A 126,582-nucleotide genomic window follows, 5' to 3' on the forward strand; every position below is an offset into this window, starting at 1 on the left:
AAACAATATTTGAAAATGGTCACAACGATTCAAGCGCTATACAAAATAAATTTGTAAAAGACCTTCCTGTTTTCCCACTCCAAATGGCAGGATACGATTAATTTACTCGTCGTCTGCCTATCTGCCTATGCCGCGCCTATCGCTGGAATTTTGCTTTAAAACGTCTTCCTCTCAGGGAGTCATGCTTGACATGCCCTCATAGTCACCCCTACAACTTTCATAGCATAATAGTGAATGTCGAGTTTGTCTTGAACTTTAACGAGGGCATTTCCCCCTCCTAGTCATCGGAGGCAGGGCTGAACTACCTCGCATCTATAGCTGTAACCATGGAGGTGGATAATTGCGACCATGTTCATTATGACGGGATTGCATGTGATGGCTAGCAATCATCTAGACATCCGTTTCAAGAGTGTTTCAACGTTGACTTGCCTCCCAAAGTGATCACAATCTACACTTTTGAGTGAAGTCATCGGAACTGGTCATGCTTCAGCGTTATGCTTAGGTAAACTTCAGCATGGCAAGACCGGCGACGGTAACGTATTTGGAGAAATCAAAATTATCTAATTATGTAGAATCGCTGTTAATGGCAGCAATGTTTTGACAACAACGTGTGAATTGCTGCCTTATATCGTTGCCCGTTTCTTCTCGGGGAAAGTGCGCGTGCCAAATAATCCCCCATGCCTAGCTCTACCGCCACAAGTCTTCATGTTAACTTCTCAGTTTGCATCTATACCCCCTATCCGTGCCACTCGCAACAACGCACGCGTCTTTTAGATTGAACTTCCGCTGACACAGTCATCCTGTTCATTGTGTTCCGCAACATGCATACCGTCACTTCACTCTATCGAGTTCTTCTCCTTCTTCTACTTGCATGTAAACTGTCCCAAGCGGCAAACATTCTCATAACATCGGGCTCCAACTCCGGCAGCCATTTTTCCGTTCTGTCGACGGTTGGGAAGGCCCTAGTCGACCGTGGACACACGATTACCGCGCTGATCAGCGATGCCTACGCCTATAAGACGAAGGAGCCGCAACATGCGCACCTCAACTTCGATATCTTTCGTGAGAGCGAGACGAGTTTATCGAGGGATTGGCCTGCAATCTACGCTAAGTATCTCGTCGAGAAAAAAGTGTCACCTTTTGGTAACTTATTTCACTGGATGCCCCCTGCGGTGACCTCCCTCGTGCGAAACTGCAGGGATATGATTGACCACTTCGTTGGAAAAGCAGTCCGGTACGATCTCTTCTTGTTCGATGGCCACAGTCCTTGCTCGCTGTTCCTCGCTGGTCGGCTCAACATCCCGTACGTCATCCTTATCCCCAGCGGGATCAAGCCCTCTCTTGCAAGACGACATGGTATCTCTGATACGTCCACCTACTATCCCGAGATGTCCACAGGTCTTTCGTACCGTATGAGCTTCTTTCAGCGGGTCTCGAACACCATCGCAGCACTCTCGGGCGACGCAGTCGTCTTCTTCGAGTACGACGTCCTTAGCTTCATGCTCAGCTTCTCCTTCAACATAACGACCCCGATCAGGAGCTTGGCGTCCAACGCGCAGCTCGTGCTGGTCAACTCGGACTTCGCGGTAGATTTTCCTTTCCCATTACAACCCAACGTCGTGACGGTCGGCGGTCTCACAACAAGGCCCAACAAACCTTTGAGTGAGGTAAGAATTTCAAAGTGTCCTTTGCATTTCATTCTTTGTTGAGAGATATTGCTTCACGTTGTGCCACTGTCTCGGACTTCTTATTACAGTGCAATGTCTGTTCACAATGACTCAGTGACCAGTATCAGAGTGCCGCTTCATAAAGTGATCACATGCAACAAAAGGAATTCATAACGATTCCAGTTTGATGAATGCAGTTATGAAACCTAATCAGGTGAGTAACTAAACAATTTTCGGCTGTTGCTATGGTGACTGCAAGTTTGCATGTTGCAGTCATTGCAATTCATTCTCTTACATACCTAGACCCCTGGTCGCGTCATGTAACGACTATATATATATATATATATATATATATATATATATATATATATAAGCTGTTGATCAGAACAATCTGAAACCCAACTTCATCATTATCATTTTACACTTGGATAATGTGCTATTTTGCGAAAAAAAAATGCTATTTGATTATGAAATAAGGCTTCGAACAAAATGAGCATCCGAACCATTCGATTCTTCTTAAAGGAATACACAAAACGTGAATCAATACCTTACATACAGTCAGACTATTATACACCGGTACATTACACTGTATAACTTATTCCTGTTTAGATAATTTGTCTTTAATTCAAATTCAGATGAATGATTACCATACTGAGAGGAAGAAAGTTTTAAAACGGGCATTCACACAACATCTAATTAAGCATTACAAGCATCGGCTTTCAAGCGTATAGACAGAAGCGCCATCTTTGAAACGTGTCAGCTATTGGTTAAAAAGACACACGTGCGTGATGATACTCTCTGAACGAAGGAAAAGCGCATCGACGTTCAGGATACGTGTGACGACATGATTGTTCCTGCGTAGGCAGTGGTAGGAGAGCAATATAAGGAATATCAATTTGCACTTTCGAAAAGAACAAGTGCGATTTTCAACTTAAAGAACAAACGAATAAAATACAAATAAATGCATTATTGGAGGATATTTCAGCAAAACTGGGAAATAATCTTAGCATACAGCGTCAACTTCTACAGCGGGGAAACCATTATTGACACTTCTTAACATTCAGTGAGCGTTCTCGAAGATACAGGGATTGGGTACCAGTATAGGTTCATCAGCTTTAATAGGCATGTCACACACTTGCTCCGAGACAACGGACAAGAAATGGACGACTGGTAATCGGGTCGGATTCTGCTGGTAGCATAGCTTTACTTATTTTCTTTATTTTTGACCTGAAGTAACTTGATATGACAGGCACTATAGAACATGCTGGTGGACAGCATAAATTCATTCCCGTATTACAGCTTGCTCATCACCTCAAAGACGTATAAACGCATTTTCACAGCTTGGGCAATTAAGTCTACTCTTTGGTCGGTGTCGATACCAGTGATAGTAGCAATATTCGAATATCAACCAGCAACTAAACAGCCACACAAACTCTGTGTAGAAGGAGGACGTCTGTCTGTCTCTATTACATACCAAGACCTCTACCCTTAGTCTTACTGCACCAGGGAGTGCCGTCTTCGACGATTTGCGCGGTTGTGTCGAACGTCTAATTGTCAATGAATAGAGATTGCTAATCAACTAATAATCCAAATATTCCCTGTGACACCATCTTTGCCTTAAAGGAAACCCAAACCCAAAGAGCAATTTGGACTGAGTGCAAGCAGCAACATCAGTGGAACACATCAGTGAAAGTTTGAAGAAAATCGGACAATGGATGCAAAAGTTATGAATTGTCAAAATTTTAGTGTTGGAACCACGGAAGCAGGAGACTACTAGAGTTCATGACGTCATGTGTGGACAACAATATAAAGAAAATATAAAGAAAATTCAACATACTTTCACTTTTCTAGCGTAATGAAAGAGCCCTTGACTAACCGCTTTCAAAAAGAAGAATGAAATATTACAACATCAAAGCTGATGAAATGTGTAATTTTCATCAAAGGAATCTGTGTGTGTGTGCGTGTGTGTGTGTTGTGTGTGTGTGTGTGTGTGTGTGTGTGGAATTCTCATTATTCTTCTTTATACTGTTGTCCACAAATGACATCACACTCTCTAGTAGTCTCCGGATCTTTACTAATTAACAGCTAAAACGAATCTGGTTTTCGTGAAATATGCTGGCATCTAATTTTTACAAAACATTCCAGAGCTTGAATTACGATTTCTGATAAATGGTGTTTATCAGCATTGACAGGATTACTACTTTAGGCAACCTGCTATGCGTCATGTGTTTTGTTGTTTTTTTTTCATTCTAGTTTGAAATGCTTGATCGCATCTAAACTTTATTGAGATTCCCCCCCCCCCCCCCCAGTCTGTCCATTTGACAGAATGTTTGATGGCAAGCCTTCCAACCCTTCGGTGAAAGGTTGCGTAGATTAAAATGAGACTGATAATAACTTATCGAAGAGCGCAGAGAACCTCTAGAATTCAAAGTACCAATATCAGAAACTTGCTACCAGCGGAATTTCATCTGGCTTTATTCATGACAACAACCTACAGTTTGAGCATTTGAGAGTACACGCTTCTACATCATGATAAATCTGATGAATAAAAAAATATATATGGTACTGCCGTTGAAGTTTATAATTTTCATGTATCTTTCAATATTCAGAGGTTCTGCGTCAATGATTTCCCCCAATGGACTGATCAGTTTCTATAGTGCTTCCATTCTTGACGCAACTTAAGTAGTCTTCCAGACTTGCAGCACTTTCCACAGGACGTTAATTCTTGGTCACATACTGTACAGTGCACTGAAGTAGGCTCGTGGATACAATCGTCATGCGTATCCAATATACTACATACTCCCGATAATATGCAGGCCGATCAGTATAAGTTTGCGGGTGGGGTGGGTATTGGAGTGAAATAACTCAATGTTAATAAACGGAACATTAACAACGGTGTACATGCACGTTTCTAAGTATGACTGGTATGTGTATGTATGCTTGTAGAAAAGCAGAAGATTCCATTATACTTGTTAGTATCTCAAGATTTGTCTCAGCTGGAAACATCACTGAATTTAGATTCTTATTTTAATGGTTATTGCTGAATTTGCTTCCCGACTGGGTGTCTGGATATAACTACCGTCAAATTTCGATTTTTTAAACTGTTATCATGCGACTTTCATTTGGCATGAATATGCAGAAAAAAAGGGGGAAGTATAGCTGTAATATTACACGTACGCGTACACAAAATCATGACGATAATGATTGAAAAGCGTAGCAATGTTTAACGCTACATGCGGCGTGCCATACGTTTAATTAACGGTTATTTGGAGTTCAACGCGTCGTCAACTGACACTTCGTCACCAATTAGGGTCTTTTGACTGCAGGACTTTCGGCTGCCATTTTTTGTCGCCTCGACACCGAAAGATGGGCTTTAACTACTCACTTCCCTCTTAAGAGAGTCTTTCCGTATATTCGCGCGTCGAAAACATATTTTTCTGGGTTTGTTTGTTTTGTTTTTTTTTGCTAAATAATACACGTCCGCCCTCACTCGAACTGTAAAAATGCTCATATGTTAGAAGAACAAAATAAAAAACAAATAAGGTGTACCGTAGCTGTTAATAAGTGATGTTTAAGAGAAGGAAGCTTGCGCCATAAAAAGAGTTACAATGATATGCGATGACTGACTTACTGAATAGGACCTAATTTGCGATTGTTAATATGATCAAAGCATTTCGAAACATATCAGGAAGTGTTGTTACCTTGATAAGATAAAGTGGGATATTATTCCAGTATGTACATGATATAACATAGCATTCGTTTCATTTGCAATTTATCAAGAGGTGACAGAGATTATTGTTTCCTAGAAACCGTGTTTAGTTTCTTACCCCACATGCCCTACAGGAGCACCACGTCACGGTGAATTGAGATCATTGTGGTGATTATGCGTTCCCAAGGCAACGTATCTCCCTTTCATTCTCTAACCTAACCCTCTCAGGTTTTCTCTGTTTCTTTCTCGCCGTGTGCCTAGTCTCTCTTCTGCTTCACGCGGGGAGAAGGCAGACAGGAAACTAAGAAGCCGATCCACACGGCGATGAGTAACTCAATCCCCTCATGTCAACAAACTTTCTGCACCCTGCTTGTCCTTACTCCTCTCCCCCTCCTCCCTCTACATTTGCCCCCTCTCCCACCCCCCCTATCAATTGCACCCTCACCCATACACAGCCCCTCTTCTATTCCCTATTACACGCCCATGCAAGTCATAACCGGATGTATTAACATTTTTATGGGTATAGTTCTTAATAGTGAAGAGCTATTTATTCCAATGCTTCTTTCTTTCAGTACTTGGAGTGTATACAGTTCCCATTATCAGAGCTTAGGTTAACTTTTGGTCGGTACAAAAGTGTATGCTAGAGATTCAAGTAGGTTATTTACTTATATCTCTTTCAGACATGGGCGTAAATCCCGGGGGGGATGGGGGGATATATCCCCCCCTGAAATGGAGGAGGGGGGGATGGCCTGTACAATCATCCCCCCCCCCCCTGAATTTTGAAGAAAATAAAATGGAGGAAGCAGAAATGTGATTGTATCAATTTTGGCATATTGCATGACGTTTGTACGCCGGCCTTCAGACAGGTAACAGAGCTGAACAGTATTCTATCTTGTAGGAAATCGAATGCATAATTTTCTCAAGCTCTCGCTCGCTTCGCTCGCTCGCGGACATGGACATACACTGTAAGGTATGGCTCAGACGTTGACAACGTCAAATAGTGTAGGCCTACATGTAAACATGCTAAGACGAGAGTAACTTGGGACCATCTGCAAAATATGTACGAAAACAAACAAACAAACAATAACAAAACTATATTGCCATAATTGAACCCCCTCCATTTCCTGAATCATTCATGAGGAACGACAGTGACTGATGATTCAGTCAACATACATCTATGGTATACCCAGGGAAGATCAGGGGCGTCGAGAATATCTCGGGGGGGGGGGGGGGGCAAAGGGCATTTGCCCCGCCCCTACGAAAGTGTTTAGGCAGGCAAGTCATTTATCCCCCAAGCAATTTCCGAGATGAGGACAAATTTCGAACTTTCTTAATGGAATTATTGTCCAAATACCGCCAGAACTATGCACCAAATCGTTGAATTGCAATCATAAACATGCAAAAGCTCCGCTATACTGGATCCCTTTCGATAAGTACACTGTTGAGATTGACGTATATTTCCCTAATTTGTCAAAGAGAGTGCAGCAGATCTTTCACTTAACAAAAGCTCCCTCATATGCAGAGACGTCGATGGGGGGGGGGGATGGTTCCCCCATAAAAGTGGGACAAACCAAATCGCAAAATTATAGCTAAACACGGCAGTTTTTGGGGTGTAAAATGTCAAAATTTTAAAGCTCGCTCGCTCCGCTCGCTCGCATTTAAGCGCTAAAGCCATTCCCCTGATGTTGCTGCCAGTGATTGACAGCAGTTGCGCCAGGTGCGCCCCCCCCCCCCTAATCTCCAAAGCAAAAAATATAGCTACAAATGGCAGTTTGGGGGACTGTAAGATGTCAAAATTTTTCAAGCTCGCTCGCTTCGAACACTCGCATTTAATCATTATGCCATTCTCATGATGTTGCTGCCATAAATTGCCACCAGTTTTCGCCCGGTGCTCCCCCTTAATTTCCAAAGCTAAAAATAAAGCTACAAAAGGCAGTTTTGGGACTGTAATAAGTCAAAATTTTCAAGCCCGCTCGCTCCGCTCGCTCGGATTTAATCATTATGCCATTCTCCTGATGTTGCTGCCAGTAATTGCCAGCAGTTTTCGCCCGGTGTGCCTCCCCTTAATTTCCAAAGCGAAAAAATACAGCTACAAACGACATTTTCTGGGATTGCAAATGTCAAAATTATAAGGCTCGCTTGCTCCGCTCGCTCGCATTTAATCGCTATGGCATTCTCCTGATGTTGCTGCCAGTGATTGACAGCAGTTGTGCCCGGTGCGTCCCCTTTAATTTCCAAAGCAAAAAATATAGCTACAAATGGCAGTTTTGGGGACTGTAAGATGTCAAAATTTTCAAGCTCGCTCGCTTCGCACACTCGCACTTAATCATTATGCCATTCTCATGATGTTGCTGCCAGTAATTGCCACCAGTTTTCGCCCGGTGCTCCCCCCTTAATCTCCACAGCGAAAAACATAGCTACAAACGGCAGTTTTGGGACTGTAAGATGTCAAAATTTTCAAGCTCGCTTCACTCACTCGCATTTAATCATTATGCCATTCTCCTGATGTTGCTGCCAGTTATTGCCAGCAGTTTTCGCCCGGTGCTCCCCCCCCCCCTTAATTTCCAAAGCGAAAAATATAGCTACAAACGGCAGTTTTGGGACTGTAATAAGTCAAAATTTTGAAGATCGCTCACTTCGCTCGCTCGCATTTAATCATTATGCCATTCTCCTGATGTTGCTGCCAGTTATTGCCAGCAGTTTTCGCGCGGTGCTCCCCCCTTAATTTCCAAAGCGAAAAATATAGCTACAAACGGCAGTATTGGGACTGTAATAAGTCAAAATTTTGAAGCTCGCTTGCTTCGCTCGCTCGCATTTAATCATTATGCCATTCTCCTGATGTTGCTGCTAGTAATTGCCAGCAGTTTTCGCCCGGTGCTCCCCCTTAATTTCCAAAGCGAAAAAATACAGCCACAAACGACAGTTTGGGGGACTGTAAAATGTCAAAATTTTCAAGCTCACTCGTTTCGCTCGCTCGCATTTAATCGTTATGCTATTCTCCTGATGTTGCTGCCAGTACGAACTGCCAGCAGTTGCGCCCTGTGCGCCCCCCTTAATTTCCAAAGCGAAAAAATACAGCCCAAAACGGCAGTTTTTTTTACTGTAAAATGCCAAATTTTCAAGTTCGCTCGCTTCGCTCGCTCGCATTTTATTGTTATGCCATTCTCTTGATGTTGCTGTCAGTAATTGCCAGCAGTTTCACCCGGTGCCCCCCCCCCCCTTAATTTCCAAAGCTAAAAATAAAGCTACAAACGGCAGTTTGGGGACTGTAATAAGTCAAAATTTTCAAGCTCGCTCGCTCCGCTCACTCGCATTTAATTATTATGCCATTCTTCTGATGTTGCTGCCAGTAATTGCCAGCAGTTTTCGCCCGGTGTGCCTCCCCTTAATTTCCAAAGCGAAAAAATGCAGCTACAAACGACATTTTCTGGGATTGCAAAATGTCAAAATTTTAATACTCGCTTGCTCCGCTCGCTCGCATTTAATCGCTATGGCATTCTCCTGATGTTGCTGCCAGTGATTGACAGCAGTTGTGCCCGGTGCGTCCCCTTTAATTTCCAAAGCGAAAAATATAGCTACAAATGGCAGTTTTGGGGACTGTAAGATGTCAAAATTTTCAAGCTCGCTCGCTTCGCACACTCGCATTTAATCATTATGCCATTCTCATGATGTTGCTGCCAGTAATTGCCACCAGTTTTCGCCCGGTGTTCCCCCTTAATTTCCAAAGCTAAAAATAAAGCTACAAACGACAGTTTTGGGACTGTAAAATGTCAAAATTTTCAAGCTCACTCACTTCGCTCGCTCGCATTTAATCGTTATGCCATTCTCCTGATGTTGCTGCCAGTACGAACTGCCAGCAGTTGCGCCCTGTGCGCCCCCTTAATTTCCAAAGCGAAAAAATACCGCCCAAAACCGCAGTTTTTTTACTGTAAAATGCCAAAATTTTCAAGGTCGCTCGCTTCGCTCGCTCGCGTTTTATTGTTATGCCATTCTCTTGATGTTGCTGTCAGTAATTGCCGGCAGTTTCACCCGGTGCCCCCCCCCCCTTAATTTCCAAAGCGGACAAAATACAGTCACAAACTGCAGTTTTGGGACTGTAAAATGTCAAAATTTTCAAGCTCGCTTGTAACAGTTTGTCAGAAATATATCACTCTCCTCCCACTTTATATTTCATGCAAAAGAGTGAGACATCCGATCCCTGTAAAGTGTGTGTGTGTGTGTGGGGGGGGGGGGGGGTTACCAAGCTCCTCTCACCCCCTCCCCGTCCCCCTCAAGGCTGCGCCGGTTCGGTTATGGGCTTGTAATCGTGGTGATGGTGACTATCGCCGATCATCCCCCCACTCCTCAGTATGGATTTACGCCGTTGCTTTCAGAATACAGATATGGATGTGAAAACATGTTTTGTAATATGTCATTAGAATCAGTTATTGAGCTCGCTTTCTAAATGGAAAATCTTCTCACTGTTAATAAAACAGAAGTCAGATGATAAACATTACTAAAGTGCATGATCAGAAATAATTTTTGCAGACAATAACTTATAAACTTGTCTGAATGAACTAAAAATCACACAAGTTACAGTACATACAAATACTGGACAAGCACCATCATTATCGGGATACACTTACAAATCTATGTCCATTTTTGCCGTCATTTATTTTTGTGTAAAATACTGTAAGTCAAGTGATGCTAAAATGATTTCGATATCTTATCCTTTGGATGACAGTTCTATAACTGAGAGTACGAAGCACTGGTGAGTGTTTTGGCTCCGAATGGAACTACAAGTATTTTCAAGGCCCGCACAGATCGCGTCCACGGAAGTGGCGCAGCATAAGACACTATTATAGAATCGGAGCAGATCGAAGAATGCATTGAAACAAAACGGTACTGCTTAATATAGAGCAAAAGATGAACTACAAAAAGGGAAGACAACGTTATTTTCAAAGCAATTCCAAAGTTAAAACTTTGTTGGCAGTCATATTTCAAGAGATGAATCTTTGTAAAAAACCCTAAACATGTAGAGGGAAAGGTTATTCTTATAGCGTGCTCAAACCGTGATCCAGACTCTAATTCAGTCATTCGATTTATTAGAACGAGGTAAGGGACCAAAAACTTCTAGAGCGTGACACCAAAAGCGTGTCAGCGTCTTTTGCAGTTGTTATTCCAGTGTCATTAAAGCAAATAGAATGGAAGTGTCTGTCCAAATTATCTTTGTAGTCCATGGGCCAGGCCAGATATTGGTACCATCTGAGGTGGCAATACCTTTTTGGTGTCATTTTGTTTGTCGGGCATAGATATGCTTATCAAGCTATGATAGCATTTCCAAATGAGTAGCTTAGTTATAGTAAATGAATTTTAAATCAATTTGGTCTCGTTGTTATATCCCTGTACTTCTGAATCGAGACCAACCGCTATACAAAGAAGAGCACTGTCTTCTTAATGTTCACAGGTGTTCTGTTGTAAACGCGGTGCGCTTAGTCTTTATTCAAGGCAGCAAAGGGAATATCCAAGGGTTATGATGTCCACAGCGCTTAGTCTAATATTCAAGACTGCGAAGGGAATATCCAAAGCTTATAATACAGTGTATATCGTCGTTGGGGTGACAAGACCTCGTATCTCAAAAATGACAAATGTTCAGGAGAGCAAAAAAACATGGCGGCCAAAGCACTGTAGTGAATGGGAAAGCCTTTCCTTTGACATGTCATGGTGGCTTCATTTTTGGAGTAAGACCTTTGGGATTTGGCCAAGATATCACTTGACCCATTATTTGACCATTAAGCCAAAAAAAAAAATTTTGACATTTTTGAGATACGAGGTCTTGTCACCCCATCGACGATATCCCTTTATCTAAAAACAACAACAACAAAAAAGCAATTTCTAGTGAATTCTAGCGTATTTTTCAATTATTTATCATTTTCCGGTGAAAACGCTATGGTGAAAACGCTATTACCACGCCAATGTCGCTTTATTTCCATCCAACAATGAAAGATTGTGCAAAAACAATGTACTGGTACACTACAATACATTATAATTAATAATGTTGTAAATGAACAGAGTGATTTTTGTTTAAAACTGATGTATTTGTTGAGAGGGGGGTATAAAAACAGTATAGATAATCCCTTTTATTAGGAACTTTAGATATGATTAACGGTACATTGGTCTAGATAAAGACTAAGCGCACCGCGTGACAGCTGTGGACATCATAACCCTTTGGATATTCCCTTCGCTGCTTTGAATAAAGACTAAGCGCACCGCGTTTACAACAGAACACCTGTGGACATGCAGAAGGCAGTGCTCGTATTTGTATAGCGGTTAGTGTCGATTCAGAAGTATAGGGATATAAAAACGAGACCAAATTGGTTAAAAATTCATTTATTATGACTAAGCTACTCATTTGGAAATGCTATCATAGCTTGATAAGCATATCTATGTCCGACAAACAAAATGACACCAAAAAGGTTTTGCCACCTCGGGTGGTACCAACAACCCATTTTTCGGCTCTTGGCCCATGGACTATTGTACTCGGATCAATTTCCGTCGTAATGTGTACACGAAGTTGGGAGCGATTTTCTCTTGTGACTTGACTTTCGAGGGAGAGTAATCGTGCAGCTGACGATGGACGTCCGGGCAATTGTTGACGAAGTGACCCAAACAAAACGTCCATTACCCAAAGCGCACCCGACCAATCGTATTGTCTGTTCTCTACCTATTATCGATCACTTCCGGTGCAATTTTGTGAAGAAAACAACAAAAGTCCGCAGTGTATCGACTCTTTTACTCGGCAGGCGAAGACTCTTGAACAAATTGCCCTTCCATTACTAGACTTGATCCCACTTTTCCTTTCCAACGCAGCAGTAGGGATGATAAATCAGTGATTGTAATTTTCGTGTAGCTGACGACAGTGTAAATTTAATGATTTTTTTTTAATGGTCAATTCATAGGAGTGGCAGCGTGGAGCTATGATCAATTCTACGTAATCACCAGTCCTGAATCAAAGAACGCATGAATGAAGAAAGAACAACTGAGGAGTCGAAAAAGCGTCCAAAGGATTGTATCCTTCGTACTGAGGGTGAAAAGTCCGAGAAATGAGTTAAACACCATAATATGGCTTTCTCTTGTCTCTGTTTTTCATTTCTTCTTTGTGTGCCCGTTAACCATGTACTGTATGTGGGGTCCTTTGGGGATCTGTATACAGTTTAGGGATTTAGCAGGGAACATGTCAATATGTTTTAACTTTCTGCCATGGTGTGATCTTGTTTACTGAATCGGAGTCTCGTATTTGTCAAACTCGTATGATAAATTACGATGTTATAATGCAGACATGACATATCATCCTCTTTGATTTCTGACAGGAATGGGAAACCTTCGTAAAGTCATCGGGAAAACACGGCGTGGTTCTCTTCACTCTCGGCACCTACGCGGGTTCTGCCATGACGCCCTACGAGATGGAAAAATTTGCGCGCGCTTTTGCCGCCATCCCACAACTCATCGTCTGGCAGATGAAGGAAGAACCGCCAGCCTCGCTTCAGCTTTCGAGCAACATCAGAATCGTGAAATGGATGCCACAGAATGATCTTTTGGGTACATTGCACAATTTAGTTCGTTTTCTGAACGCACGCCAGGGCCCTGTTTCATAAAGCTGGTCGTAAAGTTATGCATCATTTTACGAACGACTGGAATGTAAAGTGCTATATATCATGTTTCAACACTCCCACCCCTACGTTTTTGACGAAGTATGACGTTACGTCAATATTTCATCTACATTGGGGGAAAAAAAAGACTTTCAACTAAAAACATGTGTTAGAATGTACAAAATAATCATTATCATCTACAAATTTCAAATTTAGCTATTGAAATTTAAAATGATTAGGAAACATCTTGGCTTTCCATTCTTTAGCAGTTAGTAGGGTCGTGCGTAACTTTACGAACAATTCTGTGAAACAGTGTCCAGGAGTATTCCCCCATCAATGAAATTTAACTTCCCCATCAAATGTTACATCCCTTCAATCTTTCAAGGTCTTTCTAAAGGCAATGATATAAATAGATTCATGCTGTCAATAAAATATTCATGATATCGCTATTAGAGTCTTCTTTTTCTTTTGTTGGATTGCTATTAACACTATAAACAATGTCATATTTTCCATGACTTGCAATAACCCAGGACACCCAAGTCTCAAGGCGCTTGTCTTTCACGGCGGCAACAACGGCATGTACGAAGCCCTCTACCACGGTGTCCCGATGGTGGTCATGCCGCTGATCTACGATCACCCCGACGTTGCAGCGCGCGTGGTCGATCGCGGGATGGGCGTCGTCGTCGACTTCTTTTCCTTCACTAGTGAAGAACTGACGCTCGCCATACAGACGGTTATCAATAATTCGAGGTTAGTGTACTAATTTCCTCAACACATGAGAAAGAGTCAGGGCGGTGAGTTGGCTCAGTCGGTAGCGCGTACCCGTCTGCCTCACGATCAAGCGGCCCGGGTTCGAACCCGAGTCTGGACTCACTGAGCAATGTTGTGTGTAAGCATACCGTCCCCTCTAGCAAGAGGCAAAACACTCTGTCCCTCGGATAGGACATTATGGAGGTAATGCACGTAAAAGATCCCGCTTCATACATTCATCGCGAGAACAGGGTGTTTAACCCGGTGAAGTGGTCCCACCTCACATCTAACTGGACCATGGAAGACCAGCTTAACGTAGCTGAATATGGGCTATCCAGTCATGTTCTCAGATGGAAATGAACAAACAAAACAAAAGCAATCAGGTCAGTGTGAATAATGTATTTGTTAAGAGACTATTAAGAGATACGCTTTTCTGAATAAAAAAGAAAATAGTTATTCTTTCATATTGCTAACGATGACACAAATTTTCTTTAAACGCTTTAGAAATTCTACAATTTTGGTTTTCAAATTATACACTGTTTCTCGCTCCACTATAGATATCTAGCAGATGCTGTCTTCTGTATATATAAGATGTAAATTACGTACAATTGAAGTTGAGACAATACCGTTGAAACTCAGAGTATCTCTTTATCAACATTATGTTTGTAATAATCTGTCCATTCATTCACTCATTTACATTGATATGTCCTTGTATCTCTCTCCCTCCCCCCTCTCTCTCTCATTAGCTACACATTAAACTTGTGCCTACATAAACGTACCTTTTTTATGTTTTTTTTTTTTTTCCCTAGCAATTCATATGTTCAGATCAGGGATTGTGGTTTTAGCCCGTATAGAAATACTTGCTTGCCAATCTAATAGTCGATATCTTTGCCGATTTCCACCCCATTTGTCCATCTATTGCAGCTACCGGCATCACACTCAGCGCGTGTCTGCCATCTTCAAGGCTCACCCTCAACCGCCGCTCGAGCGGGCGGCGTTCTGGATCGAGCACGTGATGAAGTACGGTGGCGACTACCTCCGCTCGTCGCGCACCGACCTCTACATCTGGCAGGTGTACTCCCTCGACGTCTACGCCTTCCTTCTCCTCCTCATCTACCTCTCCTATCGCGTTCTAAAATTCTGCGTGGTGCGACGATATCACAGGCACTTTCTTGCAGCCATCTTTACTTGTTTGAAGCTGCCACTGAGATGTCTTTCCCCCCTGGGTCTTCGCCATGTCATCGGCAGTAGCATCGGCTGGGGCGTGGCGGGAAGACTAAGAAAGAGGTGGACATCTTCTAGCGTCGTTAAAGTCTGACTGTTGCGTTCTCTTCACAATCGCTATGTCGCATCAGATGGTAGCGGCAGCCTTTAAATAATTACCTGTTTAAGTTTAGTGATTTTCATACACTGCAAAGCAGTTATTTGATGTTGTGGTATAGTTCTGTTTTATTCATCAGTTAATCGTCCTCTTAAAGTGGTTCTTTTTAATAAACTCCTGCTTATGCATTTAATTTCACGGACATTTTAGCCACACTGTGAGTGTCTAATTCCCAAAAGACTAGTCTATGAAGTCTGTGACTTTGCGCTCATTTGGGGTAACGAGAACATCATTACTCGTGACGTCATCACCATGACGTCATGAGTAACGATGTTACTCATAACCAAGACCGCCATTCTGACTCACCTACAAGACTATACACCCATGCAATAATAATTAACATCAGAATATTGTCGCATCGATCTTATCGTTTTGCCAGTATTTAACTCAATTCGTCCGAATGTGTGTTGTGTTCAATTACTGCCTTTTATCGAAAATGACCTTGCTATATAGGGATAAAATATTAGCCCTGAATCGTAGTTGTTCAACTTCATGTATAATGTAAAGAAAAGAGTGTGTACTTACTCGTTATTCTATCGCGTAGAGAGAGAGAGAGTGACATGACGGTTTCAGCTTCGATATCTGAGACCTGATACCAACCGTCTCTTGGTAGTGTTCAGAAAAAACGTATTTCGTTGTTGTATAGAATAGGAAATTTAGTGTTGTCACTGGAGTATATAAACATACTGCTGTATGAGATGTTATTTTCGCTACAGGGTTAAATTTTCGCGAATTTTGCGATTCACAGTCGGACCGCAGATTTAACAACACGCGAAAATGTCGCCATGCACTAAGGTAGTAGTGCACTTATGTATAGGCCTCTGTGTCAATTCGCGAAAACAACATCTCGCAAAAATGTCCGTGACAAAAACGACACCAATGCCAATGACCTTATTATGTCTCTTAGACTCAATAATGATGGCATCAGTAATCACTTTTTTTTCAAGAAACTCTTAAAGAAAACTGTCACAATTTGACATGCAAAGAGTGATAGTAGAACGTAATATACTTAACGATGCGCAATAACTAGTTGTGATAATCATAATTGTTTTATTTATGACGTACATGCATGTCTCTTATATGTGGCACTGTGTGTCAAGAGGGAGATTCACCCATGCTTGGGTGAAAGTTATGGACATTTCAAATATTTCTCTATTTGAAGTTGGTAGCAGGTCAGATAGTAGCTAGACCAATGTAGACCGTCTGTCCCATACGTGTTTTATAGGTCCGCGCCTCCGAGATATCATTGTTATATTTCCCATATTATGAAAGGATATATGGAGTTCCGACACAATGTAACATACCATCTTATGAATTAATCGCCTGCTCCAATTGAAAAAAGTCTACCTTCGTCGACTTACGTAAATTTCCACTAACACGAAAGAATTAACACAATTTATACATCCATAATCCAGGGTAGAATTTTCTTCAATTTAGTACATTTTTGAACTTGTGTGGGGTTGACTTAAAAGAGACTAACAGTATGATAATCTAGATGATGCTTGCTAGGTTACATTTCATGAATCAAAACTGCTTAGGTGAAAATTACCATCCAGTTTGATCAAAAGTTTAGGGTAATTTTTTTTTTCATCTCCCACCCCCCCCCCCCCACGTACCCTACGTAAAAAAGAAAAACCGCTACATTATTATAAGACAATTAACAAGCAACGATCGACATCCCCAGATCATCACCAACGATTTATCCCTACTAACAGAAAGAGTTTCAGATTCCCAAAATGCTCCTTGAAATAGGATGCACAAAGGACCGAGGCAACGACTTAAACCCGATGATCTTAAACAAAACTCTTGCAGTTTTGCGTGGATTAAACATGGAGGAGTAGGTAAATGATCATTGCAGTAATCTGCTATACTTATTCTTTTCAGTGAATTTCTGAAAAAGCGGTATGGTTGAACAATGAAGGATCTATTGATGAGGAATGTATTATGTCGTCAAGAAATATAGTATATGATTATGGACTTTGTTTCAATGTATCAGTCGGCTAGTAAGGTGGATGACTTGATTTAAAAATTCCTGAATAAACTCTTCTGATCTCTGGGTCTGCATCGAGACTCCTTGAATTGAATATAATGCAAATGCGCTATGCTATTAAACGGTCTTTCAAACTGCTAATGCTACTATAGATCTAGTCGTTGATGTTTGTGGTACTGCAAAGTATTCTTATAAAAGTGTTGATAGGGAATATCAGGCTTTATTATGAGGATAATCGAATAACATCTTTTTAGAAATTAGAAATCGCTCGGGAAAAGATCCATTGGACCTTGAAAAAGCTGTAGTGTGACAAATATGTATCTTGGTGGCTGACTTTTTTTTATTTTCTCGTGCTTGATCCGTGGAGCAATAATGTGATAATAAAAAAGTCAGTGATATTCAGTAACAATTTTCTCTTTGAAATCATTGTTTTGTGATGACACGTAAGCTGTTAGTCTTTTCCTCCAGTCGTTGTCGTGACCGTCAATTGCCAGTTCTCTTTGTTTAACTTTTCTCTTCTGCTTGAAATTGAAGTAACATGGAGACGATTCCATTATCGTGGGTGCCTGTGGAAGACTTTCCGAGAATTTGCACAGGAGATACTTTTCCCTCGTGTTTGTATGTATGTGTGTGTGTGTGTGCGTGTGTTTGTGCGTGTTGTATTTGTTGTATAAATGTGTGTATGCTTATAACATCATACTCCATGGTTATGTCTAGTCATAAATTTTGTGAGGGATGTGGTGTGACCTTGACTTAACTAGTCATGAAAGTAGCAACATTATATTTTTGAATCACGATATAAAAGGGCAACTACCCTTAAAGGGATCGGCGCATCAAATGAAAGAGGTCTATGATAGGGTGAGGGATGAGCGTTAGTTTGAGAAAGATCCTGTTTGCAATTCCAATCAGTATACTGGTATGTCACATAGTTATAACGTTCTGCGAGGATAATTGAAACAATGACAATGAATAGTAATGATATCGAATTTAATGCCTCGATATATAGGACTGAATAGGAGACTTGATAAAATTGCTGAATGTCAATTACAAAACACCCTGAAGATTAAAAAGATACGTCATATCAAGAGATATCACTGAGATCATAACAAGCCGGTAAATTATTAACCATGTGGCATTACCGTTCTTGTTGTTGTTTCTGTTGTTGCTGCTGCTGCTGTTGTTGTTGTTGTTTTATGGGGGAGGGTAGGGCTGAAGGGGCTACAAAGTGTGGTTTGTTTAAAACTCAAGCTAAGACTCGAGCTTAGTTTGATTAAGGGGCCTCGGGATCAGGCTAAGATGTATTCTGGTTCAAAAGTCACACGGGCAGTTCTAATGCATCGTCATCTGAAGCCAAAATTCAGCAAACACGCACGCTCACACACTCAAATGAATAAAGACATCCCACAAAATCTAGCACGTAGGTAATTCTTAAAGGTCGTGAAGGAGTGACTTTATGCAGCGAAATAAGGTCGTCTTATCTGTCCGAAGACGGGAGCTTTTTTTGCATTGTCATCCTGTATTTCCCATCAGATTTACCGAGAAGAATGATTTTTAAATTTCTGGTTGGGTATTTGCTAGTGTAGGGAGGGAATTTTGCCGCACTGCTGCCGTTCTCCGGCAGTAACTAGAACAGTTCAAATTCATGAAATTCAATCTTCCGTTGAGATGTTTTCATTGCAACTGATTGACAAATTGCCCTACATCGACGTAAATGAGCACTGAATTAATTAGTGTTTTATAAGTAGTAGCCATGATTTAAAAAAAAAAAATCATGGGCATACATACTCGAGCAGGATTCGAACCGACAACCCCCTGATCTCGCCGGACAGGCATCATCTCCACTAGACCACCGAGCTTCCGCCCATGATTATTAAAATCACACAGTATACCCGCTGCATGCCATAAGGACAAGAACCAACACTTGCTGTCGAGCGGAAGCTCGGTGGTCTAGTGGAGATGACGCCTGTCCGGAGATCAGGAGGTCGTAGCTTCGAATCCTGATCGAGTATGTACGCCCATGAATTCTTTTATCATAGCTACTACTAAAACACTAATCAATTCAGTGCTTATTTACGTCGACGTAGGCCATTTGTCAATAAGTTGCAACTAGAACAGTTGTAACAACTTCATGATGATGCTCCCTCACCATATTGTGCCCCCTGCATAATAGTTCGATAACGTGATTGTTTTTGTGCAGCTGGTTGTTAGCTCTTGGAGTGAGTGTTTCTTTCACTTCTCTCGTGATCGGCATTGGATGTCGTCATTAGCAGTTTTCTTTTGTTTTTAATCCATTTTTTTAAGGTTGAGGGGTTAGAAGGGAAGGATTTACTTCTTTCCAACTGAAATCATCTCCTGAGACTAGGCAAAACAAAGCATGCGTGGCAATTACGTAAAATATCAAAAATTAATTTACACGAGAGGAGCCGATTGAAAGTGATAATAACCAATGTTCATATAACGCTTTTTCTAAACAGATTCAAAGCGCTTCAACAATGTCAACAAAATACAAGATATCGACAATATTTACTGAACAAAACAAAAGAGAGAAAGAACAGAACAAAACAAAACAAATAATGACTTTAAACGTAATCGTCAGATCATTAACAAAATTAATGACAAGCAAAGAACGGAATGCATGCCGCTTTATTTCAGTCACCTATCACTTTCTCCCCCCCCCCCCTCTCTCTCTCTCTCTCTTTATGAAGAAAAAATAGATGCACATGCTGATGATATAAGAGATGATTAACGATATAGTACAACTTACAAGTAACCCGCATAAATGCTTGATGCGGAGTTGTTTTGTCTAGCGTTTAAACGATCGATCTATTGGGAGAGAGAGGGAAGAGTCATATCAATTGCCGTGCGCAGAAGTAACTCAGATCGCCTAGAATGTCTTTTATGTTAAGCGCATAATCTCTTCTTATACCTGGTAGACATGTTCGGTATTATAGTTGCTGGCATATTCCGGGCCCAGCCTCTTAAAAATATTCCGATGACATTAAAACGTGCTGGTGGGATACCTCTAGGTCTAATTCAGGAAAGCTCTTGCCCATGTTGTTTCGTGTAATAGGCAGACATTTTGAGAAAGCTGAAAGGAAGGCGATAATGAGAAGATCAACAATGTCGTATCTTAGAGCGAATGTGATGATTGCTGTATGGTTGAATTATGTTGTTCATTCTTCTGGAGCGAAAATTTTGATGTACTCCGAAAAGCAAACTGATGGCGACTTTTCCCTGCTGTCTGCGCTGGCTCGAGGATTAGTGAAAAACGGGCACTGTGTTACCGCCCTGGTCAGCGACTGCCACTACGAGGAGCTGAATGACGACACTGCGTATTCCCACCTCAAGTTCGATGTCTTTGCTGATAGCACGACGACCTTCGTTAGAAAGAATCCGTTCCGATCACCGTCTCGACGTTGTCTTCATAGCCAGACCTTTAACTCCGGTGTTTCGATGACCCGACACCAGCAGACAATCGCTGGAAGCCTTACGAGGTGCAGCTTCTTACTCGACCACGTACTCACCCAAAGAAACCAAAGAGTGCGCTACGACCTCCTGATCGTCGACGCGCACAAGGGCTGCTCTATTTTGCTCGCCGGCGTACTTGACGTCCCGTACATTCTCGTTGTCCCCAGGGGTATCGAACCTTCCCTCTCCCGCCGCGTGGGGGCGCCCGATACCACCGCCTATTTTCCAGAGATTTCATCCGGTCTATCGCACAAGATGAATTTTCGTCAACGCGTTTTCAACACAATTTCCTCCTTTTACGAAGATCTTTCACTTTTCATAGCGAATGACGTATATTTATTTCTCTTCAACTTTAAATACGAAATTCGAGTCCCCATCAATCATGTGATTTCAAACGCTCAGCTAGTCTTAATTAATTCTGACTTCGCTATAGACTTTCCCTTTCCACTGGCTCCGAACGCCGTGGCAGTTGGCGGACTGACGACTCGAGACCCAAAGCCGCTGGATGAGGTTAGTCTGCGATCAATGTCTATTATACTTTCAAAATTTTCATCAAAATCTTAAGTTATCATTTAACGCTTGATTCTTTTCTCTGTCTGAGTCAGGAATCTCCATATTCTTCAAGTGATTCATGTAGTTAGGCTGTATAGCAATTGGTTTAAACTGTGCTATGTCTTAACACCGGTTACTCAAAACCAATGAGGGAATATTAATCGCTGATTATTTCAACTGTTTCTCAGCAGGAAAAGCAAATTTAGTCAAAAAAGATAATTAAGCAAACGAAAAAGGGTCTTGGATGAGAGAAGAGTTCGATCTGATTTGTCAGAATAGTTTTACAGGTGTAGACAGCCACACGCTTGTTGGGAATTAACACTCAAGAGTAAGCCGGATGAGTGTTCATTTGGGCTCTTGTTTAAAATTGTTTACTGGTGATCATAATGATTAAGACGTTCAAGATGACATTTGAGTGTTCTTTTTTTGTTTAAGTCCTTTTCATTTCTGGTTTGGTATAGTTCAGTTCTGTGTTTGTGTAGCTCAGGTTGTCACCCATAATCATTTGACCTTACTCTATTTCTCTCATCACTTTCATTCCTGCCCTATTCAGATGCGGTCATTCATTACACCCCCACGTCTGATTCTTCTGTTCAACATTATTTTAGTGATCGGTAATCAACCCAGCTACATGTAGTTTGCAACCTTTGTCCCCCCGGTTTACGTTGGTGGTTTTGAGGAATTAGGTTTTTACATTTTAGTAGACCTCCCCCATTTCCTTTACTTCAAACTTTTCTTTCAGTTAATTTGAATATACAATGAATATACTTATTTTTGTAAATTATGTTCATTGTGGTAAACTTTGGTAAGGGCAATCAGCTCTAGATTTAATAGATGCACCTCAAGACGAAGTCTATAAGACTTATTTTGTACTTGCTCCAAAAAGGACAATGGATCAAACTACATTATGAAATTGTGTAAAAAACAATGTCCTATGATACCACCTAGTTTATCATTGAATCTTGCTTGATCTCTTGCCTTTTTCGTTGTTTTTTTAACTGACTTCTGTGCATGACGTCAGTAAAGAATAACACCGCAACAGACACCAAAGCTTTAAGATCAAGAAAATCCACTTGAAAGAACATTTTCTAAAGAATGTATTCGTTCTTAAACAAACAAGATTTCATTGTTATGTACACTTGTAAATGTGACATATAAAATATTGATAAAATTAACAAATGCACACATTTCATCTTTAGAGACCAATAGCATCATTACTTATCCAGCAGTATGTAGAAAAATTGCATTCGGAATACACAAAATTTTGATATGTGATAACTACTAAAATAAACCACTATAGATGTTATCATACTATACTTTTATGCAAGACTTTTTGTCCCAATTTCTCCCTGATCAATGACGCTTTAATTCTCCGTCAGTCACGTATCACGCCAGCCCCACAGGTTCAATTTTGAACCCTGATTTCTTAGTGTGTACTGTTTGTCACGTGTTATAGGACTGGATGGAACTGATATCACCGACGGGTGAGGGCGTCGTACTCGTAACCCTTGGCACCAAAGACACAAGTGCGGGCGCTAAATCTGGGATTCAGATATCTGACCTCACCAAGCTTTCGCGAGCCCTTGCTGCAATACCCCAGGCGGTTATATGGCAGACGCATGAGCCCATGCCTTCGGGCGTTCTGCTGGGAGCGAACACCAAACTCGTGAAGTGGTGTCCGCAAAATGACTTGCTTGGTAAGTAAGAAAAAACCCGAAGAGATAACCCTAAGATCTCTTTGGGAAAACCCCTTTTCCACTTTCTTTAATCCGAATGGATGACAAATGCTGTCATCCACATTGAGCTGCATTCATTGCAGGCCTGTATACCACAGGTATGATTACTTAAAGCACTGAACAGAATTGATACCACTGAATATGATAAACGATGCCTGATTAAAAAATCATCGACGGTGAAAAAAAAAATCATTTGGTACACACAGATGTCGCAAAATAAACTCATGCATTCAGTCCTTCTCTTGCTAATAACTCCCAACCTCCCCCGCCTAGAAATTTGCAGGTATCCAGCACAACCAAACCGAAGTCAGTATGAAGCATTATGCTTTTTAAATGCTACATGCGAATCGTATTCTCAATGAATTGTTAAAAATCATCCCGAGGTGTTTTCTGAAGTTGTATAATTAACTTGTTTCTTGTTTCCATTTGTTGTAAACGGTTCCCAGCATGCCCCCTATACGTGTTTTCACACAGAGAACTGTATTGTCACACAGACAACTGTACTCGTATTTAGGTGTATGGTGTAAATTAAATCTTTTGGATGACGATGTAATACACAATTATGTAAATTCATTTGTTCCTCTCCTGTCCGCTATTTCACCTATTTTCAGGCCACGGGGCAGTGAAACTACTCATTTTCTCAGGAGAAACGAACAGTCTCTACGAAGCCGTTTACCACGGCGTACCAGTAGTTGTCATGCCCATAGCCCCCGAAGGCTGGGATGTAGCGGCTCGTGTGCTCGAGCGCGGTCTCGGGATGTCGGCAGACCTTTCCCGCGCTACGAGCGAGGGGCTTTCCCATTCCATCCTTGAGGTCATGAATAATCACAGGTAGAACATGTTGTGACAATGGCTGTTGTCACGTGACCAAGACGATCCTTTCACAGACTATTCCACCAGACAACATAAATTACTAATCAGTGTTTTCACAGGCTTTTCTTATCACAACGGTGAACGCATTTTACCAGTTTCCTCCGCCTCTTGCTTCAGTCTTTTTGTTCTCAGACAATAATAAAGCAACAACAAAAAACAGAACTTAAAACCCATACAACATGCACACTATGGACGAGAATTTCACAAAGTCAATTCAATGCAGTTTTCATTTATTTCCATCCAAAACAAAAGATGGAAACAAAATACAAGGCATACATGCATTACACAAATCATGTTCTTTTGTTATTTATTGTTTGTTAGAAATTGTAGGCCTAAGTGTATAATGTAAGCAATGATACATTGCTCTTCAACTATTCAATATTATTACGATGTTGGTTTAAAATTCTCGTTCCTGAGACATAACAGACTTTTGATATTTACTAATCATTTGAATATCAGTGTAATGTAGTATGCTACTATACATGTGCATAATCATGAGCCGTTTTCTTTTCAACCGCAGCTTCAGAGACAATGCTCGCCGAGTCTCGGCAATCATGAAGGAGCGCCCTCTACGTCCCATGGACCTCGCAGTGCACTGGATCGAACTCATTCTGCAACACGGCGGAGGCTACTTACGACCATCTAGCTGTGACTTGCACTTCTGGCAATCCTCCTCACTGGACGTCTTTGGTTTTCTTACTCTCTCCATTTACCTCGTGTTCCGCGTGCTGGTTTTCGCGGGAAGACAACTAGGGACATTCTGCAGGAATTATTTGAGGAAAGAAGCAGGCTACAGGAGTGTCAGCCGATATTTTACTAGAACGAGAAGGCGGGTGATTTTGCTTGCTGGTGCAATAATCACAGGCATACACTTCGTTATTCTCTGTTTAAAGAAACAGTGAATAGCCAGCCATTCGAATTCAGGTGTAACTCCCGAAATCTGATCTCCTGTTGTTTTCTTTTTTCAACTGTGTTACATGAGCTGGATTAGAAAACCGTTGAGTATTTTTTACAGAGTGACTAAGGACTACCTATTCACCACCCCTTAAAACACGAGCTTCTTAGAATAAAAAGAATGTGTTATTCGAATTGCTAATCACGCTGGTAGTCTCTCCCATAGGAATGAATAATTTTGCAGAAATAAAATCCGTATGGTAAATGAATTGCTTGTTTATAATTTGGGAATATTTGTGTACCTTCTATCCACAATAATAAACTGCAAACAATTTTTCAAATAGGTTTATGTTTAAAAGAAACTATTTTTGGTTCATGATATCCCAATCGGCAGAATATATTAATATATCAATGATATCTCTCACGTACTCGAACTGTTTTTGATAAAAATGCAATTATGTCTAAACAATGACATTATTTGTGCCATGAAATTACTCAGAGTATATCTCTTTATTTTGTTAAACGTTAATCAAAGTCATATTCAATGACTACTCTGGATTAGTAATAGTCATTCAAACATTGTCAGATTCCATGTGCTATCTATTACTATCGTATACTGTTTGTGTGCAATAATAGTAAGTTAACTCACTTTGGTCTGTTTCAAATCATTACCGACCTCTATCATGCTGAGGACTCATATTTCCTTGGAAACCTGCAATTCTTCCAAGCTTTAGCTTTCCGTAGGTTTCCTTCGTGTTTCTACCTCGCTGTGTCTGGTCCCTGATGCTAATTGCATTTGTTATATCAGCATAATGGCGGTTACAGTTTATACGATCTTCACTGTATACATTCGTGAGACGAGTCGTATTTTGTGCATGTATTTTTTTTTTTTGGCCTCGAAATATCTTCTTTTTTTTTTAGTATGAAACTAAACTGAAATTGAAAGCAACCATATCTTGAAATAAGTGCAGATCATGTGACCGTGAGTAACCTTATTGTGACGTGCACTCAGTGGGTAAATTATATTTTGGCGTTGTTTAAAGAATGCACATCTCGTGTTTATATTTATATGGCAGCCTCGCAGCAGATTAGGGTATATTCATTAAAAAAAAAATCACAATCATTATGCACATCGAAAGTAATACTGCGTGTTATATAAAAAAAAAATAATTGGCACGGTACGAGTAAACTCATGTAGACTAAGAGATCAAATCAAGGGTGAACAAAATAGAGTGAACAAAGAGGGGAAAGATTTGAACAGCGAGAATAGCTTGAATAAATATTAACATTTCATTTTTTTCACTCAGAAGAGTATAGAAATTCAAAAAACAAGTTCAATGCAATACACAGGCATGCGGATACTATGCAAAGTGCAAAAGAAAGTCCACATTTCAATATAACAATCGCTGAAATCATACATATTAAACAACATGCCAAGTTTAAGTTTCATCCTAGGATAACATTATTTTGATTTATTTGATTTGAACATGAATGAGATTGAAACTGTTGGGAAATCCCTCAGTCATTTTAACAATTGATTCATTCATTTAAAAAGCATCTTTTCCTCTTTGTGTGATATGCCGATATATCCTTCTCCATGGCGGAAATCAAATGACGATAAAAACATGTTTTAGACATGAAAGAAAACCGGCTTTATCGAGTGTTCATTGATTTACATTACACGGTTTCTGCATGTCTACCGCTACTGTCGCGAAACAATATAAAAAGCCTGTATTGTAATCACAAGGTCTCATTCGCATTTCAATTTCCTTGTCCCGATTACTTGCGGCTTTTAGTTCCAAAAACGTCAAAAAGGGATGAATGTAATGATAGCATTGATTCGAACAAGAGTCATGAATAGTCATCCTTGGAAAGTCATTATAAAAAATCCCTAACATGTTGACGATTTTTTTTTGACTCATAAAGGCCTCGTTACGGTCCAGAAAAAAACCAAAGATCTACCGTGAACATTGAAACCCTTCACGTTAATTCGAATAAAAATCATGAATTGTCATTGAAAAGTCATAATTGCCAAAAATGGTTTAGCGCATTCAAACTAAAATTGACAAGTTCTTCTTCAATTTAAGGCAACGTTACGGTCCAGTAAAGGCGTTGATTCACTGTGAACATGGAAACCCTCTGCATAAAGAGTTTCTTATACCGACTTACATTCACCTTTTTCACTACATTGGCAACCCCAATAAACGCTGCTCTGAGCACAACGACTAACGGTGAGAAAGTAGCTGCGTCCTATCATGATAGAGTTCGTGTCATACAATACTTATAACGGCAAATGATACAGAAACGGTAGCGGAGAACCCTCCGCTCCAAATGTATATGTACATGTACATATATATATATATATATATATATATATATATATATATATATATACATATATATATATTTTGAAACAAAGAAGGTTTGTTTCAAAATATATTACAAAATTACAAAATATTACAACATATTACAAAATATTACAAAATATTACAAAATAATAAAAAGCTGCATCGCTTCGGTGATCCCTCGCATTTATTCCAAAGTTGATTTACATCCTTTGGGTTTATGTCAGGTTAATGTGTGTGTGTGTGTGTGTGTGGCACACATACACACACTATAGCTTCTGACCACACGAGCAAAGAGAATTAAGGGTTTGGGACGAACACCGAACAAGGTCTTTCAACAGCTTAGTCGGTAGAGCACCGGTCTAGTAATCCGGAGGTCTCGGGTTCGAATCCCGATGAAAACCCATTGTCTTTGCTCAAAGTTTTCACTGAATATACATATATATATATATATATACATATATATATAAAGTCACAACAGAGGAATGCAGGGAATGCATTGATAGCCAATCTTGATTTAATGAATAATCCGAATTTTCGAGAAACCTTCCTCTTCTTCAGGGATGACAGTATTAACACTGTCATCCCTGAAGAAGAGGAAGGTTTCTCGAAAATTCGGATTATTCATTAAATCAAGATTGGCTATCAATGCATTCCCTGCATTCCTCTGTTGTGACTTTATTATTGCTATTTCTAGTACTGCCAATACGCGGAACAACTACAATGTTTACATATATATATATATATATATACATATATATATGTATATATATATATATATATATATATATATATATATATATATATATATATAGTTGAGACAATGTAGATAACAGAAGATGTCGCATGAAACCGGCAGAGTTGTGAAGCTTTCGACCGTGGTCTTCCTCAGCTTTAATGTCTGTTTGTGAAACGAAATATATATTTTTGAGCATAACAAATCTGAAGTCATTAACACAATATATTAAATATAAATTGAGCATGGGTTAATAGTTACATGACATACTTGGCAATATTTTTTTTTGCACTTTGCAACACATTCAACAATATATAACTGTAAATGAGTGTATAGTGAGTAGATATAGCATAGAAACATATCATGCAATAAAAATTATCAAACATATATCATAAATAAACTAAATAATGTAATTACCTGCTAAGCAGACGTTTGCGTTGCCTGGATGTCTTGTGGCTGTCTTGTGGCGGGATGTGAGTGATCATGTGATATTGGGGGAAGGTTTGTGTGCGGTGGTGCATGTCAGGCAGGAGTGGGGTAGTTTCTGGGGTAGTTAATGATATATATATATATATATATATATATATATATATATATATATATATATATATATATATATAATGTATATATATACACACACACTGGCCTGACAGTTTACCAGCCAAGATTCTTAATCCGGTGGCTTCAATATCTGTCTCGCCAATCAGCCATATTTTTAAGAGAAGCCCTTCCAGTCGGCTTTCTTGAGATTGAAACGTCGCCTGAAGTGAACAGCACGGGGAGAGATGACTGCAGAGACCTTGAGACATATTATTATTATATTATTACTATTATTATATTGGTCGATGTTGTGTGTGGGGAATGGGATCCAGAACAATCTTCTCACACTGATTGGCAACAATACTGGATGTGAAAATCAGATCTGGGTTGTACCCCCGTCTCCATCGTGAGCTGTTGAAGGAAGGGGGGAGCTTGGCATCATGAATGAGAGACAGTTGGTTGGAGTCTGCCCAGCTCTCGACTTGCCCACCATCTTCATTAGTTTCAGCATATCCCCAATCGACATGGTGGCTGTTAATGTTTCCGATGACAACATTGATGCGACCGCTGGTGACATCAGGGGGAATGACAAATATGATGGGAGGAGGTTTATACACCGAACTGACAAATTAATATATTCCCTTGGTGTTGATGGTAATGATTTCAGTGTCATCCTTATCAGAAATAGATATCTTGTCAGCAGACAGCCCATTGCGTAAGAATACTGCACTTCCATACTGGTCATGTGGCCTCTCGGCAATGGGAGTCATACCCGAGATGCGAGGACGTACCCGTGAAGGTCCGCGATGCGTCTCTCGGAGACAGAGGATATCACAACTATGCCTGGTGCATAGATCTGCCAAAAGATCTTGTTTGGCGCCAGTTAGACCTTCGATGTTGATGATATTATACTCAAGGCCGGCCCTGACAAGGGCCCATGCTTGCGGCCTTGGGCATCATCAACAGTTCTAAGGTCAAGTTGAGTTATGATAATGATGTGGGATAATTGTTGATAGCGTAAATGGCGTTGATAGCATGGTTGAAGGATTCGCAAGTGGAAAACACCTGACAGGGACCGCGACGTGGTCCATATTAAAACAGACCCACCCTTTATTAGGATCGCTTCTTTTTTCCTTTGTTTTTGGATGTCTCAGCCATTCTAAAACCGATTTTTATCTACTGTAATAAACTTTGACTTCATGTTAAAATGGTATGCTCTGTATCATTTCTTAAGTGGTTTCTTGGTATCTCGCAAAACGTTGAAGCCCAATAATCCTCATCTTCGCTAATACTATACCATCCCTTTAATTTCCACAAGGATTAAAAGCCGGCTTGCAGCTGTACAGCTATTGAACACAAAATTTCAAGTGTAAGCAAATAAAAGTTATACACAGAACGTGATGTTTCCTCATGATGCTCAATCGAAATACACTGTACAAGTATTTCCGTTTCTTGTTTGTGATTTCCTGCTAATAATACGCTGTATGAAGTTCAACATGATCATATTTCCACTAAGTTTATGATTAAGATTGTTTAGTTTATATAATGATTAATGATGACACACTATGACAATAATGATTCAGCACGTGCTCGATCAAGAACGCCGCCCGCTCTAGCGGCGGCTGAGGGTGAGCCTTGAAAATGGCAGACACTCGCTGAGTATTCTCCCGATAGCTATACACAAAGGGTGAAATGGTTGATGTGTAGATTGGTAGATACAGAGAAATCGACAAGTCAAGATGGAAGGAAGACAATCCATACAGTGATACATTGCATAGAACGTAGATAAATGTTAAGAGTAACAAGTTTTGATGTTCATAACCATAATCGAAATATTATACTGCACATTTATTTCCTCTTCCTGTTTCTGATTTCCTGCTAATCATACGCTGTATGAAGTTCAACAACTATGGTCATATTTCTAATAGTTTGATATTAAGATTGTTTAGTTTACTTAATGATTGAAAGCCCATTTTCAGCTGGACAGCTATTTTCGAATTGTCTATATGCAGACAATTATGTGTATAATCGCATTGCACCATCAATCGCACCCAGAGTACACAACATTCAAGTTTAACTCCCTTTCCGGCTTTTAACTTTTAACGTGCAACACCAACTGTATATCAAAAAAGTTGCCTATTCCAACAAAATTCCATTGTGACACTTGACGTTGTGCCTAAAATGTGGCGTTCCATATTATTCACTATAAAAATCCTATTATTTCTTGGTCTCCCATTATTTCCTATGTCCTTTCCGTCTTCAAATCACTACCGTTAAATAACATCACGCTCATCTTCAATTTGTGATTATGCTGTAAATTGAGCCACAATTGCACGAATGATGACGTGATATTAAGATGGGATGAATGATCAACAGCAAACAACCAATAAATGACAAGGATCTATCTGGAGAGGGGGGGGGGGGGGCTTTTCATGAAGCATTTCGTCATATATCTTTTTATGACAATCTGTCAAAAGCTACTGAAATCGTTGCATCTGATTGACTGAGAGCAAATTTGTCCGACAAGTTTGTCGGACAAACTGCTTCGTGAAATGCCCCCCCCCCCCGGTGTTATAATGAAGATCATACAACCAATCAAATGACAAGGATCTGTTTAGGTGTTATTTAAAACAGAATAGGTTGATATCTTCGCAGCATTTATCTAAATTTGACAGTAGAAAAAAAGGAAATACCGTCGCGCCTCAATGGTTCACGGGAATTTGTCATTGGGGCTTAATGTGTCGAACTCGTTGGCATTTTTTGCTTGATGTCAACTCATGGGCCTTGCTTGCCTTGTGTCGAACTCGTGGACTGTATGATGACAAGGCGTGGGTGCCGAATTGGCTTGACGAGCACCCGATATCTCAGTCAAGTATCACGCACACACACACACACACACACACACACACACACACACACACACACAAACATACACAAACATGATATATACCGTATGTCCCCCTCAAAAAAATTACAACGTGGCCCTCCGCTGTGGTATCTTTAGAATGTTTCATCAATCTTAATACAAACTCGGGTATGAAACTATATATAACTCATTGCCCACATCTTACAGAAAACCCCATTCGATTTGCTTCAGTGGTCAAAGAGAAATAAGGAATTTTGTAGAGGATGTCGGGAATCTCTTCCCTCCACGTTCTGTCTATTATTCACACACAAGATCATCGAATTGCTACACTTCGAAGAATCAGACTCATGACATGCTTTACAACAATCCACATTTCTCTGTGACCACTTAACCAATCGAATGGGGATTTCTGCAAAATAGAGCCAAAATGTTATGCACTGTAGTTAAATAATCATATTGGGTGCTATCAATGCGAAAATTGATTGTAATTTTTTGGGGACATGCCGCAGTATGTCCCCCAAAAATTACAATCGGATTTTCGAATTGATAACACATAATATGATAGACTCTGAACGTTTCATCTTCTCGCACTTATATATATATATATATATATATGGATGAAAACGTTGAACGATGTACAATTGGCCATTTTCGGGCTTTGCGATATTCAAACCCTTGTAAAATTGTCACCTGTGGGTGTTTTTCATAGTTTTATGTATCATTTGGTAGGGGAGGGTTGTGCCTTTCAGAAAATATACACTTTGTATTGTTGTTACCGCATTTCCTTAAAAAATAATGCCTTAAAGCTGAACAAATTGACAAAAATACATATTTTATGAAAAAATCCCAGAATCAGACGTCGCAATTTTTGTTCTTATCCAATTCTACAGCTTTGTTTTTTCTTGTGAGTAAGCCCACATGCTCCAACTATTTAATCAAGTACTTCTGCCATGAACGTGTTTATCATTCATCTTATCAGGAACTTTTGAATTCACTCATGTCTGAAAAAGAACGTCTCTGTATGACTTATCTTTTCCTTGACGCAAAAACTCCAGGATGAATATGAAAACATGTAAGGCCATATTTATTTAGCGTATTATCCATACTACCATTCCATCAAAATTTGTGAGTGAGCTGTACAAAGTAATTGCGTGGTGGCTCATTAAAGGGATGGTCCTGTTCCTGTTTATGTGGCGTATCAGAATGTTATTTGCTAGTATTTGCAGAATACTTGATGAAATTGTGTTGAGGGAGGATAGTATCAACATCCACGATGGTTCGTTTCACATTACAGGGTAAAATAGATGAGAAAATTACGAATTTAGTACATACGGTTCTAGTAATTTGCTGCAAGAAGGCAAAATCTTTCCAACATCTATCAGGATGACCGTTACATACAGAGCGCCACCTGCCGTTTCCATTGCAATACGATACTGTCTCTGCGTTTTGCGAGCCAAACTCCAGCCACCTTCCACGCCTTCCATTCCACCAAGCGACAGGCCCTCCTGACCCCTTGACCGAAACACATCTATTTTTAGGCTTTCCTATCACTCTGCGAGCTCCCCAAGGACTCTCGGCAGAATCTCTCTCCCCTTCTCCCAACTCTCGCCGTACAGACCTACACACACCAGAGAAACACACACAATACCCAATGCCCAGCCACTTGCTTCATTTGGTGTACGGTGGAACACACACCGGTATCGTAACCCCATTGAACGTGTTGGGTCGCCGATACCAGTATCCCTACCTACCTGGTTATGGAAATGATCCGAATGTCTAGTAATGTACAGCTCCATCCATTGAATACTATGTATCCAAGGTTGTGCCATTGGGTACCAAACTTTGTGAGTCAGAAGAAAGTAATTGAATGGTTATGGCACCGCGACTGAAGATATTTCACGTATGTCTGTACTTGAGAACCACCGGCTTCAACGATTTTATCATCTATTCGAACATGAAAGTTTGAAGACTAGACACACGTGTACTAGCTACTACACACACACAGAAAAAAGATCCTAGATGGATTTCGATTGAATTTTTGATGTTCAAACCGCCAGCTCAGAGATATGGTTATGACTGTCTCGACACAGGCTTGATCAGCGCATGTGAGGCACTATTGAATAATCGCGACTAGCCACCCTCACAATTCCCAAAAGTAGGAAAAAAAACTCGATCGGTAACTTCCGATTTTTTTTTTTTTTTTGTGTGTGTGTGTGTCAAGACATTTCAGAAAGTATCCAAACAGATAGACGACGCCAATATTTGAAACGCTACACCTATATTGCAGTCTGCAGCTTGACACACATGAAACGAAAGAAGTTTGCATCAAGATTTCAACCTCCAAATGAGCCAAGATACATTAGTATAGACACTACATTTTTATAGAAATTAATTGTGAAGTTACAGCCCCCCCCCCCCCCCCCCCAAAAAAAAAAAAAAAATTGCTGGGGTGAAATTCAGGCAATCTATCGTCCAGTCATTTATTATCATTTTTTAATCAAAATTTACCGCATACAGTCACTTCCCGTTACAACTGCCGAAAAAAAGCTAACGAGCAGAGATTTGTTTACGTGAATGACCCATATTACGGGCAGGTATCACGGAGTACTTCCTTGGTATCACAACGTTTTGTACGTGAAGTATTTATAGAATATAATAGAGACAATACTTGGTTTCTTATCATCAAACGATGATTATAGATTTAGTGTTAATTTACTGTTACGGAACTATTGTGGCAAAGTCTGTATTATCAATCGCGTCGTGAATAATATGACTTACCTGCTTGACAAATGGTTCATTCTGCTTTATTCTGCTTAGCGCGTGTAAACAAAATAAGTAAACACGTACCGAACGCGATGTGATGAATCATTTGAATCAAAATATTTTAATCAGAATTATTTTAAGTAAGACCCCCTGGCAGTGACTTGATTACATATTTATGTTGTATATACTTCATGGAAACTTCTAGTTAGAATGCGGTTACAGCTCGTTATTCCGAAGGGTCGTCATTCCGAAGGCTCTTTATTCCTAAGATTCGTTATTCCGAAGGTTCATTGTTCCGAATTTCATTTTCGGATTAACCAATCTTCGGAATAACGAACCTTCGGAATAACGCCACAAATTTTCGGATTAACGAACCCTTTTTCATTTTCGGATTAACGAACCTGTAGGTATAGGGAATTTACGTGTTTCGGATTAACGACCCTTCGGAATAACGAACCTTCGGAATAGCGAACCTTCGGAATAACGAACAGCACCCTTAGAATGCTATATATACTATCAATTGTCGGGTTTTTGTCACCGATGGGATCGTATGTTTTGTTCAGTATAATTATAGTGGTCGAGATTTCACTGATTTCACTGTGCATAGCATACAAACTGACTTGCCCATGCCATGGATCGAGCTACAATAGAGCTCCACCGGCGATATTGACAGAATGGAGTTATACGGTTCACAATAGGCGTTTTCACATCAGCCCGGTAAAAATCCAAGCTCGAGATATTTTTTAATTTCCCAAGTCAGAAAATAGCGCGCTATTTCGAAACATCGGGCTAATAAACAATGTATACGTTGGAGGCGATGTGATAGAACCATACACAAGTTTCTGTACGGAGGAATCAACAATGTTTTAATCAAATAATTTTTAGTAAGACCCCCTGAAAGACATTTTATTTAGGTTTATTAATTATTCTTTATGGAAATGTCGTGTTACAATTTCAAATCAATGATAGCTTTTGTTACCAATCGTATAATTCGTGGCTGAGATTTTTGTTTACGTGAATGACCCATATTACGGGCAGGTATCGTACATAGTACCTCCTTGGTATCACAACGTATACGTAAAGTATCTATAGAATATGATAAAGACAACACTTGGTTTCTTATCATCAAACGATGATTATAGATTTTGTGTTAATTTACTGTTACGGAACTATTGTGGCAAATTCCAATATCTTCGAGTGATCCCTGCGGTCACTCCAAAATGAGTGAAAATGAACATGTTCACTCGAAATTCACTCCAATTTCACTCTAAATTCACTCTTTTTTTGTATTCACTCCTTCGAGAGTGAATATTTTCACTCGATCTTTTTTTTAGAAAGTTATGTTTGATAATAATGTGAGTTACGCGACATGCATTTGTAATTGTCAATTGAAAATCAACGACACTGCAATTACCGGTAGGCCTGTAGGACTTGAGTTTCTGAAATTCAAAGTTTTTTCATAATCATGTCTTTTCAAAGATGGAAATAAAGAAATTAATACATTGAATTGAATTAGAGAAGGAAAATATATACCATTTATTGGCTGGTTCCTTGATTTTGACTGCCAAATCGGTATGTTTATAGCAACCAAGGGTCATCTCTATAGGTATGTTAATATTTCAATCTCACTGCTGCTTCTGAACTGTATGAAATTCATGTCCGAAATCATGCGACAAAATAGTAATAATACACGTTTGCATGAATGAAATCACCTTTTTTTTTTAAATAGCTGTGTCTGATACACATACAGTCACTTCCCCGTTACAACTGCCGAAAAAAATAAAAAATTAAGAGCGGGGATTTGTTTACGTGAATGATCCATATTACGGGCAGGTATCGTACGTATATAGTATCACAACGTTTTATACGTGAAGTATTCATGGAATATAATATAGACAACACTTGGTTTCTTATCATCAAACGATGATCATAGATTTTGTGTTAATTTACCGTTACGGAACTATTGTGGCAAAGTCTGTATTGTCAATCACGTCATGAATGATATGACTTACCTGCTTGACAAATGGTTCATTCTGCTTTATTCTGCTTAGCGCGTGTAAACAAAATAAGTAAACACGTACCGAACGCGATGTGATGAATCATTGAATCAAAAATATTTTACTCAGAATTGTTTTTGGTAAGACCCCCTGGCAGTGACTTGATTACATATTTATGTTGTATTATACTTCATGGAATCTTCTAGTTAGAATGCTATATATAATATCAATTGTCAGGTTTTTGTCAGCGATGGGATCGTTTTGTTCAGTATAATTATAGTGGCCGAAATTTCACTGATTTCACTGTGCATAGCATGCAAACTGACTTGCCCATGTTTAGTGGATCGAGCTACAATAGAGCTCCGATGTATACCTATAATACAAGTAAATTCGACAGGATCATGCTGGAACATTCAACTCCCTAGCAGTTATCATGATGTACATCTCTCAAACACCCCACAGTGAAATTTGACTGCGAAACTCGAAATATATTGACAGAATGGAGTCATGGTTGATATTACACAAATCTTACTGAGCGTTTGTTATAAACAACGTATACATTGGAGGCGATGTGATGATCCATAAAAGTTTCGGTACGGAGAAATCAACAATGTTTTAATCAAAAATTTTTAGTAAGACACCCTGAAAGACATTTTATATGATTCTATATTTAGGTTTACATTATTCTATATGGAAATGTCGTGTTACAATTTCAAATCAATGACAGCTTTTTATGATACCTATATACTCACGTATGAAACAAGGTGTCTTGGCTCATCTGCAGGTTGAAATCTTGGCTGTACATGGAAGGGTGCTGTTCGTTATTCCGAAGGTTCGTTATTCCGAAGGTTCGTTATTCCGAAGGTTCCTTAATCCGAAACACACAAATTCCCTATACCTAGAGGTTGGTTAATCTGAAAATGAAAAAGGGTTCGTTAATCCGAACATTTTTGTAGCGTTATTCAGAAGGTTCGCTATCGAAGATTTTGTTAATCCGAAAATGAAATTCGGAATAACGAACCTTCGGAATAACGAAACTTCGGACTGAAGAGCCTTCGGAATAACGAGCCTTCGGAATAACGAACCTTCGGAATAACGAGCTGTAACCGTATGGAAGACGATGCCGTCAAGCAAAAACTCTTGTCAATCTATCTCCACAAGCAAAATCTATAACATGCAGTGACCATCATATCACAAACAGTGTTTGACAGTGTTCATACAGAGATGTGTGTACATGTGTATTTGTTGTAAATTTTTAACACCGCTTGTATTCGCTTGTCTTTTCCCATTCTTCAGAATAGAACTGGAAATTTGAGTAATTTCGAGACAGTTTTACGTATATATATATATATATATATATATGTGTGTGTGTGTGTGTGTGTGTGTGTGTGTGTGACGGAAGGAAAACTTGCAGTATAGACGTTGCAGTGATGTTCAGTCTTGCCTTTATTCCCCAAGCTTTCGGCTGTTTCACCAGCCTTTTTCAAGGGCTTGATGAGACATAAACATAAAAGCAAAATAGCAACCAATTTGCATGCATTTGAACAGAAATAGAAATAGTAATAACAACAGGCATATATATATATGTACAGAATTGTAATAAGAAAATTGGTCTGCTCGGCATCTTGATGATAATGAGTACAAGAATTAGTAGAAGAACGCCGTAAAAAAAAAAATAAATCATAGATCTTGAAGATCTTAAAAACGGAGCATAGCTCTCAAATACTGAAAGGCAAGGTCACACTCTTGAACTGATGAAGAGTGTGACCTTGCCTTTCAGTATTTGAGAGCTATGCTCCGTTTTAAAGATCTTCAAGATCTATGATTTATTTTTTTACGGCGTTCTTCTTCTACTAATTCTTTTACTTTATATATATATATATATATATATATATATATACATATATATATATAATATATATATACATATATGCATATATATATATATATATATCTGTATATATAATAAATACTTGTATACATGTACCTATGTAAACCACACCACATAATTTTTTTTTCAATCACAATTCTGACAGTGCTAAACAATGTATCTTGTTTGATGTGAAAAGGTAAGTAGTATAAGAAACAAGCCTTATAATAAATAATGATAAATCTGTTGATCTTATAGACAATAACATTGGAATATTTAAAAAAAAATGCGTGTATTATGGTAAATAATTTTCACATAGTATAAAAATACAACGATAGGCCTACAGACTGCAGCAATTCTCTTTAAATTAAATAGCAAGACTCTTTTGGGCTATTTTGGAGGGGAAAACTATAAAGTATCAACATGGAGACAATTCGCCAACCATAATACAGATGAGACATTGGTGTGAACTATAGATACATGTATCATTTTATAGAAATTGTTATACATCACATCCAACTCATTTCGGGCATATACAGATACATAGATGTAAAAGACAGTGTACCAAAATTTTGTGTAGGAATAAGATGTCAATATATTCCTGAAAATCCGGAGATCAGGAGGTCGTAGGTTTGAATTCTTCTCGATTATGTACATCCATGATTTATTTTGTCAAAGATACTTCAAAAACACTGATCAGATTTCTAATGCTTATAAACGTCGATGTATAAAAGGCAATTTTTCAATCGGATGCAGTAAGACGAGGGCTGAAAATGTGCGGCAGCACCCCTCCCCGACCATGGATTACATTCAAATCTTTTCCGACAATTCTGATGTAAAAACTGAAACAAAACAACACGGTAAGCCTGAAACTAAGGTCAGAAAGAGAGAGAGAGAGAGAGAGAGAGAGAGAAGGAGAGAGAGAGGGAGGGAGAGAGAGGGAGGGGATATCTTTCCGTTCACAGTTCCTTGCTGAAACATGAGGTCGACAAAGCTGTGAACTTGACGAACATAACGAAACAAGGTTGATCTTGTCAAGGATTACAAACTCGGTCTAGTTTTATTCACCATCATTCAAGTACAATGAAGTGCAATAAAAAGACACTAAAAATAATTGAATTACAAAATAAATAAATTAGAACAAAACAAGAAGACTTGATCTTGAAGGTGAACCCTACATACATATTTTCATATGCTTTATATTCCCTGGAAGAGCATTTCAGTTGTGGTCAATCAAGTTCCCTCGGTTGTTTACAATTAGTTTCTCGTCAGTGTATAAAGTTTATCTTGCAAGTGCTCTGTATCGGCATCTCGCTTTAAAATTATCCCTCTTGAAGCTAACCGAGCTAACCAGTATCCACGATTACTGCACATTATGACCTCGGACAGAACCGGAGATGGTGATATCGGACCGTACATACCAACATTTCAAGGGAAATGTAAGTACAATTACAAGACGAAGTGTCAACCACTTTTGAAAATGAATATTTCTGTGATTATTCTTATCAACTCGTATAACAGCTAATGAGGCCAATGTGGTCGCGTGAAGTAATTAATGCACTTAACTTTTTTTTTTCATCAATCACAAACACGCAGTTCGTGGTATTAGAAAAAAATCGAGGTTATTGCTAAACAAAACAGCTAACTCCTGGAATTGGTATTGCCGCTTGAAATTGTTGCCTTTGTTGTTATCGTTTTTTATACCATTGTAATGATTATCATGAATACTGTACTATTATCATCATCACAAATAATTTCATTCTCTATATAAGTTGTCATTACAAACCTCCCGAGAACCTCTGTTTTAATTGAGGAGAAAATATGTTTTGTCGAGATTATTTTGACGATGCTCATAACGCCAGAGTACGTGGAATCCGTTCCAGTTAGTGCTAATGCTATCGACAATAATTATCTGATATCATTTGGCTCCCAGCCATTAGCCTCTTCACGATTCGCGAGATATAGGCATATAGCACACATACAAAAACAAAAAACACCAATGACCATTGCAGTAACAGGAACAACAACGATGGCGAGACATAATACTAATAATGTGAATATTATACAAAAATGAATTACACTGATAATACTGAGCAGTAACATGTGAATTATCATTATCTTCGGTTTGACAGTGTTCTTCCCAGTCGTATTCAATATATCACCTATAATAATTCCACGTCAAGCATATCGCTGTGTTTGAAAGCGCAAATTTAAACTTCTCTCTGCCATTATTTTAAAGAGGTGCGAACATTGCCTGTTTGTTAATAGCAAAATTTACATACTTACCGATGTAATAGATTATCTATAAGAAACTTACGGTCGAGCCACATATTTGCAAAGAAAATTCATACAGGGATAATTCACAGGGATAATATGAGAAAAGGATGAGAAAAAATATACCTTTGACATAAAAAAGGAAATGTCTAAAAATCACGCTTATCCGAGGTACTAAAAAGGACAGATTACGAACATCTTGTGGGAGTTTACCAGCACGCCTGTACAGCGTATTGCACTACCAAAGAAATTAAGCAGCATACATGTAAACATGTGTGTATACAATGTGTGAACTAATGATTGATCGTTGAGTCAATGTTTTTACTGTTTGAACGTCACTGTACAGTGTAAATTAGGCCCTACGTCCATGTGACGGGGGATGGGCATTCAGGGTAATATCTTTGGAGTGACTCTTGCGTAATGTATACTGAGTATAATATTATTATTTTGTATCGTAATTTGTTGTTTTGTTGAATATGACAAGGGCAATAATAAACAAACATACAGCCTAAATAAACATGAAAAATAAGTGAAAACGCGCTGGCACTCATTACCCATCTATACACGCCTATAGGGGGATTCACACGTATAAAAATTACTGGGTAACAAAACGAGAAATTGGTAACCCGCTAGTAAACTGAGTTCTTTACACGAGTGGACAAAAACCCAACAAAGCGCGGTCGGTCAGCAGCGCAATGCTAAACCCAAGAAATCTTGCTGTTATTAGCGCGCTAATCTTTGTTCCGCAGATACGTGTGAACGGTCGACCACAAAAACTCGAATCTTTCATATCCCATCATTCATAGCGCACGCCACAACGGCGTGCACTCGACAATGTATGTGAGGTTCAAGAACAATGCTTGTAGTTTTATCGATTTATCGATAGGCAATTAGCGAGTTACTAGTATTTCTGTGAGGGAGAAAGGCTGCAAAAATAAAAACAGACAAATAAAGAAACAGACAAAAAGCCCAACAAACTCTAGTTTCCGAGCGCATAGTATACTCTACTAACCAATTAATTTGCAGAGTGTCGATTAACGGTTTCAACAAAAACAAAGAAAACAAATAAAACAAAACAAAATAAAAACTCGAGTTTCGGGGAGCTTGGTAACCCGCTATATGGTACGTACAAACGCGGCTACTAAGTAACATTCGTGGACCTTATACAACTACGTACAATTTCCTTCATAATACCCTATCAGTACAATGAAACAACATGCGCTTGTTCACCCGGATCGTTCGCATTCATGATCATGCATGTCTTAATATTGTGTTTACTATCTTTCCAGTATGTAGAATATCTACGCGCCATTAGCCGGATCCACACGTATAACAACATAGCGGGATGACGACCCAGGATGACGATTGAACTCCAAATCTCGAGATTTTCCCCCTCTTCACGCGTTTGCATGTACTGACAATATTTACGCAGCTGCCACACAGTAGTGTGATGTTGTCATTTACCCACTATTGTGATGCTCGCTTGAATGATGGAATATAAAATCTGGAGATGAGTAAAGTATTTTCGGTCAGCCGTTTACGCGGTCACCGGGAGCAAATCAGCGCACTATTTCAGAAATCAAGTGCAAGATTTGTTGGGGGTACCGTCGCGATGCTGATCGCGCAAATTAGTGGGATTTTGTGTGCACATTTGCAAAAATCTCGAGATTACGATGGTCATGTAAATCTCGAGATTTTGTATCCCGCTTTTTGGCATACGCGCGAACCCTAATAGTGGCCCTTGTGTTTGTGGGGATATAGTTGTGTGCAAAACTTAGAACAATGTACAGTACACTGTATTAAAAAAAATTACGGCCTAATAGTACACCATGATATAGTCTACTGCCGATTCCACAGCAGAGTAGATTACCAAAGGAACTGTTCACACAGTTTGAACAACCACCGTGGATACTCGCTGTGATGCCATCAACGTCGTTCCCCAATGATCAACTCTTTAGACAGGTGGGCAGTGGTAGCAGCGGGCCAGATGGAATGACAGGCCTCGGGCTGGGCATGGTTTTCGCCAGGAACGTTCAGGCTGTGAAGGGGCTCAGCCGAACTTCGGAGAGGTGGAGGAAGAAACTTTTCAGGAGAAAGACAGATGGATAAAGCGACTTGTCTCTGGCGATACTTCGTGGCCGGGAATAGAAAATCGGCATGTCCGAACCTCTCCAACTTTTTTAGTGCTTTTGGTTTTGGTTTTGTTATTTTGTTGAACACATCTGCCTGTGTAATAAAGAACAAAACAGAAACATTTGCAAATATAATTTAATCATTACCATGGTTCCATGAGTAGACATTTTCTTCAACTAATATACGATTCAATTGCACATCCCGTAGTTTATGTACCAGAGTAAAATGATATTCACACAATGCCTTCCATTCTGACTAATAAGAAATTCGCGGAATAAAAATAAGCGTCATATAGGCCGATATAGGCCTTACGTGTTTTCACATTCTACAAAAAAAAAAACACAAAACAAAATAAAACAAAAACACAAATACACATGCACACACACACACACACACACACACAATGCGAAAAAGAACAGGTCACGTTTGTTGATATATTTATTAGAATAACATTACCTTTGTTGACTGGCTTCCAATGCGCATTCCTGTCTTTTCTCGATTTGCTCCTGAGATCTATAAAAAAAAATGATACAGTGGAATTAGAGATTCATTCTTTTTTCACGCGTAAACGTATATTGAAAGAGTAACGTCGGGTCATACAACGTATCTCATTAACTACCATGATTCATCGTAATATCCCGCGTTCCCTGTTAATGGAATCAATTGAGTTTTCACAAGTTAAATCCGAGACAAACTTGAGTTTTATTTATTCATTTATTTTTGGTGTCCTGTTCGGATCCCTTACAAAAACGTTCAATTCGAATTTTGATGACCCGAAAAAAGAAATGTATCGTGGCCTACCAATGAAAGGAAAATTTTTTTTTCGACACAGTTCTCCGATGGAACCGTCAAAATATAAACTGTTTAGAAGTTTGGTGGTCTGATTTCATTTTCAGAGGTCCCGAGAAACCACTAAAGTGCCACTTGAGATGTAGAGTATCCATAGCCTACTGAAAGTGTAAAAGGAAAAGACATTGGTTGCATTCATAACCGACAATCTATGAAAAATTATACACGCATTGTTCCCAGGATGAATCCCTTTTGAGAAAAAAAATACATCTGAAGATTTTTTTTTTCTCAGAAGGGATTCATCCGGGGAACATAATCATAGCATCCTAAAAAGTTTTAAAACCTGACATCAAGCTGTTCTCACTGACTGTGATAACAAATTATGAAATGGGAATGGAATTATGCAACCTGGAAATCATCTTATAGCTTGTCAAATTACAAAATTTATTTCATATTTCCATTTATTATCACTTTCATAATCATTCAGTACTTCAAAGAAAAGGGCACATCAAAGCAAACAGCAATTCATCATGATGGATCTATGTACAATATGTACGATCTACATAGATGGACAAAACTGACACAGTGAACGAACAACCTACAGTCCTCTACGGCATATACATGTAGAGTCTCAGTCAATTTAATAATAACAAACAGTAATTGAAGAGCTTTGAAAACAAAAGCAAACAAATCAAAATACAAATCAAAATACATATAAAAAAGTATATAGGATACTACGCAGAGAAAATTGAATGAAAATGATACGCAAACACACGCACATTATCATGATGCATCGGACCACTGAACCTCCGCCAAACGGCCAGCGTTAGTCGTTACGTTGCAGGTATTGTATACTTCATTTTTATGATTATGATATGACAGATTAATTACATCATAAGGATGAGCTATGTAATATGACGTAGAAACGGTTATTATAAATAGGGGCTACTCAAAGGTAGGGAGAAGAAAATGACACGACGAGGGTGCAATGCTGCCGCGCCATTGTGTTCCCCTGTTTCTGATACTACCTAGTAGTATACAGTGTAGATCATCTACTTCCAAATCTCATGTAAACTATACTCGACAGAAATTATGATCACCCCTTCCCCCATCCTCTTTGGGCACATATTATTCACTTTTAGAATTAATAACGAATATTCCTTCATTTTTGACTAACGAATCTCCTTTTTGGAATAACGAGCCTTATTTCGTTTTCGGATCGATACACATAATCTTGAGAATACTATGGACGCTTCAGAATAAGGAAATTTATTTCATTTTCAGATCAACGAACACTCGGCACTAAGGGACCCTACTTCATTCTCGTTTGGCCGATTACCCCTTGCGAATTTCATTATTCAGAAATCTATTTTTCTGAACTTTTTACACGCATAAAACCTTGAAAATCAAGGTGAAAAAATAAAGTAATCAAGCCTTTTGTGGGTCATCCTACATACATCTTTTCTAGCAGGCACAGGATATTCTTCACGAGATAAACTTCAAGCTCTCACATCATGCACTTACGGATAAAGATGGGTCGGACTGACTAACTTCTACACTAAATGCCTGTGTACTCACTTTTTCACTCAGGACATCGCGAGCTGGGGTCGGTAGATCCAGGTGTCGCGTCGGTTCATTTCTACGGGATGAAGGCATCTTGTCCAGTTTCAATAATCGCGATCCCTTCTCTCTTAATTTCTAGGATTTATTTTTAAGTCCTAAGGATTTATTTTTTTAAGTCCTAGCGGACTGTAAATACAGACAAAACCTTAGGACTTAAAAGTAAGTCTTAGCTAGGATTTAAAAATTTAAGTCTATGTTCGACTTAAATTTCAAGTCTATAGGATTTATTTTTTAAGTCTTATTAGATTACATTTAAATCTTTCTTAGACTTGTTTTTAAAATAAATCCAGCTTGGATTTAAACGACGAAAGACTTATTTTAAGCCTTCCTTGGATTTATTTCAAATAAATCCATCATGGATTTAAACTCAGACTACTGAAAATGACAGCCAATTGATGCACTTTCTTCACATGTAAAGGTCTATTTATTTTAACAAAATCAAACTGATGCATTTTTCACAAACATCGATAAGTTACAAAATATACAGATGATTGTCATACACATGTAGGCTCCAGAAAAAATGAAATACGACATGATGAAAACAGAGCATATTTTGCAATAGTCTCAGATGGTCACATCTTCACATTCATGTTACTGATGCTTCTTTCACTGTGTTCTGTAAACAAGTTACTAGACGACTGGAACCTTCATTGCCAAATAGATTACTTTTTTTCACTTTTTTTTTAAATCTTGCAAGATGACGCCATACGACTCGATTCACTTTCATTTTATGTATTTCTTTCCCTGGTGAGCATCGTTAAGTCGTAAGATGGAAACTATGAACAAATATAAGATTATATAAAAATTCTAATAACTTAAATTTTAGAAATGATGCTGTGTAATAAACAATACAGCCTCCATTAAGTTGACGTTTAGATTTACACGCTTTGTACGTCCCATGCATGCAATTTAAAGAATTATTTGATTTTTTGTGCATAGTATAAATTTAATCAAGAGGGAAGTAAAGGCCAAAATTAGTGTAATCAAATTAGAAAAGAGAAGAAATTTCCCTACACAGAATGGTGTAAAGACTATGAAAATCAGGTACGAAATAAGGAAGATATGCCTCTTTTCACTTTCACACATTTCCAGAAAACAGATCTCGTCCAGTCTTTATGAACGTCCAAATGAGGGAATTGATGATGTCATTCCTTCAAAATATTTTTACACTTTTCACCTGCATGTATTTGCATATTCATACGGACTAGTCAAGAAATGTTTTCTGAAAACGTGTTACATTTCCTTATTTCTTACCAGACTTCCCTAATTTTTCCACTATTCCGTAGGGAAAATTTACAATTGAATCCAAACTGTATTACATACAACAATAGGGAGCACGATCTATGTAAACTCTGAAGTAAATTCACCTTAAAACATTAAGAAGCTCAAATAACAATTAACATTCTAAACTTACTTCTAAAATTCCTTGAATATCGATTGTCTGAAATGGATTTACATAAGTACATTTCCATACTGCATTTTGGTAGACAAAATGTTTGACAAAAGAATATACAAATTCCTGCTTAATCTATTGATATTTAAGAATCCATCTCAACTGATGACAGGGAACCATCTCAAGAGACTGTTCAAGTGAGATGGACCACTAGTTTCTTAATTACTTTGATGTCATATCTCGTAACAAAGCACTATGTTGAAGTGATGCAATCTGAATTTTTAACTAGAATTATCACTCATTGTGATTAATATACCCCCACCCACAATTGAGGGAATTAGCTCAACCAGGATAATTTTTTCTTACTTTTTAATAAAGAAAAAAATTACCATGGCAATGCACTGTTCCACCTCTCAAATCAAGTGCTCAAAAACTGAGTGAGCAAGATAAATAAACTGACGATTTCTATGGTTTTTACTAAAAATTGTGTAACCATGGCAACACAATGTTGGACATTAAGAAAAAAAATGAAGTTTGCACAACTACAGGCCCTATATCATAGCCGTCATATGTGCCAAATTTCAAGCTAAATGCTAAAAGGGTGAGGGGTTTAGTTGAATTCACATTAGTGTATCATTTTCATGCAAAATATACTGTTACCATGGCAACACATTTTCCACACTGACAAAAGATTTTTTGCACATCTAGGTAATGTAGAGGTAACATGTGCCAAATTTGAAGCCAAAATGCTCTAAACAGAGACAGGAGAATCGAAAGGTTTGTATGATTTTCATTGAAAATGCACTGTTACCATGGCAACACATTGCTTAACAATGATGGAATATGAAGTTTGCATATTTCTGAACTACAATGGTTGCATGTGCCAAATTTCAAGCCAAATGCTCAAAGACTGAGGGAGTTACCTGAATCCAAAATATTTTTGTATGATTTTCATTCAAACTATGTTGTTACCATGGCAACACAATGATCAACAATGACGAAAGGTTAAGTTTGCACATGTACGTACCATAGTGGTCAGGTGTGCCAAATTTCAAGCTAAATGCTCAAAGACTGAGGTTGTTACATGAATCCACAATATCTTTGTATGCATTTTAGTGAAAAGATGCTGTTACCATGGCAACGCATTGTTCACCATTGATGAAAGATTAAGTTTGCACATCTATATGCTAAAGTTGTTGCATGTGTCAAATGTCAAGCCAATTACTCAAAGAGTGAGGGAGTTAACTGAATCCACAATATTTTTGTATGATTTTCATTCAAAATATGCCGTTGCCATGGCAACACATTGATCGACACTTACGAAAGAATACATTTACACATCTACATACCACAGTGGTCTTTTGTGCCAAATTTCTAGCTAAATGCTCGAAGACTAAAGGAAGTTAGCTGAATCCACAATATTTTTGTATGTTTTTTGGTTTAAAAAAAGCTGTTACCATGGCAACGCATTGCTCACCACATTGTTTCCATATCTATATACCATAGTGGTCATGTGTGCCAAATTTCAAGTCAAATGCTCTAAATTTGTTTAAGGTGCCCATCTGCGCTGAATCTATCCTTCCTCGTGGGTTCAAGCACATACTTTGGCTGGAAAACCAAAGTTTATTTCTTTATAAATAGAGAGTTTCATATTAAAGTGTTTAGCCACAACGTCATAATGAAAATAGCAACAAATCAGCGCTCAATAAATGTGATGGACAATGGCTCAACAACACTGTGGGAGTGATGAAAATTAGGTAATCGTTGAATAATTACAAAAGTGTTCAGGGGAACTTAAACTTTCTTCTTTCAATTTAAATCAATGCGGATCTGGCATTACTTTTTTTACATCATCAACCAGACATAATATACAGAAAACAAGCCAAAGATGAACAATAAATAAATTGAAACTGGACATGTATAAAAACTTGAAATATTGTTTATATGTTCACGTAGCAATGCAAATGCAAAAGTGAGGCACACACATACATGATAGCACCTCTAAAGGAAACATTGCGGCATTAACTTTCCTTATTGTGTTATTTTCATTTAAAAATGCACACAAAAAAAAATTACAAGGAAACTTTACTACAACCAGGGCATGACAGACATGCTTCTTGTGTGCATGGATTTGTAGCTCAATATAAATGGAAAAGTGAGGCACACATAACATAACTCAATATCCATGAGTCAAACATTATGCATGATAGTATCTTCAAAGGAAACATTGCAGCATTTCACCTGTGTTACTTTGATTTAAGAATTCACCGAAAATTAAGAAAACTTTGCTGCACATCAGGGCAAGTCAGATATGCTTCTTGTGTGCATGGGTTTGTGGCACAATGTCGGAAAATCTTACTAGCATCATACACTGACGTGTTCTTGAAGTTCGTGGCTAATGCCCAGAACGAAGCCCTCACTTGGGATTGTAGCAGTACATGAATATGCCGCCACAAAATCAAAGAATGCTTCAAGCACCCAAGCATATTTGACGATGAAGACACAGTGGGCTTTAAAGAGTCTGTCAAATTCTTACTTCCGGTCATCTCCAGCCTGGACTTAGTATGGTCTTGTCCAGGATGAGAAAATACTGGATGTACGTCTAGTCACTCCCTTATCTGACTAAGCAGGGCTGGCTGAAGGTGGCATCTTTAGCATCACTGAACTTCGCGCTTCTCGCTCGTGATGTATACGTTTCGCGCGGATCAACTTGGCGTTTCCCGTTTGCTAGGGCTTTAAGGTGGGAGAATCTCCAGATCAGAAGATGCTTGGGGCTGGGGTTGGAGTCTCTGCATCAGCAATGCCATGAACATTGGTTCCTACCTGAAAAGAGATTAAACATGTATAGCACTACTGATATTTCGAACTAAATTTCACTTGAATCGTTTGAGCAAATGACAAAGACTACAATTATTATCAAATAAACTTTGCATCACATAGAGGGAAGTTAAGTTCTCAGTGAGAGGGCACTCTGGAGGGAAAAAATATTAAAATATAATTTTACATATTGATCTTAAATACAATGTACTAATAACATATTCATCACATAACTTTTAGTTTGTGATGTACAAGTAAATATTTCTGATATATTTCGGAACATATTATTTTAAATATTTTGTCTCATCTGGTAAACCTCAAAGCCTTGAAAAAAATTCCCAGAAATCAGATTACTTTTTGCCATCATCGGGGTGGGGCCTACTTGATATTTACATGTTCCAGACTCATAAGATATTTGATGTACATATTATTACAAGTCAATAGAAGTCAGCATGCATTTTTAATCCGTAATTTAATGAATTTAAAAGAAAACTGTCAAAACACGGTAGATACCCCTACACAATACTCATTGCTGAATGTTCTAAAGTTTGTTTGAGAAGAATCGCTTCAAAAACACTGATATATCAGAGAAGAAAACTTTGCATTTCTCACGACAGCATGAGAAATTCAGATTTTTAAATTCTACCTGTTACTGAGTACATGCAGATTCTACACGAGTCTTGCTTTGTAAGATACGAAGCTCAAATATTCTTCTCTAAACATGAGCTGGTACTTAAAAGCCCAATGAAACATGCATATTGATAATTCTCAAAATTGGAAGCTCAATGATTTGATCATAAACTGATTTCAAGTCTATAAACATTAAGCATATACTGTACTTACAGGCACATAGTCATTCTGCACCATGTACTGCTGGGCATCCCTCGGGAGCACGAGAGGTCCTCTCCCTTTCTTCTACATGGGGATGTTGGGTCTGTGAAGCATCGCTGCAAGTAGTGACATTCCACAAAATTCCTATAGAATGGAACACAATACAATTTTTTTTTTCAACTTTAAGTATTTCACCCATTCTCTTTAACATATTAGATATGATGTGTTGTATCAGCTCTGACAATCCCTAACATTCAGTACGTTTTCGACTTATTATCAATATCAGTCTATGAAGAGCAAATTCGTACGCATTCACTTTCCTGAAAGGTGTAATAGCAATGAAGCATAAACAAATGAGTAAGTTTTACTCTTACACTTTGGACAGAAATTGTTCCAGTAATTATAATCAATGCCACAAGATCTATGAGGATTGGCGGAAGGACTTACTGTCTCCATCCATGTCTTCACATCTTCTTACGATGTCTTGCAACTAAGGGTGGTTTCGCTTGGCAAGTGCAAGATTCTATTGACGTAAAATGGCCCCCATCTGTTCACCATCTCCTGCACTTTTCTCGGTACAACTGGGCAAAGTCCGCATTGATCTGAAAATAAACACAAAAACTGAGAAATATCAGTGATAAGGAAGTGGAAAATGAAAAACAGAAACGCTTGACAAAAAAAAGGAAGAAAACAAATATGCTTCGGGGGTATAAACGGTCGCCATAGCCACATTTCTAGATTTTTATGTAATTAATTATTTCTTATCGGTCTCGAGGGTTGTATTTCATGCTGGAGGAAAAAATGAGACCAATATCTCTGATTTTTGTTTCAGATGTTATCGTTAAAATCAATTTTTAGAAATACCAGGGATGTCTTGCATATCTAAACACCAAGAAGGGATAGTCCTGACAGAGTACTCCTTGGAGTACAAATTATATAAATAACAGATAATTTGCATTCCCTTTATCTTAAATAATATTAAAAGTAAAAAATAAAAAAAGGCCTCATATATTGTAAAACTTCACTACATTCTCTCACTGGTGTATGTGATGCTTAATGCATATACATCTCAGCCAGAAGTGTAGATCTGTAGAATTTTTAAGTCTAGATCCTTCTACTCAAACACAGATCACCACATTGATTATGCTACAAAGAGAAAGACTGGAGTAGAATACCTTTATCCAGGTGCGAAATCTTGTTTCATTGCACTGGCGTAGCCAGGGGGGGGGCGATGGGGGCGGTCGCCCCCCCTAAGATTTGGACCGGGGATTTGGGAGGCGGAAAAAAAAAATGCGTGTATACTGTATGCACATGAAGCGGGTCTCCTTTGCAACCTTTCATCAAATAAGATATTTTTTTTTTAGATATTTCACTCAAAGTGTGCACCAGATCGTTGAATTTCAATTCAAAATATGCAAAATCTCTCGTGCTTGGGAGGGGTGTCCCCCTCCCAAACCCTCCCCCTCTGTACCTCTTTCCCTAGCTAAGTACACTTTTTAGATTTACAAAATATTATGAATAATTCTGAGTGCACAAGACTCATCACTTATATTCCGAAAACTCAAGGTTCCCTCATGTATAAGGGGAATTTCCCCTTTTAATCGACCCTTTCCTCCCTCAGCCCCCCCCCCATTCTTTTTTTTTTTTTTTTGGTGATTTCCCAAATGTTGATTCCATCAAATATGCGTATACGATAGATATCTCAATTTCAACCTTAAAAAGGCAAAAGCTCCATCGGAAGGGAAGGGTGGAGATAACACTCGCCAACGCCTTCTCCCTGCTCGCCCGCCCCCCCCCCCCCATGCATAGAAGTAGACTGTGGCTATACCCAGATCGCTTTATTTCAATTCTCAAAACGCCAAAGCTCCGCGTGCGTGAGGGGGAATCCCCCTTCCCCTAAGCTCTACCTCACTAGACTTTATACATACACACAGATGGTGCACATTCGGAATAAGAGCTAAATTCCGTGATTTTAACACTTCGATGAAAAAGTATTGCACCAAAACTTTGCACCAAATCGCTGAATTTCAGGTCTGAAAACGCAAAATCACCTTCGTGTGGCAGGGGATATGCCCCTATCTACACCCTCGTGTGCATGCTTTTTCTGCTTGATTGCTGAACAGACAGCGTTCATGATATTCAGTGTAAGAATTAATACAAGAAGACTAGTGTATTTAAATTATACCATTTTATAGGCAAATTGTTCAATAATAATCTATACTAAAATATACTGCAACCATTAAACAAGTGGGACTGTTTCAACTCGTTAAAACACGCAAAAACATGCATCAAATTGCACCATTTGCAACGTCAAAATGCAAAAAGTTCTCACCGTGGGAGGGGGGACACCCCCCTCCCACACCCTCCCCTCCCCCCTCGCTCGCTCCACTTGCTCGGGTTCAGTCGCGTTCATGATATTCAGTGAAAAGAATTAATACAAGAAGTGTGTTTCAATTACACCATTTTATAGGCAAATTCTTCCATAATAATCTACACTAAAATATACTGCTATGTACCTTAAACAAGTGGGACTGTTTCACGTCGATAAAACGCGTAAAAACATGCATCAAATTGCACCATTTGCAACATCAAAATGCAAAAAGTTCTTCCCGTGGGAGGGGGGACATTCCCCCTCCCACACCCTCCCCTACCCCCTCGCTCGCTCCGCTCGCTCGGGTTCAGTCGCGTTCATGATATTCAGTGAAAAGAATTAATACAAGAAGTGCATTTAGATTACACCATTTTAAAGGCAAATTGTTCCATAATAATCTACACTAAAATATACTGCTACCTTAAACAAGTGGGACTGTTTCACGTCGATAAAACGCGCAAAAACATGCATCAAAATGCACCATTTGCAATATCAAAATGCAAAAAGTTCTTACCGTGGGAGGGGGGACACCCCCCTCCCACACCCTCCCCTCCCCCTCGCTCGCTCCGCTCGCCCAGGCTCAGTCGCGTTCATGATATTCAGTGAAAAGAATTAATACAAGAAGTGTGTTTCAATTACACCATTTTATAGGCAAATTCTTCCATAATAATCTACACTAAAATATACTGCTATGTACCTTAAACAAGTGGGACTGTTTCACGTCGATAAAACGCGTAAAAACATGCATCAAATTGCACCATTTGCAACATCAAAATGCAAAAAGTTCTTCCCGTGGGAGGGGGGACATCCCCCCTCCCACACCCTCCCCTACCCCCTCGCTCGCTCCGCTCGCTCGGGTTCAGTCGCGTTCATGATATTCAGTGAAAAGAATTAATACAAGAAGTGTGTTTCAATTACACCATTTTATAGGCAAATTCTTCCATAATAATCTACACTAAAATATACTGCTATGTACCTTAAACAAGTGGGACTGTATCACGTCGATAAAACGCGTAAAAACATGCATCAAATTGCACCATTTGCAACATCAAAATGCAAAAAGTTCTTCCCGTGGGAGGGGGGACATCCCCCCTCCCACACCCTCCCCTACCCCCTCGCTCGCTCCGCTCGCTCGGGTTCAGTCGCGTTCATGATATTCAGTGAAAAGAATTAATACAAGATGTGCATTTAGATTACACCATTTTAAAGGCAAATTGTTCCATAATAATCTACACTAAAATATACTGCTACCTTAAACAAGTGGGACTGTTTCACGTCGATAAAACGCGCAAAAACATGCATCAAATTGCACCATTTGCAACATCAAAATGCAAAAAGTTCTTACCGTGGGAGGGGGAAACCCCCCTCCCACACCCTCCCCTACCCCCTCGCTCGCTCCGCTCGCTCGGGTTCAGTCGCGTTCATGATATTCAGTGAAAAGAATTAATACAAGAAGTGTATCTAAATTATACCATTTTATAGGCAAATTGTTCACTAATAATCTACATCAAAATAAACTGCTACCATAAACAAGCGGGAGTGTTTCACGTCGATAAAACGCGCAAAAACATGCATCAAATTGCACCATTTACAACATCAAAATGCAAAAAGTTCTTACCGTGGGAGGGGGGACACCCCCCTCCCACACCCTCCCCCCTCGCTCGCTCCGCTCGCTCGGGCTCGGTCGCTTCGCTCCCTCGCAGACTAACCGCCCCCCCTAAGATGAAATCCTGGCTACGCCGTTGTTTCATTGCACGAGTTAATCCCATACATTATTTGTTTCATACAGCGCCTTCAACAATAAACACTAACAGACTTACTAGTTCAAGAAAGAGTCTTGAATTCAGTGCAGAAATGGCAACCATAAGGCCTAGGTGTCCAGGCCTACTACTGAGTGGTAGTAATAATAGTAGAAGTATTTTCATGGAATGCAAATCAGTAGCACATTCACATTACATACACATGTACGCAGCCGAGTGCAAGTAGCATTGAAGTTGATTATTCCAGTAAAATGAGTGACATGATGCACGCTTGATAGTAAGAGTGTTGAGTGCACACGCCAAAGGTAATTGTTTATTGTGACATCAGACTCAGTAGACCTAGTCATGCAATGGAACAGAAACTGTTTATTAATTGTAGACCCCTATTTTAATATGGGAGTCAATGGAAATTGGTGATGTCAGCCAATATGGCCCATGCGATAGAAGTTTTTACAGTTCAGAGCTTGACGCCACTGCACTGGCATTGCAACATTGGCGCCCTAAACCCTGGGGCGCTCATCACACAGGGGGCTTCGTGTTTGGGCTGGTCGCAGTTCTATTGTAGCGCCCATAGGGTCTACGTACTATTGGTGGCCTAAACCAGGGAGCACCTCCCTGCCTAAACACAACGTTAAATATAAAACCCATCTAACAGCATATGCCCTACATTTTATCACAGCATAGTGGGGCATGATAAGGCCTAGAACTGTGCCTTTCTGCGTAGAAATTGATAAATTAAACCTTACAAGAGTGTAGGAAGGGGTGAACTGACACTAACTTGTGACAATACTGTTACTCAGTGTTAGACGACAGTTAGGCCTACGCTACAGTAGCCTGTGTTAATGCCCATGGCCATAGCTTTACCTTTCAGTCAAGACACCAACATCATAAATCATTAGGTAGAATGGGCGCTTTATAAGAGTCCCTGTATTATTACACTTGTACTTGCAGTTTCACCGAAATAGAGCCCCCACAATACTAGTATAACGTTAGCCTACATGTAACTTGTTACAATGTTTGGATAGACACATTAGCCATGAACAGCTAACGTTAGCGCTGGCGCTTCAGGGATGGACAGCGCTGTATACAGCGGCAAGGCTCAAACTCGCCAAAAATGTAGGGCGGTTAGTGCACATCTTAACATCTTTTATCTTTGGTTACTGAGTCCCAGAGTTATCAAACACATTCTTAAGCATTCATACAGTAATATGCTCACCTTTAAGCAACTTGGTCAAGCTTCCGTCAGATCATGCCCTCAAAAAACTCCGGCCTGCATGACTTAGTATAACTGCCTTCAAGACCAACCCAACTGTTCGAGTCAATAGCGTTTAAATGTTTGCAAATGGTCGATGGTGGTACATGGTACATGGTAGGTACAAGTACATACTATAGTACATGTACAATGTACATATTGTGCACTGAATGTGTGTGTATGACTACGCTATCTAGCATCGCATGAAGCAAAGTGACGGCCAGCGCCAATTCCGGTTTTAGGCGGTTCAAGATAGCGCATGACGTCATTTACAAGTCATCTGATTGGCTGAAAGTTTAAGTCCTTGTTAGATTTAGATTGCGAACAGCTTCGACACTCAACTTTTAATCGAAGCCACCTAAAATAAGTCTTAAAGACTTAAAATATTTTAAGTCGTAAGAAAGATTTAAAATTTAAGTCCTAGAAATTAAGAGAGTTCGTTGCCCCCTACGCCTCATTTCGAAAGATTCTATATTCTTTTGCGAGATTTCTAGGTCGGAGACGTATGTATACCTCGTCTTGCAAAACCTAACTGTTTTAGTTGCTCTCGAGTCGGAATCCGTAGAGCTCTATACGCAGCATCACACCGAGGAAAAGAGACTATGTGCCCTCAAGTAAACAAACGGAACGACGCGACGGCTGATAGCGCAGTGCGATCACAGAACTCCACGCACACACGACGTCCATACAGGTCTGCAAAGTGCCATGAACCCCCATGATTACGCAATATTCCCTCGCCGCGCCGTCTCTCTCCCAAATTCACGGAGGTGAAAAGGTCAACCTCCCAGACCAAGCCGTGCGGTACACATCGCTCGCGTGTGCGGAAGATAACGGTTGAAAAAGCCCCAAGCCCAATGTCGTCAAATTCAAACGGTAGAGGGAGGTAAGGTCGTATCACGGGGGAAAGTGTGGGTCCCACACTTTTATCGGACGACGTATTTTTGCATTTCTCAGCCATTTCTAGACCAATTTTTGTCAAACAAACTTTGAATTCCCCATAAATTTCAATGCTCTTTCATATTTCATAAGTAGTTTGTCATTATCTTGCCAAAAAATTTCATCCCGACGTGCCACCATCAACCAAAACAGGACCTTCCCTTTAAAGCAAATTATACTGAATAACCATCAGAGATGTTCCATTGGTTAATGGTGTCATTAATGAAAGTTGATTATGCTTGAGATAAAAACTGGTGATCAGTACGTCAGTGTGAGCCAGGCGATTATGATGATTGGCAACAAGAGCAACATACTGTCCATAAAAATGAGTTCTGGTTGAAAATCCAAATTGGCAAACGTCTCTGATCAAAGCGAATGTCTCTGATTGAAAATCTCTAAAGGGATATTCCCTCATCTGACACGTACACACTGCATGATACTTTATTTGCGCGCTTATAGTACGCACTGACGCGCCATCTTGGAATCGAGTCGGCATAATTCAACAACGGAAATGCCCACAAATCCTGAAAATGTGAGTAATAACAAAAACTTTCCTGGTGTTTGTGTCGATTTATAACAGTTATCATTCCGTAGATTTGCCAATTAGTATCATCTGTGAAATTATGTATTTTAACCTTTGGATTATAAATAAATTAAAGAAGGATGGACAGTAAATATGTAAGATTCTACATGAAGATCAAAGACCGCACGTCTCTGAGCAAAATGAAAAACGTCTCTGATAATTACTGTTTCATGAAATAAAGACATCCATTCTACAAATTTTGAGAACATTAAAGTAAAATTAGGTCTGGATGGGTGCGGTTAGTATTATAGGAACAAGAAGAACAAAGTTTACACGGGCGTGTTATAATATTAAGAAAAATGAAGCTTCCTGAAAGATGTTGAAAATATGTAGAAGAGTTTCAAATTTAAGGTTTTCTGTTGATTGAGCAAGTTTAAACACATTGCCTAGACAGAAATTGTGTTTTATGACTAGTAATAGGTCAGTAGTCTATAATTATAATGTAATAGTCACTTTGAATTACGTATTTTTTTTGTGAGAGAAGCAGAAATGTAAGAAAAACAGGATTAGGTCAGGGACGTTCTCTGAACAAATAAGATCTGTTCTCAAACCAATATTAATGACCCATCATGGCGAATTGGTGCTTACGTTTGAAGCACATAGGTTCCTCAATCCAAATATAATGCTAATATCTTGTAAAAATCAAACCCATTAAGTACTGATAAGCAAAGATGTTTACGTCAGAGACGTTATACGGGACGTTTTACATATTTTCAACTACTACAATTGGGAGTCGATCTTTCATTATTCCACAGTAGATGGCCCTCGTATACATACATTGTTCTAGGTAATTTGCGCAATCTAGAAACAATGTTGATTTTATAATTTTGATCAGAGACGTTCATTTTGTGCGTACATTGCTCCAGTGCATGGTAAGTTAACTTTAATATCATTTTTACTCTATTTTTTTTTCTTACAGCAAGATGGGAAGACCGGATGGATTGTAAACACTCCGAATATCCTGTTTAGGATCTTTAGTCTCAGTCATGTTCATGGAGCCTACAAGTTCCAGACCACGGCCGTGGTACTGGCAAGACCGGACGGATATCTGATTGGAGGTGCTATCTGTTTACACAATAATGACTTTCCCAACCCCGGTTTCAGCTGGTGTCGCAAGCGACACAGTCGATACTATGCACTGATTGAGGACATTGAATACCAAATGAAGGAGAAATTCAGTTCAATGTTATAATGCCGACTCCGTTTTTAATGCACGTCACTACGTTTGCTTTTCAGCCTGTGAAATTTGAGGCTTATACGCTAAGAAGTAAAGGTTCAAATAATTTGCACCCAATTTGAAACAATGGCAGGACACACTTGAACCCTTAATTATGTTTAATTGCACCCTTACTTAACTGCCTTTTTGAATTTTTGCCAATTTCTGCAATAAGGTTTTTGTACAGTGGATAAGAATATGCAAATGAGTGAGCTAACCATGTCATAACCTCTCCATTTTCCATTGATCGTGTACAAAAAATAACGAAAATTTAATGTTTCTGGCATTGAAATCTGAAACATAATGCTATTCGTGGTCGATTATATACCTTCGGAATAGTGTTCAGTTACATATATACCCGGATTTAAGCCTGGGGCATAATTATGTTTGAATGAAAAACTGGAAATTTCAAAATATTATGTTCAAATGTTATGGCAAGTAGTGAGGGGATGACATAGCACATAGGTTCCTCAATCCAAATATAATGCTAATGTCTTGTAAAAATCAAACCCATTAAATACTGATAAGCAAAGATGTTTACGTCAGAGACGTTATACGGGACGTTTTACATATTTTCAACTACTACAATTGGGAATCGATCTTTCATTATTCCACAGTAGATGGCCCTCGTATACATACATTGTTCTAGGTAATTTGCGCAATCTAGAAACAATGTTGATTTTATAATTTTGATCAGAGACGTTCATTTTGTGCGTACATTGCTCCAGTGCATGGTAAGTTAACTTTAATATCATTTTTACTCTATTTTTTTTTTCTTACAGCAAGATGGGAAGACCGGATGGATTGTAAACACTCCGAATATCCTGTTTAGGATCTTTAGTCTCAGTCATGTTCATGGAGCCTACAAGTTCCAGACCACGGCCGTGGTACTGGCAAGACCGGACGGATATCTGATTGGAGGTGCCATCTGTTTACACAATAATGACTTTCCCAACCCCGGTTTCAGCTGGTGTCGCAAGCGACACAGTCGATACTATGCACTGATTGAGGACATTGAATACCAAATGAAGGAGAAATTCAGTTCAATGTTATAATGCCGACTCCGTTTTTAATGCACGTCACTACGTTTGCTTTTGAGCCTGTGAAATTTGAGGCTTATACGCTAAGAAGTAAAGGTTCAAATAATTTGCACCCAATTTGAAACAATGGCAGGACACACTTGAACCCTTAATTATGTTTAATTGCACCCTTACTTAACTGCCTTTTTGAATTTTTGCCAATTTCTGCAATAAGGTTTTTGTACAGTGGATAAGAATATGCAAATGAGTGAGCTAACCATGTCATAACCTCTCCATTTTCCATTGATCGTGTACAAAAAATAACGAAAATTTAATGTTTCTGGCATTGAAATCTGAAACATAATGCTATTCGTGGTCGATTATATACCTTCGGAATAGTGTTCAGTTACATATATGCCCGGATTTAAGCCTGGGGCATAATTATGTTTGAATGAAAAACTGGAAATTTCAAAATATCATGTTCAAATGTTATGGCAAGTAGTGAGGGGATGACATAGCACATAGGTTCCTCAATCCAAATATAATGCTAATGTCTTGTAAAAATCAAACCCATTAAATACTGATAAGCAAAGATGTTTACGTCAGAGACGTTATACGGGACGTTTTACATATTTTCAACTACTACAATTGGGAATCGATCTTTCATTATTCCACAGTAGATGGCCCTCGTATACATACATTGTTCTAGGTAATTTGCGCAATCTAGAAACAATGTTGATTTTATAATTTTGATCAGAGACGTTCATTTTGTGCGTACATTGCTCCAGTGCATGGTAAGTTAACTTTAATATCATTTTTACTCTATTTTTTTTTTCTTACAGCAAGATGGGAAGACCGGATGGATTGTAAACACTCCGAATATCCTGTTTAGGATCTTTAGTCTCAGTCATGTTCATGGAGCCTACAAGTTCCAGACCACGGCCGTGGTACTGGCAAGACTGGACGGATATCTGATTGGAGGTGCCATCTGTTTACACAATAATGACTTTCCCAACCCCGGTTTCAGCTGGTGTCGCAAGCGACACAGTCGATACTATGCACTGATTGAGGACATTGAATACCAAATGAAGGAGAAATTCAGTTCAATGTTATAATGCCGACTCCGTTTTTAATGCACGTCACTACGTTTGCTTTTGAGCCTGTGAAATTTGAGGCTTATACGCTAAGAAGTAAAGGTTCAAATAATTTGCACCCAATTTGAAACAATGGCAGGACACACTTGAACCCTTAATTATGTTTAATTGCACCCTTACTTAACTGCCTTTTTGAATTTTTGCCAATTTCTGCAATAAGGTTTTTGTACAGTGGATAAGAATATGCAAATGAGTGAGCTAACCATGTCATAACCTCTCCATTTTCCATTGATCGTGTACAAAAAATAACGAAAATTTAATGTTTCTGGCATTGAAATCTGAAACATAATGCTATTCGTGGTCGATTATGTACCTTCGGAATAGTGTTCAGTTACATATATACCCGGATTTAAGCCTGGGGCATAATTATGTTTGAATGAAAAACTGGAAATTTCAAAATATTATGTTCAAATGTTATGGCAAGTTGTGAGGGGATGACATGCTCATTTTGCCATTTGCAGATTCATAATGACCATTCAAAAACTGTTTACTGAAGAACTAGCGAAACTTCAAAATGTCACAACCTTCTCATTTTTGTGGAGCCCGTATGATTTTCTTTCTTATCAGCGAATAAATTTATACATTTGGGCTGAATTTCCCCTTGAATGAAGCTTTTTCCTTTGGAAGTAAGGTGAAATATTCTAGTGATATTTTTGAGGTTTGTAAGCCAAATACAGGAGAAAAGGAAAAATACTAACGTCTGTGATGAAACAAGAAAACGTCTATTAAGAATGTCCCTTACCTAGTCTCCACTATGAACACTATAATGCATCGCCTTTGAGTTGAAGGAAGAAGGATTAATAATCCCCTAACGATGTGACAGATAAAATGTGATATCGTTATGTTATCATTGTCAACCTCTTGAAAGAGGTTTTCAGTTCACTTTTCGTCAACAAACAGTTGCTATACCATACTGTCGATATTCTTTTGAGTTTGGTGTTGTGGCAAGTGCATTACATTGTTTACAATTTATATCTGCCATAGTATGAAAAAAAGCGTAGCGAAATTTGATGCTTCTAGGATAAGCAAAGGTTAATTACAGCTTTCTGAGACGACATCATAACAGTGGCCCAGGTAAGGTCCCTAATGAAAATACAAACTGGCTTATACTCATACAATTATATTTTAGACTAAGGGGTCAAATTAAATTAGTATCAATAAATTTGTGTTTACCTTTTTAACAGATTTGGACTACAATTGAAAGCAAACATATACAAAATTAATAGCGTGTGGGCACACCTGCATATACACCTGAAGGTAAAATGCAAAGTAGTGGTCATCATAAACAAAAACAATTCTCGACATTTAGGCCTAGGTAAATGATTTCTCAATGAATGTGGAATGTCCAGTTGCGAGCATCTTTTAAAATAGGGAGTTTGATGTTTAATTTTAGTGATAACTTACAGCCGAAACGTCCCTGATGGAAAAGCAAATGTCTCTGATATAAATGAGTAATTAGGTAAAGTAGTTGAAATTGCAAATTTTTCAGGTAATTTTGTTGTCTGTCATTAAAAGGTGTTGTAAGATCTGAATGATATATCAAGAACAGGCTTGTTGTTGATTTTTGGTGCAGAAATCGAAATTCCTCTTACAATTTGGAGATTCGTAGTTATAATCAATTAGTATGAAAAATAATTCAAGGTGAAATTACCATTCTGAATTGTTGACAAAAGATTAAAAGACATGTGTTTAATAAAGGAAAATGACATCATTTGTATTGCCTATGTCTGAGGAACGTCTATGAGTGAAACCAGAACGTCTCTGATCAAAACATGGCTTACTTCCAGCGTCTGTATAGGGCTTTTATGGTGATTTGATCAAACGAAATGCACTAATTCATTATTAGTATCTACTGAACATTAACATTTAAACAAATGAGACCCCTGCTACATGTTTTGTTCAAATGAGATGAAAGTGAAGATAAGAATATGAAAATCTCTGCTTAAATGACAAAAACTCCACTTTGTCTTTAACTTCCATGTGTATTAGCTTTTGTAAACTTCACAGCAGGCAAACAATATTTTAGGAACAAATTAACACAGTCTTCGAAAGTATGAACAAGATTAAACTATCTTCATTTGAATGTTTTTTCACCCTTCATTTGAATTTTCACTAAAACGATGTTTATTTTAGTCAGAGACGTTCGCCATTATGTCACAGTTCTATTTAACCTTGAATAAAAACAACACCCTTGGAGATATCCCAGTATAATTGGGTTTACAAGAAAGCTGACAATAATGACATTTCACTGAGATGTATCTATATCAATGAGTCACATGTTTTAATTTTGACCCCTGATTTGCCCAATTGTACATCGTTCAACGTTTTCACCCATATATATATATATATATATATATATAATATATACATATATATATATAAATATATATATATATATATGTATATATATATATACATATATATATATATATATATATATATACATATATATATATATATATATATATATATATATTAATATATATATATATATAACTAGCTGCGTCAGGTGAATGCTTCATCTTCTCGCACTGTATATATAGCACATGAATTCATATTCTATTGCTGTAAGTTCTTTTTTACTATATATATATATGATGAAAACTTTATTGTTGATTCGTCATATGATTCATCTATACAAGTGAAGAAATAAAATAGACTGAAACTGAAACTGATTATGATGGTGGTGATGTTGACCATGTGAGTTGCTGTAATCCTGCTTCACCCTCTGATTGAAAATGAAATAGAAAAAAAAAACTGATCTCGACAAAAATCTGTGAGGAATGAGGTCCGTGAATGGTGCAAACTGAACACAGTGATTAAGAAAAGTCGAAGCAGAAAAGCGAAACTCTCGTCGTTAGAATTCTGTCCAGTTCCAAGCTAAATGAAGTTCGAGTGGTTTGACAAAAACCCTGAACACATAGGAAAATTGTTTACTCGCCTAATACTGACAGACATCTGTCGATAAAGAAAATAGCAAACGATTATAGCATTGTGAACGTCATATTGAAATTGACCATCTCAATTTGTATAATATTGATAAAGGGTGGGAAGGTTGGCCCCGCTCAGACATAATTATATGAGAATGCCCGTAACGAATTGTGAACAGCTTTTTCACTGATTACACTATTGTATAGAATACACACACAGACGAAGGATCTCGATTTGAGTCGACCTTTACCTATGTGCTTGAATGCATAATTTCGTTGATGGGTGCTATATGTGGTTTTCGAAGGTACCCCGGTGAGCAGCTAATGAATCTGGTCACCCATCAAGTCCATGAATCCCACGCTGCTGTGTCATAAATGACACCACTTTAAGTGAGTTTGGCCATGAATTGTGACCGTGGGAAGGGCCAGAATAGGCTGATATATTTCATGATAATGATCCGTTATATGTTTTAAACTTCAATGAATCCGGTGACCAGATCCATTATGTTTTAAGCAGCGGAAACTTAGCCTTTTTTAATACCGAGGAAACAGCCGTCAGTCAGTGTTTTTCTTTTTCTTTCTACCTTTCAGGCGAGCAATTTTCTTCATGACCATCCGCTTCCTTTCTGCGACAATACGGGAATGTTTTTTCCACTCCAATGTATCAACTATTCCAGAAGTAAAGGAGGCGTAAAAATGTCGTGTTAATTTGATGATTACATCATTAACATGATTGATTGTCAGCAGAGATGTCAATGATCTGAAAGTCAAACAATTTACTTTCATTCTTGTCTCTCTATGAGCGTGATACTTGTTTATACTTTTGCCTTCAAAGATATTCCTCATTTGTCTACAACTTTATCGTTTTTCTTAGATTATCACCCAACGTTTCTCTGTGTGATTGCCTGTATGTGCGTATGTTTATGTGTGTGCATGCTTGTATTTGTTTTGCGTGTGTGTGTGTGTGTGTGTGTGTGTGTGTGTGTGTGTGTGAGTGTGTGTGCGCGCGTTTGTGTCTGTATTAATAAATGTTCCGGTTTATCTCTCTGTTCAGATCTCTCTCTCTCTCTCTCTCTCTTATTTTCTCTTTCTCTTAGACTCATGAGGGCTTGCATCTACAAAGATATTATCTATTTCTCATAGGTTCCTCACAAGAAAACAATAACCACAAGTTATGAAGTGAATTCGAATATATTCATTTATTTTCCATCTTTCATTGATGAGAAGTCGTTTCATTACGTACCACAATGGCAAGGTGTTCACGCTATACAACATGTCTCTGATGTTAGTATGGAAATTCGTGGGCCTGATTTTTTGACAAGAACACAGTATGTCAAGATTCATTCATACAAAAGGTGGAGAAAAGCATATACACAAACATACACATACACACCGACCTATGATACGCATACTCTATAATCTCTGCCTATCTATCTATGTCTATTCATATACCTATCTCTATCTCTCTCTGTTCATATATCTATCTAGATGTCTACTTATTTTGTAATCCTAGACATTCGACTAACACATAAATTACACAAAATCATTAAATGATAATCAAGGAAAATACAGTGAACTGAAATACATTAGATGTCGTTCCCTTTGTGACAACTACTGAATTTCAAAGAGTATTTTTTCTGATTAGCTATATTACCGTAGACAGTAATGTCATATTTGACACTTCACAGACACGTGTTTAATAATCTAGAAATGATAAGAGGCTGTATTATGCTTTCTTTTTTTTTGCATATTAATATTTCTTTGCATTATGTTATTAGTAATTCTCTCAAACCCTATTTGAATGTGCTTTACTGCGTGGAAATCTGAACCTAAGGCATGACAAGAAACATGAAGTGATAACGTGTGCTACTTGAGAGTTCGGCAGTTTTGTTCAATATCTAAACTTTGATGTTATCAGTACTGTATGAGCCTCTTTTCCACAAACCACGCGCAACGGGCCAGGTGATGTGGTTGCTGACTACCTTGCGAAGACGCAGTGGACAAATGTATCTCAACGGTATCTTCAAGCAGGCAAAGATGACAGCTAGTAGGCGCCTATGATATCGTCGCATCACGCAGAATTTTAGAACGCGATAGGAGAGGTAGACGAGGAGGAGAAGAAAGACGTAGACGTCGAGCGAGTACACCTGCCAGATGTAGAGGTCGGTGCGAGACGAGCGGAGGTAGTCGCCGCCGTACTTCAGCACGTGCTCGATCCAGAACGCCGCCCGCTCGAGCGGCGGTTGAGGGTGAGCCTTGAAGATGGCAGACACTCGCTGAGTATTCTCCCGATAGCTATACACAATGGATGAAAATAAATGGTTGATGTTGGGGATTGGTAGATAAAGATTAATCGACAAGTCGAGGTGGTATAGAACAAGATATCCATAAAATGATGCATTGAATAGGACATAGATAAATGAAAAGAGCAATAACTTTGGATGTTCATGACCATATTCTTATTCAGTTCATTTTGGTTGGTTTCTCATAACCCTAGTCCATTCAAGGCGGGGATATTCGTTTACATTGACTCTTTGTTATTTGTATTTACATTTTAGAAAATATGCAGGCCTACACAAAATAACTTTTAAAGAAAAATATACGCAAAAATATGAAAATGTTAAGAAAACTTATACAATTGCAAACTTGACAATGTAACAAACAGAACAATAAACAGAATATCATAAACAAAGACACACACACACACACACACATATATATATATATATATATTTTACAACCCTTCTGTGGGAGGATAGTAGAATGATCGGGTTTGTCTTAGAGGCCCCTTTTCATTTCTTGAAATCCTTTGCACATTCTTCACTTTTAAGTCTAGTTACTTTTGAAAGAATAATGCTACTGCTTTGAAAGTTAACATTAATAATGGACAGAATGTGTTAATAGAGTATTCTTAATTTCAGTTTAATCACGTTAATCTGATAATGCCTTCATTGTTGTTGTTCGGATTTTTACATCCTGTGTTTTGTCCTTGAATAGACCTTGTACTTTAGAGCCTTTTTTCTCAGTTCATACTTTTCCAGAGTGTGTGATTTCTTTCCAGTATTGAGATAGGTTAGGAGAGTCCATTTGAGTTGAGTTATACATCATTCTAAAGCTTAGAGTCTGCTCTTTCAGAATGTGCCCTTAACTCAAAATCCATGTCTGGGGACTTTTTGTTGGTTTTGTGATGCAGGGTCACCTATTGTAATTTACAAAACTATCCAATGTGCAATTGTCTAATGACAAGTGCTAAGCCAAACCATGCTCATAAAGTGAAAAATCTTGGGATGCCTATTGTTTTAAACTATCACAATATTTCATATTATGTAATATTCATTATTCTTGGTGTCGCACCTCGAAACGAATGGTACATGTTGGCTCTTGTTATATTATGATGTATGTAATTCATACAAATGAATTTGAGGTTTAAAGGTAATTTGTTGAAAGGAATACAGAGAACAAATTCAATTAGGGAAGAAGTTTGAAAAGTAATACCGGGAAGTACAGGGCACATTTGAAATTCTAAAATTTCTTTGGTGTCCACCCGTAATGCCTTGGATGTTGCATCATAATTCAAAAGATATTTTTGTGAGAAAAATTTCACTCGAAATCTTTATATTTGTCACTTGCTAGAGGAGCCTTCCACAACTTTTATCTAAAAGTCATTGAAAAATTCAAATAAGCCGATTTTTACATTATTTTGAGTTTTTTTTTTTTTTTTGGGGGGGGGGGGGGTGGCCGTCTTTTTTAAAGATGTTTTCTTTTTTAGCATTAATGTCACACTATCATAGCCCAGTATTGTAAATTTACCCATATTGTATGTGCATTCATGAGGACACAAGGTGGAAATCTGCCAACAGAAACTAAAGTGAAGTGAAATTTTATCACGAGACAGTGAAACCAGCTATGTTTAAATCATCGCCCATCAATCATGTCGTAAATAGATACAAAACAATAGTTGTCGCGTGACTAAGCAATTGACTATGGAGGTTTATGCTTTGCTTTGCCTTTTTTTGCCGCGTCATTGTATTTGCTTCATGTGGCAAAATACAACTTCTTAAGTTGCGTCTACTCTACAAACGCTTCGCTCTATTTCCTTCTTTTCCTCTTCATTGTGTGTGTATATCGTTTGCATTTTCGATATTGTGACAATCCGTAGTCTTGTGGTTTTTACTCTTGAACCTTTCTGCACCGAGTATTATGAGCTTTTAGACGTCCCCATTATAAACCTCCTTACACTGTTACTTGAAACTGCGATGTTGTGATGTTGTTTTTGATGTGGAGCTAAAATGAAGTGGAGCGTTTATAATCATTACGATCTCCTTCATCGTACTATCAATTATGCCATTGAAGTCGGTTGCTTTGTTTTGTGCACGTGCAATGTGCAAGGTTCAGTATGTGTACTTAAAGATTGTGGTAACTTGGTAGCGATGCCCTCACACATCAAATGAACGATTTATAGGTACTTAAAAGCGAATGGCCATATCACATAACACACTTCTCTCCTAATCCAACTTTCAAACTATCTGCCACTGTATTCATACGTTATTAGGTTCCTACTTCAAAGGCATAACCGATCCATTGCATGAACACTCTTCTATTTCTAAAATCCATCAAGTACATCAAATACAACAATGAAACATCAAGACTTTAGTAAGGACTACAATCCCTATTCTGATGGAATTCGTTGTTGATTCGATGCCCGTGGAAATAAGACAATATTATGGATAAAATTTCATGGTATCTGCTCCGAATGTTTGACATTCCATTTGGTTTTCTGTCACATGTAACGTATACGAGCTTTTGATTATTTCGGCAGAAAATCAGTTAAAGTCTATTGCCATGGTTATTTACACGCGAACGGTGAATCATGACGAACACATAATTATACAAGTGAATTTGGAATCCATAAACACTCTGCGACGTCACTGGTACACTAGCTGCCTTCGGACCAGGATTCAAAAACTATGTATGGGGCAATTGATCTATATTTGAGTAAACATTGTAGGCACATATTTCGGTCACTCAAAAAGGACATGCAAAGTAATCATTTTATTTATTATATTTATGTCAGTAGTCATTATATAAAAATCACCTTTATCTCAATTGCATAAGTGATTATTGACTGGATGCAAAGCGCTATGACATGTCATCCCTGGTCGCCATAAGAGATACAATATATACAAAATACCAGGCAGTGACAGTATAAGTCCAGTGCACATAGAGGGACATCAAAATAAATAAGTCTTCAAGTTTTGTTTGAAATGATCGAGTGTGGGTGAAGATTTGAGAAGAGGAGGGAGCTTATTCCACAGCCTAGGAGCACAAGAAGAGAAAGCTGCATCTCCGGCTAGTTTTTTCGTGTGTGGTTGTGTAAAGATAACGGATGATGAAAGACGAGTGCGCCTAGAGTGAGAGTGTCGTACCAGACACTCCTCAATGTACTCTGGAGCTCTTTTGTTGACTACTTTGTAGGCTTTGTAGACCAGCAGGAGAAGCTGCCAACATGACCATGACGTATATATTTCGTATTAAAGCATACCATTTTGCTCACCGTGGATCTGTTATTACTTGGTGTATTGCGACAGTCAGATCTACGATGGTGAAGGAGAAGAAGTCGACGACGACGCCCATCCCGCGATCGACGACGCGCGCGGCTACGTCGGGGTGATCGTAGATCAGCGGCATGACCACCATCGGGACACCGTGGTAGAGGGCTTCGTACATGCCGTTGTTGCCGCCGTGAAAGACAAGCGCCTTGAGACTTGGGTGTCCTTTAATATGATTCACATCACACAACATCAGCACAATGCATTGTTTCTTTTTTCCTCCTTTTTTTTTCTGCGTTTATAATATCCATTTCACATTATACAATACACAAAGCATGACATAAATCATTTACTGCAGTACGTGAATCAAAGAAAAATTACAAAATTGACGGATTGTCCATTTCAGATTCATTATTATAATTATTCTACTCTTCCGTGCATGGGGTCCGATGAGTAATGAATGCTAAAATGTATATAAAAGGGGACAAATAATAAGATATCATAATACATTCCAACATAGACATGAAAATAATACATGATACATGATTCCCCATCATGTATATCTCAAAACAGTGGCGACAAAAGAAAATTAACCCATTAAATCATTCCATGTGTATCAAGTTAGTATCATCCCCCACCAATTACTCTCCTCCTGGGAATTAACACATATCGCTAGCAAAGAGTTAAAAAAGCCAAGACACTATCAAAACAAAATCTTTCATACGAATTCAATGGCATCGACCGAGACTCACATCCGCATGTTATCAACAGAAGAAAAGTAGAAGTAGGCATGATTTTGTTGACAATCACACAACTGATGTCTTGTCGTTCAGGCAAAGTAATCGTATCATGAACAAACGCAAACAGAAGGAAACTGACCAGAAATGAATATAAGTTATTAGTGGAAAATTGAGCAAAGAATATAGTATTCCATCGGGACTCGAACCCGAGACCTCCGGATTGCTAGCCCGGTGCTCTACCGACTGAGCTATAGAAAGCCCGAGTTCAGTATTCGTCCCAGAAATCCTTAAAGGGGACCTCCGGATGATTTTCAGACTTTTACATTTGAACAACTATAAATTAGTTAAATTGAGTACAGAGTTTTGGAATTTATAGTGATTGGGATGAGGAATAAGAATATTCTCAAAATTTATAAAAAAATGCAATGAACAAGGATGAAGACATGGCAGCCTCACCATAAGAATGTATGAGTTTGGGCTCAAGGAAGCAGAACAAAAGAAGAAGGCATGCATATATTTTTCACAGGTAAACTTATTGAGCAAGTGGTATTGTAATGGAATTACACTGCTACATTTTTGAAATATATGAGGCTCTGATGTCATCAACACTTCAGTGTAATTTGTTTAAGATTTTAAATTCATAGGTTTCTCTGCTCAAGGACCACAATAAATTCTACGAATCTATACATGGAGCTGTCGATTTATGTACTGCATGATGTGAAATTATGAAAATCGTCCGGAATGCCCCTTTAATTTTCAATGCTCGAATGGTCAGAAGCTAGAGCAGTGTGTTCGTGTGTGACACACACGCACACACTTAAACCTGGCATAAACCCGAAGGATCAAAATCGTATCATATTAAAGTAAAAACGTGGTTAGAGAAATCTTATTCCAAGAGTGTCCTTTCCTTTTTTTCTGGTCCTATCAAGCAGATTGAGTATTAAGTTGAGTATACCACACGAAGTACTCGACGCTTCTATAGTGTAGTACTGAGTTTTATTGCTTGTCCGTATATACATGGTATATGATTTCCATGATTTTGTCGTAGTTGGGTAATTACTTGCATTACTTCCATTAATCATTTTCGACCAGGATTCAAGCGCAATAGAGCAGTTTCAGGATGATTAAGATTCAGTTTCGGATATGATGTTAGAATTTGGGAATACTTCCGGCTCATCAAATGAACCAATTAAAAAAGAGAAAAGACTTTTACCTTGTAATCTCCCCTCCTCAATACCGCAGCTTGTAGCTTGCGCTCCTCCTCAAAAACCTCCTATCTTGTCGGTGCAATCCTTTAAAACCCAAACATTATGGTGATAGAACCTTCTCTGCCCCTGTTCTACGGATCTCCCTGTCTACAGAAATGAGGAAAATACCCTCATTTGCATTATCTAGAAATGTTCTAAAACCCACTTGTTTTTATAAATGTGGAATGTAAGTAGAACTTTTCTGTTACATCAAATATATTTACTTCAAATATATCGTATAAAATATTTCTGATAACATTCCTAACTCTTACATCGTAATTAACTTAGTGTTGGCTTTATAGAAATCCCAGCACTTGCATATAAAAGCACATAATGCACTTTATCATACACATCAAAATCACCATCATCATTACTGTTTTCACTTTCATATAAGCACTATTTTCCCCCTCCGGACTCTAACAATGTGGTGGTAGAGGGGAATCACATAACACGTACCTGCTCCTTTGTCGTCTGAACGTAACTACTGAGTTCAGTTCGATGCAGTGGGGGGGGGGGGGGGGGGGGAGGAGGGGGGAGAGGGGAGATCCCAACATTTTCTTCATAATACAGTACATAGGAATACATAGGGTCTAACCACTTTGGGCCCCACCTTTTTTTTTACGCGCCAGCTATGGAGTTATAGAATTTAACATCCAGTGTTTTCTTATGATGCAAATCATCATATTGTATATGTAGCATTTTTTCATTCTTCTAACGTTAAAAAGAAAAAAAAAGACCTGGTTTAGATAATCTATAATAAGATAGCCGCTATAAGGCTGTTGTCAGAACGGTTGAGGGTTTTACACAGATAAATCCAAGTGTGTATTATAGATAGGTATTATAACGGGCGATGTTGCTCTTCAGAAGGTTTGTTGATCAGAAAATGAAATCGAAAGTACGAACCTTATTTCGTTTTCGGACTGACGAACCTTCGGTAAACGAACCTTATTTCATTGTCGCATAAATACACCTTCGGAATAACGAATCTCATTTTCATCTTCGGATTAACGAACTGTAACCGTTTAAACGCAGCAGTTCGTTACCTAGCATTTCTGTGACATGTCTTATGATTGATAAAAAGTAAGAGTTATGTCTTGACGATGTAATTGACATTTGGATCTTTCGATATCTGAGCAAAATATACAATGTCTTTTTTCCCCCATTCCAGTAATCCCAGTCTCGGCAGCTTCGACACGTTATCGCCGTGACAGGCACATTACATGTGTGTGTGAGGATGTGTGAGGGTGTGTGTGTGTGTGTGTGTGTGTGTGTGTGTGTGTGTGTGTGTAGGTGTGCTTGTGTACAACGTGTCCCACAAAAAATGCTAATAGCACTCTAGATGAGTATAATATTGAAATTACAACATGATATTGTTTATATTAATCAAGTTATTTCTTAATTAACTATTTTAAGATATCTATGATTTTAAGTTTTAATGGAAATGTTATTTTATTTTGTAATTTGATAGTCTTGCCTGTTTTGTGTCACCTACGATATGTTAATTGATTTGTGTAGTTTTATGTAGTTTTTATTTGCTTTGTATCTAGATGATGAATCACGTTATGTATACTTGTTGTTATTGCACGGACTGACTGAAAAAAAAAAAACAGCCGTGGCTGATGTTAGTACCGTGGTTAAATAAAATGAATGAATGAAATGAATGAATGAATGAATATCTTTACAACCGTTTAACTACAATAATTATTCATTTTCTAGAAATGGATGACAGTTTATGAGATATGGTCTAATAATCACGAAGATATGAGCATTTTTTTTTTCATCACACATCAGGGAACCGCTCCATCCTTGTTTTGTATCACGTAGTATATGCAGTCAGGTTCAGCTAACATTTGTCATGGGGATGACCTATTCATTCATCCCTCACTGACGCGTTCAGCGAACCACGACGAAATCTGATTAAAATCTGAACAGGGTACAAGATGAATTCGAGGCAGAATTCAATCAACGAGCACCATGCAAGGCGACAATACTCAGAAATGTGCTCAAATACAAGGAAACGGGTACAAACAAAAACCTTAACAGGGGCAGAGCGGGGAGAAGAGTAACAGTTCGAACACAAGAAAACACCGAAATGCACAACGTTAGGCAAAAACTCATTCAAGAATCCCGACAAAGTTGCAGGAGAAACAACGTTCCACCCGTAATTGGACTACGTACGTTTATTCAACGTAATAAGGAAACTTGAAATGAGAGGTTTCCTGACGAGTGCTGAAAGAAGGCTCATATCTCTGTGTTCAATGGACCATATCGCATAAGATTTAATCCAGTAGTAAAATGAATGCTAGTTTACGATTATAAAATTATATACAATATGATTTGGTAATTTTCAAATTATGCTCATTTACACTGCCATTAGCATTTGTGTGTGTGTGTGTTGGGACACGCTGTATGTGTGTCTAATATTATGGTGTGTTCGTGTAATTACATATAAGTATGTCATGTGCCCGAAAAAAGAGACGCGTCTATGAAATAACAATAATCTATAGTCACTGATAATAGGTTCACCTATCAACGGTGCGCCGTTTTCATATTGTGCGATGAAAGAAAGAAAGAAAACAAACCAAAATATAAATTCAGGCACCTCTAAAAGTGCCCTATTTCTATACAGCAACAGGCTGGCTGTATACTGCACAAGTGATTCTTAAGTATAGTTATACCTGGCGTAGAACTTGCTCATTTCTAGACTGTTCCAATGGTCCTGAATGGTCTTCATGTTTCTCTCCTCTCCCCCGTTCATTTTTTGAATCAACTTTGGCATTGCGAATGTGCCATACTTCATGAATATTCATAGGTTTTTGTAAGGTTTTTTTTTTTTCGTAAACGGTAAAAACGGTATGAAAGGAGTCACAATTCTAGGTGGCATCTCAAGCATTTTGTCCAACAAATTTGTCGGATAAATTTGCTATCAGCCAATCAGATGCAAGGATTTCAGTAGCTTATGACAGTTTGTCAGGGTAAAAAATCTGACAAATTGTTTCATGAAATGCCCCGTAGAGCATAACCCTTTTGACAAGGCCTTGTTATTGTCTGGCGGCGAGCGCATGCCTCTCTGCAACCGACATCTGAAACGGGAAGGGGAAACACTGCTAGGCCCAATCGTCCCACCGTTATCCTTCTCTATCCTCCGTTATCAGTGTCTCATTTTCACACCCTTCTGATTTTTTTTTCTTGGTTCATTTATCCATCTGAGAAGATGGCTGGGTAGCCCATATTCAGCTACGTTAAGCTGGTCTTCCATGGGGTCCAGTTGGATGTGAGGTGGGACCACTTCACCGGGTTAAACACCCTGCTCTTTGCGATGAATGAATGAAGCGGGATCTTTTACGTGCATGACTTGTTACTCGCTCATACACGGGACCTCCATTGTATGTCCTATCCGAGGGACAGAGTGTTTCGCCTCTTGCTAGAGGGGACGGTATGCATACACACAACATTGCTCAATCCAGACTTGGGTTCGAACTCGGGCCGCGTGATCATGAGGCAGACTCGCTACCGACTGAGCCAACTCGATCACCGCCTCTGATGCAAACAACATGAATGATCACATCCGAAATAATTCATGAAATCACCGCAATCCTGCTGGGCACCAGCAACGTAAAATACCCATCAAATCATGGTAAAAGACAGCGGCCAAAATGATTTATAAATCATCGCGATCCAGCCGGCTGCCAACAATGTAAACCATAGATTGAATAATGCATGCTACTCTTCTTGACATTTTCATGTTCATACAAAATAACAAACGCATTCAATACAATCTAATTTTGTTCATAAAAAATTAATACTGTATTTCACAAATAGAAATCAAAATGTCCATTCTTTCAAAATGGTTCAATTACACGAGGAAGAGATATGTTGAAATAATGAATCACGAATTCGACACTGCAGTGCACTTTTCAAGAACGCTTGTACAACACATGGAAAGAGCTTTTCGGAAGAAAAATGACGAACGCTTTTTCAACCCTTTCTTCTTTTTTATCAAATCACAACCGATTCCTTTGTATTCTTTCTCAATAACATGACTTGTATACTTGTGTAATAACAATGAACGCAAAGACTGCCCATATAGGTTTCAATGACTGTAAGTGACTACATGCTCATGTTTTTCTTTGTTTTTAGTGTGTACAGTTACAACGAGGAACCAGTTATCATAACGAGGTAATATTGGCGATCCCACGGACCTCTTTATAACGGGGTTTCACAGATAGAATGTTCATGTATATACGCATTGAATTTTACTTCCATCTTCCAGGTTCTGTAGCACGGTATGAATTTTCTCTCACACACTCCTTTGAAGTACAATAACATTCTTATTTCTCTCAAAATAGCAAAAGTGAAAAAGTTCATACAGTGCTGCACATGTGCTCCCAGTGATCGTCGCAATGAAAAGGACAGTTATAGATATCACCTGTATATACTTATGGTCCCCAAGTGGTTCTAATCATGGAGTGTAGATGTTCACCACAAGTAAAATACTATGGAAAACTTAGTGTGTGTGTGTGTGTGTGTGTGTGTGTGTGTGATGAAGGGGGGGGGGGGTTGCATACAATATGCCCAGATATTGTACATTGTATTATTTGCAGTGACCCTAATCTGGTTTGGATATCCCAAAGTGAAGTACTTTGCCAATGATACATGCAATCTTCGAGGTTGGCATAGACATTGATAGATGTGTCCATTGATTGCACTAAAGTTTCTGGAGGTGTTACGAACATTGTGTCAAGCTTCTGAAGCATTGTGCTGTATTTCACATTCATTAACATGTTTGTTTGTTTGCTTTTTTTTTGATTTTTACAATACATAGAATGAATTCTGAATACAGCAGGAAAAAAAGGTGAATCTTGTAAATATAAAGGCCAAGAATTACATTTTTAGTCAACTGACATGTAACTTTTAAATGCAATGGTTTTTGCAGTTCATGTATACATCTTGTCTTATTTTAGTTGTCTCTAAGCACGGTCATTTGCAGTAAGGAATTAGGTTTGCTGTGGAATAACAGAACTGCTATGTTCTTAAAACCACGTAAGACTGTCTCGGAAAAAGAAGAACGTAGACCTACATAATGCGCAGCGACAAGAAGTCTCATATGTTAGGACCAAAGAAGGCTGATGTGCTAGTACACAGTCTTGTACACTTCTTGTAAGGCCTATTTTTTTTTTTAAGAAGTGAGTTGTAATTGATTTCCTGCATATTCAAAACTGTGTGTTTATCAGTGGATTTCGTTTATGCCTTCGTGTACAGACCTACTAGGTGTTCCAAAAAACATTTCCCACTTTTGATGCTTAATAGTTCTAAAATTATGTATCAGATAAAACTGTTATTGAAATGAGTAATAGCTGAATAGTGTACAATTTAGTTGAAGGTGATTTGAATATGAAAACCTATATCAGCTTCATGAAATCCATGATTAATTTCAAAGTTAGGTTCCAGATTTTGGTCAAATTTTAACCCTCTGTACAAAACCTGAACTTTACACAGGAACCAATGGTGTGTATGTGAGTGTGTACTTACAATGACCCTGAACTATTGACATGGATACCACCTGTTCAGAGCTCTGCTCCAAGGCACATGAATGCTTTATTAATTATTCATGATGGATTGCCATGGGCACTGCTAGTTTGAATTCATCACTGCTAGTCTGAATTCATGGCAAAGGGTGAAATGCATGCACATGAAAAAAGTAAGCACATGTTTCCACGTGCTTGCATACACTCCATTAATTTTTAGAATGAATAAAGACTAAGCTGTATAGATAAATGATAATAAATAATGGGCATTCAAATCCTGGTCATTGTCCAGGACCATTGTCTGGGTGTCAACTACACACTCCCATACACGCCAATTGACTTCTGTGCACAGTTAAAGTTTTGTACAGAGTGTTGAAAATAGAGCAAAATCTGAAACCTAACTGAAAAAACCAATGTTTAATTTAATGAAACTGAATCATGCTTTCATTTTAAAATTGCCTCTAATGTATAGTTTTTTGAACTATTACGGATCAAAAGTGGGAAATGTTTTTTTGTAACACCTAGTATGTCTCCAGGGTCTCTTGTATTTTAACTCCGTAGAATGCCATATTGCAAAGCATGGTTAATATTCAATGGTTTTTAACTTATTTTGTCAGATGTTGCACAAACTTTGACTGATTTCTTGATAACTTGCATTCAGGGAATTGCCTCTGACTCTTGTAGCCACATGTTTGTGAAAGTTATAGTGCAGGTTTTCACTGGTATCATGCATTGTAAGTGTGCTGATTTGGTACATACCGGGTAAATTTTTATAAACTGTCATGTGTTTATCTCAGTCCGTGCAGAAGTGGAATAAATCCAATTTGCTTTAATAAACACTTGGAAATTAATATGTATGATTTGTAAACATGTCTCATATAAACACTTGGAAATTAGCATGAATGATGTGTAAACATGTCACATGTGATTATGTGTGCAGTTTTGAGATCATTCTGAAAATCAGAACCATGTTCTAACAACACAAAAATGGCATATAAACCTGTCGCAGCGTACTTATTCTGTCACAGCGAATATAAACGAATCTCAGTGTTTACGTTTTAAACATGTTTTTTTTTGTTTAGTGTTTAGATCTTAAACATTGTGGGTGATTTTATGACTTTGTGGTGTTTGTGATTATGATGTAAACGTTTGGTGTTTAGCCTATACATAGAGCAGGCATTTAATTCTTAAACATCAGAACCGTGTAAAACGCGAACATGTACGTATTATGAACACCCAAGGCGTGATGAAAATAAGCACGGCATAATGTTTAGCTCTTAAACCCGTCCCATAAAAGCGCGCCGCAGTGTTTTAAATCTGTTACAGAAAGGTGTTTAGTTAGGTGTTTAGAAGCTAAACATCTTTTTTAACAGTGTACTATGTAGGCCATTTTTGTCGAACTTTTTTCCCCCAATTTTTATCTTGTTTCTTTTATGGTGGTAATCTGAAGAAAAATAGGAGAATTTTTGTTTGGATACTTGGCACATATATAATTCTTTTTCCACAGAAGCGATGAAAGTATCATAACTCAACACAAGTCAACATGCCTTTACTTTGAATAGGTCCCTTATTCTCCAACGTCGGGGCTTAGGCCCTCATACAGGTAAGCATTTATTACTGGAGATAGTTATAAAACCACTTGAAATGTTTTACAATCCACCCCCGATAAAAAGCAGTAGAAAATACAAATGAAAAAAAAACAAACAATGATCTGCCTTTTTTCGAAAATGCTAGGCGTGAATTCCCTTGAAATTATTCCTCACCTAGGAGATCATTTTGTGGCATCCAGGAGACGATTCGGATGTTATCGGAAAGCTGAAGCGAGGCGGGCGGTTCGTCCTGCATCTGCCAGACGACGAGTTGCGGGAGGGCGGCAAATGCGCGGACAAATTTCTCCATCGTCTCGGGCGTTAAGATTGAGGCCGAGTAGGTGCCGAGCGTGAAAAGGACGACGCCGTCTTTTCCCGCTGACTGGACGAGCGCCTCCCAATCCTGACAGAAGTAATAAACCGAGTTAGAAAGCTGTAAAGACGATGCAGCTCTCTGGATATCAGTGATTTCATAATGTCATTGTAATTGTATTGTATATGAAATATTCAAACATACTACATTCACGTTGGTAAAATATTGTTTTTTCTTTAAACTTGAAACTTTATCAGAAAATTAATACCTTCATGACATTCAAATGGTCTCTCTGTTACAGGGTTTCATACACACTTCTATATGTCTTTACGACAACACAACCTGAGACAGAAACAAAATATTCAAACATACTTCATTCACGTAGGTCAAATATTTTTTTTCTTTGAAAGAGAAACTTCATCAGAAATTAATTCCTCCATGACATTCCAATAGTCTCTCTTTTTCAAGGTGTCATGGACACTTCCATATGCCTTTACGACAACACAACCTCAGACTGAAACATTTGATATTTAAACATACTACATCCACGTTGGTCAAATATTATTTTTTTCTTTGAAAGAGTTGAAAGAGAAATTTTATCAGAAAATTAACACCTTCATGACATCTCAATAGTTTCTCTATTATAGGGTTTCATGCACTCTTCCATATGCCTTTATGACAACACAACCCGAGACAGAAACAAAAAATTTAAACATACATTCACGCAGGTCAAATATTATTATTTTGTCTTTAAAAAAGAAATTATTCATCAGACAAATTAACACCTTCATGAAATAAATATGTTAAATTGCGTCAAATCGCTTTTAAAAGCCCACTAAAAAGTTGATCCGCGGTAGTTTATTTTTCCTTACCCGCAGGATGCTTATAGGTCATTGAACTATTGGGTAGATCAATTAACCTTAACAGAGGTGCTAGGTCTGATTGCATTTATGCAATGCAATCACGCAATCAAGTTGTCATGGTGTTCATTGAAGGACCTAGGTTTTCACCTTCATATGAAAAAAAAAAAAAACGTTTTCACCTTCATATTCAAAATAACTACATGTATATTGTTATAGAATAGTATATCATTTACTCATTATTTATCTAGCGATCCACGTCCGACAAGCTTTGCTTTTTAGTGGATCACTATTTTCCATAATCGAATTTATTTTCCGCTCGCCCACGAAGTATTTATAAAGTGTTTCTCCTAATTGTTGTACATTATGTTGTTCTATATTTTGTCTCGTATATTACATGAATCTTCTGCAAACGCTTTAACAACATTATTTAATGACATGTATACTTCGTACTATGTTTTTGATTTTCGTTGATTGGAAATAAACTATGATTGAATTGAGAATTGAATTGAGAAAGGAAAATACGCAGAAACTTAAGATTTTCTCCTTTTTTCTTTTTTTCATCTAAAATCGACCGAACTGAAATTACGGGGAAGTATACGTTCCTACACAACCATTGTGATGCAGCTGATTGTGCTAATACACATTTTGATAATTACAAACTGAATTCGACGTCATAGTTGTCAACAGCCATATACCCATCAGGCCCTTGTGGGATAATATTGCTGCATAAAGTCTCATCTTGTCCCCATCAAATACGCAACTTTGAAATTTACTTTGTAAACAATATTGGCGAAAGTTTAGATAAAACTGGATAGATTCCTAAAATCTACACACGATCAAAATTTCTTGGCAAATTTTGTGAAAAAAAAAATCTTCTTCAAAAAATGTGTTGCTAATTGAGCGAAGAATTTATCAGTACTGAGCCTTCTGGTAATTCTGCAGCAAAAACAAACAAGCAATCAAACAATGACATCAGACCACGATGGGACTACAACCGTGGAGAAGTCATTTTTTTTTCATGAAACATACAAGCAACAAAGAGTGATTACCACAACAGGATAGCACCAAGGCACGGAAATGGAGGTTCGTAGATGGGTTGAATAATTAGAGAAGTCTGTTTTTCTTATATACATGGATATCTCTTTCAGATGAATTTATGGTGTTTTTACCTGCTCTGCAGCTTCAGTAATTCTTTTGATTTAAAAAAAAAACAACGAAATCTAAACCACTCTGGTTTTATTTGTATTTTCTGGGAAGGCCAAGCATGGATATATGCATTATGCATGGTTACCATGGGCAACCTTCCTGGTTATCATATACTTTCGATTCATTATGAAACTCAATTTCGTAGGCAGTAAGGCATGACACCTTGGTGGCGGCAGAATAATGCGCATATAGCGATGAGTAGTCAGGGACTATGGTGCAACTATTGAACAACAAAACAATAATGATATCTGCTACGACAAACTAAGTTCTTATCAGCAATGCTAACAATGATTTTGAAGTTGTATCATCACGTATTTTTCACGTCATTTCAAATCATTTGCGAATTGCGTTTCATCTTATAAATCATATATTTGATATAATCACGAAAAGTGTCGAGAGCGCGATTCCAATTTATACAGCTGCATGTCATTCTAATTTGTCATTCGGCAATTAGTTAAAAAGATATTCCGTTACCAGCCCTTGACGGTTATCAAGGACAGTTTACTATGCCGCTGAGCGACTGACGCAAATATCACCTTCTTTCGAATATCAATTTGTTCTTGTTCAAACAATTCCATTCTATTTCCTTACTCACAATATTTTTTTTTTAAATTTTTCTTTATCAGATGGCATGTCCCTTCCTGGTCGAGGGATCCCGAAAATTGGCTCATTTTCTATGTCTGCATAACATGACCGACAGAAAAAAATAGCTTTCAATTACACAAAGCACTCACATGGTTGCAAAAAAAAAAGAGACCAAATACGGAAACATAAACCATATACTATTGTGTCCTATTCTATAATAGACAGAAAGAATCAAAGTGCGGCAGTCAAATACCTTCCTGATTTGCGCAGACTTACTTATCGCGCTAGCTAGCACAGACATGCGTAGACGTTTACATAGCGATCACACCATAGAAAGAGGACATCTCTTGAGCTAATGTTATACAAGCCACTCTATAGCGCTAAACATTTAGTCCATAATTATGTGTCACACATGCAATGAAATTAAATGAAATTCTGCATATTAAAATGAATTAATTCTTGCGTCGAGTTGTCTTTATTGCCACTGATTGACAAATTATTGCCTTCCATCGACGGTGATGTGTATCGAATTGATCAGCGTTTTTTTATAGCCATGATAGAAATTCATACACAGTCATGGGCATGCATCAACGGCGTAAATCCGTACTGAGGAGTGGGGGGGGGGGGGGATGATCGGCGATAGTCACTATCACCAATATTACAAGCCCAACTGGACCGGCGCAGCCTTGGGAGGGGGGGGGGGAGCTTGGAGGCCCCCCCCCCCCCCAACACACACACACACACACACACACACACACACACACACACACACAGAGTGGCGTGCCGTGGATCAAGACATAAGGGGGGGCACCTCGTGGAAAAGTAATTTTCAGGGTGTGTATGCTTATGCGTGCTTGCGTGTGTATGTGTGTGTGCGCGTGTGTGCGTGCGCTGTCAGTCTGCAAACTTAATGGGGACTATACATAACAATATGTCATACATTCCACAGCGCAGTCATTGAGCAACATTGTAAGTTTTTTAGAATGACGGTGGGAAACAACAAATTACTTGGAGCAACATCGGGAAAATTAAATGCGAGCGAGCGTTGAAAATTTTGACATTTTACAGTACAAAAAACTGCCGTTTGCAGCTATATTTTTTCGCTTTCGAAATTAAGGGGGTTGCGCACCGGGCTCAACTGCTGGCAATTACCGGCAGCAACATCAGGAGATTGGCATAACGATTAAATGCGAGCGAGCTTGAAAATTTTGACATTTTACAGTCCAAAAACTGCCGTTTGTAACTACATTTTTTTCGCTCTGGATATTAAGAGGGAGGAGAGGGGCGCACCGGGCGCAACTGTGCTGGCAATTACTGGCAGCAACATCAGGAGAATGGCATAACGATTAAATGCGAGCGAGCTTGAAATTTTGACATTTTACAGTCCCAAAACTGCCGTTTGTAGCTATATTTTTTTGCTTTGGAAATTAAAGGGGGCGCAACGAGCGTACTGCTGCCAGTTACTGGCAGCAACATCAGGTGAATAGCATAATGATTAAATGTGAGCGAGCGAAGCGAACGAGCTTGAAATTTTTGACATTCTAAAACCACAAAACTGCCGTTTGCTGCTATACTTATTCGCTTTGGAAATTAAGGGGGCACTGGGTCCAACTGCTGGCGATTACTGGCAGCAACATCGGGAGAATAGCATAGCGATTAATGCGAGCGAGCGAAGCGAGCGAGCTTCAGAATTTTGACATTTTACAGTCCCAAAACTACCGTTTGTAGCTTAATTTTTCGCTTTAGAAATTAAGCGGGGCGCAACGGGCGCAACTGATGGCAGTTACTGGCAGCAACATCAGGAGAATGGCATAACGATTAAATGCGAGCGAGCAAAGCGAACGAGCTTGAAAATTTTGACATTTTACAGTCCCAAAACTGCCGTTTGTAGCTATATTTTTTTGCTTTGGAAATTAAGGGGGGCGCAACGAGCGTAACTGCTGCCAGTTACTGGCAGCAACATCAGGAGAACAGCATAACGATCATAACGATTAAATGCGAGCGAGCAAAGCGAACGAGCTTGAAAATTTTGACATCTTAAAGTCCCCAAACTACCGTTTGTAGCTATACATTTTCGCTTTGGAAATTAAGGGGGCGCACCGGGTGCAACTGTGGGCAATTACTGGCAGCAACATCGGGAGAATAGCATAACGATTAAATGCGAGCGAGCGGAGCGAGCGAGCTTGAAAATTTTGACATTTTACAGTACAAAAACTGCCGTTTAAGGGAGAGGGGGCGCAACGGGCACAACTGCTGGCATTTACTGACAGCAACATCAGGATTTTTTTTTTTTTTTTTGGGGGGGGGGACCCTCCGTTAATTGAAGGTATCTAGATTTCTCCACCTACGGAACTTTTGCATTTTTTTAAACTGAAGTAACAGACCTGGTGCACACTTTAGATGAAACATTTTAAAATATTTTTATTTTAAGTGTATTTAGTAGAAATTACAAGGACTGAACGGGGAGGGTATCGGAGGCATTTGGTAGGCCTAACTCCCTCTTACACGAGGGAGATTTGTATTATTATGCAGAATTGAAATTCAGCCATCTTTGGATGACATATTTAGACAGTTTTCTATAAAAAAAATAAGAACAGTTCCACATCTCGGGAGTTACGAGGAGCAAAATGATATGTTTGTCCCCAATACTTTTATGGGGTACCCCATCCACCCCCCCCCCCCCATCGACGCCTCTGCACATGAGGGAGCTTTTGTAAGTGAAAGATCTGCTGCACGCTCTTTGATAAAATACTAGGAAATACGTCAATCTCAAAAGTGTTCAAAGTCTATCGAAAGGGATCCAGTAGCGGAGCTTTTGCATGCTTATGATTGCAATTCAACGATCTTGTGCATAGTTCTGGTGGTATTTGGACAATTTTCCACAAAGAAAATTCAAGATTTGTCCTCATCTCGGGAATTGCTTGGGGGACAAATGATTTGTATGCCCCAACACTTCCGCAGGGGTGGGGCAAATTCCTCTTTGCCCCCCCCCCCCCTCCCCCGAGATAGATTCGACGCCCCTGATCATCCCTGGGTATGCCCATAGATGTATCAGAGTCATCATCGTTTCAGGAATGATTCAGGAAAATGGAGGGGTTTCAATTATGGCGGTATGGTTTTTGTTATTGTTTGTTTTCGTACATAATTTGCAGATGGTCCCGAGTTGCTCTCGTCATAGCATGTTTACATGTAAGCCTATGCTATTTGACGTTGTCAACGTCTGGACCATACCTTACACCTATGTCGATATTACTTTCTTCGCGAGCGAGCGAAGCGAGCGAGCGCTTGCGAAAATTATGTATACATTATCCTACAAGATGGAATACTGTTCAGATACGAACGTCGTGCAATAAAAATATGTCGAAATTGATAAGAGCACATTTCTGCTTCCTCCATTTTTCCCCTCAAATTTCAGCGGGGGGGGGGGGGGGATGATTGTACAGGCCATCCCCCCTCCTCCATTTCAGGGGGGGGGATATATCCCCCATCCCCCCCCCCCCCCCCGGGATTTACGCCCATGGCATGCATACATACTCGGATAAGATTCGAAACTATTATTATTATTATTATTATTCAGTTTTATTTAAAAACAAGAACAGGGTAGTCACGTTCAGGGCCCAAGGGCCTGCTTTTCAAGTGAGCCCTGTTACAAATAGTACATATTGCGAGTAAAAATCACATAATACAACAGCAACAAAAAAGAAAGCAAACGAACACATAGAAACAAGCAAGATGTGAAATCTACATAAGTAAAAAAGATACAAAATTAACAAATTAAAAGTAAAAACAGCAGGAGATTACCATATGCAAAAACAAAATAAATTATGTTACCAGAATGTTCAAAAATAATGGCCAAAAAGTGATATGGCAATGAGTAAAAAGTACACTTTCACACTTTGTTCAGAATATTGAAATATTGCAGGTAGGTTTACACAGTGTAACGCAAACAAAAAGAAAAGAGAAGAAAAAAGTAGTCGAAACAAACATAATTATGAAAGGTAAAAGAAAAATGTGAGAAAATAGAAATGCGTTATCATACACAGATATAGATTCAAGGATTTAAAAAAAAATGTAGCGCATATAAAAATAGTACCAAAGGCAAGATCAAAAATCATAATATCATAATGTACTAAAAACAATGAGCATTGAGAAACATAATGATACAGAAACAAATGCATACTAATATGTATAAACTCTTAATTGCTCATCATTTTAACATATCAAAAAGCTGAGTTTATATTTGCTGATCGAATTTGTCTTTTAAACCTTTCGAGGCAGTTTGACGATTGAATAAAACTGGGAAGATTGTTGAAAAGAGAGCAAGCGAAGAAGGAAAATTTACGTTTTTTGTATTCTGTTTTAGGCATGGGGATGAACAATGGGCAAGATAAGGCATATCGAGTTTCGTACGTTACTTGACGCCTAACTATGATCTCCTAATCATGGGACAGGCATCGTATTCACTGCTGGACATGCACCCAGCCTCCGTCTGCCAGACAGTGCTGGTTCTAGTCCTTTATAGCATGCAGCGGGTACTGCATTTTATTCAAACTGATGAATTCTTGTCTGCTTGTGTTTAACATAATAAATTGCCCATTCAATCGCTCAAAAAAGACGCCTCGTCGCATGTCCTAATTTGAAAGCTGTCGACTTGAAGTTTAATTTGAATAATGCAGATGCTAATTTCTATTGCCGAAGTGCGAAAATTGATAATCCAAAGTGAATTTCAGATGAACTTCATGATGGAATGACTGCAAAACCTATAATCGGTCATGTCAGGTATAGTTTCGATATGGTTATAACTATGGTACCTCCTCCTCCATAAAAATATCAATGTTTGTTTGTTTGTTTGTTTGTTTGCTTCTGCAAGCAGCTCATGGTTATAGGCTCTCTTGTGTACTTTTTGTATAATACTGGCCGTAGATTTGATTTGACTTGATTTTGATTTGATTTCTGAATTTCTTTTTCATACATAAATGAAATACAAAATAAATTCAATGAACTGATTGAGCACAGTTAGGCCTAATTTGAATCTGCCAGTTAAGACAAATAAATGATTAATTCAAGTATCCCAATTTTTTTTTTCTGACACATTGCAAAATGAAAACAAACAAATTATTCTATGCATACTATTATGCCAACATAGGTTCCCGTATATCTGTTGTTCAAAGACAAATTAAGCAACTCTTGATGTACAGAAATTCAGGAGACTATCATAAGCAAACGCTTGAGGAGGACAATCGTGACAATGGCCTCAAAAATGATTGTCTAAACAATACGACATTGTAAGAATATAATATAGGACTACAAGTCACCACTCACTGAGTGGCGATAAAGAGAGAGGGAGGGATGAATGAGGGGAAAAAAGTGAAATATTCTGTCCATTGCACGAATGAAAAAAGCCTAGCGCCTAAAATAGATCCTCGTCATTTGATGTTTTCTTAATGTAGAAATAGGAGAGAATTTGAGATCGCGAGAGTGTTCACTGAGCGCTTTACGCTAGCGAGCTGTCGCATACACAAACTGCAAACGCAAGCGTTTGACCCGCGTAGTGTTCCGGACTCTCAGCGAGCGTGCAATGGAGCAAATCGTATGGATCCAAAATTGCACGGTAAATGGAGCACGGATGATGACGTCATAGTGAAATGGGCCGAAATGTCAAACAACCAATCAAATGACAAGGATCTCTTCAGGTGTTGTATTATACAAATAATGAATGTTTAATGAGTACAATGGACAGAATATTTCATGAGGTGAAAGATGAAATGATACATTCAACGAGGCGCAGCCGAGTTGAATGGATCTATACATTTCATCTTTCACCGAATGAAATATTATGTCCATAGCACGAATGAAAAACATTATTTTGTTTTATATAACGCCTAAATTAGATCCTTGTCATTTGATGTTTTATTAATTCAGAAACAAGAGAGAATCTGAGATCGCGAGATTGCTCACTGAGCGCTTTACGCTAGCGTTTAATACGCGTAGTGTGCCGGGCTCTCAGCGAGCGTGCAATGGATCAAATCGTATGGATCCAAAATTGCACGGTAAATGGAGCCACAATTGCACGGTGTCACGTGAGTGACTTTTTTTTTCTCTGCTACTCTGACACCGAAATAATGGAAATTCAAACTGTTCGTATACAGTTATGTTCGAGTTTAATCTTTCAAGTCTTTGTAGCTTTCTCGTTCATAACAATACATCGAGCATAAAAGATAGTATGAAACAAATCACAAATACATAACTGGGTTATCTTGGATGACCCGAACTGGTGATCCCCTCAGCTTGGCTCAGTCGTCGTCGATGCCGGATACACTCGTCGTCGACCTCGGCACAGTCGCTTGGCTTGTCTCTTGGAAGCACCCTTTGACTTGGCCACTCAGCTAGACGCTACCCTATCGGCGGTCCTCTCAGCTCCTGGGCCTTCACTAGTCCCTGCAACCATGCAGACTCATGCCTTGACCCGCGATGCCCGATCTCAAGCGACGACGAGCAGGCAAATGGAGATTGAGCTCCGTACCAAAGTTCGGATCATAACTGTCCAAGTTCAGTTTATCACGGCAGCTGGAGCTCGCATCTCACCGACGTGGAAAACCCCCAGAAAAACGACTGCTGCCTAAGCGGAGATCTATGCTGGATGTCTGATTAAAGTGTTTCTCCCCGATCCTCTACATTACTCATCTTTTTATTAGCTTCCCTAACCATAGATGTTCACACTAAAGTCCCTTACACTCCCATACACTTTCTTTTTCATGCCTTTCCTACACTAAAGAAATCATCCAATCATCATGCTTAAATATAGCCCTATTGAAACTCTACACAATATGTCTAGCCATCGTCTAGACTGCTGTTACATAACATCTTTACTCATGAACTTGTGAACAATAAACTACAGCCAACATCCTACAGTGACACTGACATAGCTGAGTCTCGACTGAGCTAGAGAACATTCCTAGCCACCACCTGGATGGGAGCTATTACATAACACCTCTATTCACTCAATTTCTATAGTCTGAACTAATACATAATACTACAAACCGTGCATGCTGTTGCCATGCTATTTCTTTAACTTTTGCTTTGTCTCATTTCATGTGACTGCCCTGTCTGAATTTGACTGATCTAGACACGCTGTTGCTATGCCAGTTTATTCTTTTACTTTTACTTTGTCTCATTTAATGTAAATTTCCAGACAGTCAGTCTCTTGCAGTTTGACCTAGTGGCTTTCTAGGACAACTTTAAAGCTCTAAATCTTTACAAATTCAAACAAATGCGATTTTACTTCACTGGCAAAATCAAAGATAAATTTCTCTCCTGACACACGGGTGATGACGTCATAGTGAAATGGGCCGAATGATCAATGTCAAACAACCAATCAAATGACAAGGATCTCTTCAGGCGTTATATGAATCCAGTTAATGGATTATGCAAATTTCAATTGCACAAAATACGCATGACACATCTCGCACGCCAACAAACATTCAATAATGAATGCACGTGCCGGTGCCACAAAACAATAGTTTGAGTTTGTTGACCTGTTCATGGGAATCTGTGACGCATTTCAACTTATTATTATTTTTTTTTTTGGTTTAGTACTGCTATCTTTCATAATACGATTTTAATGATTCGTTGTCACTCATTTTTGAAATACAGTATAGGGAAAAAAATCCCTTATGGGAGTTCTTTGCTGTGCGTATGATGACTATCAAACCATTCCAAAGCATATAGATTCCTATATTCAAAACTACAATCTCACTCTCAGATTGGCAACAGAAAATATCTTGGAAGACTTTTGGTCCTTGTTTCTCTCTGAGATAACTGTTGTAACTGTTTTACATTGATATAGCTGATTCTGGGCGCATGCACTGGCCGGGGAGGAAGGCCTCGAGCCTCGGTGATTACTCTCTTAAAAAAATCTAGTGAAAATTTTCACTCTAAAAGGAATGAATACAAAAAAAAAGTGAATTTAGAAGGAAATTGGAGTGAATTTTCGCTTTAGAGTGACGTCAGGGATCACTCCAAAATCTTCGAGTAATCCCTGAGGTCACTCCAAAATGAGTGAAAATGAACATTTTCACTCGAAATTCACTCCAATTTCACTCTAAATTCACTCTTTTTTGTATTCACTCCTTTCAGAGTGAAAATTTTCACTCGATTTTATCTAGAGAGTAAGTTTGCATTTCCCTCCCCTGGAAACCAGCGGTATGCACCTATCCTAAATTAGAATCACCGCAATCTTTATATCATGTAATAATAATTATGATTTTCTATCTGTATTTTATGTCCGCTTGTATTTCATGTTGAATTGCCAAACAAATAATGATGATAATAATGATAATAATAATAATAAGAAGAAGAAGAAGAAGAAGAAGAAGAGTTTTTTTACAAATTTTTTCGGTGATTTATGCATATTTCATGACTTTAGTGCCAGTTCTACGTAAACTAGCTCTCTCGTATATCAGACACACACACAAAAGCTGCAAAAATTCCCACAGGATTCAACCACCCCGGAGTATAGCCCGGAATATATACCTCTGTGAGTTCGAACCTCTGGGTCTGACTCTGGTATTTCTGTAACTTCGGAAAAGGAACTGTAAAGCCGTATTAGCCATTATTTTGTTCTCGAAGAATACGACAATAAAATGAATGGCTTTACGAATACCATGTAGATGAAGTGCATAGTGAGTGTGACGGAAAACAGCAACCCAGGAAACGGAATAAAATGCATTAATCCAGGACACCAGATTTTTGGTTGCAACAATGGCGCAGGGAGAGGATGAATCATTTTGACTCGTGAAGTTACAGTCTTGGTTTGCTGGAGGGCAGTGTCCTCCGAAATCGGTCGGTGAATGACCGTGACATTGTTGAAGTATGTTTTCAGGGCAGTGCCAGACAAAGCTAAGAATTTATCCTTATATGGTCACATACCTATCATGCTTATGAAACCACACATTATTTTTTTTCTAATGTTGATTTAGAAAGAATTGGAATATATCTCAAACTATTTTGTATTTCATTATATTACCATGGCACACACAAAGACACGCACAAAAACAAAATGGTAAAGCAATCATATATTCCAAAATGTTGTCATTCCTTCAACCTTTTGTTAAATGTTAGATTTAACACTCAAACGTTAAATTTAGCACTCAAACTACCATTTCAGCAATGGTAAATCCAACATCATGTGTTAAATTTCACATTTACTGAAAGGTTGAATGGTCACTTTGCTTCTCTCATATGAGCATCCTACGTCACACACTATGGCCTAGATTTCAGCTTCGTTTTGCTGCCATCTTGTGGTGAAGCTTGGCCAGTGACGTAAAAGCTAGCTTCTTCACTATGCACATAGTGCGCCAAGGGCAACCGGGGATTTGCGTTGGCTTTTGTTACAGTTTTACTTTGGCTTTAAAGGGGGTGTTTTGTCGTTTTTTTCTATTTTGATAATGGATAAACCATAGTGATTTTAAGCTGATATAACCATAAAAGTAGGGCCTACATTCTTAAGTGCAGAAGGTATATTTATTTTGTGTCCGTATTATGTCAAATGAGTTGTATAACTTCAATCACTATAGTCAGTCCACAATATAAAACATAATACGCAGCGGAGTCCGGCAAGAAGTTGATAGTTATCGTTTTTGCTTTTCTTTCTCCCACATTTTCTCTACTTTAGCGCCTTGTCAGTTCTTAACCGTGTGGTCTCACAATATTATGCGCTTACTGTACGGCTACTATACTCTCTTGCTTATATTTTTTTCTTATTGTTTGCAGTTTTAGAGTTCGATGATGTCATGTCATATGGGCATTAAAAATATTCAAGTTAAAGTTCAAAACAAAATTTAACGTCAAATGTACAACAGGTCCTCTGGGAAAGGCGTTGAAGAACATCATGATTTCTCCACAGTGTTATGAGATGTGTAGATACAAAGTGTATATTGCTAAGTACCAACAGCTGACCAACATTTTGTATCGCACTTTTTATTCAAGATCATAATGTTATAGGGCCATCTTGGAGAGCAGTACGTAGACTGAAAACGCTACCCTTGATAGATAAGACCACATTGATGTCATTATTGTCGTTTTTATTATCATTATTTTGATCAGTCGTATTTTTGTTATCATTTCTGCAGTTTTAGAAAGGACGATCTGTGCAAGACTCACCAGAGTAAGTGGTTGACTGGGCCGGGTAGTCAGCCCACCGACCGTCACCACATTGGGCTGCAGCGGGAAGGGAAAATCCACCACAAAATCCGAGTTGACCAACACAATTTGTGCATCCGCCAGCAGAGTCCGAATCGGCGTTTCGACGTTGAACTGGAAACTGAGAATGAAGCTTAACATATCGTACTCGAAAAAGACAACCGCGTCTTCACACAACGCGGTTATAGTATTTGAAACCCGCTGGAAGAAGCTCATACGGTGCGAAAGACCTGTGGACATCTCGGGGTAGTAAGTGGACGTATCGGGGATACCAAGTCGTCTTGCTAGAGAGGGTTTGATACCGCTGGGGATAAGGATGACGTACGGGATGTTGAGCCGACCAGCAAGGAACACAGAGCAAGGACTGTGGCCATCGAGCATGAAGAGATCGTACTGGACCGTTTTCCCGACGAAGTGGTCGATCATATCCTCGCAGTTTCTGAGAAGTGATGTCACTGCCGGCGGCTTCCACTTGAACAAATTGGCAAAGAAAGAAACTTTCTTCGATATGAGGTAATTAGCGTACATGGCCGGCCATTGTCGTGACAAGTCAATGTCGCTTTCATGAAAGATGTCGAACTTGAATTCAGCGTACTTGGGTTCTGTTGTCTTATCGGCGTAGGCATCGCTGATCAACGCCGTAACCGTATGCCCCCTTTCGACAAGGGCCGTCGCAACCTTCGCCACGACGGAAAAGTGGCTACCGGAGTTGGAGCCCGTTGTCATTAAAATCTTGGCTGCTGTCGAAATTCTACTCGCCAGCAGAACCAGACAGAGAAATTGATAAGCACAGATGACGTTGAACCTCATACTAGAAGCAAATTTTGATGGTGATTTGGATTTTGTTTTTAAAGAAACAAGCTACTGATTTTCCAGAATGTACGGTATCGAATTGAGAGACAAAGCTGCGAGTTGGGAAAGGGGTGATAGCTGAGTACAAGAGGATAGGATCCTTTGCTATCGTTATCGGTATCGATATCGCATTATTGGAAGGATTATGGCGCATGCCAAAACTAACCCCACGTCATGTGAGATAGTTACATAAAGTTTCGTTTCTGATTGGCTTATCAAAAATTGACCTCGTAATCATACTGATGGTGCGCAATATATGCGGCCCCAGAGCTTTTCAACTTCCCTCCATTTGTTCTTAAAATCATGAATGTTTCACTTCGGTTTCATGGGAAGGTCACACAAGTGATTCTTTGGTGTGATTTTTTTTTTCTTCTTCTTTTAGGGATGAAAGACAAAACATAATTTCATAAGATGCCACTTGTGGAATTTGCCAGGCTTGCAAAGGATTGTTTTAGTTCAGCTAAGTTCTTTTCGTAGCGACCACACAAAAGTGTGAAGTAATTAAGAATTCTGTTTGATGCACTGGCGTAGCCAGGGGGGGGGGGGGGGGGGGGGCGATGGGGGGGGGGGGTCGCCCCCCCCCCCTAAGATTTTGACCGGGGATTTGGGAGGCGGAAAAAAAATGCGTGTATACTGTATGCATGCACATGAGGCGGGTCTCCTTTGCAACCTTTCATCAAATAAGATATTTTTTTTGAATATTTCACTCAAAGTGTGCACCAGATCGTTGAATTTCAATTCAAAATATGCAAAAACCCTCGTGCTTGGGAGGGGGTATCCCCCTCCCAAACCCTCCCCCTCTGTGCCTCTTTCCCTAGCTAAGTACACTTTTTAGATTTACAAAAAATTCTGAATAATTCTGAGTGCACAAGACTTATATTCCGAAAACTGAAGGTTCCCTCATGTATAACTGGAATTTCCCCTTTTAATCGACCCTTTCCTCCCTCAGCCCCCCCCCCCATCAGTTTGTGTGTGTGTGTGTGTGTGTGTGTGTGTGTGTGTGTGATTTCCCAAATGTTGCTTCCATCAAATATGCGTATACGAGATATCTCAATTTTAACCTTAAAGGGGAAGTCCGGACGATTATCAGCCGTTTCGTGTGTAAAGATCAATATTTCATGAGCCTATTACCCTTTTCCCGACGAGAAAAGACCATCAGATACATTTACTATGATTTTTTTTTAAATAAGGTAATTCTTCATGTTCGAATCCGTCGCGAGCTGCCCTTCGTACTATCTGTCCCAGGATGCATTGCGCGTGACGTATCGGGCGCAGTTTCCTCAGCTGAGAGCACCGCGAGCGAAGCCCAGCTACGCATCGATCTCCCATTGCACTGCTGACTGCGGGCGGTATCTGCATGCCTGCATAGGTGTGCCTTGTCGGCGCTACTGCAGGAGACCGTACACCGATTTAGGTGTGCTGTTGCCAAACGCTGTATTCCTTTATTCAAATAATCTTCGTTATATATCTATATGAAATCTTCAAAGATTAATGTAAAAGAGTTGCAATGCTATAACATTTTCGTTTAAATTGAAATATGTATGTATTATAATACTGCCGTACTTATTAGTGTCCACCCCATCACTTACAATGCATTAGCTGTTGTCGGGCTGTGCAGGCATACATTTACGTCTGCTGCTGCCAAGTGCTATCACAATCCGCGATCGTTTTTTCGACTTCTGAGTGTGAACAATCTGAAATCAGTCTGTCAATGTCAGAATTCTTGCCTCTTTTGTTGTCCGAGACTGTTGAAAAGTGTGTCTGACGGTGATAAAATACGACAGTATACATGTAACTTGAACCGAGGAAGAAACGCCAGCGCCAGCTTGGTACCGCCGCCGCGCCGCGCCGGTAACTACGACCAGCAGCCCAATACACACAGCGTAATCGGGCTGCGTGTTGTAGCATTCAGGATCATGTAAAGGTAGTATCGTGGATAGATATCAATTTAAAATCGAAATATTTCTTCAATTTGAAGACTTACTAGTAAAGTTGAAGTATTGACAACACCCTAACACTTGACGCATCGGCATTTTTTTAATGAAGCAATAGATCATGCCGCGTGCATCCGCTGTGTGGTCAGAGACTGTTGAGCGGTACGCTACTACCGCTTGCTTGGCCCGTATCACCGTTGCTCAAGCAGGGCTCCCCCGAGCCAGCTGACGCTCCAAGCAAAAAGCAATGTGAGGATGAAACGTCACGCTGTCACGTGATCTTTCTCGCCGGCGTACAGAAATCGAACGGTTACGATTCAAAATTAGTGATGCTAAAAAATCGATTGTGGCGAGTTGGGAGGGTCTTTTTCAATGAAACTTAGTCATTATGGTCCTTTATTTATGTAGATTTTGGTTAATTTTTTTCAAAATCGTCCGGACTTCTCCTTTAAAAAGATAAAAGCTCCATCGGAAGGGAAGGGTGGAGATAACACTCGCCCACGCCTTCTCCCTGCTCGCCCCCCCCCCCCCCCCCCCCCCCCGCCATGCAAAGAAATAGACTGTGGCTATACCCAGATCGCTTTATTTCAATTCTAAAAACGCAAAAGCTCCGCGAGCGGGAGGAGGAATCCCCCTTCCCCTAAGCTCTAGCTCACTAGACTTTATACATACGCACAGATGGTGCACATTCGGAATAGGAGCTAAATTCCGTGATTTTAACACTTCGATGAAAAAGTATTGCACCAAAAATTTGCACCAGATCGCTGAATTTCAGGTCTGAAAACGCAAAATCACCTTCGTGTGGGAGGGGATATGCCCCTTTATATCTACACCCTCGTGTGCATGCTTTTTCTCTTTGATTGCTGAACAGACAGCGTTCATGATATTCAGTGTAAGAATTAATACAAGAAGATTAGTGTATTTAAATTATACCATTTTATTGGCAAATTGTTCAATAATACTCTACACTAAAATATACTGCAACCTTAAACAAGTGGGACTGTTTCAACTCGTTAAAACACGCAAAAACATGCATCAAATTGCACCATTTGCAACATCAAAATGCAAAAAGTTCTCACCGTGGGAGGGGACCCTCCCCCTCCCACACCCTCCCCTATACCCCCTCGCTCGCTCCACTCGCTCGGGTTAAGTCGCGTTCATGATATTCAGTGAAAAGAATACAAGAAGTGTATCTAAATTATACCATTTTATAGGTAAATTGTTCAATAATAATCTACACTAAAATATACTGCAACCTTCAACAAGTGGGACTAATTCACGTCGATAAAACGCGCAAAAACATGCATCAAATTGCACCATTTGCAACATCAAAATACAAAAAGTTCTTACCGTGGGAGGGGGGACACCCCCCTCCCACACCCTCCCCCTCCCCCTCGCTCGCTCCGCTCGCTCGGGTTCAGTCGCGTTCATGATATTCAGTGAAAAGAATTAATACAAGAAGTGTATCTAAATTATACCATTTTATATAGGCAAATTGTTCACTAAATAATCTACACTAAAATATACTGCTACCTTAAACAAGTGGGAATGTTTCACGTCGATAAAACGCGCAAAAACATGCATCAAATTGCACCATTTGCAAAATCAAAATGCAAAAAGTTCTTACTGTGGGAGGGGGACACCCCCCTCCCACACCCTCCCCTCCCCCCTCGCTCGCTCCGCTCGCTCGGGTTCAGTCGCGTTCATGATATTCAGTGAAAAGAATTAATACAAGAAGTGTATCTAAATTATACCATTTTATAGGTAAATTGTTCAATAATAATCTACACTAAAATATACTGCAACCTTCAACAAGTGGGACTAATTCACGTCGATAAAACGCGCAAAAACATGCATCAAATTGCACCATTTGCAACATCAAAATACAAAAAGTTCTTACCGTGGGAGGGGGGACACCCCCCTCCCACACCCTCCCCCTCCCCCTCGCTCGCTCCGCTCGCTCGGGTTCAGTCGCGTTCATGATATTCAGTGAAAAGAATTAATACAAGAAGTGTATCTAAATTATACCATTTTATATAGGCAAATTGTTCACTAAATAATCTACACTAAAATATACTGCTACCTTAAACAAGTGGGAATGTTTCACGTCGATAAAACGCGCAAAAACATGCATCAAATTGCACCATTTGCAAAATCAAAATGCAAAAAGTTCTTACTGTGGGAGGGGGACACCCCCCTCCCACAACGGCGTAGGCAGGATTTCATCTTAGGGGGGGCGGTTAGTCTGCGAGGGAGCGAAGCGACCGAGCCCGAGCGAGCGGAGCGAGCGAGGGGGGGAGGGTGTGGGAGGGGGGTACCCCCCCTCCCACGGTAAGAACTTTTTGCATTTTGATGTTGTAAATGGTGCAATTTGACGCATGTTTTTGCGCGTTTTATCGACGTGAAACAGTCCCACTTGTTTAAGGTAGCAGTTTATTTTGATGTAGATTATTATTGAACAATTTGACTATAAAATGCTATAAGTTAAATACACTTCTTGTATTAATTCTTTTCACTGAATATCATGAAGGCGACTGAACCCGAGCGAGCGGAGCGAGTGAAGGGGGAGGGGAGGGTGTGGGAGGGGGTGTCCCCCTCCCACGGTGAGAACTTTTTGCATTTTGATGTTGCAAATGGTGCAATTTGATGCATGTTTTTGCGTGTTTTAACGAGTTGAAACAGTCCCACTTGTTTAAGGTTGCAGTATATTTTGATGTAGATTATCATTGAACAATACATTGCCTATATAATGGTATAATATAAATACACTTCTTGTATTAATTCTTTTCACTGAATATCATGAACGCGACTGAACCCGAGCGAGCGGAGCAAGCGAGGGGGAGGGGAGGGGGTGTTCCCCCTCCCACGGTGAGAACTTTTTGCATTTTGATGTTGCAAATGGTGCAATTTGATGCATGTTTTTGCGCGTTTTATCGACGTGAAACAGTCCCACTTGTTTAAGGTAGCAGTATATTTTGATGTAGATTATCATTGAACAATTTGCCTATAATATGGTATAATTTAAATACACTTCTTGTATTACTTCTTTTCACTGAAAATCATGAACGCGACTGGACCCGAGCGAGCGGAGCGAGCGAGGGGGGAGGGGAGGGTGTGGGAGGGGGTGTCCCCCTCCCACGGTGAGAACTTTTTGCATTTTGATGTTGCAAATGGTGCAATTAGATGCATGTTTTTGCGCGTTTTATCGAGTTGAAACAGTCCCACTTGTTTAAGGTAGCAGTATATTTTAGTGTAGATTATTATTGAACAATTTGCCTATACTTAATGGTATAAGTTAAATACACTTCTTGTATTAATTCTTTTCACTGAATATCATGAACGCGACTGAACCCGAGCGAGCGGAGCCAGTGAAGGGCGAGGGGAGGGTGTGGGAGGGGGGTGTCCCCCCTCTCACGGTAAGAACTTTTTGCATTTTGATGTTGCAAATGGTGCAATTTGATGCATGTTTTTGCGTGTTTTAACGAGTTGAAACAGTCCCACTTGTTTAAGGTTGCAGTATATTTTGATGTAGATTATCATGGAACAATTTGCCTATATAATGGTATAATATAAATACACTTCTTGTATTAATTCTTTTCACTGAATATCATGAACGCGACTGAACCCGAGCGAGCGGAGCAAGCGAGGGGAGGGGAGGGGGTGTTCCCCCTCCCACGGTGAGAACTGTTTGCTGCAAATGGTGCAATTTGATGCAATGAAACAGTCCCACTTGTTTAAGGTAGCAGTATATTTTGATGTAGATTATCACTGAACAATTATTTGCCTATAATATGGTATAATTTAAATACACTTCTTGTATTACTTCTTTTCACTGAAAATCATGAACGCGACTGAACCCGAGCGAGCGGAGCGAGCGAAGGGGGAGGGGAGGGTGTGGGAGGGGGTGTCCCCCTCCCACGGTGAGAACTTTTTGCATTTTGATGTTGCAAATGGTGCAATTAGATGCATGTTTTTGCGCGTTTAATCGAGTTGAAACAGTCCCACTTGTTTAAGGTAGCAGTATATTTTAGTGTAGATTATTATTGAACAATTTGCCTATACTTAATGGTATACGTTAAATACACTTCTTGTATTAATTCTTTTCACTGAATATCATGAACGCGACTGAACCCGAGAGAGCAGAGAGAGCGAAGGGGGAGGGGATGGTGTGGGAGGGGTTGTTCCCCCTCCCACGGTGAGAACTTTTTGCATTTTGATGTTGCAAATGGTGCAATTTGATGCATGTTTTTGCGCGTTTTATCGACGTGAAACAGTCCCACTTGTTTAAGGTAGCAGTATATTTTGATGTAGATTATCATTGAACAATTTGCCTATAAAATACTATCATTTAAATACGCTTCTTGTATTAATTCTTTTCACTGAATATCCTGAACGCGACTGAACCCGAGAGAGCGGAGAGAGCGAAGGGGGAGGGGAGGGTGTGTCCCCCTCACACGGTTAGAACTTTTTGCATTTTGATGTTGCAAATGGTGCAATTTGATGCATGTTTTTGCGTGTTTTAACGAGTTGAAACAGTCCCACTTGTTTGGTGCAATTAGATGCATGTTTTTGCGCGTTTAATCGAGTTGAAACAGTCCCACTTGTTTAAGGTAGCAGTATATTTTAGTGTAGATTATTATTGAAGTTGCAGTATAATTTAGTGTAGAATATTATTGAACAATTTGCCTATAAAATGGTATCATTTAAATAATCTTCTTGTATTAATTCTTACACTGAATATCATGAACACTGTCTGTTCAGCAGTCAAACAGAAAAAGCATGCACACGAGGGTGTAGATAGGGGCATATCCCCTCCCACACGAAGGTGATTTTGCGTTTTCAGACCTGAAATTTAGCGATCTGTTGCAAATTTTTGGTGCAATACTTTTTCATCGAAGTGATAAAATCACGGAATTTAGTTCTTATTCCGAATATGCACCATGTGTGTATGTATAAAGTCTAGTGAGGTAGAGCTTAGAGGAAGGGGGATTCATCCTCCCGCTCGCGGAGCTTTTGCGTTTTTAGAATTGAAATAAAGCGATCTGGGTATAGCCACAGTCTATACTTCTATGCATGGCGGAAGGGGGGGGGGGGGGGGGAAGGGGCCGGGGAGCAGGCCCTGGAGAAGGCGTGGGCAAGCGTTATCCCCACTCTTCCCTTCCGATCGAGCTTTTGCCTTTTTAAGGTTGAAATTGAGATATCTCATCTACGCATTTTTGATGGAATCAACATTTGGGAAATCACACACACAAAAAAAAAAAAAAAAAACTGATGGGGGGGGGGCTGAGGGAGGAAAGGGTCGATTAAAAGGGGGAATTCCCCTTATACATGAGGGAACCTTGAGTTTCGGAATATAAGTGATAAGTCTTGTGCACTCAGAATTATTCATAATTTTTTTTAAATCTAAAAAGTGTTATAAGCTAGGGAAAGAGGCACAGAGGGGGAGGGTTTGGGAGGGGGTATCCCCCTCCCAAGCACGAGAGATTTTGCATATTTTGAATTGAAATTCAACGATCTGGTGCACACTTTGAGTGAAATATTCAAAAAATATCTCATTTGATGAAAGGATGCAAAGGAGACCCGCTTCGTGTGCATGCATCATAGTATACACGCATTTTTTTTTCCGCCTCCCAAATCCCCGGTCCAAATCTTAGGGGGGGCGATCGCCCCCATCGCCCCCCCCTGGCTACGCCAGTGCCCTCCCACACCCTCCCCTCCCCCCTCGCTCGCTCCGCTCGCTCGGGTTCAGTCGCGTTCATGATATTCAGTGAACAGAATTAATACAAGAAGCGTATTTGAATTATACCATTTTATAGGCAAATTGTTCAATAATAATCTACACTAAAATATACTGCTACCTTAAACAAGTGGGACTGTTTCACGTCGATAAAACGCGCAAAAACATGCATCAAATTGCACCATTTGCAACATCAAAATGCAAAAAGTTCTTACCGTGGGAGGGGGTACACCCCCCTCCCACGCCCTCCCCTACCCCCACGCTCGCTCCGCTCGCTCGGGTTCAGTCGCGTTCATAATATTCAGTAAAAAGAATTAATGCAAGAAGCGTATTTGAATTATACCATTTTATAGGCAAATTGTTCAATAATAATCTACACTAAAATATACTGCTACCTTAAACAAGTGGGACTGTTTCACGTCGATAAAACGCGCAAAAACATGCATCAAATTGCACCATTTGCAACATCAAAATGCAAAAAGTTCTTACTGTGGGAGGGGGGACACCCCCCTCCCACACCCTCCCCTACCCCCTCAAACTCAAACTCAAACTCTGTCATAACACTTTATTCTTATTTTATCCAATCTTCCAACTTGTGTTTATGAAGGCAATGTTTTCATATTTTTATTACGCTGATTATAAAATTGTGACCTAGTCTAGTACCATGTAATGAAGCATTACAACTTTTTCTCTTATATAAAAACGTGATACAATACCCTCCACCCCCCTAGCTGTCTGTTTTCTATGTTCTGTCCTCACCCTTTCCGCTATTCTTCTATCATCCCTCCTCTTCCACGATGTCTCTGCCTACTAGGCTAAACACCTAGGCCGATCTAAGACAACTAGAGGCGCCTGCCCCCGGGAAAGGCCAAGACTTCACCGGCGTCGGCGGGCGGGTCCTCTACGTGCTTGCCGACGGGAACGGCGTATCCCTGCATTTCGGTGCAGGAGTAGGCAGGTGACATCTTTTCCGAAAACCTGTCCCCTTTTCTTCCTATGTAAATATTTTATCATTGTAAATATTAAGAATAGATGTGATTAGTTTTTTTTTTTTTTGTAAATAAATAGAAGTAGTGTAGGTTTTTATAATTGAATTTTAGGGTATATTTGAATAAAAGTTAATATATTTTTTGGAGCAAATTGCCCACCCGGCAGAGAGCTCCACAATTCTAAAAGAACAACAACAACAACAACAACAACAACAACAACAACAACAACAACAACCAGTAACTATAGGAATAGGTGGTAAGCATAGGTGTAGCATTTAGGGACTCTAGCAGTATAGATCCGTATTAATGGTTGTATCTGAAGATACCCACAGCTTCATTAGATTTTGTCATAAACTCTTCAGCACGTCTTTTTTTATCTCTGTACCAATAAGCCTTTTAAGGCCTTCGTAAAAATCATAAATTGACGAGTAAACGACATGTTTATGACGTTATTCTGAAGTGACATTTTGTCTGTGACATATTGATTTAAACGTCATTAAGACGTCTTTGTATGACCAAAACGTTAGACAGATGTCAAAATATGACGTCTTTTGGACATCTTCCATTAATTTTGAGCAAAATAACGACATTTCGACGTCCGTTTGAGACGTCTTAATGACGTCCATTTTCCTTGTTAATATACGTCAAAAAGACGACATTACGACGCCTTTTTTATTTCTTAATCAGTCTCGTTGATTTCGTTTGCATAATAATAGTTTCGGTCTTCTGAGCCTTCGTTGCGTCAATGTCTTTTTTTTTTTCTCCCTTGTGTCGAACTCGTGGGCTGTAACTCGTGGGTCTAGTTTACTTGATGTCGAACTCGTGGGCTTTGTTCACTTAGTGTCGAACTCGTTGGCTGTATAACTAGCGGGCTGCATGACTTGTGGGCCCAAAACCACTATTTCGGCACAATAATTAGACAATCACAAAACGGGAAAACTAAAGTTGTTAGAACAGGTTTCATTTTTATACCAATCCACGAGACAAATATTCAAGTTTGTAGTTGAAAAATATGAACACATAATTTTGCTTCATTTTTGTGGTGTGATAATTTCTTTCATGGGGAGTAAATTTCATCATGTAACATACGTTACCAATGTCATTCTATTTCAAATGCTTTAAGATTGATGACTACAGTCTATAATTGAGATAATTATGCGTCAGATGTGAAGTATACCACCGGCTGCCATGTTTGTAAATGCTGCCTGCAGATGGGAAGGATGGCCAATGACCTGTATGCTATACAGAAGACAGCATGTCCTATTGTGTTAAACCTTATTTCATGTAATGTTCATTTGTTTTCTCGATAATTTGACGTCGGACTTTCTTCAGAAAATATTTTCAACATTTATCAGTCCCAAATTGCCAGCCAATTCTTGAGTATCATCGATGAAACATGTAAAACTACGTGCGCAAAAATATATTCGTTAGATTCCACGTAACGTATGTTTTCACGTTAATGTAACGTAAGTTACAAAGATAATACTACTACATGGGCAACTCCTTTTGGTACATTTTCTTTTTGGTTTTGGTATATATTCTTACATTAATTTCTCGTCAACTTTAAGTGAACGTATATCATAACACGATGTCGCAATATTATGGCGATACAATTCTCAAAAATTACAATTCAATAGTTGTAAAACTGCAAGACTTTACAACATGTCCGCGTATAAACTCTGCAGTAGAACAGTAGTCCGTAACTGTTGATATTTTGAAGACAATTGGCTTAATACTAATGATTTTATGGCATTGAAATGATAAGAGTTGGGAACATGCTGTTTCGTGCCTTCACGGACGAAAATATTTTCATGATGTACGTGTAATATAAAACGAGTGGTGGGTAACGTAGGTTTCACTTTAATTGTATCATAATGAAAGTTTTCGTATGCTTGACGTCTTGTAACTTGTTATCTTCATATTGATGTCTTGTAACTTGTTATCTTCATATTGATGTCTTGTAACTTGTTATCTTCATATTGATGTCTTGTAACTTGTTATCTTTATGCTGTTGAAAGATATGTTTCGAATTCATAACTTTGCAGACTCATCAGCTGTCGCAACAGTTACTCATGCAGGAACAGTTTGAAAATAGCAGTTGCAATAAAATAGTATTCACAAAATTTTTAACACTTGTATGAAGCAAGAAACGGCAGAAACGAGATGATTACTCTGTTAAAAAGCTTCACAATTAACAATAACGCCGTATTGCTTGTATTTAAAATGTCTGAACTCGGTAAACAAGAGATAGGGAAAGAAGGAACCAAGAAATGTTCTTTGTTAATTAAATAAACGACCATTTTACTATGGCAAATGAGGTCCATGAAATAACGTCAAATTACACAGTAGCATAAGCACAATACTTGGTAGGATGAATGAAATTGTCATTAGTAAAATGATGTACTCGATTTTCCTTGTTATCTATGCATAAAACAGTATAATCCACAAGGATAACAAGAATAACAAGTCTTGCATTAATAATTCTTGCCGTATCTTGAAATTGTCTCCTGGAAAAATGTTTTGAATCTTTAAAAAGAAAAGTGAAAGGACAAGTTGCTATACATGCATAACAAAGGTACTGATAATGATTACAGGCAGGCCCGTAAGTAGGATTTTTATGGGGTGGGGGATGGGGTCAGAGTTAGAAAAAGTCGACCACTTCCAGGTTCAATCACCTGACAGGCAGAAAAATAAAAGCTCCCGTGCTATTTTTGTTTTTGTTTCATTTCTTTTGCCGGGTTTCATCGGATGACAAGCAAGAAAAAAAAAAGAAAGAAAGAAAAGAAAATTGAAGAAATATAAAAAAAAGGCTTCAACTCAATTCTATGCTGCCAGTACAAGCCCAATTTCATGTTTGTTTGTTTTTTATTTCAAACGGGATTCAGTTTTTTCTTTTTTTTCCTTTTGTTTATATTTTGATTGCTGACAAAAGGGCGGGGGACCCCGAACCACCTCCCCTATAGTTACCCTGATGCGTTAGGGTAAAAAAAAAAGGATGTGTGACTTTGCTTCTTTTCTTTGTCAACTATGCGACGGGTACATGTCTCTTTTTTCTTGAATCTTTGCCTAGGGATATGTTTTTTCGCCAATCTGATTGCAGCTTATACGTTCCCTATATTTGCGGTTTTAATTCCATACACTGCTCTTCCCCATTGAAACTGTATTAACTTCAACGAGAAGGATGTGCTATGCACCTGATTCAGTTCGTTCGCCCCACTGGCTCGTGCGTTTTTTTCAGTATACGAGGCTATGATATAACTCAGTTAAAAGGCCAATATCAGAACGAAATACTACACTGTAGGTGTGTAATTGAGATTATTTAACGTTTGAAGGACAAGCGCGTTGTGGGTGTGTTTCTTTACATTTTCCTCCAACAGTGTCCAACATCCAAAATAAACATGTATTATTTCGTTTTCCATGTATTAGCAAAACGGCTTGTGCTATTCTAAAGGCTCGCTGGGGTGAAATTAGCTTCAAAATACTAGTACTCTATGGTGTCTACACGAAGACACATCGAAAAACAACGTCCATACTATTAATTACAACCTTGCAACGAACGGATACGCCATGTATCAAAACATTGCTTGAGTTCGGCAAAATGCTTTAAGTGAAAGATGATTTAAGCCTTTCAAAAAAAAAAATAGTTTCGGGTGTTAAACAGGAAAGATCGGAAATTCGAAAGGACAGATGCAAAGTACACTATAACGTCCAAAAAAAATCATGATAATCGGTAGCGAATTCACGAATAATGTTCCAGAGACCCAACAAGATTGGTAAATACAGGTGGAAACAGGTGAATTGTGTCTGTTCAAGATGTGATGTGTCTAAATGATGTAACTCAGTGAACGTGTTATTCATTTCATAGTCATCCTTCTCATTATATACACTACATCCGTCAGTCTCACATCCACCTTTCCACATCAGGCAAGCTCCTTAACAGTTCTTTGGTTTCTTTCCCTGGTTAAGATCAACTTATCATCCTACGTGCAGATACGCTACAATCTACTCCCACTTCCTCCCCCCCCCCCCCCCCCCGCCATTCATCTCCACTACATCTTATGTGTAAACAAATGTGTACATAAAGCAATATTTTGTAAGCTCAATATCATGATACAGTGTAAAAGCGTTGTAGTATAGTGGAGAACACTGAATAAGACACTTGCGCTCTGACTTCGACAAGAAGCAGTTGGCTTTGATATCTCGAGAGGGTGCGGCGCGGAATGGAGCGGAGCGGCTCCGTTCCACTCCGTGCCGCACCCTTTCGAAATAAGCCCTGTGATCATTATTGCTCGTCCATGACAATCCACGATTATTCTTTGCGGAAAAATTGATAGAGAAGTAGAATTTACGAGAACAGATTATGGATGTCATTACTAGGCCTACACATTTGTTTTGGGAATAATTATGATGTTACACAAAGATATTTCTCTAACACAGGAATTTTTACAGAATCAAACTCAAAATTTAATTACTTGAAGTAAGTCATACTTGGTTTAAACAAAGAAAACCTTTAGTGTTACCATGTGTTTTTATATATAGTTAAAATACTTCATATTTTCTGCCAGAAATTAAAATAAATTATTCTATTTTTGCCAGTTTTGTCATATCTTTAAGCAAGCGAAGAGTAAATGAGTCCAATAATGTCAATAAAAAAATAAAGGTTTTGTATCCAATATCATCTGATATCGTATTCATATTATTCAAACTGTTCATAGCTGCCTGTCAAATCGTATTGTTTGCTTTATATCAGATTATGATATGACATCTATTTGTACCGGAATGTTGATAAGCGATTCCAGTGTGAAAAAAAGTTGATAGCAACTGAATATTCTTTTTTTTTCGACGGCAGGCCTACATTTTACAAATCTCTCTGTTCTGTTGTATGCATAATTATCTATGTATTTCTTGTATATATGACTTATAAATCTATTAGTTTTCGTGCAGCAATCAAGTCGATTAAGGCCTGTCGTTTAGTGTTAAGTAATATTTATTTCTTCAGAAACTTAGTGCGGCTTCTCATACCAACGAACGTTTTAAAATCTATTGTTCATTCCGAAATGAAATGCGAACAAAATGTATCAATTATGATGTAATCAGTACTGACGAAGAAGTTGTATTTTTCCATCAGAGGTACGTATCTATCCTGTACGTTTGTCAGCTGTTTGTGTTATATTTTAGTGTATGTGTTACATAATGTGAAGTGAAATACGTGAAAATGTGCAGGGATTGTCAATTCAATTCAACTCAATTCAATTCAATTCAATTCAATTAATTCAAAATTTACTAATTTTTGGAGTCACTTGTGCAAAATGTTATACAGAGTCAAAAGGTGGTGTGCGGAGAGGTTTAAACACCGCGGGCCGTCTCATGAACCATATTGTGCTGCATTCACACATGAAAACAAATGTTTATGACGGAGATTGATGTTATTGGAACCAACTACTAATGTTCAGGAAGTTATCTGTAAAATAATAAAGGGACAAAAGTACTTTCTGTCCCTCCCCCCCTTCATTACCAGTCGTATGCTAACAGATTTTCGCAATTTCTTAGTTTTTGTTTTCATTCAAACTAGAAAATATTCAAGATACATTATTATTTCATGTTTTTGTAACGCTGTTTTACAGGTGTATCACTTTTTTCTTATAAGCTACCTACATAATTATGAAAGTATAAGATGTCGTTTAGGAAAAGGGTATCAGCAGCCCCCATCAAACAAAAATCACCGCGCTCCGCGTCCCAAACAAGACACGTCAAGCCGGAGACTCGACGTTTCCTTTCTGTTTTATTTTTTGTTTCATCTTTTTGGTGGTCTGGATTTGAGTACGTTTTCACTGTCTAATTGAAGTCATTCTTTTAAAAGTCAATGATGAAAGGCAATATGTAAATGACAAGGATTTGCATTATCATACATATAAAGGTTAAATATATCTTCTTGAAGTAAAGGTAACAGATTCGTCTATAACCTTCGTGACAGTGTTGCTGACAAGATTTTTTACTTTGTCGGTTTTTTTTCTTTAATGAAAGAATTGGCCTCGACTTTTCCCGAAAGTGAGACACGTCCAAATTACGGTGGATAGTCCGACTTCTAGCATGACGCAGGAGTCCAGTGATAGGAGCATCGTATTTTGATAGTGTATAAAACGTTTTTGTGTTTGTAAAGTCTGGGATCGCATTCTTTCTGTATCGCAGTCATCCTTGGAATAAGATATTTTGCCCACTGATATATACAGGTCGGCGGAATCGTCAAGGCACTTGTATTTGTCCGTCATGGGAGGTCCGTATTTGTGAAGAAAGTTATACATCATACATGTCATAACTGAGCATGGATCCATCAGACGGGTTGCACATGCCTCAATCGAAAAATAGTCAAAGAGAAAAAAAAACTTACCTGGGCTTACACCTTAAAGCCAACATTCCATTAACAGCTGATTAACTTGGACCGGAGTATTTGGTTACCCAAATTTTCCCAATTAGTGTAATGTCCTACACTTCAAAAAAGTAGAGTGACGTCGCCGAAAGTCTGAGAGTCAGTCCATATAGGTAATCACAAGGCTCTTCCAAAGTCATGTGTCTTGTAAATAGTTGGACCCTCATGCGAAATTCTACTTTTTGATGGCATGCCGGTTTCTATAACGTGTCATGTTTGACCTCGTTGCCATTCCGACGCAAAGATGCTGAAAGTGTGCCCGAAAAATTCATTCCACAGCTGGCAGCCTTAGATTTCAAAATTTAGGGGGAAATCAATAAATTTATTGTAACTATTAACAATATCCTGAAAAGTAATGCTCACTCCACCGCAACTTCCTAGATGATTGACTTCTTGTGTAGGACGCCGGGGCAGATCTAAATACTCATGAATATAGCCTTAGTTAGCCATCGCAATGACCAAAGCGTCAAGCTTTATATTAAAAGACCACAAGTTCTTTGTTTCTTTGCAAGAGATGATGCATGCAAAGATGCTCCACAGCCGAAATACAAACATATATTAAATATGTTATGTTTTTTTTTTTGCTCTATTTTGCAACATTTCACATTTGACCTTTCCTCATACTCAGTCATACTGTGCATTCCAGGAATACCTAATCACAGTAGCAAGTGAGGTGTCATTTTAAAGATGATTAATCAGGCTTTCTTATGTCATATTTAATGAGGATAATGCCGGTATAAGAAAAATATGATATATCAAACTTTAATTGCAGAACTTATTTTGAGGAGTTTAATTCTGGCAAAAAAAAATCTGGTGCTATTGGGACAAAAAAAAAGTATTGTCATTTATAGTATAAGTCCAAGAATGTGTGTACATTGTCTATTTCACATTGTTTGACACCCTACGCAGTTTATTAACATCCATACGTGAAAAGAAAGGATCATTAAAGGTATATAAACAATGAAACCTACCATTGGGGATTTCCTAAGGCCCCCATCTCACTATTAAAGGCGACCATGATGACCATGGCGATCTGTGACGATTTTAACAAATCGTGGTGCGATCGCCGTCTGTCTCCATTTTTTGGCCTCCGAGACGATTACACTACGGTTTCTCTACGCTCAACCTGCGCTGTAGGAGAGAAAGCTACGATAATGCTACGACGCTGCCACGTTTTGCCGCTTTTCCAAGCCGACGAGAAGCGCTGCTTCTGCGATCAAAGCGATCGTATATTCGTACGCTTATCAAGATCTCGCTACAACAGTGATACGATCGGAGCGACATTGATAACGTTTAAAGGTAGGGGATACCTTTTACAGACCTCCCAAAATGCAGCAAAACATTCAATATAAACCTCAGGGGACTTGTTTAGGCCACTGCTGAGAAATTTGGAAGTCAACAGTTATCTACAATTTGAATAATGCACAAAACTCAACTACTCAGTAGTTCTGTGTGTCAGCCATCACTTAAGCCTTTTTGTTGCAGTCTTCTATATTTTTTATCTATAAACACAAATCTAAAAGTATAAGAGCTGATGTAATAACATATAGAGTGTGTGGCAAGAATGTATATAGAAATGTTTGTAAGTTTTGATGAACTTTCTTCACAAAATATACATGATGGACACACATGCAGTGCATGGGTCTGCAAAGCTAGCCTAGTAATGCACTGGAATTTACGGTGAGCCCCGAAAAAAATTCAATTCAAAATCTAACGGTCAATAAAAATGTACTAAATGTTACCTTCCACTTTCAATACTTTATGGGAGTTTCTAAAATGATACTCTCTTCAACATACCACTGTATTTATACAGCTCTTCATTTAAGGCATGCAAATGGGATTCCCTACCTTTAAGCCGGACTCATGCTACAATCTCAAGCGATCAATGGGTTTCTTGATTGAGTTTCTTCAGGCCGATGTCAGTGTCAAACCACCATGGATATGCAGAATATGGTTTTACTTTTACATCTTGGCATTCTCCACACCAGTTAGAACCTGATGTGACATTGCACTATTATTTAAGTCATCCATTCAATTAAAAGGGTAAAATGAGTAGGCCTAATATTAAAGAACCGGCTAACGAGCAACTCAAATCGTATCCTACATGAGACAATTTTACGAAGATATATTTGAAAAGATTACAATTAAATTTATTTCATTGGCTTGCAATGGTATATGACAAACAAACAATTTGATAAACAGAGTACTGAGATTCGTACTGAGTGTCCGTGGGAAAATGGATTTTATAAGCTTGCCTCATGTCCACCTTCCTGCACGGTCTGTGCATCACTTTCTTTCGTTCATGGTTGGTTCTCGTTATAGTAGAGTCTACTATGTCGAAATATTGGGTCCCGTGAGATTTTCGTGCCAAAATTGATTTTTTTAGCTAACTTGGTCAATTTGGGGGTGCTGAATCCAAAAAACTTTGGTTCCATTTTTTCCGACCACGTCTTCAGTCGCCATTTTGAATTTCAAAATGGCCGCCATAGCAAACTGTATTTTGACCCAATTTGCATAATGTGAGCATCATAGAAGGTTCAGATTTGATGCAAAAAGCATGTTTGTGATGTGAGACATTCTGCTACACCATTTTCTAATATTGTAGATAGCTTTGATACATTTTTTAGGAAGCCATCTTGAAATTCAAAATGGCCGCCATAGCTAAACATATTTTTACCCATATCTCAGGTTGTAAGCACTATGTAGAGTATAAATTTGGGGCAAAAAGCATGCTTATGATGTCAGTCATGCTAATATGTACATTTATTTATTTAATGATGGATCATTTTCCTTAGCGGCCATCTTGAAATTCAAAATGGCTACCATAACAAATGTAATTGGACCGGTATCTCATATCGTATGCATTGTGTAAGGTTCTAATTTGGGGCAGAGAGCATGCGTATGTTGTCAGACATTCTGAAACATCTTTTTCTGAGTGAACAATGGTTCATTTTGATATTAAAAGTGGCCGTCTTGAAATTCAAAATGGCCGCCATACCAGAATGTATATTTTGACCCATATCTCATGTTGTACGCAATACAGACAGTTCACATTTCGGGCATAAACCGGGCTCATAATGTTGAACATTCAGATGCACTTTTCCCCTCCCTAAAATTGCTGATAGGCCTAACTTTCAAGGCTGCCTTCTTAGAATTCAAAATGGCTGCTTTTCAGCTAATATCTCTTGTTACAAGCAACTTTTAGACATATCAATGTTTATGGTGGCTTACAGTGTACATTCTTTAAACACACACACACATACGGCCTATACAGTCTGTAATAATGGATTATTTGTATTGGTCGCCACTCTTGAAATTCAAGATGTATTTCGACCATATTTGGTGCTGTAAGATCTTTAAACTGCAAACCCAAGCATGGTGAAACACTCATGTATAAGTCAATCACTTCAAGTGTTTCCTGTCCTGTAGGTACACTGTTGTGTTGAAATGCAAAAATGCTGCCATGTGAAACATTCCTTTAAAAGCATAGCATTTGGGTAAAATTTGTGAATGGGAAATCATGTGATTTTGATGTTAAAAACAAATGACTTTCAAAAAAAACCCCTCTCAATAACTGTGTCTGACTGACTAAATAATGCCCCATTTAGACGATTTGGTTGTAAGAACTTACAATATTAGCCCTATATACTCTAACAATTCATGGGATAGTCACTTAGATAATCAAATGTTTTCTAGGCTCATTCCCTGCACATGTTTAAAAACAGCACTCTAAAGCTGTACACAGGGGAGAATTAGTTCTAAATTCTTCCAGAAATAATGACTTTTGCATTTCTTGCTTTTCAGCATGATAATGAATTCTGTGGCTATCCGCCGTTGATGTAGGAAGTTCGAAGCATTTTATAATAATTGAACAATTTTATGCATACCCTTTCGAAATATCTACAATCTAATATATCATATTTATATGTATTAGAGGCACAAATTAGGTTGTGAGAGTTTACGAGGTTCGTTCTCTGGTTATATCGTCAAGTCTCTACGAGGGTAAAGCCGGAAATTGTCCTGGTTGAAGTCATCCACGCCAAACTTCTGGAAGGCACGGACTGTGTCATAGCACATTCTGCATGATTCAAGGTTTAGATACTTCTTGGTCCATCTGCTCTTGGAGACATCCTCAAATTTTCAACTTCAGCCAGCACCATGAAAGGCATTAAAAAGCAGACCTTTACCTGTTCCTGTTTTTTCGCAACAAACTGCAGAGCATAATCTCTCAAAATTGTCAATTGTACCTTTATCATTTCCTTTTCCAGTGATGGAGCAGACAACATGCAATGCAGTAAGTGAAGCAAACCTACAAGATCCATCAGGATAATTGAAATGTTAGAGTCTACGTAATAATCATCAATATCTCTGATTTTCTCGTTGCTCTAATACATACAATGGAATGGGGCTATCTCTTGTGAGTGACGGGTGACAGTAACTCCCATGGCATCTTTGATGAACTCTTTTTTTTTTCTTTCCATGGTCTCTGTGTCAGATGGAATTGACTGCTCAGTATTTCAACTTTCAGGCTTATTATTTGGCTCAGTTTTGTGAGTTTCTAAGGCATTCATGGGTAGGAAAAATGAACCTTTAATAGGGAGAATGAGGAGAAGGCCATAAAACAATGAGATGAAGAGTGATTGTGGAATTGCTTAGAACTTATACCTTTCAATAATTGTATCGTTCAGCAATGACCGGATAATGACAGGTCTACATGTATCAGGCTGTAGAACCAGTAGAAATGTTATGAAGAATTTGCGATTCCTTAAGCTTAATGACTTTGGATCCAATCATACGTGGTGTATTTTTTTTTCGCACGAGCTGAATGTCTGGCCTTTCTCACAATATTCCAGAGATTAATATATTCTAATTCTCGCAGATACAAATTCTTAGTACAAAACATTAAAACTGCCCTTTTCATCTCTTTCTAGAGTATCTCCCTTGAATGTTTCTGATACCTGACTGCCAAACACCACATTTATCAGCTTCAAGGCAGTGTCAATTTCTTACATTACCCTCGTGTGATGATCTTCTAAGTTGTGGAGGAATTCTGATGGATGCAAGCGCCACAGAACTGAGCTATCATTGCTCCTTGGTAGTTTTAGAATAATTGGCTGTACAGCAATAAGCATCTTGGAAGTCTTAATAATTGAAGATGACCCACTCAAGGGCAATCAGGAAAAGCCTACTTATTCCTTCTTCATTCTGTGTTATTCCAGAAATAATTATATCTATCAAACCTTAAGTGTTTCAGTTTATGGCCAACAAACAAGCTTGTGAATGGGATGCCTGGTAGGGTGACCATAGCATTTCTTGCCATTGCGAGACTTTTCCTCGTTTGTCTTCATTCTCTTGAGGCAGCATCAAGTTTTTTAAGATCACCTTCAATTGCATCAATGCTTGCTTTTATACAAATATTCATTGATTGGGATTAAATATAATCATTAACGAGGTTCCACAACGCAAAATAGCATGTTGCCTGAGAGGCAAAAACGAACCGTTTTAGCGCGCAGTTTGCAAACCGCATACCCGCCTGGCTATATGGGATGTAACGCTTACACGCTTGCCCACACTATCGGATAGTGGTATGCCCCCTCCCCCCTTACGCAGTTCTTGCCCCTCATCATCTCTTGATGAAGTAATTAGAACCTCATCCTTACATTTTGAATTTATGGCGGCCATTTTGAATAGAGAGATGGCTGCCATTCTGCGTGAACTGGAAATAAATTTAGTCTAACTAGGACAATTTTGGCACATTCATCTAAGGCGCTTACCTTAGTATTATAATTATGTTTTCTATGGCGGCCATCTTGAATTTCAACATGGTGGTCTATCTAATGATCCACAATTAGGAAACAGCTGTGCTGGACCATTGAACACCACAAGCATGTGCATTCTTAAAAATTTGATGCTTCTACAATAATTGCAAACAGATATGGGTAAAAATGCTATGGCGGCCATTTTGAATTTCAAGATGGCGGCCTACAAACTCTACAAAGCAATCCACAATATCAGAAAATGATATATCAGAGTGCTTGACATTATAACGATGTATTTTGCACCAAGTTTGAGGTTTCTACAATGCTCACTTTATGAGATATGGGTAAAAATACAGCTTGCTATGGCAGCCATTTTGAAATTCAAAATGGCAGCCTACAAATTGTATCAAAACAATCCACAATATCAGACAGAGATTTATCAGAGTGTCTGACATCACATCCATGCATTTTGCACCAAATCTTAAGCTTCTACAATGCTCACTCTATGAAATATGGGTCAAAATACAGTCTGCAAGGGCGGCCATTTTGAAATTCAAAATGGCGGCTGAAGACGTGGTCAGAAAAAATGGAACCAAAGTTTTTTGGATTCAGCACCCCCAAATTGACAAAGTTAGCGAAAAAAAAATCAATTTTGGCACGAAAATCTCACGGGATTACACAGTAGCCTCTACTATTACGTAATACTGTAAAAGTGGTAATTTTCATGGGCGGTGGGGCCGCTTTCGATGCGCTTGCGTTACGCCTAACCCGTTGCTACCTCGTCTGAGTTACGAATGTGGCGCTTTTAATGCGTTTGTGAGGCGATTGTGCTACGTTCCAAAACTACGTCGACCTCGCTACGAAAGTTTTGGACATGTTCAAAACTTCCGTAGCGAGGTCGCCGGCCATGGCGCTGGTGGCGACCCTCCGCGCTTCTGAACCGCTCAAGATACGACGGAGAAGAATTGAAGCGATCAAGCCACGATCCGCCGCGCTTTGTCGATTTTTGATGATCGTAGCGGAATCGCCGTCTAGTGAGATGGGGGTATAAAGGCAATGTCACACCTTTCCGGGCAAGCCTTGCGTGCGACTTGCGAAGAACAATTTTTACTACTCGGAGGTCCCCGCAGATGACCCGCACATGACAGTCACTAGCACGTATTTCATTCGGAGTTACCCAGAGTTGCTCACGCATTTCCCATTCACCCGCAGCCAAATTTAGGCCCTATACCATACCTTTCCCGGCAAGCAAGGCGGGCTTGTTGAGTGTAGAGATTTTCCCGTATCCGGGCAATTACCCCCAGAGGACAATTACCCCCGGCCAAATACTAGTTGGTGGTAAGGGTAGAGTAAAGATTAAGGTTAGGGTTAGGTTTAGGGTTAGGATTTTGGGTTAGGGTTAGGGTTAGGTTCACGATTAGGATTAGGATTAGGATTAGGGCCAGGGGAAGGGTGCGGGGTAATTGCCGGGGGGGGGGGGGGTAATTGCCCTAGATCCGATTCTCCAGCACAATTTTTGCTGGAGCACATGGATTTGAGAATTTCAACGCTCTCACGCAGGTCACACGAAATACACGCAAGTGGCAGGTAGGAATAGCAAGGGTCTAGAAGTAAGACGCAAGTACGGAACTCGTCAACATCCTTGTCTGTCCGCAGAAAATTCTCCCGCATGCTGAAAAATCCCTAGTGTCCGCGTGGCTTGCCCGGAAAGGTGATGTGACAGGGTCTTAAGATATCTTCTGCATGGAGTACAGCATATCCACAGTTGATCGAAAGGAATTATGTTAAAATCACACAACTTTCCCCTTGGCACGTGCTTGGCGTGATGCACGAAAATTAAAGGCATTTTCTGTCATGTGCAGATGAAACAAAAACCCAACATTAGTGCTTCTAAATAGTTGTAATATGTGAATTAGGGATAGAAACAGCCAGTGCAGAAATGTTGGTCAATATAATCTACGTTAAATATTGTTGAATATGCATAACGTTAAATATAATTATAGCTTTGTTTACTTAAAAAAAAAGAGTGATATATTTTTTATATTTTAGGCGATATTGTTATATAGTACAGTGTAGGATGTTTTGTGATACAACTGACCTTAACATAACAAATGTATCAAATGTGTTAACTCGAACATTTTCTAAATCACTGCTCCCAATGGTAAACAAAACCTTTAACTTACATAAAGTTAGTAACTCTACTCTCTTTTCATACGTATTGGAATTGATCGTAAGTAGAGTATAATTCAATATTTTTATACTCACCGATGCCGCTTGTCTGACTAGGTAGGCCTATAGATATTTAATGGACGTTTCGATTAAAATGATTTCTATGCTTTCATTTCTGTTCTTATTTGTTTTAGTTCTCCTAATAAAAGAAGACCTGAATATAAGAACGACCCAAGTCCAATTTTTGGCCAAATTAAGTTTGACATGGTAAATTGTAGCTTATACAAGGACTCATCTTGTGTATAAATGATAAATCCTAATTACCCCCGGAAGTGCCTGAAATGAATGAGTTAAATCTTATATCAATGTAAGAATGAAGGACTTGGGTCATTCTTACATCCATAAATATAATAGCGCCCTCTCTCATCCTTCTCTCATCTCTATAGCAGAATATCATGTATATGAATCAAAGAACGACCCAAGTCCATATGAATCAAAGAACGACCCAAGTCCACCACCCCGAAAATGGCCTCTCCACAATTAATGTAAATGTTAATTGTCATAATAATATATGTTCTAATTTGTATATAAAATGTTGCCTTCCCATCACAGTGAAGTAGAATATTATTGGACAAATAAAAAAGATATGAAGGGGTTTTTTTTAGTTTACTCGAAATGGTCTTCCATGGACTTGGGTCGTTCTTATATTCATATACTCATAAGCATGCAGTACATCCGTTAAGTTCCCTCGTTATATTTCCCTGTCATCGTTTTGTGTATGGTGCTCTGAAATGAAAAAAAAAACCCATACAAGAATAAAATGACAAAAAGGAAAAACAAGATCACAAAAACAGTTACCTCAATACCAGAAGAGTTGAGCCTTGCAGTCAGAGAGCAGGAGAGTTGAGCCATTGCTCCACTCTCCTCTGACTGCTTAACTCTAATCAAGGTGGTCGTGTTAAATCTATTACATACGTGTAAATCATGTATAAAAATCAGGATATCAAGCATCCAAAACAAGATTACACATAAATCGCAGACTAACCGTTAGTTGCCATCTCAGTATTGAAAAGGTTCATCCATCAATCTGAGAAATTCACTATTCGTTGTCCTTTGAGAATGTTTTATATTTTTGTTACTTGTGTCATTATTGTGGTGTATCACATCTGTTTCCTTGTGCTATAGAGTGACAGTGATTTTTCAAAAGGGAAAAAACAGTTTCTGTTGAGATGCTTGATGGAAAATATGGAAGAGCGTATAATACTAAGAGGAATTCATAGTTTATCTAATGTGGGACTCAGGTTTCATTTGGATTGCTTTGTTTTACTTTGTTGTTTTGATAACTCGGTCATTTCAAAATTTATTTCCATCAAACAAACATTGAATTCCTCTTTATAGAATAATAAATGCTCTCTAACATTTCATAAAGTTATGTCTAAGTATCACGCAAGAAGTGTTTTCACCAGGGAACTCTCCATACAACACCACTCTCTAGTTAATACAGTATATAGTGAGACCACTACCCTGCATCTCCCCTGTAATCAGCGACAGGAGGAGCCTCGACCCTCCATACTGTTTTACTATGAGACTGATATCACATTATAAAAGGGGTTTTCCCCTCAAGTGCTGCAAGGTATCATGTCAACTTAATTGCGTTGAAGAAAATCTCAACATTTTAAAGTCATTGCTCTCATCAAATATCAGCAAAAGAGGAAGTGTTAAAAAAAAACCTCTCTTTCAACAGAGGGTTCATGTGCAAGACCTTTGACCTGTGTACTCTAAACACAAGTTTGAGGAGGGAAGGGGGCAAGGAGGGGCGCTCCAACTCTCCTTATATTGCACCACTCTCCTCATGGCACCACTCCCCCGAATCTCCTCCGCTGCTGTGGTATGTTATGGCATGCTAGAACATTAGAGCCGGGGTTTTCCCGTCAAGTCCTGCCAGATGATTAATCCCGTTGAAGAAAATCTCAACATTTTGAAGCCATTCCTCTCGTCAAAATATCAGTAAAAGAGGAAGTGTTTTTTAAAACCCCCACTTTCAACAGAGGGTAGGAAACCTTTGACCTGTGTACTCTAAACACAAATTTGAGGAGGGACGGGGGGAGGGTGGGGCGCTTCAACTCTCCTTGTGACACCACTCTCCTCATGGCACCACTCCCCGCATCTCCAGTGCTGATGTGGTATGTTATGGCGTGCTAGAACATTAGAGAATGGGTTTTCCCGTCAAGCCCTGCAAGATAACCATGTCAACTTTGACCCCGTGGAAGAAAACCTCAATATCTTATAGCCACTGCTCTCATCAAAATAATATCAGTAAAAGAAGAAGTGTTTTTACCCCCCCCCCCCAAAAAAAAAAAAAAAAATCACTTTTAAACGTTTGCAGGGCCCAAATCATGTAGTTATGAATATCATTTGGACCTGTTTACGCCAACTTTTGATGGATTTTCCCATTTCTAGCAAAAGGTGTTGCGTTCTATTTCTTAATATCCTTTAAGGGCATAAAGGGACAATTTTGTGGAATGCATCTTTACATAAACTGGATAATAAAACCAGAGCAAAGAAATATATTACTTGGAACACCGATTTTAATATTCGATGTGCCCGCATACACACTATAAATACAGACCTCTCTGACATTGTATAACTTCATAAATAAGGGCAATGTTGATATAAACTTGAATTTACTATCGAGATACACTGCATCGTCACACAAAGTATATCTTACACGAAATTTGTCATGATTGGAGGTTTGCTGCTCCCCATCATCGTCGGTTTTTTCCAAAGGCAGTTAAGTGCTGCTCCCCATCATTGCCGATTTTCCAAAGGCAGTTAAGTCAGGAAAGGCACCTCAGCAAAATAAAACCGAAATGAGGGAAACGGTTCTTTTGTCAGTGGCGATGAATGATTAGGGCCTACACAATCGTCAATGTCAAAGCACCTGAATGTACTTATCAAGATGCACATAATCGGGTGTTACAATACAATACATATCTTATGACAAACAATACAATACAATGAAATAAAATACAAGACGATGCAGTGAATGTTTGATACGCTCTTCCCGTTAGGCTCAGGGCGCTTACAACATGGCAAAGAGAGAGAGAGAGAGAGAGAATTTTTTCAGGTTTTATGAAAAAGATGTAAGGCTCTGTTAACATGTGATATAATTATGATTTGATTTGATCTATTGTTATCTGTCGATCCGAGGAGCGCATTTGTGTCATGCCATATACAGCGCCCCCACAATGTCAGTTCAGAGATGCACGCGTCATCCCAAACCTGGCTGGCTCAAAATACCAGTGATGAACTCATCATCCTGTCATTGACATCATGCACCAGCGATTTTTGAAGGTCTGTAGTTTGAAAAACGTTCGATAACCCCAGTTGCGCCCAGTGGCTGCACCATGGACCTACTATACACACATGGACTATGAACGAATGTCTTTCTTTTATCCGACCTGCATCACATCCACCTGATTATGTGCATCTTTGCTAGTAACAAAATTTAATTATGGTAATATTGCAGATATTTTGTATGTATTATGCAAATTAGATGTTAAAGTTCATTTGCTTTAATAAGACCCGTTGTTGTTCTTTTTTATTGAGGATTTGAAAAATATAATCCCACCAGGTGATACATGCTATTGAATGAACTGCATGCACATAAAGCTCATGAAGCCTATATACATAATTGAGATTTGCACACCAATCACAATATTTGCATTTATTTTGATACCGCCAAGAACGGATTCTGGTTTTTATCCAACCCTCAAAACCTTAAAGTCTACATATCTAGTGTTTTAACTTCCCTCTCCAGAAAAAAAAAAATATGTATATATATATATATATAAATTACTCTTCCAGTGTTTATCTGCATAATTCAGTCATAATTTGCATGATTATGAAAGAAATATACTATTTACCACATGACAAACGTTTATTCCTCAACTTGCTATTTCCATTCTATGTACAAAGATTTCAAATCACTTTTTTCCAACTCGTTTGAAAAAAAAAATCCAGAAAATGCGTGTCCGAAACTGACAATTTCTGTGGCTGGGCAGTTAAGATCGGTGAATTTCGCTTGGGAACCAGAGTTTTCCTATTAACTTGCCTCTCAACAAAAAAGAATTTAACAATTACTCTTCCAGTGTTATTATTATCTGCATATTTCAGTACTAATTTGCTTAATTATGAATACAATAATTATACTAGTTACCACCTGAGAAACGTTTATTTCTCATATTGCTCATTCCATTATGTGAACAAAGATTTCGAAATCACTGTTTTTCCAGCTGTTTGCAAAGAATTTCTACAAAATGCGCATCAGAACGTAAAAATTTGCGCGCGTTTTTGCCGCCATCCCACAACTCATCGTCTGGCAGATGAAGGAAGAACCGCCAGCCTCGCTTCAGCTTTCGAGCAACATCAGAATCGTGAAATGGATGCCACAGAATGATCTTTTGGGTACATTGCACAATTTAGTTCGTTTTCTGAACGCACGTCAGGGCCCTGTGTCATAGAGCTGGTCGTAAAGTTATGCATCATTTTACGAACGACTGGAATGTAAAGTGTCATATATCATGTTTCAACACTCCCACCCCTACGTTTTTAACAAAGTATGACGTTACGTCAATATTTCATCTACATTGGGGCCAAAAAAAAAAGGCTTTCAACTAAAAACATGTGTTAGAATGTAAGAATAATCATTATCATCTACAAATTTCAAATTTAGCTATTGAAATTTAAAATGATTATGAAACATCTTGGCTTTCCATACTTTAGCAGTTAGTAGGGTCGTGCGTAACTTTACGAACAATTCTATGAAACAGTGTCCAGGAGTATTCCCCCATCAATGAGATTTAACTTCCCCATCAAATGTTATATCCCTTCAATCTTTCAAGGTCTTTCTAAAGGCAATGATATAAATAGATTCATGCTGTCAATAAAAGATTCATGATATCGCTATCAGAGCCTTCTTTTTCTTTTGTTGGATTGCTATTAACACTATAAACAATGTCATATTTTCCATGACTTGCAATAACCCAGGACACCAAAGTCTCAAGGCGCTTGTCTTTCACGGCGGCAACAACGGCATGTATGAAGCCCTCTACCACGGTGTCCCGATGGTGGTCATGCCGCTGATCTACGATCACCCCGACGTTGCCGCGCGCGTGGTCGATCGCGGGATGGGCGTCGTCGTCGACTTCTTCTCCTTCACCAGTGAAGAACTGACGCTCGCCATACAGACGGTTATCAATAATTCAAGGTTAGTGTACTAATTTCCTCAACACATGAGAAAGAGTCAGGGCGGTGAGTTGGCTCAGTCGGTAGCGCGTCTGCCTCACGATCACGCGGCCCGGGTTCAAACCCGAGTCTAGACTGAGCAATGTTGTGTGTAAGCATACCGTCCCCTCTAGCAAGAGGCAAAACACTCGATCCCTCGGATAGGACATAAAATGGAGGTAATGCACTTAAATGATCCCGCTTCATTCATTCATCGCGAGAACAGGGTGTTTAACCCGTTGAAGTGGTCCCACCTCACATCTAACTGGACCCCATGGAAGACCAGCTTAACGTAGCTGAATATGGGCTATCCAGCCATCTTCACAGATGGAAATGGACAGACAAAACAAAAGCAATCAGGACGGTCTGAATAATGTATTTGTTAAGAGACTATTAGGAGATACGCTTTTCTGAATAAAAAAAGAAAATAATCATTCTTTGATATTGCTAACGATGACACAAATTTTCTTGAAACGCCTTAGAAATTCTACAATTTTGGTTTTCAAATTATACACTGTTTCCCGTTCCACTATAGATATCTAGCAGATGCTGTCTTCTGTAAGATGTAAATTACGTGCAATTGAAGTTGAGACAATACCGTTGAAACTCAGAGTATCTTTTTATCAACATTATTTTTATAATAATCTATCCATTCATTCACTCATTTACATTGATATGTCGTTGTAACTCTCTCCCTCTCCCCCCCCCCCCTCTCTCTCTCATTAGCTACACATTAAACTTATGCCTACATAAACGTACCTTTTTTATGTTTTTTTTCCCCTAGCAATTCATATATGTTCAGATCAGGGATTGTGGTTTTACCCCGTATAGAAATACTTGCTTGCCAATCTAATAGTCGATATCTTTGCCGATTTCCACCCCATTTGTCCATCTATTGCAGCTACCGGCATCACACTCAGCGCGTGTCTGCCATCTTCAAGGCTCACCCTCAACCGCCGCTCGAGCGGGCGGCGTTCTGGATCGAGCACGTGATGAAGTACGGTGGCGACTACCTCCGCTCGTCGCGCACCGACCTCTATATCTGGCAGGTGTACTCGCTCGACGTCTACGCCTTCCTTCTCCTCCTCGTCTACCTCTCCTATCGCGTTCTAAAATTCTGCGTGGTGCGACGATATCACAGGCACTTTCTTGCAGCCATCTTTACTTGTTTGAAACTTCCACTGAGATGTCTTTCCCCGCTGGGTCTTCGCCATGTCATCGGCAGTAGCATCGGGTGGGGCGTGGCGGGAAGACTTAGAAAGAGGTGGACATCTTCTAGCGTCGTTAAAGTCTGACAGTCACGTTCTTTTCACAATCGTTATGTCGCATCAGATGGTAGCGGCAGCCTTTGAATAATTACCTGTTTAAGTTTAGTGATTTTCATACACTGCAAAGCAGTTATTTGATGTCGTGGTATAGTTCTGTTTTATTCATCAGTTAATCGTCCTCTTAAAGTGGTTCTTTTTAATAAACTCCTGTTTATGCATTTAATTTCACGGACATTTTAGCCACACTGTGAGTGTCTAATTCCCAAAAGACTAGTCTATGAAGTCTGTGACTTTGCGCTTTTTGGGGTAACGAGAACATCATTACTCGTGACGTCATTATCATGACGTCATGAGTAACGATGTTACTCATGACCAAGACCGCCATTCTGACTCACCTACAAGACTATACACCCATGCAATAATAATTAACATCAGAATATTGTCGCATCGATCTTATCGTTTTGCCAGTATTTAACTCAATTCGTCCGAATGTGTGTTGTGTTCAATTACTGCCTTTTATCGAAAATGACCTTGCTATATAGGGATAAAATATTAGCCCTGAATCGTAGTTGTTCAACTTCATGTATAATGTAAAGAAAAGAGTGTGTACTTACTCGTTATTCTATCGCGTAGAGAGAGAAAGAGTGACATGACGGTTTCAGCTTCGATATCTGAGACCTGATACCAACCGTCTCTTGGTAGTGTTCAGAAAAAAACGTATTTCTTTGTTGTATAGAATAGGAAATCTAGTGTTGTCACTGGAGTATATAAACATACTGCTGTATGAGATGTTATTTTCGCTATAGGGTTAAATTTTCGCGAATTTTGCGATTCACAGTCGGACCGCAGATTTAACAACACGCGAAAATGTCGCCACGCACTAAGGTAGTAGTGCACTTATGTATAGGCCTCTATATTCGCGAAAACAACATCTCGCAAAAATGTCCGTGACAACAACGACACCAATGCCAATGACCTTATTGTGTCTCTTAGACTCAATAATGATGGCATCAGTAATCACTTTTTTTTAAAGAAACTCTTAAAGAAAACTGTCACAATTTGACATGCAAAGAGTGGTAGTAGAACGTAATATACTTAACGATGCGCAATAACTAGTTGTGATAATCATAATTGTTTTATTTATGACGTACATGCATGTCTCTTATATGTGGCACTGTGTGTCAAGAGGGAGATTCACCCATGCTTGGGTGAAAGTTATGGACATTTCAAATATTTCTCTATTTGAAGTTGGTAGCAGGTCAGATAGTAGCTAGACCAATGTAGACCGTCCGTCCCATACGTGTTTTATAGGTCCGCGCCTCCGAGATATCATTGTTATATTTCCCATATTATGAAAGGATATATGGAGTTCCGACACAATGTAACATACCATCTTATGAATTAATCGCCTGCTCCAATTGAAAACAGTCTACCTTCGTCGACTTACGTAAATTTCCACTAACACGAAAGAATTAACACAATTTATACGTCCATAATCCAGGGTAGAATTTTCTTCAATTTAGTACATTTTTGAACTTGTGTGGGGTTGACTTAAAAGAGACTAACAGTATGATAATCTAGATGATGCTTGCTAGGTTACATTTCATGAATCAAAACTGCTTAGGTGAAAATCACCATACAGTTTGATCAAAAGTTTAGGGTTATTTTCTTTTTATCTTTTTTTTTCTGCCCCCCCCCCCCCACGTACTCTACGTAAAAAAGAAAAACCGCTACATTATTATAAGACAATTAACAAGCATCGATCGACATCCCCAGATCATCACCAAAGATTTATTCCTACTAACAGAAAGAGTTTCAGATTCCCAAAATGCTCCTTGAAATAGGATGCATAAAGGACCGAGGCAACGACTTAAACCCGATGATCTTAAACCACATTCTTGCAGTTTTGCGTGGATTAAACATGGAGGAATAGGCAAATGATCATTGCAGTAATCTGTACTTATTCTTTTCAGTGAATTTCTGAAAAAAATGGTATGGTTGAACTATGAAGGATCTGTTGATGAGGAATGTATTATGTCGTCAAGAAATATAGTATATGATTATGGACTTTGTTTCAATGTATCAGTCGGCTAGTAAGGTGGATGACTTGATTTAAAAATTCCTTAATAAACTCTTCTGATCTCTGGGTCTGGAGACTTCTTGAACTGAATATAATGCAAATGCGCTATGCTATTAAACGGTCTTTCAAACTACTAATGCTACTATATCTAGTCGTTGATGTTTGTAGTACTGCAAAGTTTCTTATATAAGTGTTGATAGGGAATGTCAGGCTTTATTATGAGGATAATTGAGTAACATCTTATTAGACATTAGAAATCGCTCGGGAAAAGATCCATTGGACCTTGAAAAAGCTGTAGTGTGACAAATAGATATCTTGGTGGCTGACTTTTTTATTTTCTCGTGCTTGTTCCGCGGAGCAACAATATGATAATAAAAGTGTCAGTGATATTCAGTAACAATTTTCTCTTTGAAATCATTGTTTTGTGAAGACACGTAAGCTGTTTATCTTTTCCCCCAGTCGTTGTCGTGACCGTAAATTGCCAGTTCTCTTTGTTGAACTTTTCTCTTCTGCTTGAAATTGAATTAACATGGAGAAGATTCCATTATCGTGGTGCCCGTGGAAGGCTTTCCGAGAATTTGCACAGGAGATACTTTCCCCTCGCGTTTGTATCTCTCTGTGTGTGTGTGTGCGTGTGCGTGTGTGCGTGTGTTTGTGTGTGTTGTATTTGTTGTATAAATGTGTGTATGCTTTACATCATACTCCGTGGTTATGTCTAGTCATACATTTTGTGAGGGATGTGGTGTGACCTTGACTTAACTAGTCATGAAAGTAGCAACATTATATTTTTGAATCACGATATAAAAGGGCAACTCCCCTTAAAGGGATCGGCGCATCAAATGAAAGAGGTCTATGATAGGGTGAGGGATGAGCGTTAGTTTGAGAAAGATCCTGTTTGCAATTCCAATCAGTATACTGGTATGTCACATAGTTATAACGTTCTGCGAGGATAATTGAAACAATGACAATGAATAGTGATGATATCGAATTTAATGCCTCGATTATATAGGACTGAATATTATAGGAGACTTGATAAAATTGCTGAATGTCAATTACGAAACACCCTGAAGATTAAAAAGATACGTCATATCAAGAGATATCACTGAAATCATAACAAGCCGGTAAATTATCAACCATGTGACATTACCTTTCTTGTTGTTGTTGTTGTTGTTGCTGCTGCTGCTGCTGCTGTTGTTGTTCTTGTTGTTTTATGGGAGAGGGTAGGGCTGGAGGGGCTAAAAAAGTATGGTTTGTTTAAAACTCAAGCTAAGACTCGAGCTAAGTTTGATTAAGGGGCCTCGGGATCAGGCTAAGATGTATTCTGGTTCAAAAGTCACAAGGGCAGTTCTAATGCATCGTCATCTGAAGCCAAAATTGAGCAAACACGCACGCTCACACACTCAAATGAATAAAGACATCCCACAAAATCTAGCACGTAGGTAATTCTTAAAGGTCGTGAAGGAGTGACTTATGCAGCGAAATAAGGTCATCTTATCTGTCCGAAGACGAGAGCTTTTTTTGCATTGTCATCCTGTATTTCCCATCAGATTTACCGAGAAGAATGATTTTTAAATTTCTGGTTGGGTATTTGCTAGTGTAGGGAGGGAATTTTGCCGCACTGCTGCCGTTCTCCGACAGTAACTAGAACAGTTCAAATTCATGAAATTCGATCTTCCGTTGAGATGTTTTCATTGCAACTGATTGACAAATTGCCCTACATCGACGTAAATGAGCACTGAATTAAGTAGTGTTTTATAAGTAGTAGCCATGACTTTAAAAAAAAAAATCATGGGCGTACATACTCGAGCAGGATTCGAACCCACGACCTCCTGATCTCGCCGGACAGGCTTCATCTCCACTAGACCACCGAGCTTCCGCCCATGATTATCCAAATTACACAGTACCCGTTGCATGCCATAAGGATGAGAACCAACACTTGCTGTCGGGCGGAAGCTCGGTGGTCTAGTGGAGATGACGCCTGTCCGAAGATCAAGAGGTTGTAGGTTCGAATCCTGCTCGAGTACGTACGCCCATGAATTCTTTTATCATAGCTACTATTATACAACGTCCAAGTAGATCCTTGTAATTTGATTGGATGATTGTTGGAGTCGTGATATTCAATAAGTACTCCATTCAACGCGCGTGCAATTTTGGTTCTATTTTTGCGTGCAACTTGGTTCGATTTTTTCGTTCTATTTCACGGTTCGAGAAATTGTACGGTACTGCATGTACTGTGTGTTGCATATTGAGGATCGCATGCAGCTAGCGCAGTGTACGTGTGCGGTACATGCATGCGCGTATGTAGGCCTACGTAGTGCTAGTGTACGTGTATGATGATTGCACAAGCCAGAAGGAGAATCGCAGTGGATCCACATGTAAGTATGGCTATATTTTTCATACATATATAATCTTCTAGGCCTACTTAGACCTACCCAACAATCCTCCTACCAAAAAGATCTACTTGGACGTTGTATAAAACAAATAGTGTATGGTCTTTACTCGTGCAATGGAACGAGATTTCGCACGAGGTGAAAGATAGAGGCGCTCTATTCAACGAGGCGAATACTAGTATTGCACTCGTGACCATTCACTATTTGTATACTAAAACACTAATCAATTCAGTGCTTATTAATTACGTCGACGTAGGCCATTTGTCAATAAGTTGCAACTATAGAACAGCTGTAACAACTTCATGATGATACTCCCTCACCATATTGTGCCCCCTGCATAATAGTTCGATAACGTGAATTGTTTTTGTGCAGCTGGTTGTTAGCTCTTGGAGTGAGTGTTTCTTTCACTTCTCTCTTGATCGGCATTGGATGTCGTCATTAGCAGTTTTCTTTTGTTTTTAATGCATTTTTTAAGGTTGAGGGGTTAGAAGGGAAGGATTTACTTCTTTCCAACCGAAATCATCTCCTGAGACTAGGCAAAACAAAGCATGCGTGGCAATTACGTAAAATATCAAAAATTAATTTACACGAGAGGAGCCGATTGCAAGTGATAATAACCAATGTTCATATAACGCTTTTTCTAAACAGATTCAAAGCGCTTCAACAATGTCAACAAAATACAAGATATCGACAATATTTACTGAACAAAACAAAACAGAGAAAGAACAGAACAAAACAAAACAAATAATGACTTTAAACGTAATCGTCAGATCATTAACAAAATTAATGACAAGCAAAAAACGGAATGCATGCCGCTTTATTTCAGTCACCTATCACTTTCTCCCCCCCCCCTCTCTCTCTCTCTCTCTTTATGAAGAAAAAATAGATGCACATGCTGATGATATAAGAGATGATTAACGATATAGTACAACTTACAAGTAACCCGCATAAATGCTTGATGCGGAGTTGTTTTGTCTAGCGTTTAAACGATCGATCTATTGGGAGAGAGAGGGAAGAGTCATATT

The 126,582-nt window shown here is 38.9% G+C and overlaps 4 protein-coding genes across 4 annotated transcripts; 2 read left to right on the plus strand and 2 right to left on the minus strand.

Moving 5' to 3' along the window:
- Nucleotides 1–821: 821 nt before the first annotated feature.
- LOC139745124 (UDP-glucuronosyltransferase 2C1-like) lies at nt 822–15,072 on the plus strand. The gene is made up of 4 exons (XM_071655543.1): nt 822–1,667; nt 12,726–12,954; nt 13,535–13,754; nt 14,679–15,072. Exons 1-4 carry the CDS (start codon nt 822–824, stop codon nt 15,070–15,072), a joined length of 1,689 nt encoding a protein of 562 aa, XP_071511644.1.
- A 5,251-nt stretch (nt 15,073–20,323) lies between these two features.
- LOC139745125 (UDP-glucuronosyltransferase 2C1-like) lies at nt 20,324–121,114 on the plus strand. Its single transcript, XM_071655544.1, has 5 exons — nt 20,324–21,103; nt 22,602–22,726; nt 118,885–119,000; nt 119,583–119,802; nt 120,721–121,114. The coding sequence occupies exons 1-5, from the start codon at nt 20,324–20,326 to the stop codon at nt 121,112–121,114; spliced, it is 1,635 nt and encodes a 544-aa protein (XP_071511645.1).
- Nucleotides 41,861–44,632, minus strand: LOC139745092 (uncharacterized). The gene is made up of 3 exons (XM_071655512.1): nt 44,540–44,632; nt 42,629–42,685; nt 41,861–42,265 (listed from the first exon to the last, which is right to left on the minus strand). The coding sequence occupies exons 1-3, from the start codon at nt 44,615–44,617 to the stop codon at nt 41,966–41,968; spliced, it is 435 nt and encodes a 144-aa protein (XP_071511613.1). The 5' UTR covers nt 44,618–44,632; the 3' UTR covers nt 41,861–41,965.
- Nucleotides 64,745–91,476, minus strand: LOC139745107 (UDP-glucuronosyltransferase 2C1-like). Its single transcript, XM_071655528.1, has 4 exons — nt 90,628–91,476; nt 77,674–77,902; nt 68,401–68,620; nt 64,745–65,141 (listed from the first exon to the last, which is right to left on the minus strand). Exons 1-4 carry the CDS (start codon nt 91,474–91,476, stop codon nt 64,745–64,747), a joined length of 1,695 nt encoding a protein of 564 aa, XP_071511629.1.
- Nucleotides 121,115–126,582: the final 5,468 nt, after the last annotated feature.

Source organism: Diadema antillarum, unplaced genomic scaffold, assembly GCF_040938485.1.
Source record: "Diadema antillarum isolate AM-2024a unplaced genomic scaffold, OU_Dant_1.0 seq00001234_RagTag, whole genome shotgun sequence".
In the NCBI taxonomy this organism is placed as follows: Eukaryota; Metazoa; Echinodermata; class Echinoidea; order Diadematoida; family Diadematidae; genus Diadema; species Diadema antillarum.

Excerpts from the sequence above, each read along its gene's own strand:
- LOC139745124 (XM_071655543.1), top strand. The coding sequence starts at position 822 with ATGCATACCGTCACTTCACTCTATCGAGTTCTTCTCCTTCTTCTACTT. Across the intron at positions 12,955-13,534 it reads GCCACAGAATGATCTTTTGG|GACACCCAAGTCTCAAGGCG; the intron begins GTACATTGCACA and ends GCAATAACCCAG. Across the intron at positions 13,755-14,678 it reads ACGGTTATCAATAATTCGAG|CTACCGGCATCACACTCAGC; the intron begins GTTAGTGTACTA and ends CATCTATTGCAG.
- LOC139745125 (XM_071655544.1), top strand. The coding sequence starts at position 20,324 with ATGTACTCCGAAAAGCAAACTGATGGCGACTTTTCCCTGCTGTCTGCG. Across the intron at positions 21,104-22,601 it reads ACCCAAAGCCGCTGGATGAG|GACTGGATGGAACTGATATC; the intron begins GTTAGTCTGCGA and ends CACGTGTTATAG. Across the intron at positions 22,727-118,884 it reads CTCACCAAGCTTTCGCGAGC|TTTTGCCGCCATCCCACAAC; the intron begins CCTTGCTGCAAT and ends ATTTGCGCGCGT.
- LOC139745092 (XM_071655512.1), bottom strand. The coding sequence starts at position 44,617 with ATGCCTTCATCCCGTAGAAATGAACCGACGCGACACCTGGATCTACCG. Across the intron at positions 42,686-44,539 it reads GCGATGTCCTGAGTGAAAAA|ATCTCAGGAGCAAATCGAGA; the intron begins GTGAGTACACAG and ends TTTTTTTTATAG. Across the intron at positions 42,266-42,628 it reads TTGGAAGCCAGTCAACAAAG|GCAGATGTGTTCAACAAAAT; the intron begins GTAATGTTATTC and ends TTTATTACACAG.
- LOC139745107 (XM_071655528.1), bottom strand. The coding sequence starts at position 91,476 with ATGAGGTTCAACGTCATCTGTGCTTATCAATTTCTCTGTCTGGTTCTG. Across the intron at positions 68,621-77,673 it reads GCCACAAAATGATCTCCTAG|GACACCCAAGTCTCAAGGCG; the intron begins GTGAGGAATAAT and ends ATCATATTAAAG. Across the intron at positions 65,142-68,400 it reads CAAGTAATAACAGATCCACG|CTATCGGGAGAATACTCAGC; the intron begins GTGAGCAAAATG and ends CATTGTGTATAG.